General features: G+C 47.1%; 1 protein-coding gene across 1 annotated transcript; it reads right to left on the reverse strand.

Annotated features, from left to right (window-relative positions):
- Positions 1-32,107: 32,107 nt before the first annotated feature.
- On the reverse strand, positions 32,108-110,972 carry LOC144754159 (E3 ubiquitin-protein ligase TRIM39-like). Its single transcript, XM_078641741.1, has 6 exons — positions 110,510-110,972; positions 93,085-93,180; positions 88,906-89,136; positions 77,924-77,946; positions 53,595-53,647; positions 32,108-33,052 (listed from the first exon to the last, which is right to left on the reverse strand). Exons 1-6 carry the CDS (start codon positions 110,921-110,923, stop codon positions 32,538-32,540), a joined length of 1,332 nt encoding a protein of 443 aa, XP_078497867.1. The 5' UTR covers positions 110,924-110,972; the 3' UTR covers positions 32,108-32,537.
- Positions 110,973-144,179: the final 33,207 nt, after the last annotated feature.

The following is a 144,179-nucleotide window of genomic DNA, read 5'->3' on the forward strand; positions in this document are numbered from 1 at the left end:
ATGCGTGAGCTACATTGGCTCCCAGTAAGGCAGAGGGTGCTCTTCAAAGGGTTATGCATCGCACATAAATCTCTTTATGGTAAGGCTCCAAGATACATTAAGACCCGCCTGATTCCATACAAACCTGCCAGGGTGCTAAGATCTGCTGAGGCAACTCTTCTCATGCAACCTCGTTTCAGATTGGCGACAGTGGGCGGTCATGCCATTTCGAACACCCTCCCAGGGGCTTGGAATAGTCTACCGGCGGACTTGCGCAAAGAATCTAATCTGCTGTCCTTTCGGAAGAGGTTGAAGACTGTTCTTTTCCAGAAGGCCTGGGGAGGGCTATAAATTTCTGGGAAGTATCTTTCTTCTGGCTTCCTGTGGTGCTTACTGGACAAGCGCTTAGAGACCCCTGGGTTATATAGCGCTATACAAATCGAAATAAATAAATAAATAAATAAATAAATAAAAATATTAAGCCGAACGTTGATAAGGACGTGAAAGTGTAGTCGATTGCGGTATTACATTGGGCTGTGTGAAAGGTGGCAGCCGGTGGACGGTCTCCTGCGAGACGCCCGTTTAATGCAACCAAAGACAAATTCGACAGCTCGGTTAGGAGTCCCCTCGAGATTTTGGATGTCTTGCCCCATCTACAGGCGTCCTGGGTTGGGATGCCCCATGCTGCTTGTCGTTCTGCTGCAGGGATGTCCGGGTCAATCCCTCCTGTGAGGGACATATTAAAGTCGCCCGAGACGATAAAATCTGCAGAAGGTACCACAGTGATAAGGTTTGTCAGTTCAGTTACTAAAGTGTTTACACCGGTTCTTTTATTATGAGGATGAATGTAGGAATTAACAATTGTTAAAAGTTCTTTATTTCTGCGGTTAAAAATTTGAAACTGTATTGTTTTTATTCCATTTGTTGCGGTATTTGTGCTTGGAAGCTCTTTCACTGAATTTATCGATTTAATTGAAGCGTAGGTTGTGAGCCCGCCTTTCAAATGACCAAATTTTGAGTTTCTAGTCCTTGGGAGATGGTATGATTTGAAGCCTTGTAGGTGAAAAGGCTCATCCAGCCATGTTTCCTGCAATAGGATTACGTCAAATTGCTGAAGATACAGTAATAGTCCGTTATCAATGGTTTTTGCACCTAAGCCGTTTATGTTCCAGGAGCAAAATTTTAACATTGAGGAGGCTATTGTATTTTTTTCCATCTGTCAGTGAGCCTCAGGTCTGATATTTATTGTTCTCGAGATCCAGGACCAGTCGCTTAAAGATTCCGTTCTTCTTTCGTACCGACCCATTGAAGCGGTTGCTCTGCTGTTTTGCGACACCTCGATAGAGGCACTTCGTGCTCCTTTCAGCACGGAATTGCAAGGACCAAGATAGGCATTATTTTTTGTGTTGTCGACTTTAGGTTTATGAATTTGACCAAGAAGGGGTTCTGGATATCCTATTTCATGAAAAGGGTGTAATCGAATCCCCCAAGCTTGCAGTTGGCGCTTCTCCTTAAGAATTTTTGCTGTTATTTCGTGGTTGGCCCAGGTAGTTTTGGTTACCTCCTGGTCCAAGAGGTTTTTGAAGCTTTCAAATTGGACGGATTCTAGGTCTTGTGATTGGATCCCTGTCAGATTACTAATGGCGGTTAATATTCGAAGAATGTTCCCTCTATTGAGGATGTCGCCCGACCTTTAGATTTGTATTCAGGGATGAAGAGTATTGACTGGGTTGAGGCCCGTCGTAGGCTGTCTGTTGAGGTTGCGAGGTGCGGGAGGGCCTTTGGCTCCTCTGGGGAGCAGAATGACTGTATTACGGGGCCGTCGCTGCATCCTGAATCAACGTTTGGCCCTTTATTCCAACTTGCTGTGTTGCTCGTGGATGGGCCAGTTGGGGCTCCCCTTGTTGCTATTTCCATTATTGATTTAGATTTTACCGGACCTCCTAACTTGGCGGCAGTCATTGATGCTGCGTCAGAGGCAGTGGGAAATTCACTTTTAATTGGCGGAGACAGATCTTTTGCTGCCAGATCCGCGGTGTTGGAGATCACGGATTGTTTTGGTTCCATTAAATGTATAGTTACTGCCTTATCATGACCCATTGTATCCGAGGGTGGGATGGTAATAACCTTAGGCTGAGGAGCTAGTGGGTCGCTCCGTGCTCTTTGAACTAATGTTGGTTCATTCTGAGCTTTATTAACAGCTTGGAAAAAAGCGTTAATTGGAGGAGTGTTATTCCTCCCTTTCCTCCTCTGTTTTCGCCGTTGTTTGGAGTTTTGGGGTTTGATTGGCGGGAAGTCTCCTTCAGTTGGTTGACTTGACAGTTTTTTGTAGATGTTGCATCCCTGTACCGGTCGAGGTAGTTCTGGAAAGTTTGTTCTGCTGATGCAGATGGGACTTGATTGGATACTCGATCTGCCCCTGCAATGGCTTCCTGGGTCGTCTTGACTGGCTTGATTGATTGTAGCTGCCTCTCTAGGATAAGGGTCGGTTCTGGGGACGGCTGGAGAAGCGGCCTGGAGTGATCTGTTCATATCTGATGGAAGTAGCTTATCATTTCCCTCGGAGATTAGGACCCTGGGGCTTTTGGGAGATCCTGTTTGTTTAAAAATTGGTTTACCAAGAACAGTTGGTTCTGTTGTGTTGATGTTTTTTTTTAATTCAATTAAAAGGTCGCCCATCACCGTGGGTAGTGAAGCAAGTTTGTCAATGATTAGGTAACATAGACAGCTTGGTGGCATTATCGCCGTTTCGGCTTGAGCCTTTGAGATAAAGTTGTTCAGGTCAGATAGCTTCCTGTCAATACTTGTGACATGAAGGGCTAGGCAGTTGAGAAGAGTTAACTGTATGTCCATCTTGTCGGAGTGGTACTCCATAGCTTTTGTTGTAAGTTGCATTGTATTGAGCAAGGGGGGCCAAAGTGCATTCTCGGCTGTTGGCGGTTCCTCTTTCGATTTCCCTGTGGAATAGGTTGGATCTTGGACCCCTGTTTCGCCTTTGATCGCGGAGGTGTATGTGGTGACGAGATTTTCACATTCGTCGCTGGAAAGAGCAGGAACATTATCTAATGCAAGTACTTGATCCTCTGCTTCATTGCCCCAGGCCTCCCCTGGCCTGCCGACGGCTGCAGGGGCCCCCGGGACCGGAAGTGGGCTGCAGGTTAGTGATGTTGACAATTCCGACTTGGATTTGGTGTTCTTGTCGGCGGGATCATTAGAGCTGATGGAACCTGGAGATGAGTCCAGGGTCCCTTTGTCCTTGAAGACTCCGATGGGACTTGTGATTACATTGCCTTGGGGGTCATGAGAGGATCCCAAGTTTGATTGTGGATAAGAGACCTCAGCTGAGTTAATTAAGCAAGGGTCAGGAGCAATAGTTCTTGTAGAGTTGATCTCAAGGTTAGTTTGATAAGTTTGTGATCCAGTGGGAGGTACAGAAACTATGGATGGGAAAATATCTGGACATAGGCGGGTCCGTATTTTTGATTTCCGGCTCTAATGGAATTGAAGTGGGAGTTTTGTGGATGGTCCTATCAGCAAGGGGAAAGATGGTAATTTCTTTGCTCTGTTTCCCGCATTTGCTTGAGGCTTTTTCCGTTTTTCCAGTCGGGACATTCAATCCCTTGATCTCTACCTTTGTTGTCGTTGGTTTTGGTAATTGTGATGGAATCTTTGCAGTTTAGGAACTGCAATGTTTAAAAATTAGTTCTGCGCGTGGTTTGAGCCACTTCAGAGATGGCCACAACCGGCTGAGGCTCTGCTCCGCAACCGGAGCAATTTTGCATTTTGGAGCCGTTTCATCGCGTTTCACGGCGCAAGAACTTGCCGCATTATGGGAGCGGGCGCCAGAGCTCAAGTAGCTGCATTTACAGTTATTTTCTTTGCTGCCTTCTGCATTCTGCTCCGTGCGCATCGCTCCCCGCATAATTGTCGGGGGTGCCCGCCATTTTGTTTGCGGCGGGTCGTGGCCGATATTTCCCCTTAATGAACATTTTACTGCGTTGCTGCAACCGCAGCTCGGGTCCTTTGAAACTCGTTCCACTCTTTAAAAATTGGCTAATTTTTTTCGTTTTTGCGCTGGGGAAAACTACCAGCTTAAGGATGGGACCATACATGCTTCTTTTTGTCCTCTCAAATTCGGTTTTCTATGGTCATTTTCCTCATGATTAACCTGTTGTTTTTCATCACCAGAATACTCTGCACCCTGCCCTTTATGAGCATTAACACTCCCACGTCTGGCTACCTTCCTGATGTTTATATTGAGGTGGGTTAAGCTAAACTGAGCCTTCATATCAGCCAACAGTCACTTTCAAGTGCATGTTTGTCACCATTACAATTGGTCACAGTTATTGACTCTGGCTTTCGTTTGGGCATTAGTGGTTTTTGATGCTGCACCTCTGCTGTGTGAGGTGATTTTCAGAGGAGCTACCTTCACTATTGCCTTTTGCTACCTCTTTCAAGTGTCTTATTCTGCCTTGATTTTTGCTCATCCTCTGGACACTTTTTTGGGGCTTTTTTGTTGTATTTTTACTCCTTACCATATGGATTCATCTTCTTCTTTTGGTCAGAAAAACGCTGCATCTAGTATGTCTTCTCTTCGCAAGGACTCCAACTCTGCTGCCCCTCCCAAACGACACAAGAAAGAACCTAGTTCGCCTACCAAATCTCCATTAGCCATCACTCTGGAAGATCTCATGGAGGAGATTAAGCAGATTAAACCCTTTGTGATTGAAACCAACGCTACCCTTCGGAAGTTGGATGAGAAATGGTGTAATCTGGATTCTAGAGCATCAGAGATGGAGCAGAGAATTAGCGACCCTCAAGATCTGATCCCTCAGGTTGGTGCGATGGCTAAAGAAATTACCCTTCTCAAAACGCAAACTGAGGATTCAGAAAATCACAACAGGCGCAATAATCTTTGAATTTATGGCATTCCTGCGGAGGAGGAAGAGTCAGATATGATGACCTTCTTAAAGACACATATTCCCAAAAATGTTGGTCTCAAGAAAAGTGTTAATCTTAATCTGCAGCGTGCTCATCGCACTGGTCCTAAATCTGGAGGTTCTTCTTCTTCTTCAGTGTCAACCAATTGTCCCAGAGGGATAATAGTCTTATTTCTGGAATATACTGAACTGTTAATAATCCTCTCAGCTGCCAAAGAAAACAGATGTTATGGTCTGGTCAGAAGGTCTTCTTCTCTCAAGATGTTGCCCGTGCTACTGCAATTCGTTGCAAGGAATTCCTTTCTCTCCGCCCGGCGGCGCGTCGTTCCATGAATGCCAGATATGGTTTGATACATCCTTGCTACTTTAAAGTCACTTACAAAGAGAGGTCCTACTCTTTTGACCGTCCTGAAGATCTAAGACAATTTATTTCTTGTCATAAAGGGGATGAGATGGACTTTGGAGGGTCCTGATCAACTTGTTGTCTATACTATGTCTTATGTTCTCTGAGTTCATCTCTTTCTTCATATCGGTTTGTAGTTCTTGAAATTTTCCCGAAGTCTGTTTGTTATATTGGTCGGTTTTAACTGTTACTGTTTCTCTGTCTTTTTCCACAGGTGTTCTCACCTCATGTTTGGACCCATTCCCTAGTTGTTTCCCTCTTCCCTGCACTTCCATTTTAATCCTCATGTTCTTAATCACCTTCACGTATGGTAAGTGTTGAGTAGTTCTTCTCATATTCTGGTTGTTGTTGTTTGTTTGTTAATGTTTATTGATTCAGATCTGATAAGTGGTTAATCTCTTTCATTGTTTTGTTCTCACAATTGGTTCCTTATTTTTTCTTATCTATTTCTCTAGTATTTGACTCTGGTTGCTCCCGGTTGTCCTGGTTGGTGTGGCTATCTCTTTTTCCTTGGCAGTTTCCCGCTCCCACATGTTATTTTCTTTATTCTGGTTATTTATCCTGTTTTTCTTGACTGAAGTCTTCGGGCTTCTTGTCAGCTTTTCTTTGTCTATCATTTACCTTTTCTATCTTCTCTACCTTTTTACTCTCTTCTTACTGTCCTCTGACAAAATGTCTTCCTCTCCTGTAACGCATTACGCTCACTTATCTCCATTTTATTCACCTCCTTCTTCTTCATTTTATCATACATTGTTCTTCCTGCTTTTCAATATGTATTCCTTGTTGTTATTTAATACATGCATTTCTGTGTTTATCAAATGGTTACTCTTTTAAATGTCCCAGATATCTCTGAAATGCTATATATTGCTTATCCTTTTGTTTAATTTGTTTTTTCCTGGTTACCATGACTGAAAATGTTCGTATTGTTTCATGGGATATTAAGGGATTACGCAATCCCGTTAAAAACAGAGGGTTCTCACCCATTTGTCTAGGTTGCAGTGTAAAATAGCAATGCTTCAAGAGACTCATCTTACAGATAATTAACTCTCTTAAAAAACAATGGGTTGGATATGTCTTTTGTTCCATGTCCAAGGATAGAAAACATGGAGTGATTACTTTGATTCATAAATCACTTTCCCTTGTTGTGGAAAAGGAAGAGTTGGATGTAGATGGCAGAAGGCTCCTTTTACACCTCATTTTAAACGGCTCCCCCATTTCCCTCCTCACCATTTATGGCCCTACCGGTGTTGACGTACAATTTTGGAACAATATGTCAAATACCCTCCACTCCTGTCCCGATCTCAATCTATTAGTGGGTGGGGACTGTAATCAAGCCATGGATCCCTTTACAGATAGGAAATCTGCTGCTAGATACATTCCCAACAAAATGCAAAAATCCTTTGACTACAATTCATTCAAGGGTTTGGTTGACGCCTGGAGAATATCTCATCCGGACACATTAGAATACTCTTTCTACTCCACTACTCATAAATCTTCCTCTAGAATTGATTATATCTTTTTGAGTCCTCCTCTATTGCCTAATCTAACTCATGCGGATATTGGGTCCATTCTTTTTTCTGATCACGCTCCGGTTCTGATCAATCTAGATCTCACCTCTGAATCCCCTAAATCACGTAGATGGCGCTTTAATAATGATCTACTCATGGACCCTATATTCCTGGAACGTTTAACATTGATACTTGTGTAGCGCACTACTCACCCGCAAGGGTCTCAAGGCGCTTGTACGAATACCGCTGTGGAACCCATCCTGGCTTTCCCTGAGAGGCGTCCACTCCTGGGCACCCCCAAGGTGGAGGCCAGGCATCCTTAGCGTTGTGGGGGCCGTTGTGGAGATTAAGCAAGCTATTGCCCAGAGTTGCAGAGTGGGACTCCATGATTGGAATAGGCACCGAGGCGGGAATTATCAGGTCCGTGGAATTTTGAGCCCAAGACCCGCCGAGGCGGGGAATTGAACCCTGGTCCCGGGCTAGACCTCTGCATCAGGGTCTGCCGCTCTAATCATTGAGCCACACTTCTCCACTAATGTTTCAAAGAGTTTGTGCCTGGTTTCTTCCTGAGGAACGTCTCTCTGGATCTTCCCTTTTCCACTATTTGGAATGCCTTTAAGGCTACGGCCAGAGGTTTCGTTATTGACTATGTTGCGACTGAAAAGAAGCAGCGCAGCAAAGAATCTGCTTCTCTACTAGCCTCCATTAAGCGTCTAGAGCATGCCTAATTTACGTCCAATACAGAAGACAACCTAAAAAAAATAATTCAAGCTAAGATATCCTTCAATAAAAATTCGACCGAGGATGCTTCTGGCACCTTACTTAAGATCAACCCTAAATTCTACGGTGGTCGTAACAAAGCTGGTAAGGTATTAGCTAATTATTTAAAGGTTAAAGCTCAACGCTCTAGGTGGTCAAAATTACTGATACTAGTGGCGTTGATCATTTCAAAGATGATGAAATATTAGGATGTTTTACAGATTTTTACAAGACGCTTTATACTCCAGAATCTTCCCCCTCTGAAGCAACGTTGAACTCTATCTTTGATGCACTCTGAGCTATTTGATTGTTCAATATTAGAAGCTGACCTCTCCCTCATGAAATCAAGTCCGCTTTAGCCTTACTTCCAAAGGACAAATCTCTCGGCCTAGATGGCTTCACTGCTGAACTTTATTCCTGCTTTTCCCAATTCTTGCTTCCTCCCCTTTTAGCTTTATCTCAATACTTTTTGTCTTCCAAAGAAGCTCGTGGATCCTTCCTGGAAGCCATGATCTATCTCATCCCAAAGAAAGGCAAGGATCCTTCTTCCTGCGCTAATTATCGCCCTATTTCTTTAATCAATTTAGACTGCAAGATTTTCGCTAAAGTCCTTGCCTTCGTATTAACAAGGTTATTCCTGACTTAATTGGCTATGAGCAAACAGATTTTGTTAAGGGAAGAACGATTGTCGATAATTCCAGGACTTTTTTGAACATTATAGATCTTGCCTCCAAAAGCTCTACCCGGTTGGCAGCTATCACATTGGACGCGGAAAAAGCTTTCGATCGTGTTCACTGGCTCTTTATGATGCGTTCCCTTAAGTGGCATGGATTTAACACTACCATTTTATCACTTAACAGTCTGTTGCATTCTTCTCCCACTACTTCAGTTTTTAGGTCTCGGCTAGCGTAGGCTGCGCTTGCGCAGTCTCGCTGGCGAGATTTTATGTTTCTTAGTAGCGAGGGTTAACCCCGCCCCTCTTCTCCATTGGCTGGCCTCCTAAATGCTGGCCAGCCATTGGAGAAGAGGTCCCAGTGACGATCTAAGCCCCGTCTTTTTCGGATTGAAGGGCGTGTTTTTTCGTTTCTTTCTCTCAGTGACGTCCTCAGTCCAAAGCACGCCTCCCAGTCTGAAAAGGACGGGGCTTACAGGGTCTACTGCCACCGCATCGCACCACGTGTATATTCGCAGCTGCTGCCACTATTTTGCTTGTTTTCCCTGGAGCAGCAGACCCCTACAGGGGACACAGATGACGTTTCTCACCTCCTCCTCGGCTCTCCCGTCCCGGCCGATGCGCTCCCTGGCTGCTGCTGATACTGGGCACTGTGTGTGCCCGCCTTCCACGGCTCCTCCTCCCCCCTACCCCGGCCGAGACAGAAAAGGCTTCCCCCGCTGCCCTCGGTTGCATCCCCTGCTCCTTGCACCGCCGTTACTCTTCAACCCCCTATACTGCAGCAGAAGGCATCGACAGCCCTCATCACAGTTTTAGCAAGGCTGGCCTGCGAGCGGAGAGGGCGGTGCAGTGACTGCTGGCTCCGACTGCACAGCATGAAGGTGGTGTGCTGCGTCCGCAGCGTGGACAAAATATAGGTAAATCATCATCACGCTTCGCATTTGCAAACCTCCAGTCTCATCACGGGGGTCGTCTCCCGGTGCTTATGTTTTTTTTTTAGGAAATGGGGCAAGCGGGAGGCCAACTGTCTCCGAACAAAGGGAAACGGCTCTTGGCTTCACTTTTCCCTGTCACAGCGCTTTTATCACATTTTCCTTTCAAGGTGCGCACGGATTTTCTGTCCGAGTTCGCTGACCTTTGCTGTTAGGGTTCACTTGATTTTTCTTTTTCTCCTAGCCAGGGATCAAAGGGGCTCAGAAAGCCTCGCACCTTGTGCCATGATTGATCCATATGATTATTTATGTGTCGGGATTCACGCAGGCTTTTCCTGTGCGAGTCACATGTTTTTTTTTCCTCAAAGGATTTTCTCGGTAGGGTTCACCGCTTCTCGCTGTCGGGTTCAAAGCAATTTCTTGCCAGGTTCGCAAAAGCTATTTCTAAAACGAGACTCCCGAACATCCACAGCCACACTTTCTGGCTTCAATTCTGGTCTGCCATCGCTGCTCCTTATCGCCTCTTTTTCTCCCGGAGACGCTGCAAAATACGCTCCCCGGATCCCTGTGCACGCACGCCACTACCCCCCTCCCCAGGCCCCTTGAGATTGATCGGGCTGCGGTGCACAGCATCAGCAGCCGGAAGAGCATGGGCGAGCAGTCCAGGATGTTGCAGACTCTGGCTGGGGTGAACCTGGCTGGCCACTCAGTGCAAGGGGGGATGTCCCTGCCTCCTCCTCACGGCGGGCACGAAGGGACCGACCAGGGCGATGGGCGGAAACAGGACATCGGAGACATCCTTCACCAGATCATGACCATCACAGACCAGAGCCTAGACAAGGCTCAAGCAAAGTTCGTGGCCACTTCGCAGTCTTCCCTACCCCTCTTCAACTCCCTATACTCCAGCAGAAGGCATCTACAGCCCTCTGCAGAACTGACGCTTGCCTTTAACAATTATCACCTATTCGCAGCGGTTGTTACTCTGTAAATTGCATTGTCCCATTCCAGCCTCACGCATAATTCCCCTCATACCTCCCAGCTCGCTCAGGATTTTGTCAGGATCCTCTGTGGTACCATGGTTCACCACTTCCTTGTACATGAATAGCAGTTTCCACTTCCGCGGGCCGTGGACCACTGCTCATGCTTGCCAGGATGTCTGTATGATTCGCTCGCTCCTTTCCCAAAGTTCCGTTACCGACCTCTTTAACTATGTGAAGGCGATCCCATTCACAGTAAGAAATGGTCTACTGGGATATGGGTAAGGTGCTAGAACCCTGTACATATATATGCTAGAGTCCTTAAATATGAGTCCGGTGCCACACTCCCCCAGATGTGTTTGCTAGTAGCCAAGTCTCCTAAATATGTGCACTGTCCCTAATTCTAAAAGCCCCCGCCCGTGCATGTCAAAGAAAGATGAAGAAATCTCAGCGGCGTTGCCTCTAAGCCTTTCTTACAGGAGCGCCCCTGTCTTTGGCATGGGCACCCATGCAGAAATAGCCCCAAACAACGGCTGTTCTAACCGATTAGTGCTAAACGACCGGGCCTGATTTAATATGTCTGTGTACAGAGCAGCACCGCTTGTGTTCCGATTGAGCATCAGGGGTTGTATTGAGGCCCTGCACGCCCGAAAGCAGCATGCTGCTTGGCACAGTGGCAGTGTATGTTACAATAACAATGTTAACCTGGGTGTCAAGGCTGGGAGAATCTTCCCCAGCAGCAAGACAGGTTGTTTAGACAGAAGTACGAATGGAAATATATCGAATTCGCTGCCTGCGACCTTCAGCTCGGTGCCTTTGGCCCGACTAGCGGCAGTAGGCGCCACAGAATCCGACATATGTTGGAACTGCCACAAAGAGAAAGGAGACCTGACCCACATCATCTACGAATGCCCTAAAGTCAAGAACTTTTGGAGCAAAGTGTATAACACTCAGGTGTGCTTTTGATACTATGGAGAGTAAAGTAGAGAATTGTTGTCAGCTCAGAGACTGGTGAAGGCCCCAGCCCAGCAAGCACCACACGCCTCCCAGTTCAGCCCCAGTTGTTGGCTCCATAGACTAAGCTGTACAATTGAGAGGAATGAGCACTTCCCAGACAGCTGCACTGACCTCACTTGGTGACGATTCCACCTGCCATTCACATTAGGCATTTGACTTGGTATTGCCAAAGCCGTGATTGAGGAAGTGATGAGCTCACATATAAAAGTATGTAAAAAGATTGGAAAATGTTTGCATCTTCAAGTCATGCAAAGAGATGTGTAATTGCTCGCATATTTCATGCACGTTTTCTGCACACATTTAACAGTTTTGTTTTCGGTCAGGAAATATGTGGAATGCCATTTGTTATTTTTATTCATAAGGAATAGAGAATATTTGTAACAATGTGCACTGTGTACGCAATACAGTGGTTGTTGAGAGAAACACGAAAGCATATGTTTCAGGTTTCCGTTTCATCACACAGTAGCATGTAGAAATCAGAATCTGATGTACGTGTCAGCTGATAATGCATAAATACTAGAACATAAATACGTGAGTGCATACAATGTAGATGATGCAACCTGACAGATATATGTGTGTGCATCTCCCTATGGTGTGGAAGGGCATATATGTGTAGTTTCTCAAGTGCAACATTTACTGGAAAGTGTTCTAAACGCGTCTCCTTGAGCTATCACATCCGCAGCAGTTTAGTCCTTTCGGTACTGTCATGTACTGGCAGCAAATGTTAACATTTCCTAACACAATGTGCACAATCTAAAATCTTTCTGGCAGAGCATGCTTCCCTTTATCATGAAAATTCATGCCCACTAGAGTGTCTAATGCACTTAGTAATAGTGAATGGTACATTATTATGATCATCAATTTCTCATCCCTAACCTTAACCCTGAGCATTTTCCTTACTAACTAAAGGATAGGGGGCGGGGTGGGAGGGGGGGTGTCAATGAAGGATGATGCAAGGATCCCGCATATCCTCTTTTTATCATAAATTATGTTGTCAGAGGTCATGCCATGCACGAAAACAGAGCCTGGCCCCTCTCGGTTCTCCTCCCTTTGACCTTTTGCATGCACCCACTCAGTATGTGGTAACTCTCCAGGCTCCCCTTCCCCATGCCCCTCTTGTTGGACACACTGTCCGCTGGTATCCGCATTTCCCCCCCTAGGTCTCCGCACATGCACACCATTCCTGGCACCTCTTTCGCCCTCTGTCCCTCTACATACACCGCTCTGTGAGCAGAAAGTGCCTGGCACGTCTCTCGATCTCCCTCCATACACTGTCTTCACCCTGTACCTGCTGTGTGTTTCTGTTGCTTTTTTGGTGTGCAATCAGTTTTGTTTCTCTGCACCGGAGTCAGTTTGTCTGCTCATGCCCAGTAACAGCGGTGGAGGCGGGAAAACACAATGAAAGGCACTTAGCGAGGTAGGAAGCGGAGCAGGTGATAGATTTGTGATTTAAACGAAGCCTGTTTATCCCCAAACAAAGAAGTGCAAACACTGGGCTGTTATGGTTTAGATGTGTGGAGGGATAAGGGGGGATAAGGGGTGAAGGCCGGATTACAGATGGTGCCCCAAGACGGAGACAGCCGTGCCTCGAGGAGACACACAAGAGACAGACGCCTTCCTGATGAACAGGCCATATCTACCTACTGTCGAGCTGATTCTGTTCTCAAGAAGCCCAGCCCCTTCGGATGTCTCCAAAAGTCTGTGCTCTAGTGAATACAGTGCAACCAACACACATCTGCCAGGCTCGGTGTTTTTTATTTTTTTAGGTCTCGGCTAGCGTAGGCTGTGTGTGTGTGGCACTGTGTGTGTGGCTCTGTGTGTGTGTGTGTGTCGCTCTGTCAACTACAACTGTCTCTACAACTCAAAATAATTATACTACTAACTTTCTACAATATTAATACATATTACTCTATATTACTCACTACTACTCTACTACACACTATATACAACTATCTACTACTCACTATTACTCACTCTACAACTCACTCTCTACTACTAACTCTCTAATACTCAGTTTATAATACCCTACCCAAACTATTATAATAACTATGGGCCAGGTGTAGGACACCAAATACCGGTCGGTAACGGCCGATTTCGGCAGTTACCGACCGGTATTTGGTATTTCATATGTAGGGGGCCTAATATTTACTGAATCAGTAAATACCGATTCGGTAATTACCGAATCATACCGATTCGGTAAATATTACCGAATTTTTTCCTACATCTCATTTACCGAATCTAGAATACCGAATCGGTAAAATTCGGTATTCTAGAGTCGGTAAATGAGATTTACCTACATCGGGCCCTATATCTACAAAATACTACTCACTCATTACTACTCACTATAACACTCACTCTCTACTACTCTACCACTCTCTACTACACTCTAATACTAAAAAGTACTAACTAACTACTGCTCTCTAATATATACTCTATTTTAAAAGTCATTTGCTACTCACTCTTCTAAATAGATATACTACTCCATATACTATCTATAACTCACTACACTACATCTATTTCTATCTAGTACTTTTCATTACTCACTACTACTCTGTCTCTACTACTCACTAAATCCTACACGCTCTCTACACACTATCTACTACTCACTCTATACTACTCTCCACTACTCACTAACTACTATTGCCTACAACTCACTCCTACTCTACTCTATACAAGTACACTCTCTATTAATCAACTAGTCACTCTCTACTAACTATTAATAACTGTTAATACTGTCTACTACTCTCTAATGCGTACCTATTGCCATTGTAAATGACAATACCATATATTTATTGGTTTAAAAAAAAAAAATGAAAACAATAACGTATTCAATGCCAATAGCTCTAACTTTAACAAAGACGAGACCGTTGCATTGTAAATGCTTGTTGTTAATGGCCTTCAATCTCAATACTTTACTCTCCAACGAGGTACTCGTCAAGGTTGCCCCTTGTCTCCTTTAATTTTTATTCTTTCCCTTGAGCCTTTTCTTCATTTTCTTCGGAATTCTCCTTCCTTTCGTGGTTAAAGCCATTGAAATTAAGTTCACTGCTTATGCAATGATATTTTGTTATTTATTTCTAATCCTTTTACATCCTTACCTGCTTTTGTTGATCTTCTGTCTTCATAAGCTGCCATTTCTGGATATAAGTTGAATTTTTTCAAGTCCGAGATCCTTCGGCATAATAAATATTGTCTTAGTAGTATGTTTGAAGGGATGGACTTTAAATGGAATACTAACTGCATTACGTGTTCAGGGATAAAATATTCTGCTTCAATTGCTACAACTGTTCATTTGAACCTGGATGACGTTTTATCTAAAATCTCTGCCATGGCGGAGAAAGGGTCTCCTTTATATCTGTCCTGGTGGCGTAGGCTGGATACCTCCAAGATGATGATGCTTCCGGTAGTTAATTTTTACCTTTTTATGTTACCGATAAGGATACCTTAAAAAAAATGTAAGACCCTTGATAGTGTATTGAGTAAATTCCTCTGGAACAATCAAAAGGCTCGTATTTTTCTTTCTGCTCCTAAGGACAGAGGGGTGGTTAACTTTCCCAACTTTCGCCAATATCACTCCTCATTTTTACTTCGACAAGCCTTACTCTATCTTCCTCATCGGATGAACCTCCTTTATGAGTATGGCATAAATTAGAAGAATCGATTATTCATCCATTTCCCTTCTCTTCGCTAGAGTACCTTGCTCATCCTCCCCATTCTTTTAAATCTCCTACTATTTCATATCTTATATCTACTCTCTATCCAATTCTTACCAAATCACGTTCTCCTCTGCAGCTATTTTTGGATTCCTCTATTTGGCATAATAAATTCATCAAACTTTCCAACCGCACTCTTTTCTGGAAAGACCGGATTTTAAAAGGTTGTCAGGATTTGTCAGGTTCCATGACCTTTCCTCGTACCTTTCCTTTGGCCTTAGTGTACTTTGCTGATCTGATTTGTACCTTATTTGGCCTTATTATGCTTGCTTATGCTATGTTGTCTTATTTACAGATGCACCTTGTTGTCTTATTTACTGATGCACCTTTCGTTTACTGGTATCAATGCTTGTTTGTTATTTGGGACAATGCTTGTTTGAAGCTAGATACTGCTAAGGACTTTTTGTTCCTTCGCAGCCACCATAGTTTGCTCTTGGGACTATAAATAGGACCACGCCCATGCGGATTATTCCGGTGAGTTCTGCAGAGGTGACGTCTCTCCGCTCCGTTTCCTGAGGCTCCGGTCATCTTCCGAAGACTTCATTTGCAGTTTCCAGTTATTTGTTGGTTTCCTACCACAGAGTTTCGAATGAAGACGCCGCAGGTAGGATCCATCCTTTTTTTAGGGCTCGGCTGAACGCGCGGAAGCGCGTCTCCGCCGAGAACCCTATTGTGGCCGTGTCTGCTTCCCAGGAGACAATCCTGGCCACGCGCATGGCGATTTGAAAGTGCCACGCGCACGCGCGCTGTGGCCAGGCGCTGTCTCCTGGGAAGCTCGAATCACCACACGAAACACCACACACGCATGCGCATACACACAGACACAAGCGCCCATGCACGCACGCACATACATACATACAGCCACCCCCGCACACACACACATACACACACACACAAGTGCACCAAGGCCCCCCCCTCCCCGCCGCCGTCACCGTCGCACACATACATACACATACGAGCATACACACACACACACACACACGAGTGCACCAAACCCCCCCCAGCCCTTTTGAACTTACCTGGCCAATCTCGGGGGACTCTGCTCTCCGCACGCGGCGCACAACCTCCTGCTGGCGCGGACCCGGGGCTCTCTACCGCTCACAGGAGCCCCGGGCGCGAGACGCATGGACTCTGCCTGCCTCCACTTCCGGTCCGGACGCGGCCCCGCCTCCGTCACAGGCGACCTTGCCTGACTTCCGTTTTTCCGCTTCTTGTTTTTCACTGGCGCAAGTTCTTTCACACTCTTCGTCAGGACTCATAATGCAAGCAAGATTATTGACTTTGTCAACGCTAACAATTCTTTTTACATCGGTCAGGTCTTGTTACTGTTGCATTTATGGCTTTGAAGCTACCTGTTTTCAATTTTAGGTCTTCTGGCAGCTCTGACACTGTTCAACTCCCTTAAAAATCTGATGGGCGCAGTGTGGCTTACACCACCTGCCTTCGGCTGCATAAACAGTAGTCTCAGCAAAGACGAAATCTGTTATGCCTGTAGTATACTATTGAAATCCTGATCGGAAATCTATGCCGCAGATTGCTCAATACTGATCTTGAAAGAAGATTGTGAAGAGCCAACTCGCACCGGACTCGAGCTATGGGGACAGTGGTGTGTTGAACGAAAGAATGTGATCCCGTTTGGTTATGCACGTCCTGGGCCCGGGCGCCAGGCAGCGAGGCTGAAAGGCAAGGTTTTATAGAGGTGGTAAAGTTTGTGGCTGTTGCTAAGTGTGTACTGTAGATGCCATGGGATGCACTCAGCAAGCAAGAATGCCTCAGCCTGACAAATCCCACGCACAAATCTCCTTGTTGCAAGCTAAAGGCCAGACTCCTGTCAAGTCACAGAAACTTTCCACATGTTGGCACCGACGGGTGGGAACGTTTCATTTCTTGCGATCTCTGGCTGTGTATACTTGCGATCTCTGGCTGTGTATACTTGCGAGTTCTAGTACAAACTTGATGTGTATTTAGATAATTGGTGGTTTTAGAGTTTCCAATAAATATGTGTAATTTAGTATTGTATGGAGTTTATGTGGTTTTAAAAAAACATTTAAACTATAGTTTAAAAAGTAAGTCCAAAAATTGTGAGTTTAATCATTTGATGAATTATTTCTGCGACAGTTTATTTTCTGATCTGCTGTGGTGCTGTACAAATCTGATGTAAGGTTTCATTGTATCATGTATCTCTGCAAGTGCAGGGAGGTACTTCTTTGTTAAATCCCACCCTGGGTGCTTGTCGTCAGTGCTGTGAGATGGAACAATCCATGAGTGCATGACTGGGGTTCCTGTTGTAACTTCCTTTACATCTAATCACTGGCCGGTACATGCTAGCTTGAAGTATGTACTTCATGTCATTACATGCCCAGAGTGGAATGCAAAACGTTAACCTCGGCTCATCTGTGGTGTCCTGTGCAGAACGCTTCGAGACCCCCTCCTCGTGGAGAGGCGTCGTTTACATAATATGGCACTAAGGAAAGGTTCATTACTCTGTGTGATTAATGGCATTGTTGCCTCTATCATTTGCCGCAATTTTGCTAACTATCTTTAGTGACAACATATGCCAAACATGTTTAGTCAGAAAACTACAATAAAAATCAGCAAGTGCAAATGTGTGTATTGATTTAATGTCGCATTCATAAATGTGCAATTGTTTTCAGAACTAGCATACTCACTGAGTTGTTCGAGTGCTGGTCGTTTGTTTTTATTTTTCTGTCACTTAGAGGTTCAGAAGGTGCGACGGCACTCTCTCACAACTCTAGACCATGGGATTGATTGGAACAGGGACAATGCTAACTGCGCATGTCTGCTAGGCTGGCATGCCAACAGGCCTCCGTGCTGCGAAGAGGTCAGACAGCGGTTGGGAGGCGCTACTTAGAACAATCTATTCGGGGAAAAATGAAGGCTGTACAAATATATATATATATATATATATATATATATATATATTCACTGAAAAAACCATAGGTTATAGACCATATATAGTTAGGAATTAGCATTTAAAAAACCTTATTTTACTCACACAAAACCATTGAAATTCCATATATAGTTAGTTGCACTAACTATATATCGCGCACCCGCAATCCACTGCTGATCATGTCACATATTACATCATTCATGACATGGTCAGTGACATCACTGATGACATCACTGATGACATCTCAAATGACATCACTGATGAGATCACTGATGACATCATCCAGTGACTGTGTGTTTCTGTAAAGTTTAAATATGTTTTACATATTGAAGAATGAGTAGATGTATAAGTGTCTGGACGAAGGATTTAGTAGGTGCATGACTGAATGTATGAGTGAGTGATTAAATGTGTCTCACTGAGTGCATGGGTTAGTGACTAAACTGTCTTAATTTGTGCATCATTATGTCTGTTGTTCTGTAAACTGCTGCATGTGTTGATCAGTAGCTATATGATTAACTATATGGGTTATTGATTGATTGTCCAAGTATTTGTATGGGAGACTGAGTGTGTGTGTGGCTGGCTGGGAGGTGTGTGACTCTGTGCAGATCAATGTGTACTTGTATCAATGATTGTATAAGAAAGTAAGTATGTGTTAGTATATGTTTGAAAATGTAAGGTGCTCTATGTTTAACTGTATAGACAAGAAAATGGAAGTGTGATTGATTCTTTACAGGACTGACTAGGTGTGTGAGTAACTCCATGGATGAGTGGCAGAGTGTGAGTGTATAGGTGTATGAGTGCATATGATAGTGTTGTAAAGATGAGTGATTGTATGTATGAATGATTGTATGGGTGAATGAGTGAATGTGTGTGTAGACGTAGGAATCAGTGAGTACGTATGTAGTAACTAGTATTGGTGTGTCAATGGTTTCAAAAATTATACTCTGTATTTAACACTGGGTGAAACAGAGGTTATATTAAAATGTGAGGAGATGCATTGTATTGTCACATGAATGATATCATCAGTGATGTGGTCATTGATGTCAAATGAGATGTCATCAGTGATGTCATCAGTGATGTCATTTGAGATGTCATCAGTGATGTCATCAGTGATGTCACTGACCATGTCATGAATGATGTAATATGTGACATGATCAGCAGTGGATTGCGGGTGCGCGATATATAGTTAGTGCAACTAACTATATATGGAATTTCAATGGTTTTGTGTGAGTAAAATAAGGATTTTTAAATGCCAATTCCTAACTATATATGGTCTATAACCTATGGTTTTTTCAGTGAATTTTCAAGGTTTTGTAAATGCTAATTCCTAACTATATATGGTCTATAACCTATGTTTTTTTCAGTGAATTTCAATGGTTTTTTAATAGCAAATATCATAAGCTGTCGAATGTCAAGTACGTGGTAAGTGAAAACATTTTCGTGTTTATGCACACTGATCTGCTTTGAATGGTGCCCCCCCCCCCTCATTTCTATTAGGAGTACTCTCTCTTTGCACATAGTGAAGGGTAGTTAACGCAGGCCTTTTCCCCCGTTGTAATACGTCGTGCCTGCTTCTCTCTCCATTTGATTGATTGTTATCCAAGTATTTACTGTTTTAGAATTGGTTCTCTTTGGTTCATTCTCTATTTACAAACAAACACAGAGTCGCAATACTCTGTTTAATCTTTGCAGATAACGAAAAATCGTGTAAAAAAAAAAAGAAAAGGAATCGAGCAAAATCAGTAGGCCACTAATGGGATCTCTTTTTGACCTCGCTAAAATAGAAACATTAGGAACAACCCCTCATGACAAATACAAAACTAGTGAGATGAACTGAACTCCACACAATGATGGCTGCAAAACAGCTCGGCTCCGCCACCCACCCCGCCCAAAATAACGATAAAGAGCGGCTGCCATGATTGTTTGCGGAATGGCCACGACGGAGCTACGAAATGGTGCTGCTCTCATGCTAACCCCAGCTTCAGTCTGAAACATCCAGAAACACTGTAGACTACCAATTCGATCAGTTCCGGTAGCGCCCCAATGTAACCCGGTAGAGAAGAACTAGCCCTCCCCTCTTTGACTGATGGTTCTTGTTGCCTGTCCCTTCTGTTGTCATTTAACAGAACTATTTAGCCTGCTGAAAGGGGTTGTGTTCCGACCGCTGGTTGGTGGAGACATTTTGACTATATTCTGGACCTGCGTTGTCGCGTAATGCGTCATAGGACGCGCCGCGTTAGCGCATCCGGAAGTCATCCGGGGCGCGCAGCGCGTAACGTAAGCATAACAAGTCATGTGACTTGTTAATAAAACTTTTCATTGGTTCATTTTACTTTTCTTATTCTAATGATGAAAGGCTTGGTCATATGACCTAAAAATTACGCTTTTTATTACTTCCGAACATTATTTTTTCTTAAATATATGTTATAATGTTCCAGGCTAATGTACTTTCCCGGAAAATTTACAACTGTCCTGCAAGTAAAATATATTCTTTTTTCGAGAAAAAGAGCGTTTCTTCGTCCCATGACGGAGCCGTTGAGCAAAAGAGGGTCGACCTGCTGTCTTAGTCGCCGATACGCCTGAATATGAGATTCTTATCGATCACTTTATGTTGCAGGAGTAGAAAACACAACAGCCCTTGACCATTTATCTTTACTGCGTTCCTTCGAATTATACCTTTTACCCTTCATGTAATTGGTCTGCTTTATTTCACTTGCCTTTTAATGATTCTAAAACAGTGACTATTATTAAAAACTTTACCAATGTATATACTACTACCATGTTTTCTTTTAAAAACCTTTATTGTGAAAATTTCATTATACAAATACGAGCCTATAACCACGTGGGCCGGCCACGGAGCAAACTGTAATCGTATATGATGAGTAGACATTTACACTGTAGAGGAACGTAACGGGCGGGCCATTAGGTTGCAAGAACTAAGGTGTCTAACAGTTACGGAATCGGTGGACGTACATTTTATAATTAAAATACGACAGGGCCAGTTACAATAAAATTATCTAGATATACATTTGCGGGCAAGTACCATGGGTGACGTTAATTCGAACTTTCAATAGTAGAGTAATCAATAACACATCAGAACTTAATATCAATAGGGATGTCGAAATATTCAATCAATTCTCGTCCCCGCCCGCCATGTGCTTCAAAACTGCATACGTATCTCGTGATTTCAAGGTTCTGCAACCAGTACACAACAAGGAGTTACGAGTCCCATTTATTCCGGCGCCATTTTGGGCGAGGACGGGCAGGTCCAGGATATAGTCAAAATGTCTCTACCAACCATCGACTATGATGATGTTCATATGCTGTATTTATTAGAGTAACACTCATCTGTCCACATGAAATTAATTTGCCACAATCTAAACATGTCATTTTAATCTTTCCAAAGTTCTTCTAAATATTTGGGACCGTTTCCCTTGCCTCTGATGCTGTCAGTGCCACTTCTTTGATGAATGTACTAGCAGGTCAGGGGTTCTCCTCCAAATCTCTCTTTTATGCAGCACTATAATTAATTGGTGCCACCTCTCCATATGACGATGCATGGTATAGTTACCATAACTATATTTTTTTTCGGTTCCTCTGGAGAGTTCATCGTGGCAGATGAAGCGTGTAACGTACCGGGCATTTACCTTTTTTTGCATGTACAGGAAAGGAAAAAAAAATCAAGCGTCCGAGTTCTAAGGTGTCCCAGGGCCATTTTAGTAGACCAGGCCCAAATCCAAAGAACAGGCCGCCATTTTGAGAGTCCTGTTGCAGCCGCCTGTCGCTGTAGCATCAAGAGCAGCCGAAACTCAGCTGAATGGCAACTGAAACGGTAAAGGGGCGCCCCACTACAGCAGACGAGCCTCCACCTAGGAAGGCCCGTTCACGCCGCCTCCCCCCCCCCCCTTCGGGCACCCCACGCCGTTATTCGGAGCAGTATTGTAGGATGGCCACACCAGTGCGGCAACTTGCTAGACATCACCTCGGTGGTAACCGAATCTCAGCGCCTTGTGGTGTCTCCTCTTCAGAAAATATTCTTGCGCTACCTTTGCCCCATTCACACATCGGTCCGCTACTGACGCCATCTCACAGGCTAATGGGGCGCCCCACGCCGAGTTTCAGCATTGTAGGATGACCACACCAGTACAGCAACTTGCTAGACATCACCTCGGTGCCATCCGGATCTCGGCGCCCCACTGCAGATGAAGTGCCTCTCAACTATGAAACCACCACGGTGACATCCGGATCTTGGCGCCTTGTGCTGGTTCCGGCCTATTCACACATCGGTCCGCTACTGACGCCATCTCACAGGCTAATGGGGTGCCCCACGCCGAGTTTCAGCATTGTAGGATGACCACACCAGTACAGCAACTTGCTAGACATCACCTCGGTGCCATCCGGATCTTGGCATCTCAACGCCTAGTGGTATCTTCCATACAGAAAATATTGTTGCGCTGCCTTTGGCCCCATTCGCACATCGGTCCGCAACTGACACCATCTCACAGGCCAACAGGGCGCCCCACGCCGACTTTTACCATTGTAGGATGGCCACACCAGTACCACAACTTGCTAGACACCACCTCGGTGCCATCCGAATCTTGGCATCTCAGCGCCTTGTGGTGTCTTCTAGTCAGAAAATATTGTTGCGCTGCCTTTGGCCCCATTCGCACATCGGTCCGCTACTGACGCCATCTCACAGGCCAACGGGGCGCCCCACGCCAACTTTCAACATTGTAGGATGGCCACACCAGTGCGGCAACTTACTAGACACCACCTCGGTGCCATCCGGATCTTGGCGCGTTGTGCTGCCTTCGGCCTATTCGCACATCGGTCTGCTACTGACGCAAACTCACAGGCCAACGGGGCGCCCCACGCCGACTTTCAGCATTGTAGGATGGCCACACCAGTGCTGCAACTTGCTGGACACCACCTCGGTGCCATCCGGATCTTGGCGCGTTGTGTTGCCTTCGGCCTATTCGCACATCGGTCCGCTACTGACGCCGCCTCACGTGCCAACGTATTTTCTCCGCATTTTATACCCTATGCCGCATAACAGGTCATGTGACTTGTTTATAAAACTTTTCATTGGTTCATTTTACTTTTGGTTTCCTAATGATGGAAGGCTTGATCATATGACCTAAAAACAACACTTTTCATTGGATGAAAACTTTTTTTTTTTCCCAAACGATGAAAGCCCCACCTTGTTTCTGGATGTTTCAGACTGAAGCTGGCGTCAGCATGAGAGCACCACCATCTCGTAGCTCCGTCGTGGTCATTCAGCGAGCAATCATGGCAGCCGCTCCCCACCAGAAGCCTACAGGAGTCGGGGGCCCCCAAAACTTTTGATGAATCCTCAAGGCGGAGGGGACGCTTTCGAGAATGGGGTCCAAGACCTAGCAGACAAGCGTCCGATTTCCAAGGTGTCCCAGGGCCATTTCAGTGGACCAGGCCCAAAAAGGAAACAGCCTGCCGCCATTTTGAGAGTCCTGTGACAGCCGCCTATCGCTGCACCGCAAGAGTGGGCGCAACTCAGCTGAATTGCGGCTTTTGACACAGTGGACCAAAAGCGGACGGAATGGCAACTGAAACGGTAAAGGGGCGCCCCACTACAACAGACGAGACTCCACCTGAAGAGGCCCGTTCACGCCGCCTCCCCCGGGGCGCCCCACGCCGTTATTCGGAGCAGCATTGTAGGATACCAAAACCAGTGCGGCAACTTACTGGACATCACCTTGGTGCCATCGTTCTGCTGCCTTGGAACTATTCGCACAACAGTTTGCTACTGATGACCCACCCCCCGCGACGCCCCACGCCAGAAATCTGGACGTTGTACTGCGTTGGGACTATTCGCACAGCCGACCGCTACTTCGTTGTTTTTCCCTAAAAATGTTTATATGTTATTACTGTTTTTGTTTTCTTGTATATATTTATAAGTTATTAAAGTTTTATAATCTTACTACTTTGTTGGAGTGCTATATATTTTTAATGTGACACATAATTGTAAAAACTTTGATGTACAAAGAGTCATCCCTGGAATCTTCCGCTTCAGGCTCGGTCCCCTCCCCAATCACAATACAGGATGGTTTTCAGATAATAGGAACGCGTCTGCTGTGACGGATCTCATAGAGTGTGGGCCTTGATCTACTATAACTCCTTTGAAGAGGGGTGATTCTTTACAGCTGGGGCCATAAACTACATCTGCAGGGCTAGCTGATACCCTAGGACCGGCCTGGACAATCGGACACAGAGGAAAAGGAGTGTCAGAGGGTGCGGTAGTGAATAGGGCGAAAGGGAGGTGTCGGGCGGGCACAGGGTGTGATTCTCAGGGAAGAGCAGCGCAGATGGGGGGTGGTTTATTACCCATGCATAAGACAGAGAGCGGGGGTGACCACTGCCTGGGGGAGATGCTTGCGAGGGTGGGGAGCCATGCTAAGGATCGACAGCGTGCACAGAGTGGGTCTGGTCAAGGCATCTAAAATGACTGCCGTGCACGACAAGAGTGTGGCATTTGAAAAAAGGCAAGATGGCGCAGACAATGTTTTTCAACACTTCCTGATTTCCTTCGAATCGAACGTTAACAGACGTTGGGGCATATTACCAAAGTTAAGCGATATTTATCCCTAACGATGCTTAGCAACGATTTTTTTACCGCTAAGCATCGTCAGAAATTATCGCAGATAAACCTTGCTATTATCAAGGTATATCGCAAATACGATAAAAAACAACCGCAATGCATTAATATCGCTGAAAACTCAGCGATATTCATGCATTACCGAGCTAATGCTCTTAGCCATGTTATCCACCTCCCTTTGGATAACATGGCTAAGAACTGCTCAGGGCAGGTGCTAGCTTTTGGAGATATTCGCGCTTATCGCGAATATTTCCAAAAGTTGATAATAGGAGATAGCGATGTTAGCGACTGTTTCCAGTCGCTAACATCTTGGCATGCCCACTTTGCATGTCATTAGTGATAAATATCACTCACATGCAAAGTGGGGCCCAAGATGGTCGCTATCTCCTACTAGCCGTCGCTAACTGGTGTTAGCAACAGCTAGGTAATACAGATATAATTTTATCTCCGCGAAGCGGAGCGCTGTTACAGATATATATCTTGTTTTTGAACGTTAATTTCTCAAAATCCACTGAAGCACATATATTGAGACCTAGCAAAGGCACATCGAGCTACCAGTCCCTACAATTTTGCAAGTTTCGTGCAAATCCATTCAGCCGTTCGATTATTATTATTATTTTTGTTTTTGCCCCGCGGGGCCCTTTTAAAACCTCCACATCAAACCTAAGAGGTCAAGGAGGATCTACTATGCCCCCTTATGGTCATTTGCCCCTTCGCTTTGGCCTCCTCTTGTCTCTCGATCCTACCGAGAGACAAGATGGCGGCCGCTACGGACTGTTTGCAATGTTTACAGACGCCGGAGAACCAATCAGCTTCGCAAACCTCCGTTACGCGAAGCGGAGCGCTGTTACAGATATATATCTTTTTTTGAACGTTAATTTCTCAAACTCCACTGGAGCACATATATTGAGACCTAGCAAAGGCACATCGGGCTACCAGTCCCTAATATTTTACCAAGTTTCGTGCAAATCCATTCAGCCGTTCGATTATTATTATTATTTTTTTTTTTTGCCCCGCGGGGCCCTTTTAAAACCTCCACATCAAACCTAGGGGGTCAGCGAGGATCTACTATGCCCCCTTATGGTCATTTGCCCCTTCGCTTTGGCCTCCTCTTGTCTCTCGATCCTACCGAGAGACAAGATGGCGGCCGCTACGGACTGTTTGGAATGTTCACAGACGCCGGAGAACCAATCAGCTTCGCTTCACAAAGCTCTGTACCGCGAAAAGTCCGAGAACCGGAGCGCTGCCCGGTCCGCTGTTACAGATATATATCTTTTTTTGAACGTTAATTTCTCAAAATCCACTGGAGCACATATATTGAGACCTAGCAAAGGCACATCGGGCTACCAGTCCCTACAATTTTGCCAAGTTTCGTGCAAATCCATTCAGCCGTTCGGGCTAAAAGTGAGGCCAACCGCCCTATGGAAAACTCAATGTTAAAAACACGTTTTGGGACCCCCCTTTTTTCTCGGCCCCCCCTTGACGAACCCCCCCCAAATTTTCAAGGGCTGCTCAGAAACAAAATGTGCCATTTTCCTGAAAATTTCAGCCAATTCCGTCCACAAACGCCAAAGTTATTAGACATAGAATTTTCAAAAATCCCATAGAGAAAAAATCCTAACTATATATACCTACTGGCGACCGCCAGTAGGTAATATATATTTAATATTTTATGTTGCGATGGTAATTTAAGCAGACTTTACGTATCACTTAAACCATAATAACACTGTATAATGCAGGTTATTTCGTATATGTAAAGACATTCCTAATGAAGTTTATACAACAGTATTGCCATTGAGTAGAATCTATTTATGCAACACCAGCCCTTAGCGTTGTAGGTGGTAACAGCTTAGTGGTCAATGCACATGTTGCAGACATCTATGGAGCCTGCTAAGTATGTGTGCGAAATGTGGCCGTGTGCAAAACTGCCTTTCATCCTTACAAGGTCAGGAGACAGTTTTAAAGACTGGTAATGGTAACACATTTTATTTATAGTGTTGTTACTGCATACGACTATCACTAAGTGCTTGGCGAAGGCTACTTTTTCTTGGAATTATGCACCAACAAAATATGTCGTACTATGAAGGGGCAACTACTTATCGTAGAGTAATAGGTGTGAAGAGACGGCGATCTTTGTTTCCCCTGCTTTGCCTTTTTCCATAATCCTTTCCACCAGTCCCTTGGTGCCCAGTGAAGGTCCACAAAGGCCTCCTCTTTGCCAGAAGTTCAGGGTATCCATGTAAAATAAATGTACATATAGTGTAACCCAGTGAAACTCACCTACTTATCTTATAAATCCGGTGTGAATCTTGCCCTCCTGGACCTATGTTGGACACTCCTGCTATACTACTTTCTGCCATTACCCTTGGAAGCTAGTATTTTAGGTCAAGGTGGTGCGCTAATTTTCCCTAATCTGAAGAGTTCCGTTTTCTGAGGGATGTCTCCCATCATCTAATCCCCCACAGCAAGAAATATTACCTGTAAGGAAGCGTTAATTAAGTGAAAGGGCACTCGTCAGGAGGCTACTGTAGTTAGCCATACACATTACGCGACTTTGAGCTATTGGCATTGTAAATGATAATGACTTTTATTTATATTTTTGTTTTTACAACATAAATAAATGACCTTGTCATTTACAATGTCAAGACCTTAAACTCGCGTTAATTTACAATGCTAATAGCTCTAACTTTTGCAATGCCGAGACCGTTGCATTGTAAATGCTTGTCTTCTGACTGCATCGAGGAAGAAACCTTTGACCTGCGTGTCTCGGTGCAACCTTGATTGAAGACCTTCATTTGGCGTATTTTGGTGCAATTCATCAGTCCTTTGCTTGCACTTTACCTGAACGGAAGTCTTTCGGCTGAAAGCTTCGAGTTTTTAACTGTTTAGTGTTCTGACACTCAAAGAAACACTATACAGGTCTTTTACCACAGAAGCATTTGATGTTAATCTTTGTTTAAGAAATATCGAGTGCAATACAGTTGTGATGTTCTTTAGATAGAAATGTTCTTTGGCAAAACGAGTCCTTTGCTGATCGATATTTACTCTTTGAAATAATCTTTGCAGACAGTGTTTTGGCAGAGGTTAAATTACATGTGGAATACCTTTTTATGACAAAAGAATCTAACTAAGAACAAGTAATCTTTTTGGGTTCATTCAGTTAAAGTTGGAAATACAAACGGATGTTTGTTAACAGATGCCATTTAGCTGCATAAATCAATATAGTAGATTTGAATTGCAGAAGATTCTACGCTAAATACTTTTCCCTGTTTATTCTGGATTTAAGAATATCACTTAAAGAGAAGAACTTAATATGTTTTTTTGTAACCAATAGCTTTTCTTTCAGGTCTCAGGGATTTAGTGTCAAGAATCCAAAGTTGGTCTCTACTGTGGATCAGCACTCTCGTGTTCCAGTTTGTGTTTATCTCGTTCCAGATCTCCCTCCCCGCAGTACCCTCCCTTACCTCCCCTCGTCCAGCCACTTCGATCCTCTGCGGAACTCATAGTGCAGAGCCGAAGCTGCTGGAAGGTGGGCTTTTGGGTACTGCTCCTGAGGAACAAAAACTGCGAACCAATATATTAGGTTCCTGACAAAGGTGTTTTCCAGGTTAAACATCTATTACACAATAAGCAATTTCTTTCTTTCAAGGAATTCCAGTCTAGATATAACTTATCCGGTTTTTCTTTTTCTAAGTTTGATTCTTTAAGACAGGTTGTAAAAATGCAACTCTCTCTTCTCTCTGACACTTCTTCTTCTCTTCCTGATTCCTCTATTCAACCGTTACCTTCTTCTTCCTCTGTTTGAGCTTCTCACATTTACAAATACCTATTTTTCCCTCTATCTATTCATCCCAAAAGCAAGATTGAACTTTTATGGGAATCAGATCTGCAGCCCACTTTCTCTATACACACCTGGGACTCTATTTGGGTTCGGATTCACCACATTTCATGAAATGTCAGCACTACTCAAAGACTTTACTATTTGTATCAGAGATTATTTTTAACTTCACTGGCTATTTTTAAATGTAGCCCTTCCCTTTCCCCTAACTGCTGGTCTTGCAAAAATACTCCCGGTACATATCTTCATTCTTTTTTTCATTGCCCTAATATTTAAATTTTTTGGACCAAAGTATGTAAGCCTATTGCCATGATATGTTCAACCACTTTCCCTTTTGATATTCCCTCTATATTTTTGGGTAGTTCCTCTATGCGTTGGTTAGGTGCTCCCAAAATAGGCTCATTTATAGATTTATCTATTGCCATTGCATTTCAAGTTATAACATCGAACTGGAAAGATGCTTCCAAAGTCTCCTTTTCTGCCTGGTGGATCTTCTATGTCATCATCACAGGCTAGACCGAGCCTTTGTAACCACCTCCAGGCAACGTATTCGTAAAGAGGCCTTCTAGTCTCCTCCCACTAACTACATTTCTTCCTCTGTATTACATAACAAGGATACTAATTTTGTTTTTAAACTGCCATGATTGCTTTGTTAATACCTTACTATTACGTATTTATTATAGGATAATTATACTGTTTATTTCATTTTGTTATTATATTGTCATTGGACAGTGCTACCGGTATTTAACATGTGATTATTGCTAAACAAAAAAAAAAACAGAAATGCTATTTTTATTATAGTACTCTCTGATTCTGTTTTCCGTTTATATAGTTTTATTTGCAAATTATGAAGTATTAGGTATTAGCATCTATTGTTATAATTGGGATTAGTCTTTATTCTCTTTATTATATTTCTGTAGCGTATTTTCTATATATATTTCAATAAAGCTTTTTCAACTAAAAAAATAAAAATAGTTCTGTATTGTGATATATCTTCACTGGCCTCGTCATGCTCACGTTACAAAAACACTGTCCACAGAAAGAAGTTTTAAACCCTGGCAAAGAAATATCAGCTTGATTCACAGGTGATGGATCACAAAATCATTAAAATTTAAGGTAAAAAGGAGAGACAAATATATACCCATTTAGTAGGTAATTTGTCCGAAAGTAAACTAGAATACCTGGATTAATTGCGGCTTCACTGCTTAACCAAATTTTTTGATCCTAAACAAATATTTGACTTCACCGATGGTCCGGTTTCTTCCCTATCACATATGAAAGCACCTTCAAAACCGTGAGTTTAGAATAGCAGCGCTACAAAAAACGATTGCTTTGAATTAACGGATCTAAAAGAATCGGGCAGGGCCGGCTTTAGAGTTAGGGGCGCCAGGTGTGACAATATTTTTACGCGCCCCTCCGCCTATGACCGCCATTTCCAAATATTCCCTCACTCCCACCTTCCAACAGTGGCACCCATCTCTGTACAGTCCCTCTCTCATACGCATGTCTTTTGTTTTATAGCGCTACTCATGCCAACTCGTAGGTGTCAGAGCACCTTACACCAAACATACATTAACAGAGGCAATGAATCTTATATGTGTAAATCAGTCTATAGGATATGTTACACAAACCAACTTGGATTACTCTTCTGTGATCTGCATGTACACGTTCTTTGCAGCTGGCATATTAACCCTCTGCGCTACTGAATGATGAGTTGAAACTGTGACAAGACAAAACTTCAATCTCTCTCCAGCAGAAACATTAATCACCTGTGTCTGTGTTATCTTGACATTTTTATTGTTTCCTGAAACCTGCTGGACGTAGCAGGTGCTTTTAAAACCTAAAGCTATTTCTGCACACAGCGCCTCTCCCAGGTCAGCACAGGTGCAGCTGCACCGGTCGCACAGTTATAAAGCCGCCCTGAAACTGGGTTACATACAGGGTTCACGTGACAACTGTCTTGCGTCTAAGGTCACTAATAATAGCGCTGTTGCTGGGCGGGGGCAGGAATGGTTTCTAAGGTCATGTAAAAAAACAATCACTTTCAATAAGTACTTCTCAGCGCAGCGCTATAATGTGCATATTAATGTCAAAGAGCCACGTGTGAAAGAAATACAATTTTTTTTATTTTACAGAGACTTTATTATATGTTACATGATGTCTGGTGTATGATTCACACAGCGAACGTTTCCTGCCCTTGTTTTAAAATTGTACAAAGAAATGAGATACATAGTTGTAAATCTTCTGGTTGTCATGGCAACATGTGGGAGGGTCGTTGTGAAGAGGATTCTTGGAATGTTGGTGTTTAAACTGGGGATGACAGTTGAGGGGGAGGGGATTCTGCACATGGGGTTGCCTGACATCTATACAACAATAAATCTACATGAAAGAAACCTTATTTTCCAGTCACTGGAGTTACGGCCTCCCACAAGGGGCTTATCCCCAAAGGGAGCGTTTTATTATTTAAAAGCGTCTCTGCTTGTGCTCCTCGTCAACATTATCACTGCGCGGGGGAGGGAGGGAAGGATGAGGGGCTGAAGTTCCCTGCAGCTCTCACACCAGCCTCAGCTCCACTCCTCCCCTGTAGGGGGTGCGAGGGAAGGATGAGGGGCTGAAGCTCCCCGCAGCTCTCACACCAGCCTCCGCTCCACTCCTCTCCTGTAGGGGGGGTGGGAGAGAAGGATGAGAGTCTGAAGCTCCCCGCAGCTCTCACACCAGCCTCCGCTCCACTCCTCTCCTGTAGGGGGGGTGGGAGAGAAGGATGAGAGTCTGAAGCTCCCTGCAGCTCTCACACCAGCCTCAGCTCTGCGCCTCCCCTGTAGGGTGGTGGGAGTGAAGGATGAGGGTCTGAAGCTCCCCGCAGCTCTCACACCAGCCTCCGCTCCACTCCTCTCCTGTAGGGGGGGTGGGAGAGAAGGATGAGAGTCTGAAGCTCCCCGCAGCTCTCACACCAGCCTCCGCTCCACTCCTCTCCTGTAGGGGGGGTGGGAGAGAAGGATGAGAGTCTGAAGCTCCCCGCAGCTCTCACACCAGCCTCCGCTCCACTCCTCTCCTGTAGGGGGGGTGGGAGAGAAGGATGAGAGTCTGAAGCTCCCCGCAGCTCTCACACCAGCCTCCGCTCCACTCCTCTCCTGTAGGGGGGGTGGGAGAGAAGGATGAGAGTCTGAAGCTCCCTGCAGCTCTCACACCAGCCTCAGCTCTGCGCCTCCCCTGTAGGGTGGTGGGAGTGAAGGATGAGGGTCTGAAGCTCCCCGCAGCTCTCACACCAGCCTCAGCTCCACTCCTCCCCTGTAGGGGGTGCGAGGGAAGGATGAGGGGCTGAAGCTCCCCGCAGCTCTCACACCAGCCTCCGCTCCACTCCTCTCCTGTAGGGGGGGTGGGAGAGAAGGATGAGAGTCTGAAGCTCCCTGCAGCTCTCACACCAGCCTCAGCTCTGCGCCTCCCCTGTAGGGTGGTGGGAGTGAAGGATGAGGGTCTGAAGCTACCTGCAGTTCTCACACCAGCCTCAGCTCCGCTTCTCTCCTGTAGGGGGGTGGAGGGAAGGATGAGGGGCTGAAGCTCCCTGCAGCTCTCACACAGCCTCAGCTCCGCTCCTCTCCTGTAGGGGGGTGGAGGTAAGGATGAGGGGCTGAAGCTCCCTGCAGCTCTCACACCAGCCTCAGCTCCGCTCCTCCCCTGTAGGGGGGTGGGAGGGAAGGATGAGGGGATGAAGCTCCCTGCAGCTCTCACACCAGCCTCAGCTCGGCTCCTCTCCTGTAGGGGGGTGAGAGGGAAGGATGAGGGGCTGAAGCTCCCTGCAGCTCTCACACCAGCCTCAGCTCCACTCCTCTCCTGTAGGGGGGTGGAGGGAAGGATGAGGGGCTGAAGCTCCCTGCAGCTCTCACACCAGCCTCAGCTCCGCTCCTCTCCTGTAGGGGGGTGAGAGGGAAGGATGAGGGGCTGAATCTCCCTGCAGCGCTCACACCAGCCTCGGCCCCGCTCCTCCCTTGTAGGGGGGGAGGGAAGGATGAGGGTCTGAAGCTACCTGCAGATCTCACACCAGCCTCAGCTCCGCTCTTCTCCTGTAGGGGGTGAGAGGGAAGGATGAGGGGCTGAAGCTCCCTGCAGCGCTCACACCAGCCTCGGCCCGCTCCTCCCTTGTAGGGGGGGAAGGGAAGGATAAGGGCTGAAGCTCCCTGCAGCGCTCACACCAGCCTCAGTTCATCTCCTGCTCTGTAGGGGGGGGAAGGATGAGGGGCTGAAGCTCCCTGCAGCTCTCACACCAGCCTCAGCTCCGCTCCTTCACAGAGCCAGAAGTACGGGAAGAGCCTCTGTGTGAAGGGGGCCTGCGGGTAGGAGTAGAGAAGCTCCATGGAGACAGCATTGTACAGGGACAGCCTCCCCCCCTCATAGTCCAGATACACCCCCAGCTTCAGGGGCTTCTCAAGAGGGGACAGAGGGGTCTCAGGGGAGGTGAGAGCCTTGTACTGACCCCCCCACCGCTCCACAGCCCAGACACCCCCCTCAGGTGACCATGTGATCTTTGCCTTCCTGTTCACAGTCTCTGCTGCGACCCCCACATGCCACCCTTCCCCCTCCTGCAGCAGCTGCACCTCCCAGTAATGTCTGCTGGAGGTGAACCCTTCGCTCCCCAGCACACAGGGCCACAAGGAGGTGAATCTCTTGGGGGTGTCCGGCAGGGTCTGCCATGTTCCCGTCTCTCTCACTCGTCTTCCCCCCTCAGACAGGAGGAGCTCAGGATGAGCCGTGTCTGGATCCAGAGTCACCATCGCTGCAGAGAAGAGATTCACAATTAGAGATTTAAAGACACAAAGAAAGGCTGGAATTACTGCTTGTGTTTTACATATGATTAATTTACACCACACATGGAAGGAGCATGCAGCGCTAGAGAGCGCGGCACTAGACCGCTCACTACACTAAAGCGCTCATTCATCTAGAGCACACACTACACTGAACATCACGCTGCACTACATAGACACAGCATTCTACTACACACTACGCTGCACCACGCAGCACATACTACACCACGCAGTAACAGATACAAGAAGAGTACTGTACTAGTCAGTACTCTATATTACATGGTACAGAGGAAGCAAGCTACTAGAAGGAATACTGTACTAGTCAGTAAAGTGCATTAGATCGCACAGAGTGACAGAGATATAGAGTACTACTCAGTACACTGCGTTATATGCAGAATTACATAGCTAATCAAAGGTATCCAGTCCTAGTCAGAACACTGTATTAGATGGTGCAGAGTGAGAGAGCCACTAGAAGGTATAGAGTACTAGTCAGTTTCCTGCATTAGATCGCACTTAGTAACAGAAGTACTAAAAGTGTACTGTACAAGGCAGTACACTGCATTAGATTGTACCGAATGAGAGAGATACTAGAAGGTATACAGTCCTAATTAGTACACTGTTTTAGATGGTACAGAGTAAGAGAGCTACTCCAAGGTATACTGTAGTAGTCAGTAGACTGCAGTAAATGGTACAGAGAAACTGAGCTACTATAAGGTGTACTGTACCAGTTAGTACATTTCACTAGATAGCACAGAGTTACTCAAAAAGATACCGCACTAGTCAGTACACTGCATTAGATTGCCAAGAAAGAAATACACACTCCAAGATCTACAGTACTACCCATTACACTGCCTTCGATGTTAGTATATAATATATGATACACAGTAGGAGAGCTACTAGAAGGTATACAGTACTAGTCAGTACAGTACAGAGTGACAGATCTACTCGAAGGTGTACTGTACTAGTCAGCGCACTGCATTAGATGGTATTGAGTGACAGAGCTACTGAAAGGTAAACTGTACTAGCCAGTACACCAGATTAGTTGGTACAGAGCAACAGAGCTACTCCAAGGTAGACAGTAATAGTTAGCACACTGCATTAGTTGTGACAGAGCTATTCCAAGGCGTACTGTACTAGTCAGTAATATATAATATATGGTACAGAGCAACAGAGCTACTTCAAAGTAAACGGTACTAGTCAGTACACTGCATTGGATGATAGAGTAAGAGAGCTACTAGAAGGTGTACGGTGTTAGTCCATACACTGCATAAAAATGTTGGAGTGACAGAGCGATTAGAAGGTAAACTGTTGTAGTCAGTACATTAAATTAGATGGCACAGAGTGACAGACCTACTCCAAGGTCTACCGTACTCGTCAGTGCTATATAATATACTAGCAGCCCGTCCCGACGTTGTCCGGGGGCAATGAGGCTTCCAGGTAGCAGGAACTCCCTTACCTCGCGTCATCCTACTGTGTGCTTGTCGGCTCATAGAAGGCACGAACGGAAGGCCAACTATTGGTTCCTCACTCTCTCTGACACCACGTTAGGAGTTGCCAATCCCCAATGAGGCTGCATCCTCCACTCTGGCCTGCAGCAGACGGCGACTTGGAGTATTAATAAACGTGCACCACACACGACAAACTGCCCTCGAATATGTGTACTCCGTTATTTATGGTCTCTGCTGTCAGGACAACACACAATCTCAAGAGTAATCAGCGCCTGGGTTGCACAGCACAACTCTAAACGTCACTGCATTCAATCCCCAATGAGGCTGCATCCTCCACTCTGGCCTGCAGCAGACGGCGACTTGGAGTATTAATAAACGTGCACCACACACGACAAACTGCCCTCGAATATGTGTACTCAGGTATTTATGGTCTCTGCTGTCTGGTTTGTGTAGCTCGGTCAAAAAAGCCTTTTTACACGAGGGGCGTCGCTTACCACGCGTCTTCATCGGGGGCCGTCTCAGCCCCACGGCCCCACTGTCGCCGCCTCTCTCTTCCGCGCTCCTCCCGCTGAACGCCGCGTTACTTTTCCTCCCCGACATTTTTTTGGCCCCCCCCTCGAAATTTGGCTCTAGTTGCACCTCTGGATGGCAGCCTTTGAAGCATCGACAGAAAGCAATGTGCAACGCATAACTGTCCCAAACAATGAAAAATACCACGAACTGTAAATTATTATGCAGACGGAGCCCATGTTTTCACCTGGCGCACCTGAGTATTTCGGTCATTTTGTTAAAAGTTGTATTATGGGGGTTGTAGTTCCCATTCCCGTTTTACATTAGGACATGCAAAACCACAACTATAAGAAAGCCAGGAAACAAACAGAAATGGTAATCTACTCACACCTGCCATGATACGGTACTGACACAACCAACAGAGCGGCATTTACGGACGCACGAGGTCACCGCTACTCCAGAGACAAACTATAACTTTCCACCTTGTAACAAAGGCAGCGGGACTGCTCTGTGTTAGCACTTCCTCTGTTCGGAAGGTTGGAAAGTTGCTCTTTCTTGCAAACATGTTTTCAAGGGAGCAACAGAACATCATGCTCCGAGCCCTGACTGCAGCCCGTGGGCTGTCATGGAAGACGTAAATAATAACCCCAGTCCTGTTAAGTATCACGCAACAGGTGTGACACTCACGCATTTCAGTGCGGTGATCCGCATCACCGCACTGAAATGCATTGTTACGCATTTTGCCACTGGCCAGCGCGCGCCACCAGCGGCACCTGTGCACCGGCTCTAGTGCTCAGAGAGAAGTGCTGCCAGCAGCTTGCTTGCTGGGCTGCGTTAAATAAATAGTTAAAGATCCTTCCTCGCTCAGCTCTGGAGAGCGCTATAAAGTAACAAATCTTCCCAACCTGTGCGTGCACCTGGCTGGCGCCGCTTTCCTTTGACTCACACTGCTGCCAATTACCGACAGGGGTGGGGGGGGGGGGGGGGGCGGGGCCTGCCCTCTCAGTCAACGATGCTACTGGTTGTCAGTCATTATGGCCTACCAGGGCTCCCGGGTTTTTAAAATCCGGATGTGACCTCACGTCTGAGGAAGAGGAAGTGAGGCAGAACGGCGGGGGATTCAATCTGAATCAGTCGAATCCTCCTCGCCGAGTGTAAGAGCGAATTGACCGACCGGACCCAGTGAAAAAGTGAATTAATTTCACTCACCGCCGACACAGGACAGTGAGTGACTCTCATCATGACCGCCCGCAGTGCAAGAGGCATCGGTGATCATGGGTGGCGCAAATTACTGCAGCCAAGCGGGGGACGAGTGAGTCAGCAGCCTGCAGTGTCTGGGGGAGAAGAAGATGAAGACTGCAAGTGCGGCTGCAGAGTGCATCATGCAGCAGTGCAGTCACACTGCTGCAGCGCTGTGCGGCAGGTCCCCGAGTCTCTGAACTCGTCTAGTAAGTGTTTTATACTACACGATAAGTCATCTGAAAAAAATGATTTAACACACAATAGCATCTGCAGGGCTGATCTGTCTCATAATCCTTCCTGAGTCAGCGAGCCTCCTGGTTTATCTGCAGTCTGATCACTGTGATTTATCACAGTAAATGCAGGCGGGCCGCAGGGCTGCTCTGTCTGACTCACATCATTGATCTTAGGGCAGTAGTAAGGTATTATATTAAAGGCCGGGTCACTGCGTGACAGTTTTACCAGGCAGGGCTCTCTCTGCTCTGGGCACTGGGCGTAAAGTGTGTGCGGGCGTAAGTGATTATTTGTGGGTCAGGGTGTGGCTGCCCTTAAAGAACATTCTGCCCTGATTTACATGCGTTCCTCCAGGTTGGCCCCGGGGTGACTATAACCAGCCTGCCCCTCCTGTGGTTCGCATCTGTGGAACTAAACTTAAATAAAAGATCTGGGGGTGGAAATGGAGCTCATCAGATATCCCACGTGGACACTTGGAGGGCGGGGAGGGGTAGCGTGATTCCTCAGAGGCCCCCTCCCTGTCCCTTCTCATGTTCAGAGTTAGCATCCGCAGGCAGGGCTGCTCTGTCATCCTTCCTGACTCAGTACGTGACAGTTTTACCAGGCAGGGCAGGGTTCTCTCTGCGTCTGCACTGGGGCCCGGCGGGGGGGGTTAGGTTAGCGTCATCCCTCAGAGTCCCTGTCCGGAACAGAACTTACTTGCCGCCGCAGCACGCACAGTAGATCATCTCTGAATAAATGATTTCAGTCACATACAATCAGTATTGTTTAAAATCTGCAGGCAGAGCAGCTCTGTCTTATCCACCCTTCTGAGTAAGCCTGGTTTATCTGCAAGTGCAGATCTGATTTAATCACAGTAAATCTGTAGGCCCAGCCGCAGGGCTGCTCTGTCTCCTCATCCTTATCATGGGCGCCCCTGACTAACTTTTATCTTCACAGATTGGGGATCAGTGCGTGTCAGTTTTACCAGCCAGGCTGGCTCTCGCTGAGTTCTCTCGGCACTTGAGTGGGGGGAGTGGGGGGGGAGGGAGGGATGGGGGGGGGGGTCCGTTACAACTAAGGTTAGTGTCCTTCCATTTCTGGTGCTCCGAAGCAATTTCAAGAAGTTCTTGCAGTTTCTTGTTGCTCAAATGGCTGTAATTTCTGAATTTAAAAGTTTCCCTAGTCTTCATTGCATGATTTTTGCTCGCAGAAAAGTGTTACTCATAGTCGTTAGAATGTCACTCATAATTTCACTGACATTTTAAAAATGTCACACATGGCTATCTGAAACCTTGGCAGCTATGTAACCCCCGCCTTCCTCCCATCGGCGATGTATTTGGCGAGCTGTTTTCCGTGCCACCAAACGCTCAGTTTCACGTCCGAGCAGGAACTTAAACGCCGTTTTTAAGGGGGTTGCGCGTAAACAGAAACACGAATAGGACAGTGGACGCCTACCGTAAAACTTTCCATCCAGTCAGGGGATCCAAGTCAGAGAGTACATCCATTGTAAAGCGCCGAGGGGGGTCAGCAAGCAGCGCCCAGCGCCCAGAGGACAACACAAAACAACAGCAATGGTAGTATCCTCCTCGCGCTCCTGATGATGGCAGCACGTTAGCGCACACGGCCGGCGCTACTTCCAAGGGACTACTTTTTTTTGTAAGGTATACTTTTTAAACAACGTATATTTTTGGGGGGTATATAGCCTATGTCACCCTGCAGACCCTGCCAATTCCAATGATGTATTGGGTGTTTGGATTGGCGCTGTGGTTCCCGAGTTTACCCGCCTCAAAGCTTCCCAGTTCTTACTTTATAATAGTAGTATAGATGGTACAGAGTAGGAGAGCTACTAGAAGGTATACAGTACTAGTCAGCACAGTGCATTAGATGGCAAAGAGTCACAGAGCTACTCCAAAGGTATGGTGCAGAGTAGTAGAGCTACGAGAAGGTATACAGTACTAGTCAGTACAGTGCATTTGATGGCAAAGAGTCACATCGCTACTCCAAAGGTATGGTGCAGAGTAGTAGAGCTACTAGAAGGTATACAATACTAGTCAGTGCACTGTATTAGATGGTAATGAGTGACACGAGTGATACGAGGACGCACCGCAATCCCAGGAGAGGTTCGGAGAGGCTCAGCTCCTGTGAACCTCCGGCCCTTGCTCCGGTCTGGGTGCATTGCTAGAGCTCAGAGCTTGTACCAGCCTGCGCTGGCATCCCCACGGCTCCGCTCCGAAGAGGAAGCTGCCTGTACGGTCCCAACGGTCCCTTGGCAGAGAGGTCTCAGCAGAAGGGCTCCAGCAGCAAGACACTGGCGTGGGCAGCAGTAGCGGTAGTGTGGCCCTGCGTGGGACATTTACCACGCTCAGGCTCGCTCTGCTCAGCATCAGCCCCTTTGCAGCTGGGATATTCAGGATAATTCAAGAAGTGTGGCTGGTGAACTGGTGAGGACACAGGGGCAACAAGAAGTAAGTGACACTGGAAGCAACTAGAGCTGGGGATTATACTTAAGAACCCAGGAGGCAGGTGGTTGCAGGCAGAGGGATAACAAAGGCCAACACAGCCCCTGTGGTGCAGGGGGAACCTGGGCTGCAAGGGGCCCCTCAGCACAGTACTCAGGCCTGAGAGCTCCGGATTAAATGCGGAATGTGTCCCCTCCATGTAACTTGTAGGGAGGCACCCTCAACTTTCGTTACGCCACTGGTTGCGGTAATCTCCGAGAGGCGCGAGAGCGGCTGGCACAAGGCCGGTGCCGCATGCTCCTTCGGATGTCGGCACCTGTAGGTGACCGTCCAACACGCCAGTGGCCCAGTGAAAAAAAAACCTCCCACTAATAGCCTTGCTGGGGCAAAGACTTGTGTCTGACTTTGCGTATTGAAGTAACCATCTTGTGGTTACGTGGGGTGCGCAGTGTAATCTTTAAGTCCCTGAGAGCGCATAAAGTGGAAAACCCGCGAAGGTAATCACCACATGACGGCTATTATATTTACTGCGTCAATTTAGATACTCAGTATAGCGAGGTTGATAGGCCCACTATGAGCTCAGGAAGAACAGGCCAATAACTGCTCGGCGTAGACAAAAGTGTTCCAATCGTTTGATATTAAAAAAAAAAGAAACCCACGCAAGCAGAGGCTACAACAAAACAAGTAGGGGGATACCTTTTATGGTTTCCTTTTGTGAAACCGAATAAAGTTTATTTGATTGATTGATTGATTGATTGAACAAGAAGGGGATTACCTTCAATTATAGCAGAGGTTCAAACTACCAGCAAAATAGTACAGGGGGAAATGGAGGCGAAATTTGTTTTTTTTTAAAGAATCCAGTGACTGCTTTACTTACATATCACAACAAGGCAAGTGGATTACAAGCCTGCTACGTGCATTTTAACCTGGTTTTTCCGAAATAACACCCAAAACTCTGAAGATATCTTTCAAATCTGTTACCTCCGCAGAAATTAAAACTAATAAACCTGCCTTCCAGTGGCAGGACTGGGCGTAAAGGAGCTTCCAAGCCCTGGAGAGATGGCAAAGTCAGGTGTTGTGCTCATTGAAGTCATAATGACTTAGGGATTTTGCAGTCTGAGTTGGATAAAGTTCCTGAGGGACTGATTCTTCTTTCCACTGGGCCACTGGCGGATAAATGTGTAATAGAGCCAAACACTGTCCCGACAAGGGTCAAGGTTAGGCAAGTAATAGTTGAGGTGCACCAGCCATTTAATTCCAACGATAACAGATTTAAGCCTCAACCTTCAGGCTTGGACGGCAAGGATCCTGTCCAGGGAACAAAACAGTCAATTACCAATGGCATTTCTCTAATAGGGCTGTCGAATTCCATTTGAGTTCTGGAGGAAGACTCAATTGGATGAGACCTTTCCATTCGCAGGTGGAGCCACAGGCAAAGCCTGTGTTGATACAGGGAGAAGAAATACCTCTCGCTGCCCTCCCTTATCACTGTCTCCAGACATCTCCCTACAAGCCGAAGTACTGGACCGCCACTCCCCTTGTCGGGGAGGAAACGACAACAATACATGGGATATTTTGCTTAGTTCATTTCAACCTTTCATCAAAGCCTTAACATACCAGTCTAGTAAGTCAGACATCTAGGTGGACTTATTGAATACAATGGCTCTTTACATTTCAGAGGGCACAAGTTGACACACAATATGTTCCTGCTTGTGTCTGCAGTCCAGTTTGAGATAAACTGGCATCACTCCCAAGATTTGTAGAATCTGCTTTGGACGACATTAAGCTGCAGTTAAAGACAACTCCAAGAACAGTGGACATTACCACGCCAACCAATTCTGACAATTGTGCTTCAAATAATAAAGTTCTTTGCCAAAAAAACAACACAATTAGGAAAGGTTACAGTGGAGCTGAGTGAAGTAATTTCGGAACAGCAGCGAGGTGGAGCCCAAAGGTCGTTAACTAGCAGGTGCCTCATGAGAACTGAAAGCTGTGGTGTCCCGCTGCTTTGTCCACCTCGCAAAACTAGAATAGATCTGGGAGAACCAGTAACCCGTATTACCCATACTTTATTACGGTGCAACCCACTTGAAGACATCACACAACCGACTAAAAGACAGCGTAAGAGGCTTAGGAAAGCACATAGCAAAAAGTCACATTTTGGGAAAGAGTGGTTCGCATGCTAGTCAGTCTGGTCAAGTCTACCCAATTTTAAAAACAAGCATTGGAATAGCCAATAGGTCTCGCCTTTGGGACCTTATAAGTGTTTAGCAAGAGCCATTGCCATTTCCGTTAGCTTATATATAATTAGGATTATATTATGTATAATTGAACGCCTGTATTAAAAAAGAAATAACAAAAAATGCTGCAACTCATGTCTACTATGAAGACAAACCTTGTGGGATGTTTCCGGGTTATGTGCACTTGTGTCAGTGCTGTGGGGCCTTGAAAGCAAATGGCAGTGATGATCTACTCAAGCTTTAAGTCCCTTGCATGTGAATAACAAACCAGCTCCCATTAGGAGAATATACCATGCGCTATCGAGAAACAGATAAGGGCCTTGTGAGACATCGTGTCACTGCTGTTATATTATAGGTTCATTTTGGCACAAATATTTCGAGCACTAATGATCGAATAAAAACAAAGCTGCTCTTGTTATGTAGCTGTATATTCATTCACTCATCTTACAGGGAAAATTCAATACAAGCATTGGAAATGCAATAGGTCTCGCGTTTGTTTGAGTTAGAGCTATTGGCATTGTAAATGGCAATGTGCTTCACCTGTGTAAAACACATTTTATGTGTGTGTATGCATGTGTTGTGTAGTGGAATTAGTGTGGGTTGGATTGTAATTTTTAGTTGCGGAATTGTGTCGAGTGGATTTGTGCAGTGGAATTATGCGGTTATTATGTGGTATTGAGTGTACTGGAACTATGTGGAGTGAGATTGTGTGTTATGAGTGTAATTATGTGGAATCGTATTTTGTGTTGAATGATGGGATATTTACTTTTATTTTAATATCTTTTCTTTCAAACACAAATACAGTGATGAACAGTAAAAACTGTACCTCAACAGAAAATGTTCCCTTCAGTGTTGTTAAACATGGGGCAGTAGTGTGAAAACACGACCTGTAGCAAGTCTTAGGCGGACTAGAAAATGCCCTGTTTATTCCCTTATTCAAGATCAGTGTTTAAGGCAGCATGAAAAACAAGCAAAACAATGTATTGCTGCAGTCAACAATAAAGCCTTATCAAAAAAGTCTGTTTTGCACTCGTCAATAAAAGTCACTCATAACCAATATCCTGACTGATTAAAGATAATGCTTGATGTCTTTGAAACTCCACCAATACACGTAATCAGACATTAAAATGAGCGAGAAGGTTGCACTACCACAACATGTAGATGTCCTTGCAATGGTCACTCAATTAAACAGCAATATTCCCACTGTCAGCAAACATGATTTTAGTGATATCGTCAAAAATGTCAATAGTGATGTAATATCACCATTAAGATCATCTGTGACCATGTGCGAGGCCTTGAGCAGTACTCTGGGCCCAGGGTCACAGCTCAGTAGATCTCTGTTTCAACTGACCGACTCCACGCGTTTTCTTGTGCAAGAGATCCGGGTAACAAGTCTCCTGATGGGTGCTGCACATGATTTGGAAGGTTGCTCACTGATAGAGGACTAGACTTTGATGTGTGGTAGGGATACACGCAAAACAAAGACCATTCCCATGAATCGGCCAAGACAACGACTAGTAGCAGCTGATCAAACCATGTAGAGAACGATTACCAACTTTTCCTGTGTAAATCTATGTGGTTTACATGGCTAGCCTAACTAGTACCACATGTATGTCTGAGTAGATCTTAATTAAATGATGGGAGGAGCACACCCACGTTAGGAAGAGTCCTGTACTTATTTAGATCCTACAGTTATCAGCAGGGTTTACTAGTAGTCAGAACTGATATCCGTCCTTTTCCTACCCGTTTCCTCTACTGCTCTCCTATCTCTCATTCTCCCTCCCTCCAGAAACCAATGGAAAGCCAAGTGTATGCATCTTGTGTGAAATCACCTATACTTCGATGGAGCAGGAAGGCTGGAGTACACCTTCGTTTGACTAAGACACTTCCTGAGAATGAAGAATTGTGGACATTGGCATGATCAGAGTTACACACCCACACAAAGAGATGGGCTGCATGTCAATTTCCTGCATTATGTACTGCATGAACAAAGGAACCAAGTTCCTTGAAAGAGTAGTCTGTGTGTTTTTTTGTCCTTTCACTATTTTCATGTTCTCAATGATCACAGCTGGAGAGTGCCACATCACTGTTTTCTTTGACATGATGCTGAATTAGCATGGAGGACCATGAGCCGTGTCACTATTCACCATGCCTTGGAGTCAGTAGTAGTCATATGCATCCCCTAATGTGATGTCATTAAGGTCAAAGGATGTGTGATGTCAATTCCGCTACACCTGCCATTTTGGTATATTGATGTCTATGATTCTGCCCATAGCCGAATCTGTGAACAGCAGCAGGTCAGTAAGAGCTTGCATAACTTGCAAAAGGTGCCAATGCCTGGTAGTCAAATCGTTGCAATCAAAGCTATTGATCAACAGAATGGACTGCAGGGATTCAAACCTTTACCCCTTCTGAACAAGTCTTTCATTATGATCCCTAAACCAAGATCGCAGGCACTCAGGGGTCACTTGTGTGTGGTAAAATGAATCAGTCTATCTTGGCAACTAATAAAGCTGTGGAAATTGCTGCAAAGTGACTTCTGCACTTAAGGGAGTACCACGTCATGTGTCCATTCAGAACAACCATCCTGTCAAGAAGCTCCCGACTTTGATGCTAAAATGTCCCAGAAACTGAGACAATAAACAAGCAGCTGTGCATCACCTACAGTGAATCTTTGTCTTGACCTCGGTCTGGTACATGAACGTAATAACGGTTTAATTCCTTGTGCCGTGAAACAAGCAAAAAGAAAATCACAAATATAAATATTGCCTGAAGTCCACAGCACTACAGCTGCATATGCCAATCAGTCACAATTAGAGAATCCTAATCAAGTTAATGGACATCTCGTATCTTGGTCCGTGCGTCTGCGGGGTATGAGGAACGTGTATATTGTACACATCCCTGTGTGCCATGCCCACTAAACACTGCCCTGTCATACACCACTCACCCCTCTAGCTGGGTGCCCTATGCCAGTGGTGAGAGTAGAGGTGCATGAACCCTGTACCCCTACAGTACCCAGGTCCATTCCTGTAAGTGCAGTGCTGCCATTAAGAGTATATGGGCCTGCCTGCATTCACTTTCCAAGCTGTTTCTCAGTGAACACCGGATGTGTTTAAACTGCGCCTTCTGGTGCCAGCCAGAAACCGCAAATCCAGCACACTCCGCACCCACCGAGCCCAGCACGTGTTTGAGTGAACAAACACCAAGAGGAGGTCCCCCCGGCGATCCTGACCCGAGATCCGGCCACCCCTGACCTGCCTCAAGCCTCCAGACGTCGCCTGCAGCCTCAATCCAGAGGACCCCCCTCCCTACCGTGACCAGAGCGGGTACGAAAATTCGACGTCCAAAGGCACCCTTGCACCAGATGCCCCACGGCCTTGTGTGCCCAACTCAGCGGTGCTTAACTATCCCTCTACATCCCAACTTACCCCTCGAACTGGTGGTCACTCCTGGAAAATCCTCGTCCCCGAGCCTGCAGTGTTTCTTTGTCCCGGAGAATTTCCATTGAAATCAACAGGGCACCCGACCTCAAAACAGCACCCTGCACCTGGCTACCCTAGCGCCGCTGAGGGCGCCCCTTTGGTGCTCACTTGGTCCCCAACATGCCCTGAGCTTAACCCCAGGAACTTTGCTCCCACAACCCTGTGGCCTGCTTGCCAGCCGCCAACAACCTGAGCCCCCCCATCCACCATAGGATAACATTGGGTCTCAATACTCTGCACCCCGCCGCCCGAGTGTTGTTGAGGGTGCAACAACAGTGCATCACTGACCCTGGGAGACCCCTCAATCTAACCCCAGAACCCTAACTCAAAAGATCGATTACTTACCTTGAAACCGATAACTCATTTTTCTCATAGGATAACATTGAACCTTTTTGTCTCAAAAAATTTTTATGTGTCGACTTTTTAAAACAACAAATATTCCTTCAAAATCAGCCGAATAACCAAAACGCATTTCCTCAACTGTTTTCAGGAAATGTCCCAGTGCTGAATCCAGGATCCAGCACTGAGTAAGAAAAAGTAACGATAACCTAACATAGCTGCTAAGTGAAATTCCTCCCATAGGATAACATTGGTGATTCTATGTGAAAAAGTTTTTAAGTGTCATCTTTTGAAATGCAATAATATTCCTTAAAAATCAAACCTTTAACCAAAACGCATTTACTCACCTGTTTTCAGAAAATGTCCCAGGGCTGAATCTAGGATCCAGTCCTGTGTTAGCAAAAGTAATCTGAAAAGTAATTAACTGCATTTTACTTAAAAAGCACATTCAATTGAATGTACTATACCTGCAATGTGTTGCAAACTGCTTTCTTAAAACTGTAACCAAAACCAGTACAAGTTACACTGCTATTTTGAACTGTGTTCATAGAAGTCATTTTCTACTGAAAAGTATTGTTATGCTTACTTGCACCAGGCTTGCTTGGTTCTAAAAATAAAGCAACAGTATATTTTTCTATACAAAACAATTGGCCTAGAGTTCAGTTTTTGAGTGTGTGAGACCATTTGCTGACTGAGTGCGTACATCAAATGCTTTACACGGTCCTCTGATGCTGCCTTTCTGCTCGACCAAGCTACCACTTTAGGGAGTAAGGTTCTATCTAACTTTAACCTCTGCCAAACCTCTGGAGACCCTTGGACTCTATACACACTGTACCTTCCTTTGGTGCAGTATATATAGAGACAGTTTCTTACAACAACAGAATCACTGGGAGAGGAGCTGGACCGAATTGAGGCGGCAGATACTCCCAACGTACCCCAGTCGAATAAATAATGACATGATAAGAGAACCCTTATTACAATTCGATCCAACCTTACTACTGGAAGTTTCCCCACTACTGGAAAATAAGAGTCTTAAAGCAGCAAAGTTAGAGCAGAAGCAAGAACTAGGAGGAAAAAAAGGCTCACAAGTGGTGAAGCTGCTTCTCAAAAATAAACCAGGCTTCGACAGCTGTCAGTCAGGTTGAAAAGGATGAGAAATCTTGGGCAAATGTTCTGCAAGGAGGTGCATCTCAGTTGTGATAGAGGTGATCTGTACTAGTCAGTACACTCTATTAGAAGTCCCAGAGTGACAAAGCTACTTCAAAGGTATACAGCAGTAAACAGTGAACCGCAATGGAGGCTGCAGGGAAGGAGAGCTACTAGAAGGTATACAGTACTAGTCAGTACAGTGAATTACATGGTACAGAGTTATTAGAAGGTATACTGTACTAGTCAGAACACTGCATTAGATGGTGAAGAGTCACAGAGCTACTCCAAAGGCATGCAGTAGAAGCCTGTAATCCGCATAAGATGGCAAACTACTCCAAGGTATACAGTACAACTCAGTACACTGCATTAGACGGTACAGAGTGAGAGAGACACTCCAAGGAGTACAGTACTAGTCAGTACACTGCATTAGATTGTACAGAAAACAGAATTAATCCAAGACATACTGTACTAGTTAGTACTCTATATTAGATGATACAGAGCAATAGAGCTACTCCAAGGTATACAGTACCAGTCATATACTACACTGCATTGTAGATGGATGCACTACATCAGTGTAGATATATGTGCTAGGTTAGTGTAGGTGCATGCGCTTGGCCAGCGTGGGTGCATGTGCTAGGTCAGTGTAGGTTCATACACTACGTCACTATAGGTGCAGACATTAGATCAGAGTAGAAGTATGCGCTAGGTCAGTGTAGGTGCATGGGGTGTCTCAGGCTAAGTGCATGAACTACAACAGTGTAGGTGCATGCGCTAGGTCAGTGTAGGTGCATGCGCTAGGTCAGTGTAGGTGCATGCCCTAGGCAAGTGTAGGTGCATGCCCTAGGTTAGTGTAGGTGCATACGCTAGGTAAGTGTAGATGCATGCGCTGGGTCCGTAGAGGTGTACGCGCTGGGTCAGTCTAGGTGCATGCGCTGGGTCAGTGTAGGGGCATGCGCTGGGTCAGTGTAGGGGCATGCGCTGGGTCAGTGTAGGGGCATGCGCTGGGTCAGTGTAGGGGCATGTGCTGGGTCAGTGTAGGTGCATGCGCTGGGTCAGTGTAGGGGCATGCGCTGGGTCAGTGTAGGGGCATGCGCTGGGTCAGTGTAGGTGCATGCGCTGGGTCAGTGTAGGGGCATGCGCTGGGTCAGTGTAGGGGCATGCGCTGGGACAGTGTAGGTGCATGCGCTGGGTCAGTGTAGGGGCATGCGCTGGGTCAGTGCAGGTGCATGCGCTGGGTCAGTGTAGGTGCATGCGCTGGGTCAGTGTAGGTGCATGCGCTGGGTCAGTGTAGGTGCATACGCTGGGGCAGTGTAGGTGCATGCACTAGGGCAGTGTAGGTGCATGCGCTGGGTCAGTGTAGGGGCATGCACTGGGTCAGTGTAGGTGAATGTGCTGGGTCAGTGTAGGTGCATGCGCTGGGTCAGTGTAGGTGCATGCGCTGGGTCAGTGTAGATGCCTGCGCTAGGTCAGTGTAGGTGCATGCGCTAGGTCAGTGTAGGTGCATGCCCTAGGCAAGTGTAGGTGCATGCCCTAGGTTAGTGTAGGTGCATACGCTAGGTAAGTGTAGATGCATGCGCTGGGTCCGTAGAGGTGTACGCGCTGGGTCAGTCTAGGTGCATGCGCTGGGTCAGTGTAGGGGCATGCGCTGGGTCAGTCTAGGTGCATGTGCTGGGTCAGTGTAGGTGCATGTGCTGGGTCAGTGTAGGGGCATGCACTGGGTCAGTGTAGGTGAATGTGCTGGGTCAGTGTAGGTGCATGCGCTGGGTCAGTGTAGGTGCATGCGCTGGGTCAGTGTAGGGGCATGTGCTGGGTCAGTGTAGGTGCATGTGCTGGGTCAGTGTAGGTGCATGTGCTGGGTCAGTGTAGGTGCATGTGCTGGGTCAGTGTAGGTGCATGTGCTGGGTCAGTGTAGGGGCATGTGCTGGGTCAGTGTAGGGGCATGCGCTGGGTCAGTGTAGGGGCATGCGCTGGGTCAGTGTAGGTGCATGCGCTGGGTCAGTGTAGATGCATGCGCTGGGTCAGTGTAGGTGCATGCGCTGGGTCAGTGTAGGTGCATGCGCTGGGTCAGTGTAGGTGCATGCGCTGGGTCAGTGTAGGTGCATGCGCTGGGTCAGTGTAGGGGCATGCGCTGGGTCAGTGTAGGGGCATGCGCTGGGACAGTGTAGGGGCATGCGCTGGGTCAGTGTAGGTGCATGTGCTGGGTCAGTGTAGGGGCATGCTCTGGGTCAGTGTAGGTGCATGCGCTGGGTCAGTGTAGGTGCATGCGCTGGGTCAGTGTAGGTGCATACGCTGGGGCAGTGTAGGTGCATGCACTAGGGCAGTGTAGGTGCATGCGCTGGGTCAGTGTAGGGGCATGTGCTGGGTCAGTGTAGGGGCATGTGCTGGGTCAGTGTAGGTGCATGTGCTGGGTCAGTGTAGGGGCATGCGCTGGGTCAGTGTAGGTGCATGCGCTGGGTCAGTGTAGGTGCATGCGCTGGGTCAGTGTAGGTGCATGTGCTGGGTCAGTGTAGGTGCATGGGCTGGGTCAGTGTAGGGGCATGCGCTGGGTCAGTGTAGGGGCATGTGCTGGGTCAGTGTAGGTGCATGTGCTGGGTCAGTGTAGGGGCATGCGCTGGGTCAGTGTAGGTGCATGCGCTGGGTCAGTGTAGGTGCATGTGCTGGGTCAGTGTAGGTGCATGTGCTGGGTCAGTGTAGGGGCATGCGCTGGGTCAGTGTAGGTGCATGCGCTGGGTCAGTGTAGGTGCATGCGCTGGGTCAGTGTAGGTGCATGCGCTGGGTCAGTGTAGGGGCATGCGCTGGGTCAGTGTAGGTGCATGTGCTGGGTCAGTGTAGGGGCATGCGCTGGGTCAGTGTAGGGGCATGTGCTGGGTCAGTGTAGGGGCATGTGCTGGGTCAGTGTAGGTGAATGTGCTGGGTCAGTGTAGATGAATGTGCTGGGTCAGTGTAGATGCATGTGCTGGGTCAGTGTAGATGCATGTGCTGGGTCAGTGTAGGTGCATGTGCTGGGTCAGTGTAGGTGCATGTGCTGGGTCAGTGTAGGTGCATGTGCTGGGTCACTGTAGGTGCATGTGCTGGGTCAGTGTAGGTGCATGCGCTGGGTCAGTGTAGGTGCATGCGCTAGGTCAGTGTAGGTGCATGCGTTAGGTCAGTGTAGGTGCATGTGCTGGGTCAGTGTAGGTGCATGCGCTGGGTCAGTGTAGGGGCATGCGCTGGGTCAGTGTAGGGGCATGTGCTGGGTCAGTGTAGGGGCATGCGCTGGGTCAGTGTAGATGCATGCGCTGGGTCAGTGTAGGGGCATGCGCTGGGTCAGTGTAGGTGCATGCGCTGGGACAGTGTAGGGGCATGCGCTGGGTCAGTGTAGATGCATGTGCTGGGTCAGTGTAGGGGCATGTGCTGGGTCAGTGTAGGTGAATGTGCTGGGTCAGTGTAGGTGCATGCACTGGGTCAGTGTAGGTGAATGTGCTGGGTCAGTGTAGGTGCATGCGCTGGGTCAGTGTAGGTGCATGCGCTGGGTCAGTGTAGATGCATGTGCTGGGTCAGTGTAGGGGCATGTGCTGGGTCAGTGTAGGTGCATGTGCTGGGTCAGTGTAGGTGCATGTGCTGGGTCAGTGTAGGTGCATGTGCTGGGTCAGTGTAGGGGCATGTGCTGGGTCAGTGTAGGGGCATGTGCTGGGTCAGTGTAGGGGCATGCGCTGGGTCAGTGTAGGGGCATGCGCTGGGTCAGTGTAGGTGCATGTGCTGGGTCAGTGTAGATGCATGTGCTGGGTCAGTGTAGGTGCATGCGCTGGGTCAGTGTAGGTGCATGCGCTGGGTCAGTGTAGGTGCATGCGCTGGGTCAGTGTAGGGGCATGCGCTGGGTCAGTGTAGGGGCATGCGCTGTGACAGTGTAGGTGCATGCGCTGGGTCAGTGTAGGGGCATGCGCTGGGTCAGTGTAGGTGCATGCGCTGGGTCAGTGTAGGTGCATGCGCTGGGTCAGTGTAGGTGCATACGCTGGGGCAGTGTAGGTGCATGCACTAGGGCAGTGTAGGTGCATGCGCTGGGTCAGTGTAGGGGCATGCACTGGGTCAGTGTAGGTGAATGTGCTGGGTCAGTGTAGGGGCATGCGCTGGGTCAGTGTAGATGCATGCGCTGGGTCAGTGTAGGGGCATGCGCTGGGTCAGTGTAGGGGCATGTGCTGGGTCAGTGTAGGGGCATGTGCTGGGTCAGTGTAGGTGCATGTGCTGGGTCAGTGTAGGGGCATGTGCTGGGTCAGTGTAGGGGCATGCGCTGGGTCAGTGTAGGTGCATGCGCTGGGTCAGTGTAGGTGCATGTGCTGGGTCAGTGTAGGTGCATGGGCTGGGTCAGTGTAGGGGCATGCGCTGGGTCAGTGTAGGGGCATGTGCTGGGTCAGTGTAGGTGCATGTGCTGGGTCAGTGTAGGGGCATGCGCTGGGTCAGTGTAGGTGCATGCGCTGGGTCAGTGTAGGTGCATGTGCTGGGTCAGTGTAGGTGCATGTGCTGGGTCAGTGTAGGTGCATGTGCTGGGTCAGTGTAGGGGCATGCGCTGGGTCAGTGTAGGTGCATGCGCTGGGTCAGTGTAGGTGCATGTGCTGGGTCAGTGTAGGTGCATGTGCTGGGTCACTGTAGGTGCATGTGCTGGGTCACTGTAGGTGCATGTGCTGGGTCAGTGTAGGTGCATGCGCTGGGTCAGTGTAGGTGCATGCGCTAGGTCAGTGTAGGTGCATGCGTTAGGTCAGTGTAGGTGCATGTGCTGGGTCAGTGTAGGTGCATGTGCTGGGTCAGTGTAGGGGCATGCGCTGGGTCAGTGTAGGTGCATGCGCTGGGTCAGTGTAGGTGCATGTGCTGGGTCAGTGTAGGTGCATGGGCTGGGTCAGTGTAGGGGCATGCGCTGGGTCAGTGTAGGGGCATGTGCTGGGTCAGTGTAGGTGCATGTGCTGGGTCAGTGTAGGGGCATGCGCTGGGTCAGTGTAGGGGCATGTGCTGGGTCAGTGTAGGGGCATGTGCTGGGTCAGTGTAGGTGAATGTGCTGGGTCAGTGTAGATGAATGTGCTGGGTCAGTGTAGATGCATGTGCTGGGTCAGTGTAGATGCATGTGCTGGGTCAGTGTAGGTGCATGTGCTGGGTCAGTGTAGGTGCATGTGCTGGGTCAGTGTAGGTGCATGTGCTGGGTCACTGTAGGTGCATGTGCTGGGTCAGTGTAGGTGCATGCGCTGGGTCAGTGTAGGTGCATGCGCTAGGTCAGTGTAGGTGCATGCGTTAGGTCAGTGTAGGTGCATGTGCTGGGTCAGTGTAGGTGCATGCGCTGGGTCAGTGTAGGGGCATGCACTGGGTCAGTGTAGGTGAATGTGCTGGGTCAGTGTAGGTGCATGCGCTGGGTCAGTGTAGGTGCATGCGCTGGGTCAGTGTAGATGCATGTGCTGGGTCAGTGTAGGGGCATGTGCTGGGTCAGTGTAGGTGCATGTGCTGGGTCAGTGTAGGTGCATGTGCTGGGTCAGTGTAGGTGCATGTGCTGGGTCAGTGTAGGGGCATGTGCTGGGTCAGTGTAGGGGCATGTGCTGGGTCAGTGTAGGGGCATGCGCTGGGTCAGTGTAGGGGCATGCGCTGGGTCAGTGTAGGTGCATGTGCTGGGTCAGTGTAGATGCATGTGCTGGGTCAGTGTAGGTGCATGCGCTGGGTCAGTGTAGGTGCATGCGCTGGGTCAGTGTAGGTGCATGCGCTGGGTCAGTGTAGGGGCATGCGCTGGGTCAGTGTAGGGGCATGCGCTGTGACAGTGTAGGTGCATGCGCTGGGTCAGTGTAGGGGCATGCGCTGGGTCAGTGTAGGTGCATGCGCTGGGTCAGTGTAGGTGCATGCGCTGGGTCAGTGTAGGTGCATACGCTGGGGCAGTGTAGGTGCATGCACTAGGGCAGTGTAGGTGCATGCGCTGGGTCAGTGTAGGGGCATGCACTGGGTCAGTGTAGGTGAATGTGCTGGGTCAGTGTAGGGGCATGCGCTGGGTCAGTGTAGATGCATGCGCTGGGTCAGTGTAGGGGCATGCGCTGGGTCAGTGTAGGGGCATGTGCTGGGTCAGTGTAGGGGCATGTGCTGGGTCAGTGTAGGTGCATGTGCTGGGTCAGTGTAGGGGCATGCGCTGGGTCAGTGTAGGTGCATGCGCTGGGTCAGTGTAGGTGCATGTGCTGGGTCAGTGTAGGTGCATGGGCTGGGTCAGTGTAGGGGCATGCGCTGGGTCAGTGTAGGGGCATGTGCTGGGTCAGTGTAGGTGCATGTGCTGGGTCAGTGTAGGGGCATGCGCTGGGTCAGTGTAGGTGCATGCGCTGGGTCAGTGTAGGTGCATGTGCTGGGTCAGTGTAGGTGCATGTGCTGGGTCAGTGTAGGTGCATGTGCTGGGTCAGTGTAGGGGCATGCGCTGGGTCAGTGTAGGTGCATGCGCTGGGTCAGTGTAGGTGCATGTGCTGGGTCAGTGTAGGTGCATGCGCTGGGTCAGTGTAGGGGCATGCGCTGGGTCAGTGTAGGGGCATGCGCTGGGTCAGTGTAGGGGCATGTGCTGGGTCAGTGTAGGTGCATGTGCTGGGTCAGTGTAGGTGCATGTGCTGGGTCAGTGTAGGTGCATGTGCTGGGTCAGTGTAGGTGCATGTGCTGGGTCAGTGTAGGTGCATGTGCTGGGTCAGTGTAGGTGCATGTGCTGGGTCAGTGTAGGGGCATGCGCTGGGTCAGTGTAGGTGCATGCGTTAGGTCAGTGTAGGGGCATGCGCTGGGTCAGTGTAGGGGCATGCGCTGGGTCAGTGTAGGTGCATGCGCTGGGTCAGTGTAGGGGCATGCGCTAGGTCAGTGTAGGTGCATGCGCTAGGTCAGTGTAGGTGCTTGCGCTGGGTCAGTGTAGAAGCATGTGTATGGTCACTGTTGGAACACAGAATGAGTTATGCAGTACAAACCGAATTCTGAGGTGCAATTCCATGCCATCCCATATTATACTATGATCCCGCCCCAAATCACAACACACCATCCCATCATAACGTTCCATACCATACCGCCATAACATCCCATTCCATACAATTCCATACCACACCATCCAATCGCATCTAATCCCTTCCTACCCATACCATACCACCTGAACATTCCATGCCATTCCATAGCACACCACACCAATCCATGCCATCTCATTGAATGCAAATTACCATTTAATACCATCCCATCCCATCACATCCCATTCCAAACCACACCATCCCATCATACCATATTATACCATGATACAACCCATAGCACACCACACCCTCCCATCCAATCATAACGTTCTATACCATACCATACACACTATCTCATCCCTTCCTATCCCATATCATTTGAACATAACATTCCATACCATACCACACAAAACCATACATCATTTTCATGAACCGTAACATACAGAGCTAATCGTCACAATGATCTTTACCTTTATAACTCTTCACCACCATCTCTGGGGTCTGAATCTTCACATTATTACACCTGTAAAAACACAAGCATCATCTTTGTATTAAAGAGCAGTGACAGCTACATGAACAAAGGATGAACATCACATCGCGGCGATTGAGGCCGCATGATGTGCGCGTAGCGCTTTGTTTTCTCCAGCACTATTACTCTGCCAGTATATCCTGTGCAAATTTGCGCTATTTTAAATTGTGTATATATTTTTACTTTCAATATCCTTACCTGGCATTTTCTCGCTCCTGACCCCGTTCCGCCACGGCATTGTGCCGATTGGGCGGAGGGTCTGCTCGGGAGTGTTACACACTGCACCACTTCCTGCCTGACACTCTACTTCCGCAGGTTAGCGGGCTAGTTGCTGCAGATATTTCTAATATTTAAGACGTAGGACTAGGCGCTCCCGCGACGATCGCGGCGATTGAGGCCGCAGGATGTGCGCATAGCGCTTTGTTTTCTCCAGCACTATTACTCTGCCAGTATATCCTGTGCAAATTTGCGCTATTTTAAATTGTGTATATATTTTTACTTTCAATATCCTTACTTGGCATTTTCTCGCTCCTGACCCCGTTCCGCCACGGCATTGTGCCGATTGAGCGGAGGGTCTGCTCGTGAGCGTTACACACTGCACCACTTCCTGCCTGACACTCTACTTCCGCAGGTTAGCGGGCTAGTTGCTGCAGATATTTCTACTATTTAAGACATAGGACGAAACGCTCCCGCAACGATCGCGGCGATTGAGGCCGCATGATGTGCGCGTAGCGCTTTGTTTTCTCCAGCACTATTACTCTGCCAGTATATCCTGTGCAAATTTGTGCTATTTTAAATTGTGTATATATTTTTACTTTCAATATCCTTACCTGCCATTTTCTCGCTCCTGACTCCGTTCCGCCACGGCATTGTGCCGATTGAGCGGAGGGTCTGCTCGTGAGCGTTACACACTGCACCACTTCCTGCCTGACACTCTACTTCCTATCACGAGGGCTATTTAGGATGGCGCTTGGAAGGCGGCGCAGCGGACGGGCGCGCCGGCGGCGTGCCAAAGGCAAGCCCGTCTGCGCCCGGCCAGGACCTGGGGCCAGAGATGCTGCTCATCTGGTCACTTATTCCTCGTCTGACCTTCATAAGTTCCAAAACCTTGCATCCCTCAGTCCTTGTGCCAGGAGGGACTGGACTGTGGCATACTGGTTCCCTGTAGGACCCCACCTCGCCCCTATGCATCCGGCGAACTTGTTCAGCCTAGTAAACCCTCTCAGCCGTTCTCTGGCACTCAATCACCGGATGTTGACACTCTTGTAGTCACCTACCTCAACACTCGTTCGTTGGTGAAGCACCAACTTGAAATCTTTCAGTTGTTGGATGCTAACAATATCGATATTCTCCTTCTGTCAGAGACGTGGCTGACGGATGGCTGCGCCCCAGACATCCTAGCGGCTATCCCTGCTGGGTATTATATACTGCAGACCAATCGACCTTCGGGTAAAGCGGGAGGCGGGGTTGCAGCCATTATCCACCAACAGCACTAATTCATGACCCTGGAAAGTGTTACTCTTCCCAGAGTAGATAGTCTTATTTTAAAATTCTCTTCACCACGATCTTCCTTTGTGTGTGCCCTTTTTTATCGCCCCCCTGACCATATGCCCCTGTTCCCTCAGCTTTTTGGTGACCTGATCTCCCAACTCGTAATCAATCATGCCAGAATCATTATTCTTGGGGTCTTTAACTACTGGCCCTCGGATACCCTTGAGAGCAGTCTCTCAGTGGAGTTCTCTGACCTGCTGCGGGGAATGAACTGTTTTAAGCATGTTCATATAGCCACTCACACCAAGGGACATATCTTAGACCAAGTTTGGACCTTGAATATAGATATCTCTTCCCTTCTTATTTTCCCTTGTCCTTGGTCTGACCATTCTTTTATCTCTTTTACCTTGGCTCATACTTCCCCCACTCCCCGACTCCTGTCAGCAACCTTGTGGCTCGTAACTGGAAACGTGCCAATTTGGAAGAATTCCACTCTTTATTGGCCGCTTCTCTTCCTAGTGATCAAGCCTCTGTTTCTGGTCAGGCCTCCAGTCTTGAATCTTGGCTGAAAGTAGCCAGTGACAAGATCGCCCCCCTGAGGAAAATAAAAATTAAACGTCCCCATGACGCCCAACGCTGGTTCACCGAACAATTAAAGAGGGACAAATTGGCCCTGCGCCAGGCAGAGCGCCGCTGGAGACGTTTTTATACCCCCGAAGAGGAATCCACCTATGTTACCATGTTGAAACAATATAAAAATTCCATTCTTCAGGCTAAAACAGTATACTTCTCACAAAAGATCACGGACTCGGCCTCTCGGGCCAAAGACATCTTCTCTATCGTTAATGAACTTACGCTGCCCGATCGGGTGATCATTCAATCCAGTCCCTCCCAGACATTATGTGATTCACTTAATTCCTATTTTATTAGTAAAATCGCTACTATAAAAAATAACATCCCCCCTCCTCTCTCCTCTGCTACCCCGGTCTTGCCTAGCAAGAACTCATTCTCGCTAGATGCCTTTCCTCCGATCTCCAAGACAGAGTTTGAGGCTCTCCTGAACAAAGTAAGCTCAGGCTCGCCTCACAATTAATGCCCTCCTCAGATCCTTAATGAGGCCTTTCTTGCTTGTCCGGACCCTCCGCTCGCTTTGCTTAACAATTCCTTAGCAACTGGGATAGTTCCAGACTCGTTCAAACGTGCGGTAGTGGTCCCTATTCTAAAAAAAAAAACAATGCCGACCCATTAATTCTAAGTAACTTCCGCCCTATCTCGTTACTCCCGTATCTCGGGAAGATTCTGAAGGCCCGTGTCACTCATTGCCTAAGCTTATTTATTGAAAACTCTCAGTTCCATGACCCTCAGCAGGCGGGCTTTAGGCCGGCCCATTCCACCGAGGCTGTCATTGTGGCGGTGATGGACGAGCTCAGGAAGGGTGCTGATAACAACATCTTCAAGGCTCTGGTGTTACTGGATTTATCGGCGGCCTTTGACACGGTCGATCATGAACTCCTGATCGACCGTGTCAACAATGCTGGCGTCCATGGTCTGGCGCTGAAGTGGATCAGATCTTTTCTGCATCAGCGTTCCCAGGCGGTTCACCTTTCCTCCTTTGTGGCATCCCACTCTAATTTGACCTGCGGAGTCCCTCAGGGCTCCGCTTTATCACCCCTCTTGTTCAATCTCTACATGCACCCCTTGATAACCTCCTTTTGTAATAGCCCGGTCTCCGTTTTTAACTACGCGGATGACCTCCAGCTGGTCTTCAAACTTGATTCCACCTCAGCGTCCCGCACTAACTTTCAATCCACCATGCTGTCCATTAGCGACTGGATGCATCATAGCCAGTTGAAACTCAATCCTGATAAGACGGAGCTTGTTTTAACTGGAGGGCATGCTAACCCTTGGAATGCTAGCTTTTGGCCTTCCCCTTTGGGTTCTCCCCCCCACCCTGCGGACTCGGTCAAGAGTCTTGGCGTTATCATTTGCAAAGACCTTTCTATGAAACCTCAGATTAATGCTGTTACCTCTTCCTGCTTTTTTCACCTTCGCAGAATTTGCAAAATCTGTAGGTTTCGGACCATGGAGGCTCTTATTCTTGTCATCATGGCCTTAATCACCTCTCGCATTGATTACGCCAACGCTCTTTATGTTGGCATTCCTGCTTACCAGCTCCATCGTCTGCAGCTGGTGCAAAATCAAGCTGCTAGGCTTGTTTTCCACCAGCCTAAACATCAATATGTCTCTCCACTTCTGAGGAACCTTCACGCTGCATCTTTAAACTTGGGTGTACAATTTTCAAGGCTCTCTCTAATCAGGGCCCTGCCTTCATTGCCTCCAGAATCCATCGCTATGTCCCCTCTCGGGCCCTTCGTTCTTTCCACCATAACCTGCTTGTCATCCCCTCATTTAAGCGGAAAAAACATGGTGGCCTTAGATTTTCTTTCCTGGCTCCCAGGCTATGGAATTCATTTTAGAGTGAACTTAGACTCTGCCCCAGTTACGTCTCCTTCAGGACACTTCTTAAAACGTATCTGTTCCGGCAAGCCTACGAGTAATCACATGTCCATCTTCACCGCTTCGTCTCAAGCACCATGAAACCACCTGGTGTCCGTGCGCTGTACAAATGCTTTTAACATAACATAACATCACATGAGACCTGTATTTGAAATAAGGTTCAGTATTAAGAGCAGCGGCTGCGGACTAGTGCTCAGTGTGAGTTACTGTTCATACACAACAGTCAAAGTGCTAACAGTATCCAAAAGTACCTTTAATATCTTACAACAGGATGTGGGTGTTCTAAGGCAGATAGCTCAGTGAGACCAGCGTGCTTCATGTGAGTCCAAGGAGTGCCTCGGATTGGGTCTTCTATGAGCGATGGTCAGCTCAGTGAGAGGGGGACTGACTAACAGGTTACATCTGCTTCTGGTGGAGTCGTGTGTATATAAAGTACGCACGGCCGGAGATTGGCCCCAATAATGCACGAATGGTTGGACGGGGTACAAGTTGATATTTTTTAACATCAATGTGAGGGGAACGAGAGCGGGCAGATCTCAAGTTTTAGCGGCTTTAGACATTCTCCTCGAATCCCACTCCCAAGAAAGTAACATAATTATAGCCGGTGATTTTACCTCAACGTTTGAGCCACTCGCCAGTGAGGAATGGTTTCTCACCAAAGAGGAAGATGCCCAGTGGGGAATCCGAAAGTTGGAGCTTGCTCCCATAAAGAAATGGACAGAGCCGGTAATACAGATAAACTCCATCTGCCAAGAGAAGGGGCTTAGGGCATTAAATGGTAGGACCACCCACGATAGGCTAGGGTCTAACACATTTAATAACGGCCTTAGTAAAAGTAGGATCGACTACATACTTGTGAGTCTGAAACTCTGGCACACCGTTGATGATATGGAAGTAAGGAACCGACTGAAAAGCGGCCACAATCCTTTGTGTGTAGCTTTAAGTTGGTGGTTGCCCAAGCAATTGTCCAGTAGAGAGGCTGAACTACACTCCCATGATGTAGTCCCAACAAATGACATGAGACGAATCAAGTGGTCGAGCATAGTTGAAAATCCAGGGTCCCTAGAAAAAATTGCAAAGGTAGTTGACCATCCCATAATAACGCTGGATAGCGTATGCTCAAACAGCATTAGTTTGGACATCATCACCCAGTCCCACAACAGTCTTTTTTTACATATGAGAACTCATTTTATCAAGCCTCATAAGCCAAAGAAAGTAACATACCAGAAGTCTTGCCGTTGGTACAATAAAGATTGCATGTAGACAAGAGCTCTTCTCGGGGAGGCCATTAAAAGTGGGGATTCAGTCACAGTACGTGCAGCCAGGCAGGCATATATATACAAAGTCTGCGGTACTTAGGATAAGCGTCGACTCCCTGAGCACAACCAATAGAAACGAAAAAACATTTAGCAAAATTCTGTATCAATAAAGTTCAATAAGTGATGTTGTCAATTATCACAAAGTTTATTCAATGTTATCTCCACATGAATTTCATCTGTTCATTGGATAATAATTGATTTTTATCCTTATAACATTCCCAGATGAATAATCGCCCAATGGAGCAAGTTAGGGAGTTCACTTATTTAGGGGTAAACATACAGAGTGACCTAAAGTGGAATCATCAGATTGATATGGCAACACTGAAACATCGTCAATTGTCGGGGGCCCTCGCCTTGAGCATAACAGGTCTCTTACGAAAACTATTAGACCGGTGCTCCAAGTATATGACGCAAAAGTAGTAAGCTCTGCACTATACGGTGTAGAACTAGGGGGGCTAAACTTAGCGTTTCAGAAAACAAGTTTTTGAGGGGTATCACTTATCTTTCACAAAGTACGCCAGTGTATCCATTGTTTTATGACCTTGGGAGAAAACCCCTTCTTGACACCGCTAAGCAACGCATTGCGTTGCGTTTGCGTAGATTGTGGACAACACCAGAATTGGCACCTTACACCGAGGGTTTTATGGACATCATAAAAACATACTTTTCACAAAATCAGTTGGCTACGTGGTGTCAAAGATATCCTAGCCAAAATTGGTATAGCTATGCTTTGGGATGACCCCATTACCACTTGTTTTCCAACAAATAAGGCTTTAAAAGAAAAGTATTGGGAGACGATCGTAGTAAATGCCCTAAGAGTTAGTGATTCAACCTCATTAGTAGGAAAATTTTTGGAATTCAAACTCACCCCGAGTTTTGAACTATACTGGGACACTGTTACCAAACCGCTAGACAGGAAGCTTTACTTCCCGCTGAGAGCGTGAATGCTGCCCTTAAGGTCTTTTACATTAAGGTGGACTAAAACCTCTGATAATAAGTGTCCTAGCTGCTTGGCCTGCGCTGAATCAGTTGTGCACGGTATTCACCTGCCCAGCTTATGAAACTCCTCAAAGGGTGTGGTTGAGGCCCACATGTAAACTCTTGGGGACGAGAAGTAGCCCGACAGCTGAAAGAATCTTGCGTACTAATAACACATCCCCAATCTTCTTAGCAGTTGCCAAATATCTTGGGTGGATGTGGATAATTAGGTCGAAATTTATCACTATTTAAAATGTGTATGTAATATGAGTTAATATATTTCTCTGGTTTAATGGTATTAAATGTTTATGTTCAGCTTTTTTAATACAATGTTCCCCAACAGTATGAATTCCTATTTATAGTACTTTCCATGAATTCTTAGACACAGTGTTTTAGGAATGAGATGCTCCGCGTTAGGATTGATCAACTGTTATAGTAGAGATTGCTTCAGGAAAATCAGGAATTATTGTTGTCCCACAAGATTTGTGTAATCTCCCATTGGTCAAACAAGCTTATTTTATATATTCTGTGTGTGACATTTGTATTGTAAATAGTATAGGTATTTTTATGTGCTTTTATGACTATTTGTCGAATGAAGCTTGTTTGACTGACTGATATAGCCAATCAGAACACAGCATTCAGTCTCTCCCCATGCCAGACATCTGGACACGTTACCCACTGGCTGCATTGTGTCCATGCAAGGTCGAGGCCCACCTGGATTATCCATTAAAAATAATTTAGAACTCCAGAGGCAGCAAATTGTATTCCTCACCATACAAGGATCGCTAGAATAATTTTCCTGCCAATAATGAACTTTATATGAGACTGCTACAGATTGATTGAAATTTGACCCTGTCCCTGTAACTGTTCTTCCGGGCGCTATGTTTAATCAAACTAACGGTTCCTGTTTTGCCAAATGCCTCTTGTCTCTTGTTTTTCAAAGATCTTTCATGTTCAAGCAACACCATTATAGAGATGATCTCCTTCAAAGGTGGGAAAATCTGCCCCTCGGTATCTATGGGAGGGTGAACATCATTAAGATGCTGGTTCTTCCTAAGGTGATTGTCTAGTTTTAACACTAAACCACTTCCTTTCCCCAAAACGCTTTTGCAGAAATTGCAAGGGAGGGTCGGAAGCTTTATATGGGCCTCCCGGAGAGCCAAGATCTCATTAAAAAAGCTCTGGATGAGACTGTTCAGTTTCCAGTTCAAGAATTCCCGGCTCTTGGCTGGAGAGCTAGATAATTCTTACATGGGTCAATTGTATGAAGCTATGTTGAAGCATTTAGGCTTGAATATGTTTTTTCTTTAAGTTTGGGGACCCAAAGTTTTTAAACAAGTTAAGTTGAAGGTACTCTTAACAGCCCTGAGGGTGTGGGTCTTCTTTAGGAAAATTCTCGGAATAGATTACAAAGCGGACCTGGCACCAATTTTGGGCTCTCCTTGAACTCCCGAGTAGCTTAAAGATGAACTTAGTTATCCCCCCCAGCATGGCAACTTTTCCACCTCGAGAGACTTCGGGAAGGGTGATGCCCTCATCACATAACAAGAGATATCTGACCTGTTGGGGGGAGGGGGGGGGGGGTCCAAATTTAATTACCTGCAGCTATGTTCCTGTCGGTCATCCCAAATGTTCTCGGAGGTGAGCTGTTCGGTGCAGGATTTTCTTGAGTGGGTGAGAGCTAAGCAACAACCTAAGAAAGAAGTTTCCCAGTGGTTTGGGATGTTTATTTCTGCAGCAGATGAGAAAATGGGAGTTCCATACCTGCACTTGCAAAAGGATCTTCCAGAGCTGGCTACAGAGCAATTATGGCGAGTATCTTTAAATCTGTGATACACTCTGGTCAAACCAGCACCACTTAAAAAGAATCATTTGTTGACTCTCCATAGAGCGTATTGGTCACCAGCGAAGTTAGCTATGACCATGTTGGAACTATCAAAATATAAGAAGTGCGGTGACGTAGAAGCGGACCATATACGCATGGCATGTTCATGGACTGCCCGTTATTGGCCTTCTGCTGGGGATATGTAAGTCAGGTGTTTCAAGAAATTATTGGCTGAAAAAATGAAGGTAATCCCCGCCTTATCCTATTATATATATATATATACACCTGTACATATTACCTACTGGCGGTCGCCAGTAGGTATATATAGTTAGGATTTTTTCCCTATGGGATTTTTGAAAATTCTATGTCTAATAACTTTGGCGTTTGTGGACGGAATTGGCTGAAATTTTCAGGAAAATGGAACATTTTGTTTCTGAGCAGCCCCTGGAAATTTGGGGGGAGTTCGTCCAGGGGGGGCCGAGAAAAAAGGGGGGTCCCAAAACGTGTTTTTAACATTGAGTTTTCCATAGGGCGGTTAGCCTCACTTTTAGCCCGAACGGCTGAATGGATTTGCACGAAACTTGGCAAAATTGTAGGGACTGGTAGCCCGATGTGCCTTTTGTAGGTCTCAATATATGTGCTGCAGTGGATTTTGAGAAATTAACGTTCAAAAAAAGATATATATCTGTAAGCGCGGACCAGGCAGCGCCCCGGTTCGCGGACCTTACGCGTATCGGAACTTCGCGTAGCGAAGCTGATTGGCTCTCCGGTGTCTGTCAACATTCTAAACAGTCCGGAGCGGCCGCCATCTTGTCTCTCGGTAGGATCGAGAGACAAGAGGAGGCCAAAACAAAGGGGGAAATAACCATAAGGGGGCATAGTAGATCCTCGCTGACCCCCTAGGTTTAATGTGGAGGTTTTAAAAGGGCCCCGCGGGGCAAAAAAAAAAAAAAATGTTTTTTGTTTTTTTTCGTGGTTAGCGCCCGGTCCGCGAACCGGGAAGCGTTCTGGGCAGCGTACTGCAATGAAAAATGAATGATAGACTTTTCAAATGCTGTATGTTAATTGATTGTTGGTTTTGTTGATTATTTTTTATTTTTTTTTATTTTTTAAGCATTTTTTATTGTGTTTCATAATTTATTAAACTTTCTAACATTTCATTGTCAGAAATTTCATAATTATCATGGAATATACATTGTAGTCTCTGAGGGTGTAAAATGTCCTCATTTGCAAGGAGGTTATCTACTGCTTGTACACATTGCAGTAGTTCTTGGTCCCAAGTTTCATCCATAAATTCAATCTCATTTGGATCAATGATTTCTGTGTTGGACTCTGGAAGGACAATTTCAAATGAAATTTACAAGACTATTCTACAAGATGTTAGAATTGGAAAAGTGACTGAGCATGGGAAAGAAGTTTTAAATGCACGATTACTGTCAAATTTATATCCAGAACAAGATGTTGTGCCTGAGAATATTTTTCAGAAAATTACTGAAAAGAAATCTGGAATATGTTTGATGCCAACTCTTGCAGAATGTGCCAAATTTAACAACAAAATGTTGCATTTAGAAAAGCAAGAGATTGTGAAACTGGAAGCTATTGATAGAGTAGAGCATATGGGATCAACAATTATTTTGTCTGAGAATCTGAAAACAAAATTGGATTCATTAGAGAAGAGTATATCTAAAACTGCAGGTTTTGAAAAGACTCTGAATGTGTGCTTGAACTGCCGTATAATTTTAAGAAGGAATTTACATGTTGAAAGAGGTCTGGTAAATGGATCAATGGGTAATGTTGTTGATTTTGTGAAATACAGAAATAGAGATGGAATTGAATTTTTAAAAATTAAATTTGATGGCATTGAGGAAGTACAGCTAATTGCTCGTTGTTCTGCTAGATTTTTGCTTGTAAAAGACTTATATGTTCGCCGTAAGCAGTTTCCTGTTTGCTTGGCATATGCGGTGACAATCCATAAATCGCAAGGTTTAAGTGTAGACAGTGCATTGGTGAATATTGGCAGTTCTGTGTTCAAGGAGGGTATGGCATATGTGGCATTGTCACGAGTTAGAACTTTATCGGGATTGTACTTGATTGAGTGTGATGTCACAAACATTTGTGCAGATCTAGATTGTGTTATGGAATACAATAGGTTAAGAAGAGAGTATGCGCCACATTTGCCTCAGTTTCCTTTGTTTGAGAAACGTCTGGTAGGCCGGAAACGAAGAAATGAGAACAATACTGGGGAGGTTGTAGCAAAAAGACAAAAAGTCAATGAACCTAAAATTACAAGCAGAAACAAAAAGGATTCTGTTGAAGATGTTGTTGGTTTTCAGTTTGAAAACAGTTCTGGTGTCAACTGCTATGCTAATGTAGTAATTAATGTTTTGTTTTCTCTAAAAAATGTAAAAGAAGAGATTGTGGTCAATTCTGATCAAAGATTTTGCAGTTTGTTAAATTCTGTGTTAGAGAAATGTACCACTGATAGAAGAAACATAGAAAGTGTGTCTGAAATTCGAAATCTGTTAGATAGATGTTCAGGCCAAACACAATTCTCTCAAAATATTCAGCAAGATTGTCAGGAGTTTTTAATGTATATGCTTGATGTATTACATGCTGAAGGTGTAGATGTAGATCAGCTGTTTGGGCTTTCTTATCAATGGCAGCATGACTGCGAGAACTGTATGGTATCAAGTACTACTAGTGTAGACTCAGAAAGATTTATATATTTAACTTTGCCAGACAGTAAATCAGTCTCCTTTAATAAGCTAGTAAAAGCTGCTAATCACAACATGGAGTGTAGCCAATGTAAATCTGAAATGATGTCCACATTATTTATACGAACATATGGCCAGTACGTCATTTTAATGTTCCAACGATGTAGGACTGATGGAACAAAATTGACAACTTTAATAAAAATTTTTGTAGCTTCGCAGTTGTCAATATCAGGAAGGACTTTTGTAACTACAGCAATTATATATCATGACGGCCCTTCAATAACATCAGGACATTACACAGCTTATTTAAAGTCTAGAAATGGCTGGTCATTCTGCAATGATTCTGTTTTAATTTTCAAAAAAAAATTGCCGTATGACCTTAAAAACTCTTACCTGGTGTTTTTAAAACCAAAATTTTAGGGAAATAATCTCGGGATGTGCTCTGTGGAATTTCAAGAAGTTCTAATGGCTCCTACACAATTTGGCCTTGAGGATAAGTGTAGTTCAGAGACATAACTTCTAATCATAGGACTGGACATCATGGAGATATATGTGCACTTTGAATGAGTTCAGAAAAACTGTTTCTTTTTATAAGCTAATTGAAGCAGCCAATCAAAACATGGAGTAGAGGGAATGTAAGTCTGCAATGCTGTCTACTGTTTTACATTGCTTTGTGATTAAAAGTGATGTAGAGAATTAAATAATTGTAGTAGTCATAGAGGTAGTGTAAGTCTGCTTCATATTAAGCAGTATCAGTGTCATAGGAAATGTAGAACATGACTGAGCAAGAAGGGGAAGATATTACTATTCCAGGATTGTGAAAATGATCTTCAACATTTTAATTCTGAAAGTTGCGGAAATGCCAAATGATGGGATTGGCTAACAAGAAATCCAAGAGTTATAAATAGCTCTGACTAGATTTGGCCTTGTGGAAAATAGTGGTAGAGAGCAAGAAGTCATTTATTGCATGTAACGTGTTTTTAAAAACGATGGAGGTTTTCTTTCAGAAAGTGGCGGGCTGAAAGTAATAACAGCACAAAAGAGTGTAAGCTGTTCATAGGACATCCTTGGACGTCATGGAAAGTAAGTTAACTTTAAGGAGTTCTGAATTTTGATTTCTGATGTTGTATGTGTTTTTTAAACACAATCATTTTGATTGTGTTTTTTTCCCCCGCTGTTACATGATGAATACCTTCAAGTCACTGTTTTTAGTGAATTTTGATACATTCTGAGAACAGCAAAAATAAACCATTTAACATGTATAATTAATTCTGTACTGTTTGCATTTATGATGTATATGTAGAACTGTGTAGGAGGCATGGAGAAGGTGAGGCTTCTGTAAGTGTCAAAGTTATTGCATGCAGTGCTGCACTTCTACGTATTCTTTCATATGCTGGACTACATCTGCACAATGAGATACCTAAGCAAAGGAAACACAAGTGATGTGATTGTGAAATGAGCAAAATAAATTGCACATATTTCAATTACATCACCTGTGTTTCCTATCATTATGAATCACATTGTGCAGATCAAGTTTAGGTCTGTCCAGGGAAACATAGGAGGTTTCTACTTTGTTGAAGAGTGCAGTGGACATGACTCACTTCATTGGTAGACTTTCACAGATATTATCTCCTCTGTACACTTCAACAAGTGTAAATCTCATCTTGAACTCTGAGTAGGCCTCACCTCAAACAAATCTCTGGATAGGAGACATGTTATTGGCATCCTGAAGCGACACTTTTCTGAAACAAGAGCAATGCAAAAGATGCACCATGTTTTAAGATAGGCCTCACTTCATCTGCATCAAGATACTGTTAGTTTAAAATGTATATCTTTAGGATTGTGTAGGGGACCTGGAGAAGCAGAAGCTTCTGTCAGTGTCAAAGTTGTTGAAAAACTATTTGTCCTTCAATCTTTTCCCTTGTCTTTTGTAATTTTTAAATACATGTTTTAATATTTTTCAAATGTTGGTTCTCTCTTTCACAGATTGAAAGTATAAAAATAAAAAGTGATTAATTTAACGGCAATTATAAGGTAAATAGTTGTACTCTTTTCGTTACATTTCTATCACATTCACCTACTATTAGATCCACTGCTTCACTTCTTTAACCCTCAGTTTCCTGCCTTTGCTACTTTCCTCATTCCTTTCTCTATTACCTACTTACTCAACTCCTTCCACTCTTTTTCTCAGTCCCTCTGTTCTCATAGTTCCTCAGTCTTGTTCACTCACTCCGTCTCTATTACTCTTAGTGTCTGTGAATTACTTTCCCACCTTTTTTTTTGGACCGCTTCCCGGGAAGTGGCCCGGTTCGCAAACCAGCAGCGTTACGGGAGTCCACCATTTTGTGTTTCGGTCGAATCAAGATACAAGATGGAGGGCAAATAATGTTCAGAATGGGTAGAAGGGGGCACGGTAGATGTATCTTGACCCCCTTGGTTTTCTGAGGGTGGCTGAGGAGGACCATAGTTCTTCACTCTTGTTCACTCTCTCTGTTTCTATTAATGTCACTGTTTATGACTGATCAAAAAAAATTTTTAAAAAAAAGAACAGTAACTATAAGGGAAGGAAACAGACAGTTATGTTAAAAGAAAGACAGCTATAGGGAGTAAACTAAGGATACTGTTACCCACAATCCACTGCTGTTGATGTTACTGACCATGTCATGAATGATGTAATATGTGACATCATCAGCAGTGGATTGTAGGTAACAGTATCTCTTGTTTACTCCCTAGCGCTGTCTTTCTTTTCACATAACTGTCTGTTTGCTTACCTTATACTTACTGTTCTTTTTTTTAAAAAATATTTTTTTTGGTTAGCTTCCGGTACGCGTACCGGGTAGCGCTCCGGGGAGCGAACTAAGAGAAATAGAGGTTGGCAGAGTTCTAAATATTCTACCAATTTTTTTATAATGGGGAGGTAGTTCTGAAAAGAACTTTTTTTTTTATGTTTTTGTTGTTTTATATTTTTTTTAGTATTTTTTGAACATTTTTTTACTTTTTTTGTATTTTCTGAACGTTTTTAATTTTTTTTTGGTTTTTTTGGGGGGGGGGGGGGAAACAAAAACGATCCATTGTAAAGGGCTCAACAGGAGCAACAAAAAAAAAGAATGTATTCTTTGGGGCGTCTCGGACAAACATTAACATGATTTTGAATAGCTCTCATAATCAAAATGATGCTACTTTCCCTGTAGCAGATGAAATCGCCACAGTGCACGCACACTTGCTTCACGTGCCCAAACAACATTTGGATGTTTGGGATCATCTCCCTCGCCTCTGGTCCCGACACCTCTGGAACAACCGATCTTCTTGCCATTGGGAGGGGATTTTGTTGCTCATCACGTAGCTGGGCAGCACTATAATTATTTGGGTGCCACCTACTCATATGCCGATGCATAGTGTGATTGCCGTAACTGTATTTTTTTTCAGTTCCCCTTGACAATCTATCACCGCATATACGGCAAAACACGTAGCGTGCATTCACATTTTTTTGCCCCTCAGGAATTCTATAGAATTGCCAAATGTAATTCTCCTTTCGATTGTACCTCCTGGGCTCCTCTGGCAAAAACCTTGGCTCTTCCTCCTCTTCCTCCTCTTCCTGTTCTTCCTCTTCTTGCAAAATTACTTCTGCAGGTGGTCCTCTCTTTCTTGGATTTGGTGGAGGTGGTGGGTTAGCACCAGCTGAAGCTACTAATGAAGCCATGTCAAAGTGTAAATAAAGGGTCTTTCTCTCACCAAGATGAAAGTCAGAGTGAGGAAAGAAGGAGGGGTTTTCATCATTTGGGAAAAGCAAAAGTTCTAAACCAATGAAAAGTGTTCATTTTAGATCACATGACCTAGTATTACATCATTAGGAAACCAAAAGTGAAATGAACCAATGAAAAGTGTTATTACCGAGTCACATGACCTGCTGTGTTTACGTTACGCGGTCGGCGCCGCGCCGCGGATCGCTTCCGGTTCGCGTACCGCTGCGCTTCCGGGTACGCGAACGTAGCACGTAATATGACGTATTACGCGAGAACGCGAAACGTCATGCTGACGCGACGCGTCACGATGTTGTTTTCTAACGCGAGAGGTGCGCAAAAGGAACGTTTACCGGTTCGCGGACCGGGTCGCGCCTCCGGATTGAGCTAACGGGAAGCTAACCGGTTCGCGTACCGGGAGCGAAACAATAAAAATAATTGAAAAAAAATTGTATTAAAAACATGTAAAAAATATTTTTCTATTTAAAGAATAATACATTGTAAAGGTTTTGATATTAGCTATTAAAAAACCAATGAAATTCACTGAAAAAACCATAGGTTATAGACCATATATAGTTAGGAATTAGCATTTACAAAACCTTGAAAATTCACTGAAAAAACCATAGGTTATAGACCATATATAGTTAGGGATTAGCATTTACAAAACCTTATTTTACTCACACAAAACCAATGAAATTCCATATATAGTTAGTTGTACTAACTATATATCACGCACCCGCAATCCACTGCTGATGATGTCACATATTACATCATTCATGACATGGTCAGTGACATCACTGATGACATCACTGATGACAACATCCAGTGACTGTATTTTTCTGTAAAGTTAAAATATGTCTTACATATTTATGAATGAGTGGATGTATAAGTGTCTGGATGAAGGATTTAGTAGGTGCATGACTGACTGTATGAGTGAGTGGTTAAATGTGTCTCACTGAGTGCATGGGTTAGTGACTAAACTGTCTTAATTTGTGCATCATTATGTCTGTTGTTCTGTAAACTGCTGCATGTGTTGATCAGTAGCTATATGAGTAACTATATGGGTTATTGATTGGTTGCCCAAGCATTTGTATGGGAGACTGAGTGTGTGTGTGGGTGGCTGGGAGGTGTATGACTCTGTGCATAGATGTATGGGTTCAAAAGTGCATGTGGAAACAGCTGTATGGGCGGTTGACTGTGTGCATGACTGTATTGGTGAGTGAATAGATATCTCAGTGCTACATGTCAAAGTAAGTACATATGTAAAATACAGTACATGTGAGAGTTGACATATATAAATAACTGTGCATAAGAGCCAGTGAATGTGTGAGTGGCTGTATGGATCATTGTGAACTTGTATCCAGGATTGTATAAGTGAGTAAATATGTTTTAGTATATGTTTGAATAAGTAAGGTGTGTTTAACTGTATAGTTAAGGAAATGGAGGTGTGATTGATTGTTTGCATGACTGTCTAGGTGTGTGTGTAACTTCATGGATGAGTGACAATCTGTGAGTCTGTGTTTACACTGAGTGTATCTAAGGTTATATTAGAGTCTGAAGAGGTTCATCGTATTATCACATGAATGATGTCATCAGTGATGTGATCAGTAATGTCAAATGAGATGTCATCAGTGATGTCATCAGTGATGTCATTTGAGATGTCATCAGTGATGTCATCAGTGATGTCATTTGAGATGTCATCAGTGATGTCATCAGTGATGTCACTGACCATGTCATGAATGATGTAATATGTGACATCATCAGCAGTGGATTGCGGGTGCGTGATATATAGTTAGTACAACTAACTATATATGGAATTTCATTGGTTTTGTGTGAGTAAAATAAGGTTTTGTAAATGCTAATCCCTAACTATATATGGTCTATAACCTATGGTTTTTTCAGTGAATTTTCAAGGTTTTGTAAATGCTAATTCCTAACTATATATGGTCTATAACCTATGGTTTTTTCAGTGAATATATATATATATATATATATATATATATATATATATATATATATATACACATTATATTTTTTCTGATATTTATAGCAAGAAAGGAAATCTGTAAGAAATGGATTACTCCCGACCCGCCAAAGGTATCAGAAAGGCTCAGTTCTGTAAGAGATGTCAGTAGACTGGACTTCGACCAAGATATGGCGAAGTTAATCCTAACGTCCTATGATTATACCTCTATCTTGCTGAGAAATGGGCTGTTCTCCTTCCTACAAAAGGGGAAAACTCTAAGAAAGGTCTAATAAGTCTATATTGCTGGACAGTCCCAGAGTATATGGTAAGAGGTGCCCTCTTCCCCCACACCCACTCAACCAAGCTGAATCAGGTCTCCTGCCCATTTTTACCAATGTATTGCAAAAGACATAGGTCCTGTGTAGTATCTTGAGTTGCACCAGACAAAATCATGATCTGATCGCCACCTCTTTGGGAGAGGCTAGGGCTATCAGCCAGTACTCATCCTCTAAGTCTCCTATGTCAGTACCAATGTTGCCGGAGCTGAAGCAATGTGTCTGATGCACTGTTAAGTCGTATTTTATACGTTAAGGAGATCGCTTTGCATACCATGTAGTCATCTAATGGTCTGTTTTCTAACGGGGATGCTTCAGGGAGGAGCTCCCCTTTAGGGACCACTGCCATTAAAGTGTGGCGGACATGAAGGTATCGGAAGGTTTCTGGGTCGACGAGCTAATATTCACGCTATAAATCAGGAAACAGCAACACTGTTCCATCCCTCCATAGATCTCCCAACCTGGAGATACCCATCAGGTCCCATTTATCAAAGCCGTGTCTTCAGCCTAATATACCCAGTATTCCTGAGTCCCATAGTGGTGTTGGCTGGGTGATCCTACCCTCTCAGTCCAGTGTTTTAAGAGTTGTGGCCACAGTTGGACCGAAAGAGCTGTGGGTCCCGTAAGGATCATATATCTTGGGGAGGTGTACAGTGCTCATGCGTATCCATGTGGCTGTAACACATAACGGTACATAAGATATGCCGTGTTGTCTGGAGGACGATGTAGCCATTGGTTAACAGTGGTGAGCTGTGCTGCCTGGTAATATCTGTGGATGTCGGGCAACGTAACACCACCGTCATACAAGTCACGTGTCAGTTTTTAGAGGGCTAAATGAGGGTTACCCCGTCCCAAAACAAGTTCCCTAATTTAGTCTCTTTAGTCCTGGAGTAGGTGTCGGGGACTGGGAATGGTGTATTTTGCACACGTAAAGGAACTGCTGCAGTGCCATCATCTTGAACAAAGCAGCTCATCCAAGAAGGGACAGGGGCAGGACCCTCCAGTGGCAAACGTGAGATGCTGTAGGGGAGCCTGGAGATTATTGTCATAGAATGAGTCAGGATTGGTGGTGATGGGAAACAACCTTTACTACACGCTCAAAACACCGCAGTGCCATCACAACGCAGATTTTACAACGCAAGTCGTTACCACGACTTGCACTGGAGGGCGATCTAGAATAAGGAATAGTGTGATTTACTATTCCAACACCTTCCCTACTGTACGTAGGCTGGAGTTGGAATAGTAAATCATACTATTCCTAAATCCAGCACCCTACAGCGCAAGTCGTGGTAACGACTTGCATTGTAAAAGCTGCGTTGTGATGTACCGCGTTGTGATGTACCGCGTGGTAACGTCATACATCCGTGGTGACATAGATACCAAATATCGGAAGCCATCAGAATCTACCTTTGCTTCACATCTCCTGTCTTGTCATGAAGCGTACCCACAGAGAACGAATAGCATCCATTTAGACCACTTAATGGTGTATCCCATGTATCTACCGAAGTTTGTGAATATGTCCAGTATATGACTCAGGGAGACGCGTGGGGCTGCTATATACAATAATATATCATCAGCGTACAGAGAAAGTATGTCTTCCCACTCCTCCATCCACTGAATTAAAGCTAGCCTGACTGATGATGGGTGTTACCCAGAAACCGGTCCCAGGATGCTTGTTTCCGGTTCAGGGAAGACCTGGCTTGGCAATTCGGGCTGGACTGTTCCCATGAGGCACAGGGTCAAGACTGATTTGCATATAGATGGGTCTGAACTGAGGTGGCGAAGTGAGCTAAAGAATGACGATGGATTCATCCCAGATCTGTGACTGAGGGTGAGTGTCTGAAATGATTTGGCGCTCAGTCCAACATCTCCTTGTGTTTGCTTCATTTAGCAATGCCATATATATAGCCCAAATAGGTAAGTAGTCAGATATCCCCTTAGCCAAATGATGCATCTCTCGGAAGACGGGACAACGTGATGAGCCAAAGTGAGTAAGAGGGCAATACGGGAGAGATGCTCATGAGCCTCCGAGTGAAATGTAAAATTCTGAGTGATGGGATTGTTTGTGCGCCATACATCTACCAACCCCATTGCTGTAAAGAGTCCATCAAATGTGTGCGGGAAGTGGTCTCGCGGCGTGGGGGTTGACGGTCAAGTGAATAATGCATGGTCATATTAAAGTCACCCTCTAATAGGAGTTCACCCAAGACCAGAAGAGTGATGCTGTGTAAGGCCAGTGGAATATACACTGATAGGATATTTATTGGTTCCCCCTCCCATATCCCAGAGAGGGCTGTGTATCTATGTAGTGTATTGTAGGGGGATTGCTTCACTGTTTTTTTAATAGAATGCCTACTGCTCTAGAGCTTGTCGTGAAACCTGCATGTATCACCAACTTGTGACCCCTGCCGTCTAGGGCTTTGCAAGTGTTACCCATCAGATACATCTCCTTGTAGGAGGACCACCATCAGGTGAATGCCGTTTAACATATTGCAGCACTACCCCCGCTTGATTCTGTCTCCCAATCCGTTCACATTCCAGGATAGGATGCAGATATCAGAGACTGTTCGCATCGTCATTCCTGGGGCCGAGGGTGGTCGGTAGCCATGCGGGGCCGGGCCTGTCCGTATATACATAACACTGTGTAGTCTCTACCTTACAATATGTGTGGAGCACATCATCAAGAGAAATAACATTAAATTCAACACAACCCATTGCCTTCCCTCCCTCCCCCCCAAATGTTGAAACTCTCCATCCGGCCTCCCTGCACGGCAAACTCAAAACGGCCTGTCACCAAACTCTGCAGAGTGGCCATCACCCCACCCCAACATGAAACAAGTAAAGAAACTGTGGACCACCCAACGAACTGCACCCCCGGCCTCTCTCATAACTAGTACCAAAGAGCACAACGATATCCCACAGTAGTGCAAAACATTTAAATAGAATTTTCGTCTATCATCCCATTGCATCTATATATTCCAGCCATCTTCATAGGTTCCCTGCCACCCATATCTCAGTAGTCTGGGGTCTGTGCTTCAAACCTGGCCTGTGCCACACACAGTTCCATGTCACCGTGTGAGACGTCTCATAGTGCGAAAATAGCCCAAAACAGCTCTGTGCGTTCTGTTTATGGATCGTGTTCAGGAGGTTCCTTGGTTCCTCTTGATGTGTTTTCCCGGGTCTGTTGTCCTGATGAATCTCCTGAACTGCATCATCGTCATCCATGCCAGTTTATAGCTCCCTGCTTGGCGACAGTTCTCCAACCATCCAACCCCACCCAGGACTCTGCTGGGGATGTGAAAAACAATGTTATTCCCTCTGCTTCCACTCGTAATTAAGCCGGGAAGAGCATTGCACACTTAATAGCGTTGTCCCTCAATGCTTTTTGGACTTCGAGAAAGCTGCGGTGTTGTCTCTGAACTTTGAGCGTTAAGTCCTGAAAACATTTCATTTGTGCATTCTCACAAGTCACTGGGGGTGCCATGCGGGCAGTTTGTAATATCACGATCCGGTCTCTGAAGTTAAAAATTCAGGCTATGATAGGTCATGGGGCTGACCCCCCGGAATCGGTGGGACCGTTGCACCAAAAAGTATTTAGACAGGCCTCGAGGCTATAGTTCCCTGGTCACTAGATCTTCAACAAAGAGGTCTACTGCAGGCTCCCCTGCGTGCACCGGAACCCCCAGTATAGGTATGTTGTTGTGTTCAAAGTCCTCCACTCAGGCCTCCATTGGGGCATTATCCTTTCATAGATCGTGAACTTGGCTTTTGAGGGTCTTAGTGTCTAGGCCGAGAGCGGTGGAAGTGTCTTCTATTTCCTTCCCTCATGAGCTCATATTCCGCAGATCCGCCCTCATTAGGGATACCTCATTCGTGACCAAGTCCATAAGTGTTTCCAGCGAGAACTTTATCCCCTGGATCAAGGCCATGATATCTTGCAGCATCAAGCCGTCCTCCCCTGATGGAGGTGGCCCCACAAGCGGCATCTGGTCTTGTGCCTCTTGGCAAAATGGGCGGGAGCTGCCCTCCGAGGCACTGGGTCTAGCCCGTACCCACTGGTTGGTACACAGCGGCCAGGCTCATCCTCGACCTCCCCAGACGGACGCACATAACCCCTCACCCCAGGAAACCCCAATGGTTACGAGTCATGAAGAGATACCAGTACAATACAAGTCATACACGGCATCACACAACCAACGCATGACCTTTCACCAGCCCACCAGGAAACTCAGACCCGGATCCCTCGCTGCCACCTGTTGCATCCGCCGGACTAACAGGGGAGGCTGCTCGTTCTCCCATTTGGCAGCCAAGATCTGAAACGACCTCCCCCAGCACCTCAGAGCCTCACCATCACTCCAGCAACTCAGGAAGGACCTCAAAACTTGGATGTTCAACCAATCGGAGAACTGGAAGCATCAAAATGATACTCCTCGAGACCCTCACGGGTGTAGGAGCCGCGCTCTACAAATCCTGATTGATTCATGGCCTGTCAGCTGAAAGGACATACCCCTATTTCTACCCTGCCATAGACTCAGAGCTGGGGTGGATGTGGGGTGTGGGCTCCAGGGGGCTGTACCAGCAGAGCTTTGACAGACATGAACCAATGCTACTCTCAGATGGACCGGGAGGCCATTACAATCCATTGGGGATGCAGACAGTCTCTGACTGCATGGACTATACGTCTCTAGCTCCATTGTTTCAGGGGTCGGCCTCCAAGCCTCTCCCCAGGATATAAAAGTGGATCCACCAGCCACGGGAGGATGCTTTCCCACAAAGATTCAACAACCCTGAGATTAGCAGGTGAGACAGTCACGCTGGCAACCAGTGAAGAAGAGGCATGTGCTTTTGATACAGAGGAGTAGGACATGATGGTGATGGATTGATCAGGGCTCTTCCCATTGTCCCTGGAAGACATTGTGATTGCCATGAACACCAAAGATATACTCCAGCTAGCCATCAAAGGTATCTAGACAAGCAAATAAACAAAACTGGGTGATAACCTCATGAACACACTAGTCACATATTAACATTATCATATGTCAGGAATGACCTGATCTCATCATCAGAAGGCTGCCACCTTCAAGATAATCAAACTGTGATCCTGCCTTGGCGATGCAAGAGTGCAATTGGCCCATACTGATGGCGCTAATGCGCATGCGCAGTACCATGGTTCAGGCCATTTCAGAAGCCTGAGGTCCCCCTTGGATCTGGGCCCATTCATTCAGTTCGGGTGACATCATTGATAAAATAAAAACTGCTTAGGCCTGCAAAACTGGTTCTTGTATACTTTTAATTTCAGTGCCACAATGCAACATCCACTGGCCTTCTCTCCAGAGCTCCGAGCAAGCTGTGTGTCTCTCAAAGTGTTGCGCCAGATGTGCGTGAAATGCCCTCCCTGGTTCCAAGTAGTACAGGCGCACTGCAGCTTCCTAAAGCTGTTGCGTTGCACAGGAGGAAAGTGGGCCATGTGGCCGTGCAGGTATACTCAGGAATGTCATATGATGTTAAAAAGGTGTCTTAAGTGCACGGCTGTAACCAGAAGGGGGTTTCCCGGTGCTGGTCACAGGTAAGAAGACAGCAGAAGAGGAAGGCAGGCTAAAGAGGAGAACAACCAGGTCTTCAGTCGCTTCTGAAAACGTAAGTGGCTTAGAATCTTTCTTAGCGAAGATGGCAAAGAGTTCCATAGGGCTGGGGCAAGGACATGGAAAGAATGTTGCCCCTTCTGGCTCTTCTGTGACGGGGTGTGGACACCAGATTCAAGTCTGCTGAGCGCAAGGCTCTCATAGGGGAAGAAAACTGCATCAGAGCAGCAAGACTTGGACTCTCGCTTCACGACTAAAATCTCTAGGAGACACACTCATTCTATATTTTAAATCTTTTTCACATATAAATGTTGGCCAACAATAAACATTTTATTCGTCACATGCCGCTCAATCTTCTTCACCTTGCACCTTTTTGGGTCACAACAGACAAACAGCCAGGCCGCACATTCCTTGTTGAAAACACGTGCAATTATTTTATGTGGTCACCGTCATCTTTAATTGTTTCGTTAAGTGATCCAGAGGGCGTGTATCCGTACAGGCTTTGAGGAGACTGCTTTGTTAGCTACACAACAGAATACATCGCTGAGAAGTACAATGTCTCACTGAGTTCTGTTAATAATGAGCTAACAAGACCAGCCAGTCAACAAGCAGCACATATGTGAGTGTCACCTCATGGGGAAGGTTTGGAAACTTACTTACAGGTTCAAGGATTGACATGATGCCCATGGAGGGATCCCTCAGGAATGGAGAGACTCCACAGGAAACTAAGATGTGGGGGGGGCAGTCTCTGCAGGTGAGGGAAGGTGACTCAGAGGGATAGGGTCAGCCTCCCCCCTCATCCAACAGGAACAGAGACATGTGTGGACAGACGGCCTCGCCAATGGTGTGACCACGGTGCAATCGTTGTAAAGAAAGGTCTCTTTATCTTATTTCAGAAATGAAAAATACCAATGATCTGATGTCCCCGAACCACACCCCATGTTTTCAATGAACGCTGAGCCACTGATGTTTATTGTTTGAATCTGTATTTTTAGCAAAAATGATACGTAAAAGAAAAGGATGATTGAAATGAAGATTTACAAGACACACATGGAGGTCTGGGAGGACTTGAAGAAGGATGTGGTGCCTGGAATGAGTGATCAGGGACCTGGGCAGAGGGTTGAGGGTTGAAATGAGGCTTCTGAAGAGTCAAGAGGATGCTACGGACTGGAGGGAGGTCACTGCAGACCGGAGAGAGATTTTTTTTAGGAGTAGGAGCAGATCTGAGGATTACAATGAAGTTTATGAGAAATGGACGCAACCTCTAATTGGAGGGAATTTACTAAAGAATGAGGCCTGAACATGGCTTTAATTACATTTCAATGCTGTTTGGAAGCACTGAAGGGATGTTTTGAAGACTGCCATCGTAGTTAGGAAACTTAGAATTCGTTTTTCCACAATTCCTAAATGAGGAAACCAAGGAAAGTTTCCAGAATGTGCATTCGTTTTCTGTGTGTTCAGGGTACTCTTCTGAGGACTTCAGGCAGGATTTATAGATACAAATATGTTTTGTGAGGACAGCAGCTCATTTCTGTAGCAATTATTTCAAGACTCAAAGGAGTTTTCTGATGACTCATAAGGATTTATGAAAATGTAAGAGCATTTCCTGATGATACAAGGGAGTTTTCAGAGGAATCAAAGGTATTTTCTGAGGACTTAAGGTTTTTTTGAGGATACAAAGTGATTTTATGAGGCTCTGAAAGCTTCCTGGCACTTTGTGTGAGCTTAGTAGTGGCATTTAAACACTGCAGCAGTGAGACCTGCTCCTTACACACTGAGAGGAGGATAATAAACCAGCCTTACCTGCTCAGGGTGCTTCTGACATCCTGCAAAACAGAGACACAAACACAGGGAAATCAGTTTCCAGAGAAGATGTTAAAGTTATGGCAGCATTTTTAGAAGTGAAACACTTCGATCTATCTACAATTAGAAAACAGTGGCTGGGGTCACATGACACGGCACATTCTGTGGCATCGCATGACCAAGCATAGAATGTGACATTCAGAATGAGACCACATGACATAACAGAAACTGATATTCTGAATGGTAATGACACAGAACAGAGTCATTCACTTGACACATTGTATCATGTTCTCAACAGGGTCACATGTATGGACATCATTTAGGGCTTGCCAGGGGCAGCAGCTGCGACTCCTGGATTGCCCCTTGTGACCCCTGGCACTGCTTGTGTGACCCCTGGCTTCAGAGGTAGTAAAATCAATGCCAAGAAGACAGAGGCAGGTCACCCCTATGAGAGTTGTGCTCCACCTTCGTTTTCTGCCACTTTATTACATTAACAGTGAATAATCTGCCAGAAGTCCTTGTTGTAGATCCTAGTGTGCCATGTTTTATTATACTAATAGCATTACAGGTAACAGGCGTTGCAGGAGGAAGTATGAACAGGAGGGATACTGGAAGAGTGTTCTTCAGAAGAGTAAGGTACAAAGAGAAGCATTACTAAAAGAGTGCCATGAAGGAGTAGTTAAGAGCCGAAGGGGTAGAAGGGTGCCCCGCAGGAAGAGGTACAAGAAGAAGGGGGGAGCTAGAAGGTGCCCTGCAGGAGGAGGTACAAGAAGAAGGGGTATTAGAGGAGTGCGTGTAAGTGGAAGTCATCTAGGAAATGAGATCACAGCTGCCCAGGAAGAACAAAGACCTGTGACCACCTCTTGGCAGTTATGGATTTTTGAAGGATCTGCTTGTGTGAAGCTCCCGCCAATTACTGGATCAATTCATCCCAGCATGGGGTGAGCTACTGGAGTGAAGAGGCTGAGAAGGGAGACCCTCTATTCAAGTTTAAAAAAGAAACAGGTATGAGCAAAGGATTTGGAATATTGGACTTTTTATGACAAGTTGCTATGACCCGCATGTGACATGGCTAAGTTCATGTCAGTATAAGGACTCAAACGCACGGTTTAGAGGGGGACGCCAGGTTCACAGCTGGCAAATGGAAAGTGTCCTCATCAAAGATAGAGAATAACTCTAAGAGAGAATATAAACTATTAAAGAAATAATTGTGAAGCACTTTCAGATCAATATTTACAACTGTGAAATCTGTGTGCGTTGTAGTGGTTTATTGATTCACAGCAAATGACTACACCTTGATGACCACTCTCAGAGGACCAGCATTTGTGATGAAATACTCTGTGACATCAGAGCTTTTAGGAAGAGCTGAACATAGGACTACTATAGTAATTCATGACCATCTATGATGTAAATGGTGTTTTACGTTCAATATGATTCAGAATGTGTCAAAGAAAACATCTTTCTAGTAAACATTTAATTTTTTATATATAACAAGAATATATTGTTTCTATTTACATGTTTCTCTGAAATTCTATCATCTTTGAAGGTACTGCTCCCCACATCTGTGAATTGTCCATTTCTGGGGTCTTCAACCTTTTCTGTAATAAGAGCCACTTATGATCAAAGAAAAGCTCCCGAGATACTATTATTTGTGTTGTAATGGTGACCACGACGAACAAGATTACAGTAGTGGTCGTCCCGTGCACGATTACAAGCAATTTGAAATGCCTCTGCATGAGTAATACAAGACGGCCATAGGTGCAATGCCCCCGAACCATGGTAATAATATTAATAATACGTCTCTCCAAACCTGCATGAGTAATACATGACGGACATAGTTGCAATGCTGCCGGGTAATAGTATTAATAATGCGTCTCTCCAAAGCTGCATGAGTAATACATGACAGCCACGGGTGCAATGCCCCCGACCCAGGGTAATAGTATTAATAATACGTCTCTTCAAAGCTGCATCAGTAATACATGACAGCCATAGGTGCAATGCCCCCGGTAATAATATTAATAATACGTCTCTCCACAGCTGCATGAGTAATACATGCCGGCCATAGGTGCAATGCCCCCGGCCCATGGTAATAATATTAATAATACGTCTCTCTAAAGCTACAGGATTGATCACTCAAATAACAGCTTTAAATATATTTTAGAAATCAATTTTTCCTCAAAAGATCAGTCCATGAGTTCTGAAACTCAATACATATTCATCTCAAATACAGGCTTCAGAATTTTAGTGAACATATATATTAATTCAACCAAGCAAAAACGTCTAATTTTGAAGCCTGGGCTACACACAAGAGCAACTTGCAGGTATCTGGAGCAGTTGTGTAACGAAACTTGAGGGGGACCCCCTGCAAACCACATGGAGGGGGCCCCCCTCCCAACCTCCGTGCCAGTCTAGAGCTCTCAGGCCAGCGACGTGCCATACTGCAGAGGATGCGGGGCTATTGTTACGCCACTGTCACCAATCCAGCCGTTGTAAGTAACACTGGATGGTGGAGTTAAAGGTTGGGCTTAGTCTGCCAGCAGGCTATCATATGTGGTGATTCATTCATTAGAGGGTCCCTGCCATCAGTACGCCAGGGAAGTTTGCCCAAGTTTAGGTGGGTTTCCTGATGCAGACTCCTGTCATGATATACAACATCGGGCCCACTCATCGTTCAGTTTTGACAAAAGTGCATCCACTGCTCCTTCTCGTTTCCGTTTTAAAACATTAGACAAAGCGACAATGCAGTATTTCAAAAGCAGATGTAACTACAAAGAGCACATTTTGATAATACATTTTTATTAGTAGACAATAGCAATCTTAAGAGGCATTGCATAGCTTCATACACACTGTGACCCCAATTCCATTACATTCTCTCTCTCTCTCTCTCTCTCTCTCTCTCTCTCTCAGTCAGTCAGTCAGTCAGTCTCTCTCTCTCTCTCTCTCTGTCATTCAGTCTCTCACAGTCAGTCAGTCTGTCAGTCTCTCTCTCTCCCTCTCTCTGTCAGTTAGTCAGTCATTTGGTCTCTCTCTCTGTCAGTCTCTCTATCTTTCTCTCTCTGTCAGTTTCTCAGCCTGTCTGTCTCTCCGTCAGTCAGTATTCAGACTCTGTGTCAGTCAGTCTCCACTCTCTCTCCACTCTCTCTCTACTCTCTCTCTACTCTCTCTCCTCTCTCTCTATCTCCACTCTCTCCACTCTCTCTACTCTCTCTCTTCTCTCCACTCTCTCCACTCTCTCTCTCTATTATCTCTCTCTCTCCACTCTCTCTCTCCATTCTTTCTCTCTCCACTCACTCCTATATCCTCTCTCCACTCTCTCTCTCGCTCCCTCTCTCTCTCTCGCTCTCTCTCTCCACTCTCTCTCTCTCTCTCCACTCTCTCTCTCCACTGTCTCTCTCGCCACTGTCTCCCACTCTCTCTACTCTCTCTCCACTGTCTCCCTCCACTCTCCATCCACTCCCTCTCCACTCTATCTCTCCCTTCTCTCTCTCTACTCTCCCTTCTCTCTCTCTACTCTCCCTTCTCTCTCTCTACTCTCCCTTCTCTCTCTCTACTCTCTCTACTCTCTCTCCTCTCTCTCTATCTCCACTCTCTCTCTCCTCTCTCTCTATCTCCACTCTCTCTCTCCACTCTCTCTCTACTCTCTCTCTACTCTCTCTCCTCTCTCTCCACTCTCTCTCTCCCCACTCTCTCTCCCCACTCTCTCTCCCCACTCTCTCTCTCCACTCTCTCTCTCTATTATCTCTCTCTCTCCACTCTCTCTCTCCATTCTTTCTCTCTCCACTCACTCCTATATCCTCTCTCCACTCTCTCTCTCGCTCCCTCTCTCTCTCTCGCTCTCTCTCTCCACTCTCTCTCTCTCTCTCCACTCTCTCTCTCCACTGTCTCTCTCGCCACTGTCTCCCACTCTCTCTACTCTCTCTCCACTGTCTCCCTCCACTCTCCATCCACTCCCTCTCCACTCTATCTCTCCCTTCTCTCTCTCTACTCTCCCTTCTCTCTCTCTACTCTCCCTTCTCTCTCTCTACTCTCCCTTCTCTCTCTCTACTCTCTCTACTCTCTCTCCTCTCTCTCTATCTCCACTCTCTCTCTCCTCTCTCTCTATCTCCACTCTCTCTCTCTACTCTCTCTCTTCTCTCCACTCTCTCCACTCTCTCTCTCTATTATCTTTCTCTCTCCACTCTCTCTCTCCACTCACTCCTATATCCTCTCTCCACTCTCTCTCTCGCTCCCTCTCTCTCTCGCTCTCTCTCTCTCCCGCTCGCTCTCTCTCTCCACTCTCTCTCTCCACTGTCTCTCTCGCCACTGTCTCCCACTCTCTCTACTCTCTCTCTACTATTTCTTCACTCTCTCTCCACTGTCTCCCTCCACTCTCCATCCACTCCCTCTCCACTCTATCTCTCCCTTCTCTCTCTCTACTCTCCCTTCTCTCTCTCTACTCTCCCTTCTCTCTCTCTACTCTCCCTTCTCTCTCTCTACTCTCCCTTCTCTCTCTCTACTCTCCCTTTTCTCACTCTACACTCATTCCACTCTCTCTACTCTCTCTACTCTCTCTACTCTCTCTACTCTCTCTACTCTCTCTACTCTCTCTACTCTCTCTACTCTCTCTCTCCACTCTCTCTCTCCATTCTCTCTCTCCACTCTCTCTCTCCACTCTCTCTCCCCACTCTCTCTCCCCACTCTCTCTCCCCACTCTCTCTCCCCACTCTCTATCTCTCCACTCTCTATCTCTCCACTCTCTATCTCTCCACTCTCTATCTCTCCACTCTCTATCTCTCCACTCTCTCTCTCCACTCTCTCTCTCTCCACTCTCTCTCTCTCCACTCTCTCTCTCTCCACTCTCTCTCTCTCCACTCTCTCTCTCTCCACTCTCTCTCTCCACTCTCTCTCTCTCCACTCTCTCTCTCTCCACTCTCTCTCCACTCTCTCTCCACTCTCTCTCCACTCTCTCTCCACTCTCTCTCCACTCTCTCTCCACTCTCTCTCCACTCTCTCCACTCTCTCTCCACTCTCTCCACTCTCTCTACTCTCTCTCTCCACTCTCTCTACTCTCTCTCTCCACTCTCTCTCTCCATTCTCTCTCTCCACTCTCTCTCCCCACTCTCTCTCCCCACTCTCTCTCCCCACTCTCTCTCCCCACTCTCTATCTCTCCACTCTCTATCTCTCCACTCTCTATCTCTCCACTCTCTATCTCTCCACTCTCTATCTCTCCACTCTCTCTCTCCACTCTCTCTCTCTCCACTCTCTCTCTCTCCACTCTCTCTCTCTCCACTCTCTCTCTCTCCACTCTCTCTCTCTCCACTCTCTCTCTCCACTCTCTCTCTCTCCACTCTCTCTCTCTCCACTCTCTCTCCACTCTCTCTCCACTCTCTCTCCACTCTCTCTCCACTCTCTCTCCACTCTCTCTCCACTCTCTCCACTCTCTCCACTCTCTCCACTCTCTCCACTCTCTCCACTCTCTCCTCACTCTCTCCTCACTCTCTCCACTCTCTCCACTCTCTCCTCTCTCTCCACTCTCTCCTGTCTCTCCACTCTCTCCTCTCTCTCCACTCTCTTCTCTCTCCACTCTCTTCTCTCTCCACTCTCTTCTCTCTCCGCTCTCTTCTCTCTCCACTCTCTTCTCTCTCCGCTCTCTTCTCTCTCCACTCTCTTCTCTCTCCACTCTCTTCTCTCTCCGCTCTCTTCTCTCTCCACTCTCTTCTCTCTCCACTCTCTTCTCTCTCCACTCTCTTCTCTCTCCACTCTCTTCTCTCTCCACTCTCTCTTTCTCTCCACTCTCTATCTCTCCACTCTCTATCTCTCCACTCTCTATCTCTCCACTCTCTATCTCTCCACTCTCTATCTCTCCACTCTCTATCTCTCCACTCTCTATCTCTCCACTCTCTATCTCTCCACTCTCTCTCTCTCCACTCTCTCTCTCTCCACTCTCTCTCTCTCCACTCTCTCTCTCTCTCCACTCTCTCTCTCTCTCCACTCTCTCTCTCTCTCCACTCTCTCTCTCTCCACTCTCTCTCTCTCCACTCTCTCTCCTTTCTCGCCACTCTCTCCACTGTCTCTCTACTCTCTCTCTCCACTCTCTCTCTCCACTCTCTCTCTCCACTCTACTCTCTCTCCACTCTACTCTCCACTGTCTCCCTCTACTCTCCATCCACTCCCTCTCCACTCTATCTCTCCCCTCTCTCTCTGTACCCTCCCTTTTCTCACTCTACACTCATTCTACTCTCTCTACTCTCTCTACTCTCTCTCCACTCTCTCCACTCTCTCCACTCCCTCTCTCCATTCTCTCTCTCCACTCTCTCTCTCCCCACTCTCTCTCCCCACTCTCTCTCCCCACTCTCTCTCTCCACTCTCTCTCTCTCCACTCTCTCTCTCTCCACTCTCTCTCTCTCCACTCTCTCTCTCTCCACTCTCTCTCTCTCCACTCTCTCTCTCTCCACTCTCTCTCTCCCCACTCTCTCTCTCTCCCCACTCTCTCTCTCTCCACTCTCTCTCTCTCCACTCTCTCTCTCTCCACTCTCTCTCTCTCCACTCTCTTACTCCAGTCTCTCTCTCACTCCACTCTCACAAAGTAGTGTGCGTTGCCATGGGCGTCCGCAGAAATGTTTCCGGGGGGGCACATTTTTTACTTCATCACCATCCCCCTTGCACTCTTCTCACCTCTGCCTTGCACCCTTCTCGCCCTCTACCTTGCACCCTTCTTCCCTCTGCCTTGCACCCTTCTCTCCTCTGCCTTGCACCCATCTCCCCTCCGCCTTGCACCCATCTCCTCTCCGCCTTGCACCCATCTCCTCTCCGCCTTGCACCCATCTCCTCTCCGCCTTCCACTCATCTCCTCTCCGCCTTGCACCCATCTCCTCTCCGCCTTGCATCCTTCTCCCCTCTGCCTTGCACCCTTCTCCCCTCTGCCTTGCACCCTTCTCCCCTCTGCCTTTCACCCTTCACCCCTCTGCCTTGCACCCTTCTCCTCTCTGCCTTGCACCCTTCTCCCCTCTGCCTTGCACCCTTCTCCCCTCTGCCTTGCACCCTTCTCCCCTCTGCCTTGCACCCTTCTCCCCTCTGCCTTTCACCCTTCTCCCCTCTGCCTTGCACCCTTCTCCCCTCTGCCTTGCACCCTTCTCCTCTCTGCCTTGCACCCTTCTCCCCTCTGCCTTGCACACTTCTCCCCTCTGCCTTGCACACTTCTCCCCTCTGCCTTGCACCCTTCTCCCCCCTCTCCCTCCCTCTCCTTGTCAGGGTCCTGAGCAGTGCTCTGTGCTGCCTCCTGCTCTCTGGGACTCCCAGCCCCCCTCCCTCCTTGAGTCCCTGCTCTGTGCTGCCTCCTGCTCTCTGGGGCCCCCAGCGCCCCCTCTCTCCTTGGCAGGGTCCCTGCTCTGTGCTGCCTCCTGCTCTCTGGGGCCCCCAGCGCCCCCTCTCTCCTTGACAGGGTCCCTGCTCTGTGCTGCCTCCGGCTCTCTGGGGCCCCCAGTCCCCCCTCTCTCCTTGGCAGGGTGCCTGCTCTGTGCTGCCTCCTGCTCTCTGGGACTCCCATCCCCCCTCTCTCCTTGGCAGGGTCCCTGCTCTGTGCTGTCTCCTGCTCTCTGGGGCCCCCAGCCACCCCTCTCTCCTTGACAGGGTCCCTGCTCTGTGCTGCCTCCTGCTCTCTGGGGCCCCAAGCCCCCCCCTCTCCTTGTCAGGGTCCCTGCTCTGTGCTGCCTCCTGCTCTCTGGGGCCCCCAGCCCCACCCTCTCTCCTTGGCAGGGTCCCTGCTCTGTGCTGCCTCCTGCTCTCTGGGGCCCCCAGCCCCCCCTCTCGCCTTGGCAGGGTCCCTGCTCTGTGCTGCCTCCTGCTCTCTGGGGCCCCCAGCCCCCCTCTCTCCTTGGCAGGGTCCCTGCTCTGTGCTGCCCCCTGCTCTCTGGGGCCCCCAGCCCCCCTCCCCCTCTCTCCTTGGCAGGGTCCCTGCTCTGTGCTGCCTCCTGCTCTCTGGGGCTCCCAGCCCCCTCCCTCTCTCCTCTCTCCTTGGCAGGGACCCTGCTCTGTGCAGCCTCAGAGGAGCAGTGGAGACTTCTGTCTCTGGGGCCCCCACCCTTGTCCCGGGCCTGCCTCTGGCTCTGGCTGAAGAGAAACAATTGAGGTTACGTAGTTTTCGACTCCGCTTCATATCTAGCTGCCATTTTGTGCTTAGTCGCCATTTTTTGTTGCCTCACTCTGGCAGCACGGCGAAAGCGGTGTTTTTGCCTTTTCAGCTGCTACGTGTCCCTTCTGTTAAAGAGTAACCCTTGTCCTTGATTACTAAACCGATGTTAGGGCCTGGCCTAATTTGTTAAATCCATGTCTAGACTTATTAATCCTTGCCTTACTCCACTGTTTGGGCCCCACCATTCTTCCTGACTTTATCTTATTTGACTGGCCTTCGCTATTCTCTTTGTGTATTCTCTTGTTACATAAGCTATCCTTTGAAGCATTCAAACATGTTCTTCGACCTGCAAACTGAATTACGGGCACTAGTGTTGATTAACTTGAGGGGAGGAGAACACACGGGGTCTGAAAGAAGGGTGTGTTTTGGACATTCGATAGCTTGTTTTCGAACTATTCCTATTCGTCACGTTTGTATGTTTTGGGAGTGGGTATTGTAAATGTATATAAGATTGTGCGCCACGGATTTAAGTGGCAGTCTCCTGAGAATATACCCTTAGGGTACTTCGTGGACAACTGTGCTTAGCTGCAGCTAATAAATCTGATTTTCTACGCCCAACAGTGTCTTGTGTCTCTGTTCGACAAGGCAGGTGAACCCGGAGATATTAGGCGTGCCCTGCGCCGCTTGGCCCATAAGGCCCGGTTCTCCAATATGTATGTTGATACTTTGTTTCTCTTCAGTCAGAGGGAGGGGGCGAGGGGCTCAGAGCAGGCTGCAGCCTGCAGCTGCTTTCGGGGGAGAGAGGCTTGCAAGCCTCTCTCACAGCTCTCAGAAGAGCTGAGGTGGGGGGCCGGGGCCCCCTTCATTAATTGAGGAGAGAGGGCCCGCCCCGCACCGCGGGCCTGCGGGGGCATTTGTTACGCCCCTGATCTGGAGAGATACCAGTAGCTCACAAGCTCCTCGTTGGAGAAGCCTGATCTATTGCAATCAGAAGTCAGTAGAGTTACTGCCTTAGTGGGTGGTAGCAAGCAGGGGACCACTATCATCAGATAACCCAAACGCATAGGACCCTTTGAAGGTCATCAACAGATCATGGGCCATCGTCCTTGATGACAAAAAAGGTTTATCAACAGGTCAGAAGTCACTTTCCTGTAATTACAAGAGAGGTTACTCCATAAGGTCACGTGAGAGCATCCTAAAATGAGTCATGAGGTCATATCAACTGGTCCGGGTCCATCATTCTAGCAGGAGGCAAGTGTGGTCCTCTCTTGTAAGAATGATGAGCCTCCCCTGGACTGTGGGTCTAACTGGTCCCATTTCATTTCTCAACACTGACACAAAACTATGGGCCAAACTATATCTACATTGGTGGTGGTGGACTTGATTCCCAAATGGCTCAACAGGGGAAATATAGGTTTATTATCTATCATTTTCCTAGAAGCAGAAATGGCATTTGAGCATGTGTTTAGACTAACTGGTGAATTACATGTGTGTACGAACCAGAGTGGGGTGCTCTCTTTCACTCTTGGAGGGATGCTCTCTGTCACCCTCTGAGGGATGCTCTCTGTCACCCTCTGAGGGATGCTCCCTGTCACCCTCTGAGGGATGCTCTCGGTCACCCTCCGAGGGATGCTCTCGGTCACCCTCCGAGGGATGCTCTCGGTCACCCTCCGAGGGATGCTCTCGGTCACCCTCCGAGGGATGCTCTCTGTCGCCCTCCGAGGGGTGCTCTCTGTCGCCCTCCGAGGGGTGCTCTCTGTCGCCCTCCGAGGGGTGCTCTCTGTCGCCCTCCGAGGGGTGCTCTCTGTCGCCCTCCGAGGGGTGCTCTCTGTCGCCCTCCGAGGGATGCTCTCTGTCACCCTCCGAGGGATGCGCTCTGTCGCCCTCCGAGGGATGCTCTCGGTCAACCTTGGAGGGATGTCCTGGATAATCTCTGTCACCATCATCTAGTTCCCTTTACATGGAGCTACTTCTCGGGAAGCTTCTTGGCTGTAAACTAATCAAACTATTTGAGCAGAGCATCACTGTTAAAGTGACAGCGTATGACCACAATAAGGAGATTTATACCTCTAAGGCCACCCAAAGCCATATTGTTGAGGAATTTGGTTGCTGTTCAGGGTGTCAAGATAATACAGTCATAAATCAAATTTCTTTTGCTGGCGGGCAGCAAGTTGCGGATTCATTTTGCACACTCTGTAATATAACCAAGGGTTACCCGTCATATTAAATTGTCACTATTCTTCAAACTAAAGAGTTTTCTGTGGCAATCTCTATCTTTATCTGGGGTGACAAAAAACAGTGAGCTGCCATTACCTATTCCAGATTCCTAGTTATATAGCTGTTCACCCTAACAATCGGTTTGGTGACCACCTACATCAGGAGAAAAGTAACCGCATTAGAACAGAAATGTTTTCAAATTTCTTCGAAAATGAGAAATTTGGTTTCTTTCCAATTCTCTGAGGTGTTGTCTCTCATTAAGCTTTCCATTTCTATCGAACTTTTAACACATTTTTCTTCTTGGTCTTCATATATTATTTACTGTCACTGAAATTGCTTGGTGTTTTGCATCCTCCCTAATAGATAAAATACATAAATAATTTGTATATAGATGGGTTATTAACTTGTATATCACACCGTAAACCGTGACTGTACATTTCACAGTTTGTACATTGAGTTGGGCTCAAAGCATCAAGTGGGACAATGTAAATTATCCATGTCTGTATATTCTGTGCGGCTCTCAGAGTGCGCGGGGTCACTGTGCATTGACCCCGTCAGGAGATCATATGTGTTCCACTCATACATTAAATAATGCATACAAAATATGAATATTTCACTTCCTTCTTCTGTTTTATTTCCCAAACAGTATCTCACCTTCAGGAGTTCCCACGCTGGTGCCTCAGACTTCTTTTCAATCTCCATTATCAGGGCCTTGAGAGAGGTGATTTGATTGGATAGTTTGGTGATATTTGCATTTTCTATCATGGTCATTTTCTTCTCCATCTCCTCCAGTCTTCTGTGCAGTGCTTGCTCATTTTCTTTCAGAAGCTGCCGCAGCTTTTCAAACTCAGATTCAATTTTATTCTTCTCAGTTCTTAGCTTGTTCTGTCAGAAGCAAAGAAAAGTTGTTTAGATATTAAAAAGCTTTCTACAAGCTGTCCTTAGAGTCGGAGTCCAGGAAGAGGGTGGAGGGGTTGATAGTTCCTTCAAAAATCAGACCACTAATGTGCTTTTCCTAATTTCGGAACTGCAATCTCTTAATATCTTTCCTTCTATCGTCTCCATCCTTCTCACATTCCTGCTCTCACCCTTCCCTCAGGCATCTCATGAACTGTAGAGAGGTCAGAATATGTGCAGCTACAGACAAGCCTGATCCATGGAGAGAGTGCAAGGAAGAAAACCCACCGCAGGCAGAGACACTCGATTCATGGAGCGAGTGCAAGGATGAGAACCCACTGCAGGCAGAGACGCTCGATCCATGGAGCGAGTGCAAGGAAGAGAACCCACTGCAGGCTGGGATGCTCGGTCCATGGAGCGAGTGCAAGGGAGAGAACCCACTGCAGGCAGGGACGCTCGATTAATGGAGCGAGTGCAAGGAAGAGAATCCACTGCAGGCAGAGACGCTCGATCCATGGAGCGAGTGCAAGGAAGAGAACCTACTGGGGGCAGGGACGCTCAATCCATGGAGTGAGTGCACGGAAGAGAACCCACAGCAGGCAGAGTTGCTCAATCCATGCAGCGAGTACAAGGAAGAGAACCCACTGCAGGCAGGGACACTCGATTAATGGCGCGAGTGCAAGAAGAGAATCCACTGCAGGCAGATACAGTCAAACACCCAGAGACAGACTGAAGTCAAAAGATGATGTAAAAGAAGTGGTGCCATGAAGTTTTAGCCCTTTGGGATGGAAGACACAAGATTTGGGGAGTGCGGACTGCCCCTGTCCTGCCGGCTCAATGGATGTGTTTGCCCATTCAAAATCATAAATGTATGTGCATCCCGTTACAAAATGCAGAATTACCAGATAAATCGATGTTTCTGAACGGAATTCAGCGATTCCTGTAGAAGATGAATGAGGAGACTGGTTAGACATCTTGTCCTATTCTAAGATAAGAGGCTGTGAGTTATCAGGTGAGGTATTTCATACTGTGGCTTAGAGCAGGAGCCTGTGTGTTATCAGGCGAGGCACGCCTCACCCCAGTAGGAATAGGAGGGTTTCAGCAGTGGAGAGAGGTGAGTTTCTCTTGCATCATCAAAAATGACTAGAGTCAGACATTTTGTGGAGTCGGGTATGTCTCCACTGCTGGTAGGGGGTTGTGCTACTGTACGTGGCACTAGTATACAGGTAGAAGGTTTGGCTCCAGTGATGTGACACCAGTCCTGGTAGTGTTGGCTCTTGTATTGTGTCACTGGTACTGGCAGAGGGTTGCACTTCTTAGCTCTCTCCTTGGTAGAGGGTTGTGTCCTTGTATCACCAGTGTTAATAGGGAGCTGACAAGCTCTCCGGTGTAGCACCTGTGTGCCTTGGAAGGGTACTTTAAACTGCGACGACCTGGGCTCCTTCTCAGAAACCCCCAAAGACTTTTCATGTTTCTCAAATAACTATAGGCGCTCTACTGACGATGGGCTAAACCCTGAAACTCTAGTGTCTAGAGATATCTGCACTGCCAGAACCAACAATGGTTAAAAACTACAGCGACTTGAAAGTGCGAATTAACTGCATTTACCAGGATGCAACGGGGTCAAACAGCGCTGAGATGAAAAGCAAGGTTCTCCGGCCCCCATTTCCTGTTTCTTCGGCCTCGAGCTGTCGATCTGACGAGCTCTCCGGTGTAGCACCTGTGTGCCTTGGAAGGGTACTGTAACCTGCGACGACCTGGGCTCCTTCTCAGCAACCCCAAAAGACTTTTTCATGTTTCTCAAATAACTATATGCTCTCTACTGACGATGGGCTAAACGCTGAAACACTAGTGTCTAGAGATATCTGCACTGCCAGAACCAACAATGGTTAAAAACTACAGCGACTTGAAAGTGCGAATTAACTGCATTTACCAGGATGCAACGGGGTCAAACAGCGCTGAGATGAAAAGCAGGGTGCTCCGGCCCCCATTTCCTTTTAGGGAATGTGTTCCTGTGTTGTGCAAAACTGTAATGTTATAGCTCCCTGAAGCCCAGAACAGTACCCGTTTGGTGACCTGGAAAGGCGTGTCAAGCGTGCCCTCATAACTGAGATGACACTACTTCTCTTGTCCTGGGTTAGCCACCTAAAGTGGTGGTGGCAGCGTATCGTTTATTGGCTCATTAGTTATGACCAGACCTCTTTCCTGTGTACGATGAGAGTACAGTCTACTGAACTGCTTAGGTGTGAGCCCCAGACCCTTGCACTAACCTTCCGTGTGCATGTCCAGTGCATGTAGGTACGGTGGATGTGCAGCACATGTGTGGTAATAGGAATCTCCAGGCCCAACTCATGAGGTCGCACACTGTGGCGTACACACTGCAGACATTACCTAAACCTCATGTCGCCAAGTACGCATACCCACCCGATCATGATCAGACCTGGGCACAAGATAGATAATCGTCACATAGGAATGGTAAATTACGGACAGTTGTTTTTGTTAATGTTAACAATGCTCATGGTGATATATTTGCACAATTAATATGATTCTGAGTTCCCGATGGGACATTGACAACGAACCACAATTCTATAGTATGTGTAATGCTGTTATTATATCCTTGTACCCCATCAGTGTTCTATATAAACCTGTATGAAAGATATTATGTACACTCACTATTGTCAAGGATCTATGTACAAACCTCTGAAAAATCAATATATAATATTAAAAAAATAAAAAATGTGCACTAGTTATCCTGGGACATTCCAGTCAGCTATGCATATGTCCTGAAGAAGGGAATGTACTTGTGCTGAAACGTGTTAAGATTAGAGGGCATTTGGTTTAGATGAACTATTCGTGGGTTAAAACTCATCTGCACAATGCTGGAGCTTCCATGCTCGCTTTATCACTTAGATGAACTCTTTGGATGTTTAGTGGTTTGATGATGTATATACAATACCGTAGCAGGATTACATTGCTAAAACCTTTGTTTAGGAAGGGTTTTACACTAGGCTTGCTCAGTATGATGGATGCATAGATAACCCCAGATCCATACACACACACCCACAGAGATACACACTCATACAGATGCACACAATAATTAGCAGACTCACAGACAAACCTTGTACAAACTCACAGATGGATACCTTCAGTCCATGCTTGCACAGACTCAGAGACACACATCTATACATATAAACTCACACACAGATGCATATAAAATCTCATGGATGTATAACTCCAGACTCATGCACACACGTCACAAACTCACAGATGCACACATGTATTTGCACACTCACAAATGCCAACCAGACCTTGTGAGATACAAGCCCACAGGCAGGCATTCACATATGTGGGTACAAACTCACAGCCAATAAATCCAGACTAAAGCATACACAACCCTCAAACACGCATGCATAAAGATAAGGACATGTATTTGTATACTCAGTGGCTCAAAATGTATATATGAATATGGAGACACACACAAGCAGTAATCCAGGCCCAAAAAACAGACAGATGTAGGGACGCGCAGACATGGATGTACTCCCAAAGACTTTTAATACATGAACACATACTTAGACAAGTACACCTAAGCGTGAACATGCACACACACACATAGGCACGCACACATGCTGGTACGTACTCCGAGCCAGATAATGCCACACCACTGCACACATACTTTAACACGCACCATGTGAGTATGCAAGTACTACCTTAAGGTCAGAAGAGTAATCCTTGATTTTATGGTTTTTTAGGACGAGCCCGTGGCCGACTTCAGCCCCAATATCCAGGTGCAATGACTTCGTCAGTATATTTGTCTGGTGGGGACCATGACCCAGTCTGCAGTGTGACTCATCAGCGCCTGCGTCTTGAACTTTAAGAGGCCACACAAAGACATGGGCACAGACATATACAGACACAGCACTCACTGCAGACACTCACCCTCATGGTTTTATATTGTTCCTCTTCCTTGAGTTTGGACTCCAGAAAATATCCCTCCTGTTTCTTCAGGACAAGCAGCCACTCTTGAAGTTTCACCTGTAGGGATGAGAGTGCAAGAAATAAGTGTAAATATGTAGAGTGTGGTCTTAATTACAAAAAAAGTAACTACCGTGCCTGCCACACGTGCCCATACTGTAAGTGACAGTCATACATTAGTATTGCTAGCACCAGCCACACATATCAGGAATGTGAGCACCAGGCCCAAGTATCACAGACAATGATGTCCCTTTTTGTACCGGTTCTTGCCTAGAAGCATCAGAATCCCTGGTCCATGGGAACAAGCTTCATCACTGGCACTTACTGCGACTTGACATTGTGCACACTTTATGCTTAAAGCATGGAAACAGACTTGGCACTAAAGAAGAAAGGTTATCCCAGAGACATTATCAAACATTCCAAAGCAACACACAACCAAGTGAAAATATCAAAGCAAACAAGTTTTCTAAGTGCAATAACTGTGAATGGAGCCCGGACACAGCCACACTCCAAGTAGTCGACAACACCCTCCGCCTCAACGACAAGAACGACCGCTGACCTCCTGGACCTCTCTGCAGCCTTCGACACAGGCGACCAGGTGGCCCTGATCAACGCACAAAAAACACGATGGGATTCTAAGACACTGTCTTGAAATGGATCACATCCAACCTCTCTTAACTGGCACCAGTTCACGTAAATAGGTTCCACAAGATCACCAACATTCCCCGTCTCCTGCAGAGTACTTCAGGGCTCCTTCCTTCCTCTAATCAGCTTTAACCTCTCCATGGGATCTCTGGATCCATCCTTACAGACAGCAGCATCAAGAGCCATCAATATGCAGATGATGCTCAACTCTACCTTAAATATCCTCACCCAATGACATCCTCAAATCTGCCCTGATCACAGCCAGTCTTGGATGTCAACTAATGTAGTAAAGATAAACCCCATCAAGACTGAACTCTTCCTGTCTGCCACCAGCTCAGAGCAGCCACAGACTTAAGCCTGGGTCTCCAACGTAACCCATCGGTCTTTACCCCCCCTCGACACAGACCTCTCATTCAAGCAACACACTGAAAGAATGACAAAGAATGACAAGAAAGCTTGATTCCTCTCTTGAAGAGGTGGTTTCTCCTGGAAGAGGACCTCAGAACAAACATACAAGGCCTCTCCCATGGGGGTGGGGACATGGCCCTGGTCAACGGTCTCCCCAAACCCACCCTAGCACCCCTGGAAGGCAGCATACATGAAGCGGCGCAGCTCATCAAGGGCTTGAAGAAAATTATATCACCTCTACATTAAAAGACCTGCACTAGAGCCGATAACGGGGAAAGATGGCGGCCGTGTGTAAACAAAGTGGAGCTGATCAAGCAGAGATTGTGTATATGTTTTACTCATGTCCTCAGCTACTACCTTTTATTGAAGGAAAAGAGGCTTTTTTTAAATCCTATTACCAAAAACTTTATTACCTTCACTTCCTTAATGATGCTTTTAGAACTGGTGGATAGCACAGGATCTAATATCAGAGGTCGGGAAGAAATGTACCCGATTTTCGTTGCCACTGGGGTAGCACGATTATGTATCGCTTCGGATTGGCTGAAACCAGACCCTCCAACGTTTGTATTGTGGCTGAATAGGTTTATGTCTTTTTATAATATGGAGGTCAGCTTATACAAACTTAAAGGCCATAAGAAAAAAAGACTGGGTGAAAGATATGGTCCCCAGTCACAAACTGGGTCTTAGGTCTCTGAGTGGAGCTAGAACCAGTAGAATTAGCTGCGGATGGACTAAGGTTATATATTACTTGACCTAGATTACATTTTACTGGTCCAGCTCTTTATAGGGGATGATATGTCTTCCATTGGTTCAACCTGTTAAAGGTTATTAAATATGTATTTATGGCCACATAGCACTTTACCGCACTGTATATGAAATATAAATTATGTATTTGATGATGCATTTAGATGGAAGTCACTGGTTGAATTTGTATCAAGATATTCTGTGCAATTTCACATGCAGCACTTTATCTCTTATGCACAATTCTGCTGCTTCCCCAGCTTCATATTGCTGTATGAAACCTAATGTATTTTTGGGTTTCGCCTGCCGAAGGCTGCGCTCTGCGCAGCTTTTCAGCGCAGGTGAAATCCTATGTTGACAATAAGCACTTCGGGAACGTCCCCCGGCTCTCATTGGCTAGCTCCATAAATGGAGGCTAGCCATTGAGTGCCGGATCTGTCCGTCAAGGCCGGACCAGATTCGGGGGCGTTCCCGAGATTTTTTCCCAGGGCGGAGTTACGTTTTTTCCCGTTCCCTCCCCTTTCACTGAAAGTCTCTCCATTCCCGCCCCCTCCGTGTGCCTTTCCGCCCCCCCCTCGCTGTCCTGTGCACGTTTCCCGCCGTCCGTGTCCTCTCCCGCCCCCTCCCGCCGTCCGTGTCCTCTCCCGCCCCCTCCCGCCGTCCGTGTCCTCTCCCGCCCCCTGTGTGTATTCTCCAAGGGTAGTCTCCCATCTTTGCCCGCCATCACTGCCTCGCCGGTTTTCCTTCTCACTAGTTGGTTTCTACCCATCGGTATTCGTGGTCCCCCTGTAGAACCTTCATTAGCCCCTCCAGAACGGCTCCCCGGGTCTTGGTCATACCTCACATTCTTGCACACACCCTTACTTGTACTCTGCTGGTTAGTTCCTTGCAGATTCTGAGCTTCGTCTGGATTGTGTGCCTTCTCCTCCTCTGCCTTGATTGTGCGAACTGAGGCTTTTTCGTCAGAGTGGTTGCACCGGTCTTGTCGTAGCTGTGCCCGGCAACCACATTTCCGGCGTCTCCTGGCAGAGATGCCTCGTTCTCCGCCGCCACTGCAGCTGCCAAAACCTCCGGGGCTTTAACAGAGAAAGGCTTCTTCAGGGTTGATTGTCTTAGTGCGGAATCCTTGGAGTCCCTGGATTCTCTTATTGCTTCTTTAGATTTCGCTGGATTGCTGGTGTTTTCGCCGTCCTTGCTGGGATCAACGATCACGTCCTTTGCGATGTGCGTCTCGGTTCCGCCGCCATTGCCACGAGACATCCCGGGCTGCTTCACAAGCACTTTCCGCTGCTGAGTGATGTACGCGTGTTTGAGGCTACTGGCATCTCCTTGCCACTGCTCGTTAGTTGGTGATGCTTTAGACCCTCAGGATCCTTTTGCTGCCTGACTCCTTTATGTGCCATTATGCCGCCGCCTCTACCTCGTTGCAGCTCCCGTGGATAAAGATGCTGGAACCGACTTTTGAGTGCCGATTTTATTCGACAAAGCCAGCGAAATGGGGCACACTCTTGAACCAGGTAAGAGATCTCAATAACTCCGATCATGCCAGCATCCCTGTGGGCAATGTTCTCCTTTGAGAGGAGGGAGAGTTAGCTGTGACTATCTGCTACAATCAGTGAGCGGCCATCTTGCCCTCGAAAGGTACAATTTCTGGCAGGATAGTCTGTGATCAAAGTAAAATGAGGATGAGGTATTTCTAAGTGATTGTGTGTGGACTTTTTCACCAAGAAGTATTAGAGGTGAAGATCAGGTCCAGGAGGTGTCCAAATGATGTGTGGGCCTTTTCATGCATTGAGTGAGGCCTAGTTTCTCAAGGTCTTTGAGTATTGCTCTTGAGTTTGGGTTGGCACTGTCTTTAAGGTGGATGTTCAGGTCTCCAAGCATGAAGAAAGCACTGGGGTCTAGGATAAAGGGTGCCAAGAAGTCCGCAATGGGGGTTGGAGAAATCAGTGCATAGTCTTGGTGATCTCTAGATGATGATGCCACACAGGGTGATATTGGCTGTGAAGTGACGTTTGCTCCATTTTGCTGTGGGATGTGTCTGTAGAAGTAGTACAACGGATGGCATAATTGAAAATGATGGTGATTCATCCTCCTGGCTTGTGCTGTCTGTACTGCCTGCCGATCCTGTAGCTAGGAGGAATGGCTGCAGAGATATCAGAGGCCAATATGAGGTGCAGCCAGGTCTCCATGAAGAAAAGTAGGTCCAGTATTTGATCGCGCAGCAGGTCCCAGATTTCTGTGGTGTGTTTGGTGAGTGAGTGTTTGACAAGCCTGCATGAGAGTGTTGATTGGTCAGTGTCTGGCGAGTGTGTGTAGAGTGTTGTGTTGTGTTCTGTTGGAGCACGCCATTCTGACTATGGGAATAGGTCTAGTTGAACAGGAGTTGTGAGCAGTGAGCGTATGAGAGTTCATGAGAACTTGAATGAGAAGCAAGTGTTGTGTGGTGCTGTGTGGGGTGTGTGGGCATGCCTTTGGCATGCCCATGGCTGTGAAATTGAGCCGGTGGTTTCAGGTGTTGGACACCGGCAGGCACTTAATTGTCACCACTGGCGCTTGTGACAGTCTGCTGCAAAGTGATGCTGTCTGGAAAGATGGCCACAACAACACTTAATTATTTCAATATCCATTAAAAAATTACTACTACCTGCAACCCAAACCATTCTTATAGCTTTAGAGGTGTATAATAGTCCTGTTACACTTGTGGGAGTGGGATGACTAGTAGTTGGGTTGGTACTATAATTGGCAGCATGGCAGAGGCAATGTGTGGTGCAAGCTGTAGTGGCATTCTAACAAGAGCCGTGGCACTTATTTGTTTTACAAGTTAAGCAACTGGAAACCACTGTCCAAGGAGACCCCGATGCTGAAACTTCCCCCCAGCGTCTAGTACAAATTTTACAAAATGGAAGGTCAGAAAGACAACAATATAGCTGCAGCTAGGTGGTGAGGACGACTTTTGTTCTGCAACCTCAGCACTTAAACTAGAAAATAAATGGTCAAGCAGAAGGCTACCCACTGTGAGAAGGGGGCAGAATTAAAAGAGGGCAAACTGGTTGAAGTGCAAGAGTCTGGAGGAGGGTACATCGAGTCCTGTGAGGCCAACACCAACCAATATCGCTTCTACTTCGACCTCGTTCTGGCAAGTAATTGACATTTCTTTGAAAAAGTAATAAAAGTACGTTCAGGCTCAGAAATCAATCTCTGCCCATAATTTTAAGTCTTTTTTTTTAGTGGGGACCACGGTGTTTGCCTCCGCATTTAATATGTTAAATGGTTGTGCCACATTACGTTTAGCTACCATAACCCAAATAAGTGATACTTAATTTACAGATCTAAGAAGGATGAAGAGCGACTCTCCCTTGTAGAGTGTATGCAGAATTGACAAACGTTCAATATTTGTTTTTGGGTGGGGGGGAGCAGGGTGTTAAATACAACATTGAGTTGGGGAAGTGGTCTTTGTGTGATCCAGAGGCAGTCCATAGGGGGAGATCTGGTTTGTGCCAGATGTTTAGGAGACACCGCTTTGCTAACAGCTCCAACACACTCCTTCAGGCATTCTAGATCGGTTTGTGCTGTGTGTTTAAAAAAAAAAAATGCTTTAGCAGCAGTGATGCACCAAGCAGCGAAAAAGAAACCTGCAAATCACTGAAGCCATGAAACTAAATTTGTCTTCCAAATTCCGTGTTTTGGAACAGATGTGGCTTCTCCCCTTCCATGATGCTCGCAGTATATTCTGAGGTTGAAGTAGACCACGAGCCTAGGGCGTGGCAAGCCAAAACAATTTCTTCCTTGCCTCACTAAGTCTGTTTCAAGTTGTAGGGTCAACACATATTTGAAGAGAACATGTGCCCCTTGTGCAACGTTTACAGTGAGATTCTGTTTAAAAGGAATGGGCCATCCATGGGATTGGTGACTACCTTGTGTGGTCGTGGCAGATGGTGAAAGAAACAACGTATTTTCTTTAAGCCACTGTGCCCACCCTTGTGGAGGCTTCTAATATGCCTAGGTGTTCAATAGGACTGTACTGTGGTCACTGCTTAATTTGTACATATGCACATGCATTTTTCTAAGGAGCCTGCTGCCAGCGCTGCTCAATGGCGTGTTGCTGAAGACCACTGCTATTTTAGTCTTGTTGGAGAGGTGTGGTGCTGCGGCCAGGGCGACTGACGCTGGAATCTGGGGATCACATATTTAAAGCGGTAGCTCCAGTTAGTATGTGTCACAGCTTCTGTGGGGCTCGGGTCCTCTAAGGGGGTTTGGGGAGCAGGAGTGGTCTGAAAGTGAATGTACTGGCAGCCCTCGCAGTGCAACGCCTGTGTAACAACCGTTCGAGGCAGGGTGCACGTCACAGATGTGCTAGAAATGACAGCAAACCTCTCGACACACGACTCTGCCTCTTTTGGATGTTATCACAGGAGGGTGGTACTCGTTGGTGCGCACTTTATTCAGGTGCCCTAACCCCCGAGCATGTTGCTGTGTGTGTCCGGGCAGAGAGAGCCCCATCCCTGATTTATGCATGCCGAATAGTCACTGTGCCCCTGTGTGATTGCCTGTGCTGTTGAGTGCGAGCTTGTTGCTGTGTGTGTCCGGGCAGAGAGAGCCCCATCCCTGGTTTGCCCGAGCCCATGTTGGTGGACATCAAGGCTGCAGGCGCACGGCCCTGTTTCGCCTCGCACTAAGGAGCCGGTTGCCAGTCCTCATCAAAGTGACCTGGGGGGGTTGCAGGTGGTTTTGTTTTGTAAGCAGGAGTGTTTTCTTCCAAAGAGGAACCTGCTGATTATTTTCTGGGCTACGTCCGAGGGCCCTGGTAATGAGTGTGCGCCTCAGCAAAGTTTCCCCTGCAGCTGCCGCTTTAGAAAAGTGCTGATGTTGCGATCCTTTGAAGGTGTATAGCCTGTGGGTGTATTTGGACTAATCTCCCAGTCCAGCTAAGTGTCCCTCTGCATGTTGCGCCTTTTTGCCCATTCATCTCCTTCCTCGCGCCGCATCCCACCTGCTGACAGGGCGCTGATGGCCTACCTAATGCTCGAGTGACCTAGTTTCTAGTTTAGCATTGTCAAAAAATTATGGATTGCTTAAACAGTTCGCGCACAGGAAGAAAAAGACTGCAAATCCAAGAATGCTTTGAGATTTAAACGTGTGCCCATGTTTCTCGTTTAAATCTTTCTCTTGGCAGTGGTTTACCTGGAAGCTCTGATGACATGCACTTGAATTCAATAAAGTGAGGGTGTATGTGGCGCTCGAGCAGCAGGGAGAAGACAGTCCGCAAGACAAGGGCATTAGTGATGAGCATTACAGAACAAGTGAGTTTTGAGAAGGGACCTGAAACGTGCGTAGGGAGAGGCATTTGCGAGAGATTAAGCTAATGGCAATGTAAATGACAATGCCATTTATTTCTGTTTTCAAAACCAACACATAAATACAAAATTTGTCATTTACAATGCCAATAGCTCTAACTTTTCCAAAGGCGAAACCATTGCATTGTAAATGCTTGTTTTTTATTTCAATGGAATGTTTAGATGAAATTCACTGGTCAAATATGTCTCAAAATAATAGGTGTGTATTTATTGTCACTTAGCACTTTCTTTACTGTGGACAGCTCTGCTGTTCTTGCTTAGTAAATATTGCTGTATGTAAATTCTCACGTGGGTGTAAAATCTAAAAAAAAGACCTACACTAGCTGTTTCTTCCAGCCCAGGTCATCTTCATGACCAGGTGCTTCATATAAAGCGCTCAACAACAAGACCCCCGCTTACCTGGCAAACAAACTATACATGTTCAAGGAACGACATCTGACCAGGAGCGTGTATATCACCAGACTCGACAAAAAACTGTCAGAAGAAAACCCTAGACGACAAGCCTTCTCCGTTCATGCTCCCAGGATCTGGAACAGCATCCCTTTCAACGTGGCATCAGCTCCAACTCTCCCCAATTTTGGAAAATGCTGAAGACCAATCTCTTTAACACTATCCCTGACCAACCGCCAATCCTAGACCTTCCCCCAAAAATTGCATCTTCCCAGGGCCAGCCCCTCGGTTTGCGCTCTGTATCCATGCTGTAAGTACTGCCCATATATATTAAGACTGTCAGTACCAGTAACAGACGTCCAGATTGGAAATTCTGGCCACACAGATCCAAATTGTTCTTAAATATGTTACATCCAGACCCCCGCATCTGATTAACCATATCTGGACCTTGTCCTATACAGATGCCGGCCACACGTAGGGTCTGTGAAAGAACAGACAACGAAAGAAATGATCACAGTCTGTGACAGAAAACAGACACAGGAAGAGTGCAGACCCCAACCCCAATCAGGGTCTGCGATAAAAAACAGGCACAGGAAGAGTGCAGACCCCAACCCCATACAGGGTCTGCGATAGAAAACAGGCACAGGAAGAGTGCAGGCCCCAACCCCAGACAGGGTCTGCGATAGAAAACAGGCACAGGAAGAGTGCAGACCCCAACTCCAGACAGGGTCTGCGATAGGAAACAGGCACTGGAAGAGTGCAGACCCCAACCCCAGGCAGGGTCTGTGACAGACAACAGACACAGGACGAGTGCAGACCCAAACATCAAGCAGGGTCTGTGACAGAGAACAGGCACACACAGCACGACAGCAGGTGCCAGTCTCATACAGGGTCTGTGAGAAAAAACAGACCGCAGACACCATACAGAGGAGGGAGGGAGAGGGAGAGAGGGAGAGGGAGAGGGAGAAAAAAAAGAAGAAAAAAAAAAAAAGACATGAAGCCCTTTTATGGTCTATGACAGGAGTCAGGCAGTTGCCTGCAGACAGATTCTACAACAGAGCCAGTTCCAGCCCTTTACAAGGTCTGAAGCAGGAATCAACACCAGCCTTACAGGGTCTGCAACAGAAAAGAGGCAACAGACTCATAAAAGGTTCTGAGAAAATAAACCTGCTAGAACGAGAGAGCAGACACCAGCCCTTAACCGTGTCTGCAACAGAGAACAGGCACCAACCTCATACAGGGCCACAGCCGGGAACAGGCAGGATTAGCGAGAGAGCAGGCAACATTCTGATGCAGAGTCTACAACAAGGAACAGGCAGCCAGGAGAGCAGGACCGACCCCAATCATGGATCATGGCAGGATGGCAGCAGACAGATTGAGAGCGTGAACAGTAGGGTGAAAGGTTTTGGCACAGTGTCCATAAGACAAACTGCTTCCGTTTCACTATCCAGGCCCGGGATATCTTCTTGTGCAGGAGACCAGCACCGGAGGTCCCCTGACGAGGGCCTTACATCTGGAGCGCTGCTCTCCATCAGAATGCGAGGCTGAGGTCCACCCAGAGAGGTCCTGCTTTTACCCGAGCGGATCCCCCTCACATGACCGGCCCATGACGCTACTAACGCCTCAAACTCAGATCGGTGAGTGACTGACACTACCTTCTGACTCTGTGTAGTATGCCACATCTGGGCTCCATCTGACTGTAGCATACATGTTGTGACACACATGTGTATAGCGCTGTATTACCATGAGCAGGGCCTCACAGCGATGTCAGGCTCAGGTGCCTTCAGGTCCAGGTCTCTAGGATGCAGGGCTTGTGGACATGTGAGGTGAAGTTCCCATGTGTGGTGATGGGGGCCACAGTGTGTGTGAAACACTTTCTGTTGTAGGGTGAATCCGAGTCTTGGCTGTAGTCTGTGCCTACAGCCCCCTTCTCTCTGTAGCCTCCCCACCATCCCCTGCTCCTGACACCCCCCACTGCCCCGTCCTCCATTAGGATGTTTTTGAGACCAATTGCAACGTTTGTCTTGAATATCTATCATGATGGAAGGAGGGATTGTGTGTGGTTCACTCTCAAGTTCACTGGTTCCCTCCAAAGGTCTGGGGCTAACTATGAATCTGGCTGGACAGTTGGATTGGAGCAAACTATCCGAGGACAGGATATAAACTGTCCCCTTCTAACTTTATGGAGCTCTGCACAGCACCGAAGAGAACGCTGAAGACCAGAGACGGGAATGATGGCCGCCTCCCTTCTACAGGAGGCGCTAGACCCCCAGGACCGAGGAAGGACCTCTACTGAAGAGAACGCTGAAGACCAGAGACGGGAATGATGGCCGTCTCCCTTCTACAGGAGGCGCTAGACCCCAGGACCCAGGAAGGACCTCTACTGAAGAGAACGCGGAAGATCAGAGACGGGAATGATGGCCGTCTCCCTTCTAAGGAGGCGCTAGACCCCGGGACCGAGGAAGGACTTCTACTGAAGAGAACACTGAAGGCCAGAGACGGGAATGATGGCCGCCTCCCTTCTACAGGAGGCGCTAGACCCCGGGACCGAGGAAGGACCTCTCTTGCCGCTGAAGGGAGGGGTTTGTCCTCATCACCCCGAGCCCAGTCCACTGCTCTGCACCTTGAGGTGAGGAGGTCGGACACTCCGAGCTTCCTCAGACCGGGAGCCTGTGATCGCTGATCCCGGCCCGGCGGTCGTTCATCCTGTGAGGGGTCCCCAAAGCCAGCGAGCTTCAAGCAGCCGAAGCTACAGGAGATCTTCACTCTGTGCCCAATGACGATGCAAGTCTAGCGCCTGGACCCTGCACCTCTCTTTGTGTCTGGTGAACCCTGCGCTGCTGGGGAGTCATCTGCACCGGTGCCCTTGTGACCCTGTGTGCGTCACAATGCATTGCTGCAGCTCTTCTGCTGTGTCTCTGCTCCTGTGAGTTCGTGTGCTACACCCTGCATTGTCGCGTCAAGTCTTCTGACACCGACAACTCACACTGCAGTGTTACACGGAATGAGTATAATGTAAGATCCTAAAACACCCCCACACATCCCTTCTGATCCTCTGCAGCCGCCTCTGTGGCTCACAGTATGCGGCCTCTGATCACAGCGCTCGGACAGACACACTTTGTGCTCTTTTACAGGTTCCTATAAAGCCCTCATGGAGTGTGTTGAGAAGTTTGTCAATTTTTAGCAGAGCCCGTTTTGTGTTTCTGAGTACCGGGTTGTCTTTGATTGCCGGGTGTTTGGTGGCCGTGAGGAGGGAGATGGGTTTCATACCTTTTAGCAACCCCTGTTCTAGTGTTAGCCATGCCGGTGTGTAGTCCTGTCTTGGGTCTAGCCAGTGCAGTCCCTGTCTAGCTAAGCACGCCTCGTGGAATCGTTTGAAGTTTGTTATGTTTAGCCCCCCCTGTTCCTTTGATAATCTGAGCTTTTGCATGCTTATTCTGGCCCTCTTCCCTCTCCATAGGAAATCGTTCAGTATCTTGTCTATCTTTTTGTGGAAGTCATCTGTGTTGGTTAGGGGTAGCATGGCTAGCATATAGTTCACCATAGGTGTGAGCATCATTTTTATTGTTTCTACCCTCCCCCACCATGTTGTGAACTTGGGTGACCACCCGTCTACTTTGGCCTTGATTTTCTGGATTATAACCTGTTCATTATGTTCTAGTGTCGTGCTCAGGTTTCTCTCGAAGAGAATACCTAGATACTTAATAGGTTTAGTTTGCCACGCTAGGCCTGACGTTCCTAGTACTGTACTTGTTGTGTGGATGTTTAGGGGCTTGCATTCTGATTTGTCCTTGTTGAGTTTGTACCCTGAGACCTGGGCGTACCTCTCAATTGTATCTGTCAGTGCCTTGATAGATCTCTCAGGGTCTTCTGTCATTATTAACACATCGTCTGCATACGCCGCTAGCTTAAATTTTTCTCCTCCGATTGGCACCCCAGCTATATCCTCGTTCGTTCGTATCATTGTAAGGAGTGGCTCTATTGCCAATAGGAAGAGGCCAGGTGAGAGTGGACAGCCTTGTCGCGTGCCTCTGCCCAGGTTTAGTATGTTTGAGATGCCGCCGTTCACTACCACTCGCGCCTTGGGGCTGTTACAACCCATCCTTAAAATACAGGGGGAAGGTCCTCGACATGCACGACTGGTATAGCCTAGGGATATCCACAGCCAGGGATCTTAAGAACAAGGGTGCAGATGTAACATTCGACACCCTGAAAGGAGAGTACAACCTAAACAGCGTAGAACTATACAACTTCCTGAAGATAAAAGTCGCAATTAGGAAGGCGAACCTCAACACCCAGACACCTTCGATAATACAGCTGGCCAACAGCCTGAACACGCTAGGACACCAGGTGGCACACCTTTACAAGATCCTAGGCCCCAAACACACCAAACTCAATGACAAGGTCCTAAACTTCTGGGGAGAGGCAGCAGGTCAAGCACTCAGTCAGGAAGCCAAGGCAGAGCTATGGAGGTCCACTAGCAGGAAAAAAGTGACGGCCACGCTGAATCAGACAAAATTCTGGCTGATACACAAAGCATATTGGACACCAGCCCGATTAGCCACTGTGGGCATTAGAGACAGCGACATGTGCTGGAACTGTGATAGAGAAAGGGGAGACTTAGAACACCTCCTTCTAAAATGCCCAAAAATCAAGGACTTCTGGGGGAAGATCAGAACACTCATCCACGAGATCACAGGCATAGACATACCAACGAACCTCACAAGTCTGGCTCTAGGGTTCACGTCACAGGCAATCACAAAGGCTGAGGACAGGGACCTCATAGATCTCCTGCTGACAGCCGCAGTCAAAGTAGTCCTAACTAACTGGAAGGACACATCAAAGGCGGCTCCACAGGCATGGCTCAACTGGGTCACGTTCCTTAGGGGGGCGGACAACATAACAGCAAAACACACACCGAAGACGCACAAGCAGTCGACCATGTGGGGATCTTTAGACCACTACCTGTCATCACACAAGCCACCGTAGGCGTGAACGTGATACATCTGAGGTCACGGGCAGATACAGGCTAGAGCCAACAGAGCACCGTGTACATCTCCTACTTAACCTATAACCTATATCTCTCTCCACTATCCCCCGGGGCGGCGCGGGGAGCAAGATGCTTGGTCATAAACGCCAAGGAGCACCAACGGACGCAATACGACTATGAGACTATGAGACTTTGGACTATGAGACTACGAACTGGCGAATGATCTCAAGAGTACGGAATGCCACCCCCCCCCCTTTTTTCTTTTTCCCTTTTTTCTCTTTTTTCTCTCTTTTCTTCTTTCCACTCATGTATAAGCCTCTTCCCTGTATGTAAAATTATATTTTTATATATACAATAAAGAATTTCGGAAATAAAAAAAAAAAAAAAAAAAGCCCTCATGGAGTGGATTCACTTACAATCCCTAAACACCAACAAACATATCTTGTATTTATCAGCAGCCTTCTCGAAGAACACTTAACACTCCCAAAATATACATTATATCCAGGGCTTTAAGTGGGCCGGGTCTGTCCGGGTCTGAGCACCGGCAGTTTTTTTTTGGGACCCTCGAAACGGGTCTCTATCGGGCTCTATTTTCACGGCTGGTAAAGTTAATACTTTCTTCATTTTTTTTTATCAGACCCGTTTCGTGGGCCTCAAAAACAACTGCCAGTGCTCAGACTCAGCCCACTTAAAGCCCTGACTGTGCCCAGGCAGAGCATGTCCGCAGCCTGTGTTCAGTGCAGACACCTTCCCATTGACTGACTGCACGTGCACGCCCCCTCCCGTCACTGGCTCCAGCGCGCGGTTATCTTGGTCTGTCTGAGGTGTTCAAGGCTGACTGGTATCAGCTGCTCCTTTCTCGTTATTTGCACTTTCTCAACAGTGAGGTCGGTGTCTGAAGGCTGGACTGGAACCGAGAGCTATCCATACAGAATGCCACGGAGCTTGGCGAGGGAGGCAAAGAACAGCCAGAGGGTGCCTACTCCTTGGGCACAGTGGTGGCTGGTGACATTTGAAAGTGGTGAGGCGTAAAAGTTTGTGATGAGTCCTGTCACCGGTGGCGAGCAAGCGCCAAAAGAGGATTTGGGGGAGGTGGGGTGGGGGGGTGGGGGGGGGAGGGAGTCGTAGTACGGGGAGTGCTGAGGCTGCAAACTACTGTGGCCAGGGTAAATATTTATTTTGAAGGAGCTTTGTCTGCAAGCGCATGTATATTAAGTTACACACCTTATTTCTGCAGTTAATTTTATTCCTAGGGCCTTATTTATGAAGAACTTGCGCCACCGCTGCGTCACTTTTAACATGGGAAAAAGTGACGCACCGGCGGCGCAAGGCCTTCATAAATAAGGCCCCTAGTCTTTAGTTGGGTCTATTGCATACATCTGCGCCTGCACATAGGCAAGAAACAAGGGGGCCTTGTCACCTGGAGTTTTGAAACCCTGCGAATTGGCACTGCCGAAGGAGCACATAGGGTACAAGCATGCAGCTCCTTTTGATTACAAGCCACGTGACATTACAGACTAGTGTCAGGGCATGTGCAGGGGCGGGGAGGGTGCCACTGACAGCTGCCCGATGCCCGGTGCTGTCTGGAACCGGCTCTTGGATTACACTTCACTCTGGGGTGGGTCGTGGCGGTAGTTAGGTTCGATGGCTGATGCACTACTTAAAGTGGGCATAGTCCTGAGATGTGCACTTCCTGTTTTACAGACACTAGTGAGGCACTTTGGCTGAGCAGTTGTCAATGAAAGGGGGGGTTGTTGGGGGGCGAGAAGGAAAAGCAACCTGCATATATATACACACCGTGCGCTCGACGTTTTAACCAAAGTATATATAATTCACATTTAAGCTAATCCCTTCCTGAAATATCAATTAGCTAACTTGCAAATAACACTTTCCCATTTTACTTCAAAATCTCCCTCGTCAGCTTGCCCAAGTGTCAGGGGAGGACTTTCAACTCGCGTCGGACACTTCTCTTCTGTTTACAGTGAGAGTCCTGAAAATGCTTCTGCCGGTACATCTGCTGCGAAAATCTCACACTGAGCGTATTTTTCATGGGTGTTATGTATTCTGCAGGCTCTCACCCCTGTTTCCCCCGTGCGCTGCCCTCATCATTCAGACCCTTCTTCGGTCTCCCTCCATCAGGGGTGCTCCCTCACATTCTTCCTCACTGGCCAGTTGTAACGCTAATGGAAACCCTGTCAGTGAATTTGGAAAGTCAAATCCTACGCGCGGGGAGGGAGGGGGTGCATTTAATTAAAATTAAATAAAAAACAATACGTTTTAAACTTACAGGATGAGGCATCTCTTCCGCCGGTCCCGCGTCCCATCACGTCTCCGAGTCACAGACGTTGGCAAATCCTAAAACAGGATGCGACTGGGGGCGCTAAGTCCAGCTAGATCCTGCCATTTGACTGGGCATCGGGCGAATGCACGTCACCGCCCAACAGGATCCTATCTTTAACTCCTGCATTGCACTAGGCATGCGCAGCATACCTAGTGTAATGTCAATGGAGTGGCGGTGCGGAAACGAAACCGCCCTCAGCTCACTTGCGCAGTCGGACTCTGCTGGACTCCTGCTGCTCTTGCCTGCGTGCATGACTGCGCTGTGCGTTTCACCATGACTCATGCGCGCACTTGAGACTGTGAAGTTCACAGCCTCAAGTGCGTGCACGAGACATGGTCAAACGCTGAAGCACAGGCCGGAGCAGTTTTTCTGATGTGTACTGTCACGGTAATTCTGCCAAGTAGGGCACCGCCCCGGCGCCCCTATGGACCAGCCGCCACTGCTTGGGCATGAGGTCACAGAGTGCTGCCAGGGGATTTCAGCTGGGTAAAGGGTAGATAGAGGTATCTGCTCTCAGCTCATATCAGGGTCCAGAGCATTCAGGTGGCCTCTGAGCTCTGCCCACGGGCACTGAGGTGGTCGAGAGTAAAGTGTGGGGGTAAAGAGCAGCTGGAGAGCACCAAGGTTCTGGATGCAGGATCTAAAGGGGTAAAGTGCAGCTGAGGGCAAGCCTCCCGTAACCCCAGGGGGGTAAGCTATCTGGAAGAAACTATACTTCAGAAGCGGCTTTAACTGCAGCCCCACACTGCCACCTCTGCCCGCAGCCATAACAGAGTGAATTATTGCCTACTGTGGGAGGCAGGATTGCCTAAGCAAGCCCAAGAATAAAAAAATAAAAAATGCTCTTCCTATAACTCGCTCCCATGCAAGGCTACCCTTCGTGTTACAATAAAAGTGCCCCGTGTTCTCCACTTTCCATGATTACTACTAAGTCTCATTTATGCTTGGTACCCGTACATGGCTATAAGGCCGGGGACTCCAGGGTTATGACGAGCAAGACCTGGGCTTGGATAATTGAAGCTTAGCAGTAGTTTATCAGGGCATAGAGCTAGAGGTTATAGTGGTCCTTTCTGTGAATTGCAGGCAAAAAGTTCAATTCTCTGTGTCTGTTAAAGTCCAACCGGTCAATTCCGGAGAAAAATATGGGAGATCTTTCAAAAAGGCTGTAGCCTCTATAAGTATTTCTGTATTCAAGATGGACAGCTAAGGGGGCTAGAATGCGATCTCTGAACCTATGCTACAGCAGTGAGAGCTCAGTTTATTCACTGAAAAGTGGTCACAGCATGACGTGGTGCCAGCCTGGCACAATGAAAAACTGAAGAGGCAGAGGACCCCAGCCAGGCGTGCAACACCCATTGGACTCAAAGGGCTTCAGTGGCAGCCCCCCCTCTAACCCCACCCCCCTCGTGTGTGTCAGCCCGCCTGAGACACTACTGTATGGCGGCTTTTCCATATTAATGGTATTTTCATTTGTTAGATGCTGTTTGTGTGATTCACAAGTATAAAACGTAAAACGTAAACCTAAAAACAAAACTGGTCACCAAAATGACTTTTGATCCATTTTGGTTCAATCAAATGACCAAATATGGAGATTAGAGGGTCAGCCAGAAAATATTCTAGAGGTCAAGCTCACAGTAGAGGACCTTCATTCCTACAGAAAGAGAGGAAGACAAAACACAGAGAGAAGAGTGGGGGGGGGGAGAGTGAAAGGAGTGTGTGGATGTGATACGGGTGCAAAAATAATGTTTATACTTGGCTGCCCTTGATAGCCCCGGCTCTCAACCTGAAAGGTCATGCAGAAAAACTGCACAGTTTTAGTTGGGAGAAAGTCACCGAGTGATTCAAGGGATCCCGTGAGCAGCAGTGCTAGGTATCTTGATTTAGACCACGCCCCCTACTCGGATAGGCCACACCCCTTTAAGAGATTTACCACGCCCCTTTTAGAGCACCCCCAGTTATTTTTTCCCACTTAAAGCCCTGATTATATCCTCTTAAAGACTTAACAAGTTTATTCAATTGTAAATCGTGATCGTCCACACACATACCTTGTGCTCCTCTGCAGCTTCTTCCTCTGTGGAACTTACACTGTCTTCACTTGTGAATCGTGAACACCCACATACACTCCTTGCACAGACCTCTCTTTGGGCCCCGCGGGTGCATTATGATCCATAAACATCCACAGACACACCCTGTTCTCTTCTGCAGCCTCCTCAATGGCATCCACAGGGAGGGGGAGCAGATGACTCCATGCCACCGGGACACAACTTTTTCATTTCTAGGATTTTGATTTAACATTTCAGTGCATTCTGGGATTTGTAGTTTTGATTCACTTTACTGGACCCTATTGCTTGAACACACAGGTCAAAATATGTAAAAAGCAAAATCCAGAAATGTAAAAGTGTTGTCCCAGTGACATGGCGCCTTCAGGAACACTCTCACACACAGCGTGTGCTCTCCGGCTGCCCCTTGGTGTGGCTCAAAAGCGAATTTGTAATCCCTGAACGCCCACAGACGTACCTTGTGCTCCTCTGCAGCCTCCTCTACAGGACTCGCTGAGTGAGTTTTATGCTCCTTGGACTCCCGGCAGACCAGGCATATCATCCTCTGATCCTCTGCACAGAACAGCAGCTGTGCCTGGTGATGTTTCTCACACAGATTCTCCTCTGGGGGCCTCACGGGGGGCAGGTGAAGCTGTTTTAACATTTCCACCATGTTCCCCACTAGTCTGTTGGGTCGGAGGTTTTTCCTACGAGATATTTCCCTGCACTGTGGACAGGGGAAGTTTCCATCTCTTCCCTCCCAGCTCTGGGTGATGCAGGAGCGGCAGAAGTTGTGTCCACAATCGATCATCACCGGATCCTTAAAATATTCCAAACAGATGGAACAAGTGGCCTCTTCCTGGAGGTTCCCGAGCTGAGCTGCCGCCGCCATGATGCAGAAATGCAGGAAGTGAAGGTAAGTTTCATTTCTCCCTCTGTGTGCATTGGGTGTGTCTGTGCGTCGGCCCCTCTCTGTGTGCAGTGGGTGTGTCTGTGCGTCTGCCCCTCTCTGTGTGCAGTGGGTGTGTCTGTGCGTCTGCCCCTCTCTGTGTGCAGTGGGTGTGTCTGTCCCTCTCTGTGTGCAGTGGGTGTGTCTGTCCCTCTCGGTGTGCAGTGGGTGTGTCTGTGCGTCTGTCCCTCTCTGTGTGCAGTGGGTGTGTCTGTGCGTCTGTCCCTCTCTGTGTGCAGTGGGTGTGTCTGTGCGTCTGCCCCTCTCTGTGTGCAGTGGGTGTGTCTGTGCGTCTGCCCCTCTCTGTGTGCAGTGGGTGTGTCTGTGCGTCTGCCTCTCTCTGTGTTCAGTGGGTGTGTCTGTGCGTCTGTCCCTCTCTGGCTGCGCCGGGACTTCCGGGTTCATGTTACAGTCACAGAGCAGAGAACTGACTCCTCTGCTGCCTGTGCTCTGACTCGAGGTTTCCCTCCTTTTTCAGCTAAAATACCAGCACTTCGGTTTTGTACTTAGATTCTGAAAGTGCCAGGAGCGGTCACCCAACTATGGATTGGTATAAAATCCTCTGAGTTATTTTTAACTTGTCAGTTCTGCGTTCTCTTTTGCACCTCTAATATCTCTAACTTTCACCAATGCGAGACCCAGTGCATTGCAAATGCTTGTTTATCTGTAGGCACAGTTTTATGTGGCATAGCCATAATTATGGGCACGATTCAACTTGTGCAAAATCCCTTAATTCCATTGTCTTTGATCAAAAAACATTTGTACAAAAACAATTCTATATTTCATTCGGAAAATGATTTGTAAATATTTTACTGGTTATATCTACACATATTATTTTACTTTGAACACCACAGAATGTCCCTTCTATTCACAATTTACACTGCTCATATTAGTTACTTTTGTACTCAAAAAGGAGCTGCTCATTGAAGGTCAGAGGTCTAAACCTAATAGTGACTACAATAACAAGCATTGGCATAGCCAATAGGTCTCGCCTTTGGGACCTTATAAGTATCTAGTCATGCAGCACAATATCCTTGGTGTAACAACATCACCTGTTGCATGGCTAAACACTGATAAGGTCCCAAAGGCGAGACCTATTGGCTCTGCCAATGCTTGTATATTTCTAGTGATGGTTTAGCCTAGAATGCAAATGTATATTTAGTAACTTTCACTGAATAATCTAATTAATTTGTACCAGTCCCTAAAATCTGTAAAGTTATGAAGCTTTACACAATATTTTGTGAATAAAAGCCTATTGATCAATTGTGCAGCTGCCTGGTAGCGCCAGGCCAAGAGGTGGGAGCCTGCCCTGGACCTAGTGCAGTAGTTCAAGTTCAAGTTCATTTTTATTGTTTCATTAATTAAAATCATTACAATACCCCCCTAGAACAAAATGATAAAAGAAATATGATTATGTGGACAATAACATTACCATTCAGTATAAAAATGCACATAATTATTATATACATATATTGTTTTTTAAAAAAGCTTATTGTTAAAATTTGTAAATAAAAGTTCTTTCTTTAACATCTTTTTGAAGCTCAGAGCTACAGGTTAATAGAGAGCGAACCCAGTGCTCGGTTGCGATTTCCTGGGTTGTAATTTTATTTCGCTTCTCCGTCTGCTTGCCGCAAAAGTCTACTAACGATCTTCATGAATTTAACTCACCGGCAAGCCAGGATGGTTGACGAGCCCTCTAACCAGCGTATCGCTGCTTGCCTGCTGGAGCGAATGTTCAACTCGTTACAAATTAGTTTCAGGTGCTGTCTCCTTTGATCTAGAACGGCTGGGCAAACGCATAGAAGGTGGATTAGAGTTTCTTGTTTATAGCCACATAGACGACAGGACTCTGACTTGAAAACCTTTTTCCACGATGGGTGCAGGTCCTTTGAGTCGTGAACGCCCATTCGAAACTTAATAAAACTCATTTTTAACTGAGAGCTAAAATGGGCGGATAGGTATGCCTGTGACCGTGAAGATCTGTAAGTGTTTATAACTGTCCACCCATGCCGGCGCTTGGTGAGGGCCTTTTTATCAGCCCACAGAGATTTCTTTTTGGCTGCGATGTTTACCATTTTGCCGAAGCTTCCTCTGTCTTCCCTGGATTCCCATACTGTTTGTAAATTCAGCTCGGCCAGAGAATCTCTCAAAAAGCTTCCCCAGGAGTTCAGTGTTTCGAGGTCCACCTGGTGCTTCATTTTATCCCAGCATAGTCTATTCAGGGTGTTCGGGTCCGCCAAACGAAAGGTGTGACAGAGTTTAATTAAGCAGCTCATTCCCCGGAATTTCTGGTGTAGGAGGCCGAATTCCAATCTGAGCTGAGAAGGAGAGGCACATTTTGGCAGGTCAAAGACAGCTTAATAGATCTTAGACTGCAAATCGTTCAGTAAATGCGCTTCTTTGCCGCACCAGGGGGCCATCCGTAGGACAGACTGGGCTGGATTTGGGCGCCATTACTTTTAGCAGGTGGGAGTAATTTGGACAGTCCACTTTTTTGCGTAGCAGTCGGTATGCATAGATTAATGATTGTGCCTTTGCTTTTAGTATCATTTTGTGTTATTTGTGAGTTGCGCCCTGCCCGATTATTACGCCCAGGTATCTATATGAGCTATATTCTTCCACGATTGCCCCATTAGCCCTCCTTTGGAACTTAGTTTTTTTGCAGTCCACTAAACGGACGGTTTTTGTTTTTTCTTTGTTTAGCTCTTATTGTTCCTTATCCAAATAGGCTACGAGATTATTTAGTGATCTCTGTAAACCAATCGGGGTTTGGCTCAGCAAAACAATGTCGAATGTCGTCTGCATATTGTAAGATGGCAACTGGCTCATTGGTCATTTTCGGAGGATGAGAGTCAGGTTTTTCGATGTGTGGTGCTATCCGATAGGAACAGGTTGAATAAGCTAGGGGCTAGAACGCAGCCTTGTTTCAAGCCTCTTTGCGTGTAAATACTTTCCGTTGTACTGGACCCAGCGCCCATCTTAACTCTTGCCCAGGTGTCCGTGTACAGAGAAATTATGGCGTTGAGCATTGAGCTAGGCAAGCCCCATGCGTAAAGTTTATTCCAGAGATGATTTCTGCTTACTCTGTCAAAAGCAGATTTGATGTCCACGAAGCAGGCAAACAGCCGAGATTTCCTTTTTTGTGCTGTTTCGGTGAGTAGTGCTATGGTAGCGAGGTACGCTGTAGTGCCCATGCCTTGCCTGAAACCCGTCTGGATCTTTGGGATTATGTTTTTTTCTTCCATCCAGCCTTGCAGCTGGCAAACCAGGCACGAGGCGTACAGTTTGGCTTCTACATCAATCAATGAGATTAGTCTATAATTTAGATTTAATATAGTGCAGTAATTTTAGAACCCACTCAGAAACTGGAAAGCCCAGAGCCTGTTGGTTTACTCTTCGGGGAGTTTGGGTAGATTACTGTGGGAGATAGATGAAAATGAGTGGAGGAGAGGAAAAGGATTCAAGAAATGCAGAGGAAAAATGATAAGATTGGAGAAAGGGATAATGATGAGAGAAAGAACATAAGGACGAACAAACGAGGCAAGGGAAGAGGATGTCAGAGAGGAAGAAGGGAGGGAATAAGTAGGGAGAGGCAAAAGATGGGAAGAAAGGAAGAGAAGAAAGAGAAGAAAGAGGAAAGAAATGGAGTAATAGGACAGGAGACAAGGTTGGTAATAAGGAAAAGTAAATGAGGAACTTTGAGACCCTTAAGAAGGAGCACACCTTATAGTGGCAGCAGGGCCCAGAGATGCACCCTCGTATATTTTTTAATATAAACTCGCATGAAAACACACACGCACGCACACACACACAGGTACATTAAAAAATGCAGAGAATTTTCTATTTTCTCCCGGGCCCGTCCATTTGCACGGCTGCAAGCTCGTGTTTTTTCAGGCACCATGAAAACAAGCCTAAGTCAAAACTGAGAAGTTTTGACACATTCTTTTCAGCTACGTTAGGAGAGCAAAGAAAGGGCAGATGCAACCCGGGGAGGGAATCCCTTCCTTGGAAGCTCTTACACAGAGATGCAGGAAAAGCAGCGGTCTGGCGCAGTTTCGCGGAAATCAGAGGGGCAGGTAAGTCAGCTTGGGGAGTAGAAGGGAGTAGCTCCTTCTCTGGGATGCTGTAGAGGCGTTGGCTGGGTACAGCAGAGAAAGGCCGACTCCTGGCGTGGGCGGCAGACTACTCCTCCTGGGCTCCCTGGGGAGGGGTGCATGGCGTAAAGTCCGTCCTGGGTCCATCCGATGGGTCAGCAACGAAAATAGACAGAAGGAGAAATAGGCAGAGAATGACGAATTAAAAAAAAGGTAAAAAAGCAACAGAGGAGAACAAAAGTGCTAAAATGAAGGGAAACAAGAGGGAGCTAGGTAAATAGAAAGACAAGCGCGCACGCCTCCATGGGCAGAGAATGATGAATTAGGAAAAACATAAAGGTTTAAAAGCAACAGAAGAGAACAAGAGTGCTAAAAGAAGGGAAACAAGAGGGAGAAGGGTAAAGAGAAAGACAAGCACCCGTGCTAAACGTTTAAAAACAAAAGGCTTGCAGGCTGCAGCAGGAGAGAGGCGGAGGGGTGCATCCGCGAGTGGTGCGCGCGCGCTGGTGAGAGCAGTCTGCTCTTGTTCAAAGCACATATTCGTGCTAGTTGCGTGCCGCTGCGCACTCCCGCAAGACGTATGTCGCCACAAGCACGAGCATGTGCTTTGAAAAAGAGCTGCACGGCGGCTAAAGGTGTCTTAAGCAGCACATGTGCTGCTTAGGCGAGACCTAAAAAGCTGAGTTTGCTTTCTCATGGTAGACCTACTGAAAAAGTGAATGAAACATAATAGACTCTAATCATCTTGCATAGTTAGTGGTCACTATTAACTATTTCCAAATCAAATTTAAACATAAGAAATATATACACTTTGCAGATATTAGGCCTACACCTTTAATTGTTAGTTTGTGTTTATTTAGCAGACGTCCTGGTGCTGGAAAGTGTATTGTTTACTCATTTCTTTTCTCCTGGTCTCTCCTCAGCTGTTTGTGGTTTATTACTGCTTATGACGTTTCAGGCTGATGCTGAAATAAGAGAGAGGGGCTTCCCCAGGATTCTTTGCATAGTGTAAGGCATGAGAATGAAATCTCACCACAACATGTCTGCAGCTTGCACCACCCCAGTGTGTGATTTGAACAATTCACAGTCTACCATGTAACAGGGCTCCCCTGAGAATCTGTAATTATTTACCATACTATGCAGTAACCACAGATCTGTACGTTATATCCTAGAGAGTACATACATATTCCGCTGTTTTTATGCCATTCTAAACTTTGTCCATTCAGGCTGCACCAAGAAAGGCCAATCCCCGTGTGTACATTTACTGACACCTATATGAATAATTTAATTGCGTAAAAATATTCATGCAGGTTTTATCCATACATTTCAGTCATTCATTAAAAATATCATGATGTGAGGTTTCTATTGTATTTTTAGGTCTTGTGTTAGCCAAAACCTTTTGATTTTACTAAAATATGCATAATATATTACATATAGGGGCTTTAAGCCACCCCTTTTTGGTCTGTTGTTGTGTCATTCACATTTTGCCTCCACCGAGGATCAGCCCACTTAAACCACTGGTTAACTTCACTTTGAGAGACTGCATTTCGCTCACTCACAAGGAGCACATCCACACATAAGCTAGTTACCTTCAGTGCCAGTGGTTTCTGTTTTTACTTTATAATTACTTTAGTCTTGCCGTTGTGTTTAGAGGGTTCTGATATGAACACAGGACACATTCCATATTTACAAGATCCCATCTCTTGCCAATCATGTTGTAAATTCCTTTTGGAGAGTTTTGCTTTTCTGGCTTCTACTATTTGACAGCATAGAAGATTGTGTCAATTTGAAACTCTTCTGTATTCATGTATCCTCTCTTTACTTTATTTATTTTTCTTTCTTTCTTTCTTTCTTTCTTTCTTTCTTTCTTTCTTTCTTTCTTTCTTTCTTTCTTTCTTTCTTTCTTTCTTTCTTTCTTTCCCCTTCTATTCTTGTCTTCTTTCATTCTTTGTCTTTCTATCTTTCCTTCTATTTCTTTCTTTCAGTCTCCCTCTCGCTCTATTTCTTTTACTTTTTCTTTCTTTCACCTTTTTATGCCCTTTTTTCTGTCCTTTTTCTCTCATTCTTTCTCTTTTTCTTTCTTTCGCGTTCCTTTGTTCTTTCTTTCTCTTGCTTTTTACCCATGCCTTCTTATATCTCTTCTTTTATTGCTTCTATCTTTCTTTCTTTATCTTTTCTTCTTCCTTTCCTTCTCTTTCCATCTCCCTTTCTTTCATTCTCTCTTTCCTGTAATTCTCTTTTCTTCTTTATGTCCTTCTTTATTTCCTTCCGTTTCTTTCTTTCCATCTTTCTTTCCTTCTCTTTCTTTCTTCCTTCCCTTCTCTTCCTTTCTTTTTTCCATTCTTCTTTCTTTCCTTCTCTTTTTCGTACTTTTTTCTTTCTTTCTCTCTCCTTTCTTCTCTCTCCTTCTCTTTCTTTCATTCTCTCGTTCTTTCCTTTTTTCTTCCCTTCTCTCTCCCCTTCCTTCTTTCCTTCTGTTTCTTTCTTTCCTTTTTTCTTACCTTCTCTCCTTCTTTCTTTCCTTTTTTCTCACCTTCTGCCAGAACCCCTTTCAGAGTGCCACGGGGCACATAGGGGCTACTGGGCTCAATCGTGGTGGTTGAGGCCTTCTACTTCTGGTGCCTAATCTACTATGGATCCTCAGCATCTGGGTCAAGTACCCCTTCTGCACTTGACTCCCAGGGGTAGCTGTGGGTGAGCAGTCAAGGCTCCCTTGAGGGATGTAGATACAGGTCAGTGAACACAACTCATAACTCAAAGTGCAAACAGTATGAGCAATAAATCAATCTCCAGTCCAAAACTCCCTTTTAAAGAAAAAATAAGCATTTTATTTCTAACGCTAAACATGCAAAGGTATATGACATTCAGAAGCAATAACACATGCCCTCTTGAGGTCGGGGCTCTCGTAGTTGTCAGGCAGATTCCTGTCCCACCCACCTTCTTATAATCTGTTTGGGGTTATTCCCCATTTACTGGTGACTTCATCTTGGTAATGGAAACTATTAGGTTGCACTCAAGAGTTCTCCCTATGACTCTTTAGGAATTATTCAAAAGTGGTCATGGTGCCACAGGACCGTCAGCAGCATTTCCCCCGGGGCCACAAGGATCCAGTTCCAGTCTTACCCGCTCTGGCTGTATGACAATGTCAATGGTGCAGCGAGTGCCCTCTCCCGGGGAGCTCAAGAGTCCGGTTCCTGTATGACGAAAACATGCTGTTCGCAGTGTACGTAGCAGCACCCAGCGACGCAGTCTCTCTCTGTCAAGCAGCGCTGCCATTTCTTTCTAGTGATCGGAGCTGCTCCCGCTTGGCAGACACTGCACTTCCCCCTAGCAGGGGTAGAGGGGGCTGGTGTGGTCCTCTGGCTCCCAACCAAGGCATCAATGAGGGTATGACTTTGAAGTCGATTGCACCAAAACACCACTCGTGGGAGTGACCAGAGTTCACACCTGGATGTCAGCCACAGTGATATGTGCATCAAAAGGTTAATCCCCAGCCCTCCTCTGTATGGCTCCCTTTTCAGCCCCAACTCTCTTCCTGGGATGGATCCGGGCCCCTTCCGTCTCATCTCTCACTGAATCAAAGAGCATCTTTGGAAGTATAAAGGGAGACTCTTCCTTTTCCCTCCAGTGTCTGGCTCTCCCACCTCACAGGAATGCAGTAATACACAAATCTGTCTGGGGGGATTCCTCTCCTCGTGTCTTCTTCAGGCAAGTTGGGGCTTCCAAAATGCAACCCAATGTAGGAAGGTGGATATCTGACTATATGGTTACCACCACTTTTTGTCTGGGGTTTTGCTGGTTTTCAACTTAGTTGGACTGAGACCCTGCTAATCAGGCCCCCAGTCTATCTGCTTTCTCTATAAAATGGACTCCATGTACTTTAGGTATATAACAGATTGTTTACTGAGTCACCCTTGTGAGCCCCTGTATATAGTGTACCCTAGGTACCCAGGGCATAGGTGCACCCTAGGCCTACCAGGGGCTGCAGCATGTATTTTGCCACCCCAGGTTTGCCTTCCAAACTGACACCACAGGTCTGTTCACAAAGCCTGGGTAAGGTGGTGTAATCACCCCTTACTTAGAAATAGTATACTTATATCTATATATATATCTATACTACTATTATAAAGAGAGAACTCTCAACTTTGAGCCAGGTAAACTCGGGAACCACAGCGCCAATCTACACACCCGATACATCCTTGAAAATGTCAGGGTGTGTAGATGGACATAGGCTACATAAAATAAAAAAAAAACGTAAATGAAAAAAATTAACTTTAAAAACAAAGTAGTCCCCTGAAAGAAGCGCCGGCCGCGACGTGCGTGATGACGGGACATGGAGCGGCGGTGATGTGAGAAGCGCGGGGAGGAGCAGCCGATCAAGTAAGGCATTTACAAACATGGAAAATGTCGGCGCGGGAGGTGGTCCATGTCCGTGAACGTGTCCGTGTTCTGACGGCATTTCCAGAGAAGGAGGAGTCCCGTCAGCTGCAGCACTTCTAGCATAGAGGAGCGGAGCAGAGCTGACCGGCTGAGGGCTATTTTAACTCTCGGGGCAGGTTGGCGTGGAAATAACATACAATAGGAGAGTCTGAGGCCCGGCAGGAAAAGGCAACAACGTCATCCATTCTTCTGTACAATCCTGCATGTCATTGGTGCATTACCCTGCAGTAGGAATTCTTGCGAAGGTGCTAGAAACTTCTTGGTCGGTGTGGTGTTACATGCTGGCGGAGCGTTGTCTACTTTGATCAGTAAACGTCTCTGTCCTCTGTAATTTGCGGCTTACTGTGTGTACCCGTACACCTCCCACCTCAGCCTCCAGCAAAATATGCCTGCCCCTGAGGCACACATACTTGTGTTTGTTTGTGCCGTACACTTGCTCCATTATGTGGTTAGAGCGCGGCTTCGGCTCCGGTGCACGTCAGGTGGCGGGCCCGAGACTTTTTGAATAAATAGACAGAGAGCCCAGTCCCTCAGGTCTGGTTACTTAAATACGCTGCAGCACTATCATAGCAGGAGTATAAATAAACACACACTTGCAAAAGCCCCGTGAGATGCTGCCAAACCGCTGGCTGTCCGTTAAACAGCGCGTAGCGCATTCTAAGATGCAAGGACAAGCGTTATCACATAAGAGCATTGTGCTGCCATTAAACAGAAACACACTGGCATAGCCAGCACGTGCTTTGGGGCTGCTTTTCTCCGTTTGGCAAAGTGAAAATGTTGTCTTGCAGCTGCTCCTCTGTGCTTATATTTGGAGCAGAGATGTTTGTTTAGAGAGTGTAAGAACCGGCTATTTCTGGTAGGCTAAGGCTGATGCCAAAGCCAGGCAGAAACCACCATTCCAGTCAGGGCAAGGAAGTCACACGCCAAGATAACCCCTGCTCGCCCTCTAGGTAGCATGGCGCGGGCAGTCTAGGCTAAACTCGGAGGCGATGTGTAAAGCATTTGCGTCAGCGCACGACAGCAACAACATACTAGGCACACCACAAAAGAGACTCCACACAAGGTTATATTAAAATAACTTTTGTATTGTCAAAACATATCAGATAGAAATCACACATGTACATTGTGCCAACTGGCACGGCAATATTCACAAGGGATTATTTACAAGACAGGGCCACATGGGCCACTGTCTGAATCAACACTTTGCAGATATAGCAATACTTGTCAGAAATTAGAATAAAAGTATATAAACTTCACTGTAACACAAAGTAACAGTTATAGATCACATCCAGTAACTACTGGGAACAGGTAAGTACCTCCTACGCAACCCTACCCCTTAGGAGACTGTCACGCAGGGGACCAGCACCTCACTAGGACCACCTGTACTAAAAGAACAACCACCTAAGTATCACACAGCATTTAGGGGTCTAAGAAAGAACACATTATCCATGATGTATGAAGCACATTCAGAGGAGTAGTAAAGGAAAACCACCTAAGTAGCACACAGCGTTTTAGGGGTCTAAGAAAGGACACATTACCCATGATGCATAAATATACATTCAGAGGAGTAGTAAAGAGAAACACATAATGCATAAACCTACACATTCAGCGGTGTTAAGAATAAAGCACATGATGCAATAAAAATACATTCAGAGGTACCAGAATAATACAGTAGCGCAAAAGTCACATGATGTCTAAAAACATTCAGAGGTGCAGGAATAAAACATGATGCAAGGAAATACATTCAGAGGTGCAATAACCATACAATTGCGCACAACCTACATAAGCCACCACCTGTGGCAGTCCCTAGGCCAACTGGCCTTGTTGGGGCTAGAACGCCCTGAGTCTCAATGTCAGGGGCCTAAACGATGCAGGGGCCCACTACTTGCTGGGCCCCTGGGAACACTCACAAGGGCCTAAACGTTGCAGCTGGCACTAAGTGCTGCGCAGCTGGGAAGGCCCGGCACCACTGTGCCCTCGCTGTCCCACACAGGGACTCTCTCCTGAAATTGCGCCTAAACGGTGCAGCTGCCCACTAACTGCTGGGGAGCTGGAGAATCATCAAAACTGCGCCAGGGCCCTCACTGGCCCTCAGGCGCGAACTGCGCCACGCTGGAGCCACACAGGCTCTACACACACCTATGTCCACGTTGGAGCCACACAGGCTCTGGCATGACTCGTACCCAACGTTGGAGCCACACAGGCTCTGGCCATCACATGCCCCACATGTAGCCACACAGGCTCTGCACCCACGGTGGGGCGACCCACTGCCATTCGGGGACGCCCTTTCTCAGTGCCTCGAAGCGGCACCAACATGCAGCAGTGCGGGCCCTCAAGAACCCCTCGCGGGCCCTGTGATCACGGTGGGGCGACCCACTGCCATTCGGGGCCGCCCTCTCTCAGTGCCTCGGCCGGCACCACACAGAGCTTTCTCCCCCCGCAGCCCTTCACTCACCGGGGCTTCTGTGCGGCGGGGGCGGGCTTCGGCGGCATCTGCGGAGCTCCTGCTCCACGCAGACTCTCCTCGCTTTGCCCGGTCCCCCGTCTCGGGACCGGGACTCAGGGTGGAGCCAGCAAGGCTCCCGGCAGCAGTCCCTTCTCGCGGGGGTGAAGGCGGGGCTCTCCCGACCACATGGGAGCCTCGCTACTCCCGCGCCGGACTTCTCCCTCTCTGCAGGGCTCCCTCAGCACACGGGAGCCCTGCCAACCGGCCGCCTCTTCTCCTCGGGGCTCCCTCAGCCGAGAGGAGCCCCGCGAACTGCCGCCATCTCCCGCGCCTTCTCCTTTCTCTCCCCGCCGACTGCGGGGGCGGGACTTCCGGCCGGCCGCGACAGGATTGGCCAACCGGTCAGTCACTTCCGGGTCACCGCGGGCAGCGCGGCGGCCCGATCCTTAGGCAGGCAGGCGGGGGCTGATTCCTTCTACGGGCCAGATGCCTTAGCGCGTCCAGCGCTATAAGCGGACATAAAGCGCTCCTAAGCGCTAGGAAAAGTCCAGATAAAGCGCTCTCAAGCGCTTGGGGAAAATGAAGCGCTCCAAAGCGCTAGACAACAGGCAGAGCGCTTCCAGGCGCTAGGAGTACAGCTCCAGCGCTCCTCCCCAGGAAAATGCAGCTTCTCCATGCTGCCAAGGGTCCCAGAGCTTCCCAGGGGTAAAGCCAAGTCCCCCCCTCAGCCCAGGCAGGGCAGAGGGGTCCCCCAGGAGTCCAGGCATCCAGGGGCTGGGCAGCGCCCACCCCTGATAGATTCAAGTCCAGAAAACAAGAACCAATTGGAAGGGAACACGGCCCCTTCTTATACACAGAAAAGGCTTTGAAGTCCTTTGAAGTCTTTGTGTGAGCGAGCCCTAAGCTCTGGGTGTACCTGATTTCCCTCTCCTGTCAGCCTCAGGTCAGAGGTGACAGGGGGCCATCAGGAGGGAGAGCCATCAGGGGTGGGCCAACAGGCACTGCCTGGTTCCACCAGACGCTCTTTCCTCCCCTCCCTAACAGCAGATGGGGGCCTTTCATCTACGGCTGACTCAGACCCCTTCCTCCAGGGCCTGGCAGACCCCATCCTACTCAAACAGACAGTCCATCCACCAGCAGGCCCAGGCTCATCAGCCAATCACGTGCCAGCAGACTCACTACACAATTATGCCAACTTCTAAAAGTGGCGCTTCTAGACTAGACACAGCCATGCCGCATACACCATTCTGCAGCATTCACTCTCACGAGTTCATACATATCAAACACGACCCTGCACTCCCCATGCATCAGGAATCTACCATGGGCATACATATTCCCCATTCATTCCTATGGGAGGGCAGGTCACTCACCTTCCATACACAGAGAGCACACGCACTTTACACTGTACCACAGTGAAAAAGTGCGCAGAGGCCTAAAATCACCAATCCAGGTTCCAAAAACAGGCTAGGAAAAAGCAAAAAGTCACGGGGTGAACCTGCCCAAAGGACCGGGTCCAACACATCCCCCTTCCAGCCAAAACGCAGGGTAGACCAATCACTACACTGATGGTCTTCAATGCTTTGGGCAACAAAACCACGGACGCGGGCCTGCACGGCAGGGACACCGTCCAGTTTTTCGCCACTCGGAACCCACATAGACTTCCCTCAACAAAAGCTCTCTGGCACAACTAGGATACCCCACTGGTACACACTAGTCATCCACAGCCAGGACCAGGCCCTAGGCCATCCAAATATCACAGGTCCTAACCAACCCACAGAGTGGGGGCAGAAGCCCCTGGCACACAATAGCCAATCTCCACTCTCTCCCTCAGGGTAGCTACAACTACCACTGATCCAACAACCTAGGGTCCACACCCCCAGGCTGACCATAGGTCACGGGCAAGCATGCCCCACCCTACCTCTACTTCTGTGTTCCCGCACCCTCACAGGGAAGCACTCACCAGAACACAACTCTCCTACCAGATCAGGACCTCACTCCGTCACTGGTCTACCACCCGGAAACTATTTCACTTCTGCGGTACAAAGCACACAGCACAGTCCCTCTTCAAGCAGGTGGGGGGACACAGCACACAGCAAAGCCCCCTTTCCTATACCTTAGTGGAAACAACAAACTGCAGGTGGGCCCCAGAACACACAGCAAGGGCAGCCCCCTCGGTCTCTTCAGCTGATCCTCTTTGGTAGGGTTCCTCTTGACCTAGAAGTTTCCTAATCTCCCAACCTAGGATTTAAACCCTCAAGTTGCACCGGGGTCAGAAGTACACCGTCCTTCTGCACCCCCTTCCAGTTCCACTATTACAGGCCCAGTATGTCTCAGGCTAGACAGAGCACACGCCAGCGGCGTAGCAGCGACACACTCTCCTCCAGTACTTCCTATCACCGTGTGATTCTCAGTATGTTCCAGGCTAGACAGAGCACACGCCAGCGGCGTATCAGCAACACCCTTTCCTCCCACCGGGGTCAGGAGTAAGGACACCGTCCCTCTGCACCCCCCTCCAGAGTTCTGCACCCTCCCACTTGGGAGCGGTACCCCTGGAAGCCAACAACCGGTCAGGACACGGACTACAGATGCCCTTCCCTCCAGGTCAGGTTGAACCTGAACCTGGCCTCCCCCTCCTTGGGGAACGACCTCCAGAGGCCCCACAAATGGTCAAGCACTCTAGACGGTCAAATGCCCTGCGAACCAGGACTTCTGCACCCTCCACTTAGGAGCGGTACAGCCCAACACTAGGACCGCCGGAGTTCTGATTACAGACACTCCCCGTCCTCTAGACACAGGACGATCCTCTTCAAATGACTTGTAAGTACAGCCTAGGCCCCTGACCTGGCGCTCCCCTAGGGAACCCTCCAGGCCCTGAGACAGGGTTTCGGGCCAACGTGGGACACACCGTCCCACGCTCACTCCGCCTCCACTGAGACAGGACGTGAGCCCCTACACCTCTCCCATCCTAATGGGACATAGCTGGGCTACACATGAACCTCTTCACCTACACAGGATCATCAGATACACAAGCCACTACTTTTAGAATCACTCCCTAATGCGTCTGTAAGACATCTAGCACACCGCCAGACATCCACCTCACGTGCAAGCTCCTTAAAAAAAACTCACACAACTCCTCCAGTTCAACACAGCACTCATCCACACAATCCCCCTCCAGACTGGTGAGACAGTTCCTCACTGCCTCCGACTCTCAACCTGTCACCCTCTTACTGAGCACCAGGCACCATACTCTGGGAACTGGGAATGGGAATTCACGCACTGGACACATTTAAGCTGCCACCACTGGATCCTACCATACTGGGGAATCCAGACACACACACTACACTCAGGGAATAACCACCCTCCTGAGCAAGCAATTTCTCCTCCACCCTCCCTCTCTTTCCATCTACCCCCACAGGGACAGGAATAGGAGTTGGACACTGGACCCAGCAAGGGATTCCTAATCTATGGGAACCTCCCCTCTCTACTGGCGTCCCGCCCTGTCATTTTCTCTCATCTGCCACTAAACATAAAGCGCAGGAACACCATCTGAAAATGACACTCTTGAGGAAAAACAAAATCAAAAACAATAATCCCAAACATGTGACTATCTGAAAAACGCAGAGTTTTTGTAATGTAGCCAGTTGTCGCTATGGCACTGGGCAAACGCAAGTCCAAATCCGCACCGCTGATCCACCAATGTAAGAACCGGCTATTTCTGGTAGGCTAAGGCTGATGCCAAAGCCAGGCAGAAACCACCATTCCAGTCAGGGCAAGGAAGTCACACGCCAAGATAACCCCTGCTCGCCCTCTAGGTAGCATGGCGTGGGCAGTCTAGGCTAAACTCGGAGGCGATGTGTAAAGCATTTGCGTCAGTGCACGACAGCAACAACATACTAGGCACACCACAAAAGAGACTCCACACAAGGTTATATTAAAATAACTTTTGTATTGTCAAAACATATCAGATAGAAATCACACATGTACATTGTGCCAACTGGCACGGCAATATTCACAAGGGGTTATTTACAAGACAGGGCCACATGGGCCACTGTCTGAATCAACACTTTGCAGATATAGCAATACTTGTCAGAAATTAGAATAAAAGTATATAAACTTCACTGTAACACAAAGTAACAGTTATAGATCACATCCAGTAACTACTGGGAACAGGTAAGTACCTCCTACGCAACCCTACCCCTTAGGAGACTGTCACGCAGGGGACCAGGACCTCACTAGGACCACCTGTACTAAAAGAACAACCACCTAAGTATCACACAGCATTTAGGGGTCTAAGAAAGAACACATTACCCATGATGTATGAAGCACATTCAGAGGAGTAGTAAAGGAAAACCACCTAAGTAGCACACAGCGTTTTAGGGGTCTAAGAAAGGACACATTACCCATGATGCATAAATATACATTCAGAGGAGTAGTAAAGAGAAACACATAATGCATAAACCTACACATTCAGCGGTGTTAAGAATAAAGCACATGATGCAATAAAAATACATTCAGAGGTACCAGAATAATACAGTAGCGCAAAAGTCACATGATGTCTAAAAACATTCAGAGGTGCAGGAATAAAACATGATGCAAGGAAATACATTCAGAGGTGCAATAACCATACAATTGCGCACAACCTACATAAGCCACCACCTGTGGCAGTCCCTAGGCCAACTGGCCTTGTTGGGGGTAGAACGCCCTGAGTCTCAATGTCAGGGGCCTAAACGATGCAGGGGCCCACTACTTGCTGGGCCCCTGGGAACACTCACAAGGGCCTAAACGTTGCAGCTGGCACTAAGTGCTGCGCAGCTGGGAAGGCCCGGCACCACTGTGCCCTCGCTGTCCCACACAGGGACTCTCTCCTGAAATTGCGCCTAAACGGTGCAGCTGCCCACTAACTGCTGGGGAGCTGGAGAATCATCAAAACTGCGCCAGGGCCCTCACTGGCCCTCAGGCGCGAACTGCGCCACGCTGGAGCCACACAGGCTCTACACACACCTATGTCCACATTGGAGCCACACAGGCTCTGGCATGACTCGTGCCCAACGTTGGAGCCACAAGGCTCTGGGCATCACATGCCCCACATGTAGCCACACAGGCTCTGCACCCACGGTGGGGCGACCCACTGCCATTCGGGGCCGCCCTTTCTCAGTGCCTCGAAGCGGCACCAACATGCAGCAGTGCGGGCCCTCAAGAACCCCTCGCGGGCCCTGTGATCACGGTGGGGCGACCCACTGCCATTCGGGGCCGCCCTCTCTCAGTGCCTCGGCCGGCACCACACGGAGCTTTCTCCCCCCGCAGCCCTTCACTCACCGGGGCTTCTGTGTGGCGGGGGCGGGCTTCGGCGGCATCTGCAGAGCTCCTGCTCCACGCAGACTCTCCTCGCTTTGCCCGGTCCCCCGTCTCGGGACCGGGACTCAGGGTGGAGCCAGCAAGGCTCCCGGCAGCAGTCCCTTCTCGCGGGGGTGAAGGCGGGGCTCTCCCAACCACATGGGAGCCTCGCTACTCCCGCGCCGGATTTCTCCCTCTCTGCAGGGCTCCCTCGGCACACGGGAGCCCTGCCAACCGGCCGCCTCTTCTCCTCGGGGCTCCCTCAGCCGAGAGGAGCCCCGCGAACGGCCGCATCTCCCGCGCCTTCTCCTTTCTCTCCCCGCCGACTGCGGGGGCGGGACTTCCGGCCGGCCGCGACAGGATTGGCCGGCCGGTCAGTCACTTCCGGGTCACCGCGGGCAGCGCGGCGGCCCGATCCTTAGGCAGGCAGGCGGGGGCTGATTTCTTCTACGGGCCAGATGCCTTAGCGCGTCCAGCGCTATAAGCGGACATAAAGCGCTCCTAAGCGCTAGGAAAAGTCCAGATAAAGCGCTCTCAAGCGCTTGGGGAAAATGAAGCGCTCCAAAGCGCTAGACAACAGGCAGAACGCTTCCAGGCGCTAGGAGTACAGCTCCAGCGCTCCTCCCCAGGAAAATGCAGCTTCTCCATGCTGCCAAGGGTCCCAGAGCTTCCCAGGGGTAAAGCCAAGTCCCCCCCTCAGCCCAGGCAGGGCAGAGGGGTCCCCCAGGAGTCCAGGCATCCAGGGGCTGGGCAGCGCCCACCCTGATAGATTCAAGTCCAGAAAACAAGAACCAATTGGAAGGGAAAACGGCCCCTTCTTATACACAGAAAAGGCTTTGAAGTCCTTTGAAGTCTTTGTGTGAGCGAGCCCTAAGCTCTGGGTGTACCTGGTTTCCCTCTCCTGTCAGCCTCAGGTCAGAGGTGACAGGGGGCCATCAGGAGGTAGAGCCATCAGGGGTGGGCCAACAGGCACTGCCTGGTTCCACCAGACGCTCTTTCCTCCCCTCCCTAACAGCAGATGGGGGCCTTTCATCTACCGCTGACTCAGACCCCTTCCTCCAGGGCCTGGCAGACCCCATCCTACTCAAACAGACAGTCCATCCACCAGCAGGCCCAGGCTCATCAGCCAATCACGTGCCAGCAGACTCACTACACAATTATGCCAACTTCTAAAAGTGGCGCTTCTAGACTAGACCCAGCCATGCCGCATACACCATTCTGCAGCATTCACTCTCACAAGTTCATACATATCAAACACGACCCTGCACTCCCCATGCATCAGGAATCTACCATGGGCATACATATTCCCCATTCATTCCTATGGGAGGGCAGGTCACTCACCTTCCATACACAGAGAGCACACGCACTTTACACTGTACCACAGTGAAAAAGTGCGCAGAGGCCTAAAATCACCAATCCAGGTTCCAAAAACAGGCTAGGAAAAAGCAAAAAGTCACGGGGTGAACCTGCCCAAAGGACCGGGTCCAACACATCCCCCTTCCAGCCAAAACGCAGGGTAGACCAATCACTACACTGATGGTCTTCAATGCTTTGGGCGACAAAACCACGGACACGGGCCTGCACGGCAGGGACACCGTCCAGTTTTTCGCCACTCGGAACCCACATAGACTTCCCTCAACAAAAGCTCTCTGGCACAACTAGGATACCCCACTGGTACACACTAGTCATCCACAGCCAGGACCAGGCCCTAGGCCATCCAAATATCACAGGTCCTAACCAATCCACAGAGTGGGGGCAGAAGCCCCTGGCACACAATAGCCAATCTCCACTCTCTCCCTCAGGGTAGCTACAACTACCACTGATCCAACAACCTAGGGTCCACACCCCCAGGCTGACCATAGGTCACGGGCAAGCATGCCCCACCCTACCTCTACTTCTGTGTTCCCGCACCCTCACAGGGAAGCACTCACCAGAACACAACTCTCCTACCAGATCAGGACCTCACTCCGTCACTGGTCTACCACCCGGAAACTATTTCACTTCTGAGGTACAAAGCACACAGCACAGTCCCTCTTCAAGCAGGTGGGGGGACACAGCACACAGCAAAGCCCCCTTTCCTATACCTTAGTGGAAACAACAAACTGCAGGTGGGCCCCAGAACACACAGCAAGGGCAGCCCCCTCGGTCTCTTCAGCTGATCCACTTTGGTAGGGTTCCTCTTGACCTAGAAGTTTCCTAATCTCCCAACCTAGGATTTAAACCCTCAAGTTGCACCGGGGTCAGAAGTACACCGTCCTTCTGCACCCCCTTCCAGTTCCACTATTACAGGCCCAGTATGTCTCAGGCTAGACAGAGCACACGCCAGCGGCGTAGCAGCGACACACTCTCCTCCAGTACTTCCTATCACCGTGTGATTCTCAGTATGTTCCAGGCTAGACAGAGCACACGCCAGCGGCGTATCAGCAACACCCTTTCCTCCCACCGGGGTCAGGAGTAAGGACACCGTCCCTCTGCACCCCCCTCCAGAGTTCTGCACCCTCCCACTTGGGAGCGGTACCCCTGGAAGCCAACAACCGGTCAGGACACGGACTACAGATGCCCTTCCCTCCAGGTCAGGTTGAACCTGAACCTGGCCTCCCCCCTCCTCGGGGAACGACCTCCAGAGGCCCCACAATGGTCAAGCACTCTAGACGGTCAAATGCCCTGCGAACCAGGACTTCTGCACCCTCCACTTAGGAGCGGTACAGCCCAACACTAGGACCGCCGGAGTTCTGATTACAGACACTCCCCGCCCTCTAGACACAGGACGATCCTCTTCAAATGACCTGTAAGTACAGCCTAGGCCCCTGACCTGGCGCTCCCTTAGGGAACCCTCCAGGCCCTGAGACAGGGTTTCGGGCCAACGTGGGACACACCGTCCCACGCTCACTCCGCCTCCACTGAGACAGGACGTGAGCCCCTACACCTCTCCCATCCTAATGGGACATAGCTGGGCTACACATGAACCTCTTCACCTACACAGGATCATCAGATACACAAGCCACTACTTTTAGAATCACTCCCTAATGCATCTGTAAGACATCTAGCACACCGCCAGACATCCACCTCACGTGCAAGCTCCTTAAAAAAAACTCACACAACTCCTCCAGTTCAACACAGCACTCATCCACACAATCCCCCTCCAGACTGGTGAGACAGTTCCTCACTGCCTCCGACTCTCAACCTGTCACCCTCTTACTGAGCACCAGGCACCATACTCTGGGAACTGGGAATGGGAATTCACGCACTGGACACATTTAAGCTGCCACCACTGGATCCTACCATACTGGGGAATCCAGACACACACACTACACTCAGGGAATAACCACCCTCCTGAGCAAGCAATTTCTCCTCCACCCTCCCTCTCTTTCCATCTACCCCCACAGGGACAGGAATAGGAGTTGGACACTGGACCCAGCAAGGGATTCCTAATCTATGGGAACCTCCCCTCTCTACTGGCGTCCCGCCCTGTCATTTTCTCTCATCTGCCACTAAACATAAAGCGCAGGAACACCATCTGAAAATGACACTCTTGAGGAAAAACAAAATCAAAAACAATAATCCCAAACATGTGACTATCTGAAAAACGCAGAGTTTTTGTAATGTAGCCAGTTGTCGCTATGGCACTGGGCAAACGCAAGTCCAAATCCGCACCGCTGACCCACCAATGTAAGAACCGGCTATTTCTGGTAGGCTAAGGCTGATGCCAAAGCCAGGCAGAAACCACCATTCCAGTCAGGGCAAGGAAGTCACACGCCAAGATAACCCCTGCTCGCCCTCTAGGTAGCATGGCGCGGGCAGTCTAGGCTAAACTCGGAGGCGATGTGTAAAGCATTTGCGTCAGCGCACGACAGCAACAACATACTAGGCACACCACAAAAGAGACTCCACACAAGGTTATATTAAAATAACTTTTGTATTGTCAAAACATATCAGATAGAAATCACACATGTACATTGTGCCAACTGGCACGGCAATATTCACAAGGGATTATTTACAAGACAGGGCCACATGGGCCACTGTCTGAATCAACACTTTGCAGATATAGCAATACTTGTCAGAAATTAGAATAAAAGTATATAAACTTCACTGTAACACAAAGTAACAGTTATAGATCACATCCAGTAACTACTGGGAACAGGTAAGTACCTCCTACGCAACCCTACCCCTTAGGAGACTGTCACGCAGGGGACCAGGACCTCACTAGGACCACCTGTACTAAAAGAACAACCACCTAAGTATCACACAGCATTTAGGGGTCTAAGAAAGAAAACATTACCCATGATGTATGAAGCACATTCAGAGGAGTAGTAAAGGAAAACCACCTAAGTAGCACACAGCGTTTTAGGGGTCTAAGAAAGGACACATTACCCATGATGCATAAATATACATTCAGAGGAGTAGTAAAGAGAAACACATAATGCATAAACCTACACATTCAGCGGTGTTAAGAATAAAGCACATGATGCAATAAAAATACATTCAGAGGTACCAGAATAATACAGTAGCGCAAAAGTCACATGATGTCTAAAAACATTCAGAGGTGCAGGAATAAAACATGATGCAAGGAAATACATTCAGAGGTGCAATAACCATACAATTGCGCACAACCTACATAAGCCACCACCTGTGGCAGTCCCTAGGCCAACTGGCCTTGTTGGGGCTAGAACGCCCTGAGTCTCAATGTCAGGGGCCTAAACGATGCAGGGGCCCACTACTTGCTGGGCCCCTGGGAACACTCACAACGGCCTAAACGTTGCAGCTGGCACTAAGTGCTGCGCAGCTGTGAAGGCCCGGCACCACTGTGCCCTCGCTGTCCCACACAGGGACTCTCTCCTGAAATTGCGCCTAAACGGTGCAGCTGCCCACTAACTGCTAGGGAGCTGGAGAATCATCAAAACTGCGCCAGGGCCCTCACTGGCCCTCAGGCGCGAACTGCGCCACGCTGGAGCCACACAGGCTCTACACACACCTATGTCCACGTTGGAGCCACACAGGCTCTGGCATGACTCGTGCCCAACGTTGGAGCCACACAGGCTCTGGGCATCACATGCCCCACATGTAGCCACACAGGCTCTGCACCCACGGTGGGGCGACCCACTGCCATTCGGGGCCGCCCTTTCTCAGTGCCTCGAAGCGGCACCAACATGCAGCAGTGCGGGCCCTCAAGAACCCCTCGCGGGCCCTGTGATCACGGTGGGGCGACCCACTGCCATTCGGGGCCGCCCTCTCTCAGTGCCTCGGCCGGCACCACACGGAGCTTTCTCCCCCCGCAGCCCTTCACTCACCGGGGCTTCTGTGCAGCGGGGGCGGGCTTCGGCGGCATCTGCGGAGCTCCTGCTCCATGCAGACTCTCCTCGCTTTGCCCGGTCCCCCGTCTCGGGACCGGGACTCAGGGTGGAGCCAGCAAGGCTCCCGGCAGCAGTCCCTTCTCGCGGGGGTGAAGGCGGGGCTCTCCCGACCACATGGGAGCCTCGCTACTCCTGCGCCGGACTTCTCCCTCTCTGCAGGGCTCCCTCGGCACACGGGAGCCCTGCCAACCGGCCGCCTCTTCTCCTCGGGGCTCCCTCAGCCGAGAGGAGCCCGGCGAACGGCCGCCATCTCCCGCGCTGTCAGGGCTAGGGTGGCTTGCGGTCTAGGGCCCGCCCCACTCTCCAATAGCATGTACTCAGCATCATGTTTGGTGCCCTTGTGTGGCAAAATGCATCAGTCAACATAGGGAGGACGTTGGTGGCTGACGTGTGCTAGAACTGCTGCAAAACAATGTTAGCCCCATTGTAAAACTGTCCTTAAGTGTTCCTGTGTCTCAAACCTCTGTTTACTGTCAATCCGCTTAATGCGTGAGGTTTCGCACCCTGAAAGCGTCCGCATAATGCGTGAGCTTTCATTGACTGGTCGCATGCGTGAGTTTTCGCTTGGGCGTTGTCACGTTATCTTACGCGACCGCGCCCAATCTTCCGTGCTCACTATTCCCAGCATTTTGAAGAGGAAGCAGGGGGTTTTTGTTGCTCCGCTTCTTTTGCAGATCTTTGGAATTCTTGAAGAGGATTTTACCGGAGGCTTTCGGTGAAGGTTCCCAGGGGGCGTGGCGGCTTGCAGTTTCTTTCGTGACCAGTATCCTGAGCAGAAGAAATCTTCGAGGGTCTAGAGAAGCATTCCAGATCTTCAGTAAAAGTAGAGTAGGTCGTACTCTACAGGTAGGGGAGAGAACTTGGTGCTCATTTGAAAAAATAACTTTAGTTAAGTTGGTGACTTTTAACAAAAGGAAGTAATTAATCTAGCCCCCATTTGATTACTTGAATGCACTAAGGTTCTAATTCTCTGTGTTCACTATTTTTGCGCAATACAACGTTCCTCATTGAGACTTTATGAATATTTAGCAATGTTTATTCTTTGTTTATTTTGACGCGCAATGATAATGCAGATTCACTGAATATTTTGGCGCAATTCTTTATCAAGCCTTCGCAACAAGTGATTTCAGATGTGAATGAATGAATACTTTGCTTAGTTGTGCTTTGAGCTTGTAACTCGACGATTAGTCAGTTCTACCTTTGGTAAAGGAGTCTATTTACTAGAAAGGTGTTTTATTTCTTTGAAGAAGAATTCCTGTCGCTATTCACAATAATCAAGAAAAAGGCAAAATCAAGTGATTTAGAATTTGGGCAATGGTCTAGAAATACAGTTAGCCTCTTTTAATCGCAAGGATCATTGAATCTTATGTTTGGTGAGGCTTTAGTTAGGAAAACTCTCAGATTGGTTCTAATTGTTCATTGCCAAGTATTAGGCTTAAAAGTACTTGTTATTTAACTTTTCCTTTTCAGATCTCCTTCCCTGCTGTTCCCTTCCTAATTCCCTTTCCCCCCCCCGCTTGATCACTCCAACATTCTGTGTAATTATTACATTCGGAATTGGAGGTATCGAGAGGTGGGTCCTTATTACTTCACAACAGACCCTGAGGAAGACTTCGTCTGACAGAATAGTGAGCCCACGAATCATTTTCCTCCCGGTCTGATTGTGAAGTCATACTGGCTACCATTAATGATTTAATGTCAGCAATTGTGCGTATGCAGGCAGACTTAAAAGAAACCATGAATGCAACCGCCTTATTAGCTGCTAAGGTGGATAATATCCAACTACAGAACACTCCTCTTCCTGAAGATGTTCAGGACACTGGTGCTGCAAGGGCAACTACGAACATAGCAGTTACTGTTCCTCCCCAGATTCCTCTAGCAGCTCCTGAACGTTTTTCTGGGGACTCTTCCAAGGTGCAAATCTTTTTGACTCAAATTGAACTACATTTTTCTTGTAGACCAGCAGCGTTCCCAACTCCTCAGTCCAAAATAGCGTTTTTAATTTCTTATCTAACTGGAGATGCTGCGAACTGGGCAGTTCCTTTGGTTAGACAGGATGATACTTTGTTATATAATTGGAGACGCTTTGTAGAGGAATTTGAGAAAGTCTTTGATCGACGTACAGTGACATTATCCACTGATCGAGAACTACTTCAATTAAAGCAAGGCAATAGAGATCTCGTTACTTATGTGTCACATTTTAACAGATTGATCGCTGAAACTTCTTGGCCGGAGGAAAAGAGAGCAGCTCTTTTTTATCAGGGGTTAAAAGATGATCTAAAGGATGTCCTGGCGCAAATAGACCCGCAACCAACAGTATGTTCTGAATTGATTAATCTGACTTTACGCCTAGATCATAGACTCACTGAACGAAGATCAGATAAGAAAAGAGGTGACAAACCTAATTGGAGGGCTGAGACTAAACCTAGAACACAATTCGCAAACTCTGAATCAAGTTCCGAGCCAATGGAGATTGGGACATTAAGGCAACCATTATCAAAAGAAGAAAAGGACAATAGACGAAAAAATGGTCAATGCCTTTATTGTGGTCGCAAAGGTCATTTCGTGAAAGATTGTTTGATGAAACCAAAAGGGAAGTTTCCAAGTGTTAGTAAAACAGCAGCAATAGAAAAAAAAGATCAAACGTCGGAAAACTAGTTTGCCCAAGATGTTTTAAGGGAGATCTCTTGGGAACCATTGCTTTCCCTTCAGTGAATTCTTGTGTGTCCAATTACAAAACTCATTTCAGATTAGCCGTCCAAATTCGGCTAACTCGTGAAACTCGCCAAATGGAAGTTTTAGTTGATTCTGGAGCAACAGGTAATTTTGTGGATTTAGAAACTGCTCAACGATTAAATATAATCTGTGAACAAAAGGAAACTCCAGAAATTGTTCAAGCAGTAGATGGAAAAGTATTAGCTGGAGGCCCTGTAACCATGCAAACTACTAAAGTGACTATGTATTGTGAAGATGCTAAACAACAATTACATAAGGAAGAAGTTCAGTTTGACCTTATTCAAGCACCTCAATATGGTTTTATCTTGGGAATGCCTTGGCTTTGTATACACAATCCATCAATCGATTGGCAGAAGAGAGAGTTAGTTTTTCTATCTGACTATTGCCATACCACTTGTCTACAAACTTTAAAACCAACGGTAAGTCAATTGGCTACTGCAGAAGAGAAGGAAACAGTCTTGCCTAAAATCTACGAAGATTATGCAGAAGTCTTTAGTGAAGTAAAAGCAGCCCTTCTTTCACCTCATAGTAGTTACGACTGCCAAATTGACCTTGTGCCTGGCTCTAGTGTACCAAATTGTCGAATATATGCTTTGTCTGAAAAAGAAAATCAGCATTTGAGACAGTATCTAGATCAGTATTTAGAAAATGGCTTTATCCGCCCTTCCAAGTCTCCAGCAGCATCTCCGTTATTCTTCATTCCAAAGGCAAATGGGGAATTAAGAACTTGCATTGACTATAGAGCGTTTAATAAAATCACAGTCAAGAATAAATATCCGTTACCACTCATTCCCGTTCTTTTGGACCAAGTCAAAAGGGCAGTGATCTACACTAAACTGGACCTAAGGGGGGCCTACCATTTGGTGCGCATTAGAAATGGAGATGAGTGGAAGACTGCATTTAAGACTCGTTATGGGTTATTTGAGTATTTAGTAATGCCATTTGGTCTGTGCAATGCACCAGCAGCTTTTCAGTTTTTCTTAAATGATGCCTTAAAAGAATTTTTGGACCTTTTCGTTATCGTCTATATAGACGATATTTTGATTTACTCCAATTCTGTAGCAGAACATGAAGAACACGTCAAAAAGGTATTGAGCACTCTCCAGTCACACAACTTGTATTGTAAACTATCTAAATGTGATTTCCATGTTAGAGAAGTTGAATTTCTTGGGGTTCTCCTTACACCAACTGGCATGAAAATGACTGATAGAAAAATTAAGGCAGTTGCTGAATGGCCTACTCCAAAATCAGTCCGAGACATACAATGTTTCCTGGGATTTGCGAACTTTTATCGTCGCTTTATTGATCACTTCTCCTCAGTGGTAGCTCCCATCACACGATTGTTGAGGAAAAAAGTGAAATTTGAATGGACTCCTGAAGCCGAAAAAGCCTTCCAGAATCTGAAGAAAGCTTTTACTGAAACACCGATTCTAATGCACCCTAATGTAGAGGAACCTTTCATTGTAGAAGCTGATGCCTCTGATGTAGCAATTGCAGCCATTTTATCTCAAAGACATCGCACTTCCGGACAAATGCACCCAGTCGCATATATGTCTCGAAAATTAAATCCAGCAGAGAAAAACTACATTATAGCCGAAAAAGAATTGCTAGCTATACTTGAAGCCTTTAAAGAATGGAGACATTATGTAATGAGTGCAAAATTTACCGTGACAGTGTATACGGATCATAGAAATTTGCAGTTCATGAGTTCTGCCAGGATGTTAACTCCTCGACAACTGAGATGGATGATGTTTTTTGCCGAATATGATTTTATAGTGACTTATCGTCCTGGTCAAGACAATAAGAAAGCTGACGCTTTATCCAGAAAAGACTCTTCTTTGCATAGATTTGAAGGAACACCGCAATCAATAATTGACCCTGACAAAGTAATCTGTGTACTATCTGCAGACCAATTTTTGGAGAACATTCACGAAAGTTTTCCTCCTTCTCAGTGGAAACAATAGTTGAACCCAAAAAGTAATCAGACTATCAAAGAAGGGATACCTTTTCATGGAAAACAAGTTTATCTGCCTTCCGTAGAATTGCAAGAAACGGTGTTCAACTGGTTACATTCGCACCCCATGGCTGGGCATCCAGGTTCCAAAAAGACGGTGGAGAAGATAAAAAAAATGTTTTGGTGGCCAACTCTGCAAAAGGATGTGCTTAAAATGGCTCAAGATTGTGAAACCTGTGCTAGATTTAAAACTGATCACACTAAGCCAAAAGGTTTGTTACAAGTACTGCCAACACCAACTGAACCATGGAAACACATTTCCTTGGACTTCATTACCGATCTACCCCCAGTCAACCAGCATTCAGTGATTTTAGTAGTCGTTGATAGTTTATCGAAGTATGCACATTTTATTGCTTGTAAACGATTGCCAACTGCTGGTCAATTAGCGCAACTATTTCTGCAAAATGTGGTACGACTGCATGGTTTGCCTTCAGTTTTACTTTCAGATCGTGGTTCTCAATTCTCCTCAAAGTTTTGGCAACAATGGTATCGAAGTTTGCAAATTTCCTCTAATATGTCCACCAGTTATCACCCACAAACTGATGGGCAAACTGAAAGATTGAACCAAACTTTGAAACAATACTTGAGATGTTATGTTGCGGATTCCAAAAGATCTTGGTTGGATTTACTTTGGATTGCTGAAATTGCATATAATACTTCACCTCATTCTTCCACAGGATCTTCTCCTTTTGAAGCTCTTTACGGTTATGTACCTAATACCATTCCTTTGACTCTGCCCAAGGATATGAGTGATGCACCAGCAGTGAGAAACACTATACAACTTATGCAGACAATACATCGACAAATTCACAAGCGCTTACTGCAAAGCAAAGAAAAGTACAAAGAACAGTATGATAAACGACATCGTTCAGGTCCGATGTATGCCCCTGGAGATAAGGTTTGGCTATCCACGAAAAACTTGAACTTTAAACACAAAAGTATGTTTTAACCTAAATTCATTGGTCCATACCCAGTACTTCGTCAGGTTAATCCTGTGACATTCAAGTTATTGCTACCCAGAACTCTGCGGATCCATCCTGTGTTTCATACTTCCCTTCTGAAACCTGCTGGTCAGAACTTGGCTCCCCGACCAGCTCCGGTTTTGATTCATGGCAATTGGGAGTTTGAGGTGCAGGACATATTGGATTCCAAACGTAGAGGCTCTAAGTTATGGTATCTTGTTTCATGGAAAGGGTACGGATCTGAGAATGATTCATGGGAGCCGGCTGAGAACATTCATGCATCTCGTTTGTTGCTACGTTTCCACCTCCTTCACCCTTCGAAGCCGGGCCCTAGACCGCTCCAGGGAGGGGGGAATACTGTCAGGGCTAGGGTGGCTTGCGGTCTAGGGCCCGCCCCACTCTCCAATAGCATGTACTCAGCATCATGTTTGGTGCCCTTGTGTGGCAAAATGCATCAGTCAACATTGGGAGGACGTTGGTGGCTGACGTGTGCTAGAACTGCTGCAAAACAATGTTAGCCCCATTGTAAAACTGTCCTTAAGTGTTCCTGTGTCTCAAACCTCTGTTTACTGTCAATCCGCTTAATGCGTGAGGTTTCGCACCCTGAAAGCGTCCGCATAATGCGTGAGCTTTCATTGACTGGTCGCATGCGTGAGCTTTCGCTTGGGCGTTGTCACGTTATCTTACGCGACCGCGCCCAATCTTCCGTGCTCACTATTCCCAGCATTTTGAAGAGGAAGCAGGGGGTTTTTGTTGCTCCGCTTCTTTTGCAGATCTTTGGAATTCTTGAAGAGGATTTTACCGGAGGCTTTCGGTGAAGGTTCCCAGGGGGCGTGGCGGCTTGCAGTTTCTTTCGTGACCAGTATCCTGAGCAGAAGAAATCTTCGAGGGTCTAGAGAAGCATTCCAGATCTTCAGTAAAAGTAGAGTAGGTCGTACTCTACAGGTAGGGGAGAGAACTTGGTGCTCATTTGAAAAAATAACTTTAGTTAAGTTGGTGACTTTTAACAAAAGGAAGTAATTAATCTAGCCCCCATTTGATTACTTGAATGCACAAAGGTTCTAATTCTCTTTGTTCACTATTTTTGCGCAGTACAACGTTCCTCATTGAGACTTTATGAATATTTAGCAATGTTTATTCTTTGTTTATTTTGACGCGCAATGATAATGCAGATTCACTGAATATTTTGGCGCAATTCTTTATCAAGCCTTCGCAACAAGTGATTTCAGATGTGAATGAATGAATACTTTGCTTAGTTGTGCTTTGAGCTTGTAACTCGACGATTAGTCAGTTCTACCTTTGGTAAAGGAGTCTATTTACTAGAAAGGTGTTTTATTTCTTTGAAGAAGAATTCCTGTCGCTATTCACAATAATCAAGAAAAAGGCACAATCAAGTGATTTAGAATTTGGGCAATGGTCTAGAAATACAGTTAGCCTCTTTTAATCGCAAGGATCATTGAATCTTATGTTTGGTGAGGCTTTAGTTAGGAAAACTCTCAGATTGGTTCTAATTGTTCATAGCCAAGTATTAGGCTTAAAAGTACTTGTTATTTAACTTTTCCTTTTCAGATCTCCTTCCCTGCTGTTCCCTTCCTAATTCCCTTTTCCCCCCCGCTTGATCACTCCAACATTCTGTGTAATTATTACATTCGGAATTGGAGGTATCGAGAGGTGGGTCCTTATTACTTCACAAGAGACCCTGAGGAAGACTTCGTCTGACACGCGCTTTCTCCTTTCTCTCCCCGCCGACTGCGGGGGCGGGACTTCCGGCCGGCCGCGACAGGATTGGCCGGCCGGTCAGTCACTTCCGGGTCACCGCGGGTAGCGCGGCGGCCCGATCCTTAGGCAGGCAGGCGGGGGCTGATTCCTTCTACGGGCCAGATGCCTTAGCGCGTCCAGCGCTATAAGCGGACATAAAGTGCTCCTAAGCGCTAGGAAAAGTCCAGATAAAGCGCTCTCAAGCGCTTGGGGAAAATGAAGCGCTCGAAAGCGCTAGACAACAGACAGAGCGCTTCCAGGCGCTAGGAGTACAGCTCCAGCGCTCCTCCCCAGGAAAATGCAGCTTCTCCATGCTGCCAAGGGTCCCAGAGCTTCCCAGGGGTAAAGCCAAGTCCCCCCCTCAGCCCAGGCAGGGCAGAGGGGTCCCCCAGGAGTCCAGGCATCCAGGGGCTGGGCAGCACCCACCCCTGATAGATTCAAGTCCAGAAAACAAGAACCAATTGGAAGGGAACACGGCCCCTTCTTATACACAGAAAAGGCATTGAAGTCCTTTGAAGTCTTTGTGTGAGCGAGCCCTAAGCTCTGGGTGTACCTGGTTTCCCTCTCCTGTCAGCCTCAGGTCAGAGGTGACAGGGGGCCATCAGGAGGGAGAGCCATCAGGGGTGGGCCAACAGGCACTGCCTGGTTCCACCAGACGCTCTTTCCTCCCCTCCCTAACAGCAGATGGGGGCCTTTCATCTACGGCTGACTCAGACCCCTTCCTCCAGGGCCTGGCAGACCCCATCCTACTCAAACAGACAGTCCATCCACCAGCAGGCCCAGGCTCATCAGCCAATCACGTGCCAGCAGACTCACTACACAATTATGCCAACTTCTAAAAGTGGCGCTTCTAGACTAGACACAGCCATGCCGCATACACCATTCTGCAGCATTCACTCTCACGAGTTCATACATATCAAACACGACCCTGCACTCCCCATGCATCAGGAATCTACCATGGGCATACATATTCCCCATTCATTCCTATGGGAGGGCAGGTCACTCACCTTCCATACACAGAGAGCACACGCACTTTACACTGTACCACAGTGAAAAAGTGCGCAGAGGCCTAAAGTCACCAATCCAGGTTCCAAAAACAGGCTAGGAAAAAGCAAAAAGTCACGGGGTGAACCTGCCCAAAGGACCGGGTCCAACAGAGAGGAACGAGCGCTCTCTTTCTAACCAAAACTACTGAAGGCAATATATTCACCACTGACCCGGCGCTGAGGTGCGTGGACGGCCCGGTCCATCCATGCCAAAGAGGGAAGAGGGCCCACACCGGAGCGAAAAACCATTTGGGAACCACACACGATTTCTGCTCAAATGCGTGCCTGCCTTTTAATTGTTGCTTGCCAGGAATTATTTACATAATCCTCTTTCTGGTGTCTCTTCTATAAACGACGAGCAGTAATTTTTCGCACTTTTCGCAAGTGTTTGAAGAGTAATACCTACCACCCACGCACAAAGACCACCCCCTCCCACTCTCACTCAAATGTGTTTTGATACTTTGGAAGCGAAGTGAGCCGAGCGGTAGATTACTAAACCTGGACTGGCATTCAATACTATCATAATCTATACTACTATTACAAAGAGAGAACTGGGGCCTGGGCTGGCGGTTGGCCCTGAAGCCTCATTGCCCCCGGGCAACGCTGGGGCGGGCTGCTAGTGTGTATATATATATATACATATATATATACATATATATATATATATATATATGTATATATATATATATATATATATATATATATATATATATATATATATTACCTACTGGCGATAGCCAGTAGGTATATATAGTTAGGATTTTTTCTCTATGGGATTTCTGAAAATTCTATGTCTAATAACTTTGGCGTTTGTGGACGGAATTGGCTGAAATTTGCAGGAAAATGGCACATTTTGTTTCTGAGCAGCCCCTGAAAATAAGGGGTGGCCGAGAAAAAAGGGGGGTCCCAAAACGTGTTTTTAACATTGAGTTTTCCATAGGGCGGTTGGCCTCACTTTTAGCTCGAACGGCTGAATGGATTTCCATAAAACTTGGCAAAATTGTTGGGACTGGTAGCCCGATGTGCCTTTGCTATGTCTCAAGATATATGCTCCAGTGGTTTTTACTAAAATTAACTTTGAAAAATATATATTGGGCTACATTGGGCTATATATATGTTGGAGCCCAAATGTAGCCCAATGTAGCCCAATGTAGCCCAAAGATGGCCACCAGAGACAAAAGAGCCCAAATGTAGCCCAAATATCAGCCAGATGTAGCCCAACTATAGCCCAGTGACAGAATGTCCCAGAGTGTTCTAAAGAACAACTAGAGCGCTAACAGTCTTACTTATGACAAAAGTATGGCACACCTGAAGTCATCTTGATTGGAATAAAGTGTTAACACTTAAAACATTTAATTTGCAAAGGAACAAAATGAGGGGGTTCATTTTGCCATAGAAATGTTATATATATATATATATATATATATATATATATATATATGCACTCCACCTTTGCCAGTTTAGAGCAGGGATGGCAATTGTAAGCTCGGTCCGAACAGGCACAGGACAAGAGGTGGTGGAAAGCGATATATCGGATGGTAACATTTCTGAGGGTTCAGTCACTTCTAATAGTGAAACGGTAATGGAAGACTCAACCGTTGCAAGAAAGAAACAGAATTTTTTATTACAGTTCCAGATGTTAAACCAAAACAGGACAGAATCGTTTCAGAATGTGGGAAACCAGAGAGGCCGAGGGCGTGGAAACAGAGGAGGAACCAACGGAACAAGAAAGCAAAAAAGAGGGGGTACAAACGCCGCGCAGGCTCCAATGGGAATGGCAACAAGGAGCCAAATGCAGAAATAAATATGACAGTGGTGAATTTATCAAAGCGGATGCTAACACAAGATGAAATTGACACACTTGCATTGGGCTTATCGTTTTGTCCCACTCAAAATTTAAACTTTGCACAGACACGGATTGACCTTTTCTATTTTTCACGCAAGCTCAAACTTAAGAAGTGGTTCTGCACCAAACCTAAGAACGTAGGAACTGTGAGTAACACTGATGTAATTAGTAACCTTGATGCTAATGATGTAGAACTATTGCATGAACTACACATGGATGGAGCAGATATAGGTACTGTACCTGAGTGGGATTCATGGGGTAGTGAATGCAACATCAATCCGGGTTCAAAGTTCAAACCTAAATCTACATTTTTGCCGTCAATTCAATGTGATGCAATTGAGGTGTTTGAAAGAGGGGTTCTTAATGATCTATCTAGGATAAGGTACAATAGAACACCTGTGAGCAATAAAAACTTATCGAATACACAGCAATTGGCGTTAGAAACATTGAAAGGAGACCCTAACATTGTCATCAGACAATCTGACAAGGGGGGTAATGTTGTAGTAATGGACAAGGACAAATATCTCCTAGAAGGTATTAGACAATTAGGTGACAAAGAGTGCTACACCGTATGTAACAGGGACAACATGTTGAAATCCCATACAACATTTAGAGAACTACTGTTGGAATGGAGGGATAAGGGATTAATCGAATGTGAAGAGTATCAGTATTTGTACTGTGCCCATCCCAGGATACCCATCCTATACCTTCTCCCTAAGCTGCACAAAGATCAGTTAAATCCCCCAGGTCGTCCAATAGTTTCCTCCATTGGATCTTTACTGGAAAACACTTCCAGATATATAGACCATTATTTGAGACCCTTCGTAATTGCATTACCTTCGTACATCAGGGACACCACCCATTTCCTAAGTACTATCAATGAGATCCATTGGGAATCTTCCTTTACATTGGTGACTCTTGATGTGAGCAGTCTATATACGAGTATCAAACACAGCTTAGGAGTGGCGGCAGTGAAACACTTTTTAAGAACCAGATCAATCTCACTGCTGTACCACTCACAAATGATTGTGACAATGATTGAGTTTTGCCTTACCAACAATTTTTTTTATTTTGATGATGTTCTATATCGGCAGTCACAGGGTACAGCCATGGGGACCTGCTTCGCCCCCAGCTATGCCAATCTATTCATGGGCTGGTGGGAGGAGCAGGTC

The sequence above is a fragment of the Lissotriton helveticus genome, chromosome 5_1, assembly GCF_964261635.1.
Source record: "Lissotriton helveticus chromosome 5_1, aLisHel1.1, whole genome shotgun sequence".
NCBI lineage: Eukaryota > Metazoa > Chordata > Amphibia > Caudata > Salamandridae > Lissotriton > Lissotriton helveticus.

Excerpts from the sequence above, each read along its gene's own strand:
- LOC144754159 (XM_078641741.1), bottom strand. The coding sequence starts at position 110,923 with ATGGCGGCGGCAGCTCAGCTCGGGAACCTCCAGGAAGAGGCCACTTGT. Across the intron at positions 93,181-110,509 it reads AGGCTGCAGAGGAGCACAAG|GTGAAACTTCAAGAGTGGCT; the intron begins GTACGTCTGTGG and ends TCATCCCTACAG. Across the intron at positions 53,648-77,923 it reads GTCAGAAGCACCCTGAGCAG|GTGTAATAATGTGAAGATTC; the intron begins GTAAGGCTGGTT and ends GTGTTTTTACAG.